General features: G+C 43.4%; 1 long non-coding RNA gene across 3 annotated transcripts; it reads right to left on the bottom strand.

Annotated features, from left to right (window-relative positions):
* Positions 1 to 19,337: 19,337 nt before the first annotated feature.
* LOC123002294 (uncharacterized) lies at positions 19,338 to 80,126 on the bottom strand. 3 transcript variants are annotated; one of them, XR_007188355.2, is made up of 5 exons: positions 79,739 to 80,083; positions 61,440 to 61,511; positions 41,734 to 41,836; positions 25,190 to 25,263; positions 22,844 to 24,626 (listed from the first exon to the last, which is right to left on the bottom strand). It is a non-coding gene; the product is annotated as an uncharacterized LOC123002294 (long non-coding RNA). The 3 variants fall into 3 exon arrangements; XR_006412056.3 differs by lacking the exons at positions 22,844 to 24,626; positions 61,440 to 61,511 and adding an exon at positions 19,338 to 19,672 and having other exon boundaries at positions 79,739 to 80,052; XR_006412055.3 differs by lacking the exon at positions 61,440 to 61,511 and having other exon boundaries at positions 79,739 to 80,126.
* Positions 80,127 to 132,119: the final 51,993 nt, after the last annotated feature.

Raw genomic sequence — 132,119 nt, 5'->3', positions numbered from 1 at the left:
AAGGTCTTTCCCCAGGCAAAAAAAAAAAAAAAAGTCAATGGCCACTAAAGGGCACACATCCAGAGAGGGGTTGGGGGACCACAGAAGGGCAAGGCAGAGAGCTGATCCCCAGTGGATTTCTGGGAGCTTGTTAGGACCCAGTTAGTCCAAGAGTAGGGGTGGAAAAATGAAGGTCTCCCTCATACGGAAGACATTAAGATTATAAAGCAGGAAATTCATGGTGGGGAGGATATTAAAAAGCACACACTTGTGCTAATTTGGAAACAGTCAGTTGGAAGAATGTGCAGGAATGGGGCAGATCTGGCAGTGCTCTCTGGCCTAGAAAGCTGGGGGCGTAGTTCTCAATTGATCAAATTCCTGTGGGCGTCAGGCAGACTTCTGCCACTGCCCCATCAAACAGCAGCCCGAATTCCAAACGCACCAAAACATTTACGGCTCCGCGTTAATATTTTAAAGTCCACTGGGACGTTCGTGTCTCTCTAATTAGAAAATTCCCGTTGTCTGGGGTGCCAGGCTCTGGCCTGGTAGAACCATTACAAATCTTTCTATTGTAGTGGCCTGTGGGCACCTGTATGGAAGGAACGACAGGGTTCCTTGGCTCGTCTGTGCAGGAGAGTGACCAACGTATCTGGTCTGTTGCACATGACAATGGCTGTAGCAGAGTGTGCATGACACATGCAAAGTCCGGCCAGACAGGATTAAATGAACCATGCTGGCAGAGCGTAAAGCCCTTTCTGTTGCCGAGTGGGTTCCACTCATAGGCACGTGTCCACACAGGCTGCTTCGCAGACCTTCCTGAGCCCCGTGGGTAGGGCGGCAGCAGCCAGGACAATGCTCGCCTCCCTTTAAATTGGGTCATTGCTACGGAGCCAAGAAAAACACATCAGTTGAGGTTTCCCGTCCTGTAACAATCCTTCCCCAGGGGATCCATGGCTCAGCCTGGCTGACCGAGAGAAGCCAGGGCGGTAAACCCTGACAGCGGGCCCTCCTTCGGAAGGAAGTGGATGGGGTCTTCAGGTACAATCCCATGGTTTAGTTCCACCCCGGTCTGGCTTCGCACGGGATCGAACGGCTCTGCCTGACTTCCCAGCCCCCATCTTCTCTGAAATGCTCCGGGGTCTTATCCATTCGTGCTTTCATGAGCTCAGTAGTCACCGGACACCTGCTGGGGGCCAGGCACCGCACTGGACACAGGATATGAAAACGAATGCCACAGGCTCCCCTCCTCAAGGAAAGACAGATGAGAGGTTCACACAAAACCTGGGCTTGGGGACCTGGGGCCGTTAATGTGGCCGTAGCCTCTACAGCAGCAGATCTCAAGCCTTTCGGTCTCAGGGTCCTCTCATATTCCTAAAACTGATTGCGTGTGTTTATATGGGTTATGTCTAGCCTCATCTACCATGTTAGAAATGAAAACTGAGAATTTTGAGCTATATGAATGTGTCCATTCACTTTAAAATAAAGCCAGTACCTGGTAACATCAATAACATATTGTTAAAGAGAAGTAACTGTATTTTCCAAAAGAAAACAATTTAGTGAGAGGGGTTGCGTTGCTTGACAGATTTGCAAAATTTTTAATATTGTCTTAACGAAAGGTTGAATCTGTTGCAATATGTTGTTACAGTTGAAGGCATACGAAGAAAATGCACGTAGACATGCATTTGGAAAAGGGAAAGCTCTGTTAATAGACTTTTCAGGGAATTGTGGCTCTTCTTCGATACAACGTGAAAATCTCAACAAGAGGAAGTTTGTTAAAAGGTTAGTCATAAAGATAGAAAACCCTATCAATGAACATTTTCTAGTCTGCTATATTAAAATCCACTGGTCTTTCTTGCCCTTTGAATGGATCTTTTAAGCAGTCATGATTTGGCAACACTGGGCATTAGTTATCTTAATATTACCGCCTGTCTGCTGGGAAAAGTCTTCAAGGACTGGGGAACTGGCAAGTTCACGGTAGTGGATTCAGGTTTTCCAAAATTGTAATTTTTGCCTGATAGCTCAACTTTTATCACCGGAAAAGAGAAATGACTGTCAGTTGCTTTCCCTGATGGGCTCACTTTGTTCATTTTCAAGAAAATCTCTACTAAATGCCCCGCTCTAAATAACCATAGTTTGTCCCTCGTTCTTTCAAGTAAGAATGGAGTTCTGTGAAAAAAGAAATTCGGCCGGTTCAGATCACAGCTCAATTGCGAAACTGATCTTCCCGGAGTCAACCACGGTGCCGTGGGAAGGAATAAATGCTTCATACGCAGCTCCCACTTCGTTGCACCAAATGTTAAAAAGATACACGTGCGAGGTCTGAGCTTTAATAAAATTAGTGTTTGTTTTTCTAATTCATCAAAGAATTTCTTAAATGAAACTTTTTCTTTTTTTGCTAACTACAAATGTGTAGCAGTGAAGACGAGGGAAACTACGAGCACGGTGTGGGCCGCTGGCTGGATTCAGGCTCGGGGGCCAGCACCTTGAACCTCTGTCGGTGCAGATGTCACCACAGTGAAGAAGACAGAGACTTTTCTCGGGACTCCTATGGTCCACGGACCACACTTCAGGAACCACTGTTCTATTTCATGTTCATGCCACATCCTTTAAAATGGGTGACTAGCCACCCCTCCGACCCCAGACCGTAGGACCTGAGTGGTTGTGTGTGCAGACTTTGTCAGGACAGGGTTCTGCTCGTCGCTGTGTCCCCGTTGCCCTGCCCAGGGTCTCGCGTGCTGTCTGCTGACTGGACAAATGAACAGATGGATGAATTGCTCTGAGTGGCGCTGAACACAGGGCTCTGTGAAAGGTTCAGCCGGAGGTGGCCGCCCTGCTCTCTAGCTCCTTCTCCCCCGTGCCTGTTTCTGCATATGGAAGAGTGGACCACACCTCTCGTGGATGTGGACGTGGACGTGGACGAGTGCGGCTTCTGGCACGAGGTGGGCAGAGGCCACGTCGACAGAGCGCCCTCTGCAGGGAGTGTTTGCTGTGGTCCAAAAAGCACTCATTAAATGAGAACTTGGGCAGGGATGAGAATTCCACTCTTTTTCATGCAAAGGCCATTTCATTTTTCATTTTAAGATACCAGTGATGCCGGCTAATGATGTCTGACTGACAGAGGTGGCTCCAGGAGGCCCCCAGAGAGACAAGGCTGTGCCTAACAGGCAGGTTGCCGTGACCTGGGACAAGGCTCAGCAAACAGCACGACCGAGCCGCTCCACGGAGAGCCTTACAAAGGAGAGCCACGTTGGAAAACAAATTTCACATTTAAAAGGTAGCTCACAGAGATCACAGAAGAAGCACGAACGGTGTGCAGGAGAGATGGCAACCCACAGGGAAGTTCTCCCCTGTTCTGAGCTGCATGCATAGCTCCGGCATAGGTCACAGCCGCCGGTGTGACCAGTAGTGGGGCCCTGTCTATATAAAGAATTTAATGAAAGCCTGTATGACAAAATGCATGGGCCCATGTGACAGACAGGGACTTGTTGCCTAACAGCACAATAGGGAGAAAAGAAAGACTTCCCTGTCTGTTTACTGCCCCATCAGTGCGTGTGTGGGTTCCTGTAGGGTTCAGGCTCCACGTCTTCCTGTTCAGTCCAGGAACTACCTTTTCATGTTCCCTATTGTCCAATGAACTGTGCATGGATGCTTCCGTATCTCCCCATGGAGAGCAAAAGGAAGCATTGCTGCTGTTGCCCACGTGCCATGGCTCTTCAGAACCTGCTGGTGTTGGAGCACTCTAGAGCTTCTTGGCTCCGCAGGTCCTTGACACCACAAACTTCGTACTGGCTACACCATTACTCATGACGCTGCCATTATCCATTGGGCCACGTGCAGGCACCGGCTACCGACTGACTGTCAGACATTGTTACTGTGCTTTGTTGATCATGACCACAAATTCAAGCCTTCCCCAAAGTACGCAGGAACATGTGAATGGTAAGTTGTTTTCTGGTCATATTCAATGTCCTGTTTGGCATTTTATAGCATAAATGTAGAACAGCACGTCTTCCCACCATGTCCTCTCTTGAGCTCCCTAGGATGTAATCACTGCATTCCTAAAATGGTATCTCTTTCCATGTTGACTTCACCCTTGCATTCCATACAGTGCCACTGGAAGGGAGGATGGGTGAGGGGCCCACTGGCAAAGTGAAAATGAAGAGTGGTCCCATTCATGTGAGAAATGAACATGACATCACCATGTGATTGAAAGCAAAAGAGGACATTTTATCAGAAGGGTCCGTGGAGGAAGGAGGCAATAGTTGCCTCCATATGATATGGATTCTTGACAAGTGGCACAGACCCACGGAAGGGGTGGTGTCCTGGGTGCCAGTGACAGGGGGACACACCAGCTAAAGGATTCCTGCCACTACTCTCCACCCTTGGGTGCTGTAAATTGGAGGGGGACTGTGGCCAGAACCCAGATGGGCAAGGCCCCACACATAGGCCCACACATGCGACTTAAGCTCAAGGGTTGGTGGTGGACTGACAGGAGCCCAGAGCCCTGGACTCATCCTGTGTCACTCATGAATGAGAGTCATGTCAAATCCGTGGATTGGCAATATTCTTGCAAGACAGTCTTGCACGGTGCCATGAAAGAAATGCCACACGACACACTGCAACAACCCTTAGATATGACTCCTGGAGCTCCTTGGGGCATCTGGTTGAAGCCACGATCAGGAGTGAGGGCACCACAGGAAAATCGTTGGAGAGTATCCAGAGAGGAGAAATGGGGACTGGGAACTGTGTGGGTTCCTATCCAGGCTCAGGTGCCCTACTCAATCAGCATGGCCAGTCTAGCTAGTCACCATCCCTGGAGAGGGACTTAGAAAATGTCAAAGAAGGGTTTTGTAGTGATCAGGACCCACACTGGACCAAGTCCAGGCCTGGGACACTATGCCTGGGTGACATTGCTGTCCCTGGCTAGTCCCAAGCACCAGAGAGGGTCTTGGAAAATTTTGGAAGGCATTCCAAATTAGGGGGCCTCCTGAGGGTTGGATACTGGGATAGGTGACATGTTTGTTCATGTCTGAGGGCAGTAACACAGTGAGAAACTAGAGTCCAAGCTCTCCTTAAATCCAGGTGAGCTTATAACACTAGTCCTCACCAATGGAGTAACACTGAAGTGTGCTGCTTTTAGACCAAGCTAGCTAGAGAGCAGATATGACTTTTCCACCCTTTATTGCCACTTCTTTCAGCTGGAAGCAGACTTCTCTGAGGTCTAGGTGGTAGCAGAACCACAAGATGGGAGGACTGGGCCCCTCGGCCACCGTGTGGAGGAAAGGCTGCCAACCAGCATTGTCCACTGCGCACCACGACCTGAGTAAGAAACCAGCTTTGACTGTGTTCAGCTCCTGACATTCGGCAGGTTTATTTGTTAGAGAACTAGCGTCATCCAAATTGTACGGCCCAAGTTTACATTGGCTTACATTTAGAACGGGCATGTACACTGTTAATGCTCTCCGAATGCGTTTGCTGGCATTCCAGTCACCAGTGACCTCATTATGGCTGACGTCGCTCATGATTTAGTGGGACTGCGGTAGGTGAGGATACCGAACGCCTAGAGGTCGCAGCTCAGGGAAGAAGGATTAGCAAGAGGAACGGGTCCGTCCTTTTAGCATGTTGGCATTTCTAGCTGTACTCTGCAAAACGGACTCTGCTCCTCTAGGCTGTGACGGCTGAGTCTGAGCGCTCCACAAGATTCCCCCCAAACCCCAAGGGCCATCTTGGAAACAAGGCATCTAGGACAATGGTGGTGATCTCTGGGGCCAAAGAGATAGACGGAGAGAGGTATTGAGGTGGATTTGCGTTCCCTGAATTTATTAGGTAAAGCTTTCATTGACGGCATGATTTCTTGGCCCTTCATAGTCTCTGGTTTTCCATGAAATATAGTATATAGAACACTAATAATGGATGATATTGATTTAATGGGGGATTTTCACGAGGAACAGATTTTTATGAGATGCAACAGCACTTATTTGAAACATATCGACATTTTCAGTGGTTGACAGCATACAAGCTGAGCAGCTTCCAGATTTGCAGGATGCAGGCTTGTAATAGGAAACAAGACAATAAAGATCATTAAGAATTCTAAATTAAATTGGGAATCTTTTAAGAACTGTAAAGTTTTAGTCAGAAAGTAGCTGTCAAGAGGGCCCCAGGTACTAATTCTGCAATTTCCAGCCACGGCAATCATGCCTTAGAAAACAACAGAAAGGACAATTCATTCTTAGCTGTTTTAATACAGGAAATCATCTCAATAGGAAATGGCTTGGCTTTACTCCAACCCCGGGAGTTTCTAGCAAGTGTGATCACTTCTTTTGTGGTTACCCAGCTATCAGAGCCCACGAAGAGCTAAGTGATGGAGTTACATGAGCGAGGCAGAGAGATAGAGGCAGCGTGAAAAGCAACATCTTTATCATCAACTGGGTTGTCAGCTTCTAAGTATATCACGAGTCTCTTGGGGCTGGAATATCGTCAGCTCCTCTGTACATCCCTCTAAGCAATCACACAGTAAGCCTAACTCAATGGCGTGCACATAGTAGGAATCAAATGTCACTTATTCATAAACTCACTCGTTCATTAAATACATATTCCGTGAGGCATGCTCTGTGCTAGGCCCTGGGGATACAGGAAGAGACAAACAAGGCCTGACCCTAAGCCTCCAATTTCACAGTACAGCAGGGAAGACCTACATATAGGTCTCCACAGTCTAGCTTGAGCAGCACGAATAGAAGCATGCTGCTTTACAATAATATTTAATGGCATGTGGAAATGTTCAAGATACAGCAGATTAGAAAAAAAGGAAAGATAACCCTGCCTCCCTGTCATGCAAAAAATAATTATGCAAGCATCTTTTTGCAAAGAAAAGATTGGAGATGTCTGCTCAAGATGGCATTATAGATTCATACTTTGAGCCCTGTCCTGTCACATCACCCTTTCCCCCTTCCCCCTTCCCTTCCCATTCTCCAGACCCACACCAATGTGAAATGAAATGTGGGGAGAAAATTTGTTTAAAAATGTAGCCACACTCCAAAAAAAAATTACGTCTCTGGACTTAAAATGGTACAGAGAAACAAAGTAGCAAGCAGGGATGAAGTGCCCAGCAAGGTCTGTAGGGTACTGCTTCGGGAAACAACCAGAGGTGTCTAAGAGTTCAGGGTCTGACGGGTAACTCAGCACAGAAACACACCACGCAATATGGAAAAAGAGGCAAGCCTTGCTGCTTGAAATGGTAGGCTGAAATAGGACTCCTCACTGAGAAAGGAGCCTGAAATATCCTGGCACATGGGAGGAAGCAGACCAGACCGCTCGGCTAGACCTCGGGCCAAGGTGCTGATGGTCTTATGGTCGGATCTGTGAGAGTCCCCAGTATCGTGGAGGAACAGGGAACTGTATGCTGGATTGGGGACCTGGGAGACTGGATGAAGGCAAGTGCACAACCATAAGTATGTTTATAATCCCCAAAGAGAAAAAGGAAAGAGTAACAAATGAAATGAACCATAAATTATGAAAAGCATACATGGAGAAAGAAAACAATTAGAAGTTTGAAATACTGGAAATTCCATATACATATATGGAGTACACAGATATACATATACATATAGAGAGAAAGAGAGATACGAGAGGCAGAGACAAAGAGAAGGAGACAGAGACAGAGAGAGATTGAAATAAAAACTCAGATGGGAGTCAAAGAACAAATTAGTAAACTGGAGAACTCTTGTACAAATCAGCACAGAGAGACAGAGATACTAAAAAGTATATGAAAGCATATGGAAAAACGTGTAAGAAAAAAGTTGAGACATAAAGGACAGATTTAGAGATGCCAACATACATGTCTTGAAAGCTACTGAAGTAAAGAAATGGCAGAAAATATTTGAAGAGTTAGTGGCTGAGAACTTTTCAGAACTAAGAAAAATATCAAAGTACACCGAATCAATTTCACATGGATTACTGATTGAAGTGTTAAAGGAAAAACAATAGAGCTTTTTAAAAATGAAATAGTAGAATAACGTAAGAGAACATCTGTATGACCTTAGGGTAGGCAAAGATGTCTTAAACAAAAGAAAAAAAAAATCATGAACCCTAAAGGAAAAAGTTTCAAAATGGACTACATTAAAATTAAGAACTTCTATTCATCCAAAGACACAATTAAGAACTTGGAAAATGCAAGAAACAAAATAGAAAATATATCTGTGAAAAATATAAATGATAAAGAACTTGTGTCCAGAATACTGAAAGAATTGCAGCAATTCAAGAAGAAAAAGACATTTTTAGAAAAACAGGAAGTGGGGGCGCCTGGGTGGCACAGCGGTTAAGCGTCTGCCTTCGGCTCAGGGCGTGATCCCGGTGTTCTGGGATCGAGTCCCACATCAGGCTCCTCCGCTATGGGCCTGCTTCTTCCTCTCCCACTCCCCCTGCTTGTGTTCCCTCTCTCGCTGGCTGTCTCTATCTCTGTCAAATAAATAAATAAAATCTTAAAAAAAAAAAAAAAAGAAAAAAAAAGAAAAACAGGAAGTGACTCGAGCAGACATTTCATAAGAGAATGGCCAACAAGCGTAGCAGAGGTGCTCCATGTCGGTCATCATCGGGGAAATTCAAATTAAAACCACAGTAAGATATTAGCACACACCTGCCCAACTGGTTTAAAAAAAAAAAAGATTCGCAACAGTATCATGTGTTGGTGAGCATGCGAAACAACTGGAACTCTGCGACACTGGTGGGGGGAGTAGACGTTGGTGCAGCTATAGTGGGAAACTGTCAGCACCCACTAAAGCTGGATATATGCATACTCTATGATCCCACAATTCTCTTCTTCAGTAGATCCAACAGAAAAGTGTATATGGTGCCCCCAAAGCCATGCACCAGAATGTTCACCGCAGCACCATTTTTAAAGCTTCAAACTAAAAAAAAGCCCAAATGTCCATCAACAGTACAGATCAGTAAATTCTGCTCTATTTGTATAACAGAACACTATCCAGCAGTAAGAACGGTCTGCTTCTAGGTGCAACGACGTATCACGAACAGACACATGTCAGTGGATCACGTACGATTCCACGGATATAGATTGCGAAAAATGGGCAAATGAGTCTAGGGTAGTAGAAGCTAAAATCGTGGTCTCCTTTGAGGAGGACGGTGTGGGGGGGACTGGGAGCGTGCAAGACCAGGACTTCCGGGTGCTGGAAATGCCATACTTTGTGATCTATGTGGTGTTCACACAGATGCATTCACTTTGCGAAAATTCTTCAAACCACACACCCTTAGGATCTGTGCACATTTCTGTATGTAAAAATTTATAATGGACAAAAGACATCTAAAATCTCCAGGGTATACTGCTAGTGAAAAAAATCAAGGTAGGAAAAAAGAGTGTGTATACTCTCGTTTTATCTCTAAGTAAGCTCTACACCCAATGTGGGGCTTGAGCTCTAGACTTGGATATCGAGTCACATGCTGCACCCACTGAGCCAGCCAGGTGCCCCATATGTTCTCATTTATCTACAAAGGGGAAGGATATGAATACACACACGCGCACACACACACGTCTGTCTCTGCTACACCCTCCTCCAAAAAAAAAAGGATAGCCATAATATTTTTTAAAGGGCCTTATATAGGGAAAAGGGGGACACGGGACGACAGTAAAGGGGTAAAAGCCATACCTTTTTGAGTATATCGGGATTGTATATTAGACTTTGGAATGATATAAACATTCCTCATAATTATAATGCAGAATTCAATGAAAATGAAAACCAAAACCATTCCTACAAACTGAAAATGAAATTAAACCAAGGAAAGGAACTGTTCATTCAGTTGGAGGCAGAACCGCACAGAAAGGAATTATTCCACACGGCAGGGATTTGACAGCTCATCCCTAGTGGGATGTAGCTTGTGGGGTGGGGAAAGCCAACCAAACAACAGCAACAATAAGACCAACCAAACCAAACCCAAACCCCCAGAACGACAAACCACAACGAGCAAAAACGACCCTTAAATTATTTTCAGTTCTCATATTGGTAGTTTAAAAAATGGTATTGCTGTTCTGAATCTATCAATCTATTGATCAAATTCTCTCTCTATATATACAGCTATATATACACATGTATATATGTGGAAGTGGATTCTCTGCCCAAGAGAAAAGAAATAATATCATAATATTGAAGAAATTAACTATAAAATCTACAATCCTGATTTTGAATTGAAAGTATTAGTGGAAGTTCACAATGTGTTTGGATCTCGATTTGAACAAACCAAGTATAAAACATTAATAGACAATTTGAAAATAAATTTGACCCATGATTGAATGTTTGGTGATATTAAGGAGTTATCATTTTAGGGGTGAAATCGTCAATAAGTTTTTTTAAAGTGTGCTTAAAATCAGCATAGGGAAGATAGACACTGGTATTATAATCGGGTTTTATGGTGACAGATGGGAGCTGCACCTGTCTGAGCGTAGCAGAACCCACAGAGAAGTCGAATCACTATGTTGCACATCCGAAACTAACATTGTGTGTCAACTAGACTCAAAGAAAAAAAATATTTTTCAAGTGTGCTTAAAATGCCAAGCAGGAAAAATGAAACCAAATCCTCCCCTTGCATACCTATATACATAATAAATCTCATTTTCTGATACAGAGGGAAAAAAGAACACCTACACCACCATACAGACAGTATATTAGTTACCTATTGCTGCATACGAGTTACCCCCAAGCTGAGTGGCTTAAAACAACAAGTCTTATGTCACAGTTTCAGTGGATCGGGAATGTACGCACAGCTTAGTGGGCCGACTCTGCCTCAGGATCTCTCACAGAGCTGCAGTCACGGTGTCATCTGAAGGCTCAGCCGAGGGAGGATCGGCCTGTGCGCTCACTCATGGGACGTTCACCAGATTCGGTGTGTCACTGGTTATTGGACTGGGCCCCAGTCCTTTCCTAGCTGTTGGCTGGAGGGGCTCCTCAGAGCCTTGCCGTGGTTGCCTTTCTGTGGGGAAGCTCACAAGCTGGCAGCCGACTTCACCAGGGCAAGAAAGCAGGAGAAGAACAGAAGCCATCCAAGAGGGAAACCAGATCTTTTCTGTAACCCAGTGTTGGAAGTAACATCTCATTACTTTTGTTATATTTCATCCATTAGAAGAAAGTCACCAGGCCCAGCCCACCCTGAAAGCCAGGGGACTGCAAGAGGGGACACAGAGCAGTAGGTAGAGATCATGAGACCCCTGGCTGTGACTGAGAAAGCAGCAAAAATTAGATTGGCAGAGTTTTCATCAGCAATAATGGATTCAAAAACATAATGCAAGACTATCTTCAAACTGCGGAAGGAAAATAGCCACCAATGTAGAATTTTATTTCAGGCTAAATTTGGTACAATAAAAGAGATGTTTCTTCAAAAGTCAATGAAAAGTAAATATTTTTTTTTAAAAGACCGTAGCTCTGGAGTAAACAAAATTATTCAATATAGCTAGGATTCTGTATGAAGATAAACTGGTATAACATTCAAGACTAAAAGATAACACATGTTTTTCTGTGCAAAAAATAAGAGCTTACCACCACACCACTACTGAAGAATATTCTTCAGTGGTAGGAAGAAAAGTGATCGAAGAAATGACACAAAGCAGTAAAGCCTATCCCATCGCGGCGGAAAAGGAAACTGAAGAAGATGTCGTGGAGAGGTGATTTCACTGTGGCCAAGGAACATCATAAATGTGACATCAGACAGCAATTGCCACCCCACCTTAGCAGAGGAAGAGATCACTGTGTTAGGTCGGTCACATGACTTGCACCTGCCACGGGACAGGGCTTCTCCCTTCCACATTCCCTTCCTGGAAGGGGCCTTTGGGATGTCATAGGAAAGAGCTGGAGGCCACTGATACAATATCTCACTGGAATTGTTCCGTAAAAGGTGGTACATATCAGCCAGAGAGAGGTTTGCTTCCTTATATATATTTTACTATGAGCTTCCCCTCCAGCTCCATCAAGAGGAAAATGGAAAGGCAGCAACATTTTCTGACTAAGAGAGGCCTATGGAGAGGCCAGAGGAGGGAAAAACCTGAGCAGTGCCCAGTCAAGACGACGTATGTTTAGATTTAGGAAAAGAAAAATAGGGCAAAACAAGACAAGGCAGGATAGTAAAGATATTGTTCCAAATGCTTACAAAGGTTATCTCTGGAAAATGTGATTAGCGATGATTTTTTTTTCTTTTTGTTTCTTTTTATATTTTTTCTTAAATTCCTATGGGAATAATACATATTTTTGTAATAATAAAAAAAAGATGTCTCTTCAAAAATGAAAGAGTAAATTACAAAAACAACCTTTGTCTTCCCAGTGTCCTGAGGGTTTGTCATAGCCTGTTGGGGGGAGAGCTGCTGAACGTGGTAACAGGGAGATAGTATGAACTTGTCTCGTCCCGGCCCCACCCCCACATCAGTTTCGGGTACCCGATGGCAGACATCTTCCTGTGGGAGTCATGAGTGCTGCTCACCCAATGTTTCCGGCCTTCCATCTTCTAGGGCACGTGGCGGCATTGTACTTCTCTATCCTTCTTCGAAGTTTCGCTCGGTTATGTGACTTGATTTGCCCACCAACTGTGAGTGCAAGTGACACGCGTCCCCTCTGGGTGCTGTTTGTTCAGTTGCCCTCCTCTTGTGGAGGTAATGAAGAGATCGCATGCTCAGGTGGAACCTTCGAGGGCCTGAGTCTCTGAAGGGCTGCCATGAGCAGTCCTTCTGCTGCCCCTTGTTGGATGCGTAGCAGGTGCAAACCCCCAGACTCGTATTAGTCGCACCACCCGGACGTGGGAGCTGTTTGTTACTGCAGGCGTCCAGAGATCCTCTTGAGAGATCCCTCCACCCGATATTCTATTGTTATCAGGCCTTCTCGTTTTTCTGCTGACAAATTTAAGAACCAAATGAATGGAGCAGAAAATAGGCCTCCCCCAACATCTTTCAAATGACAAGCTTAAAATCACCTGACGGCTTCCCCTTAAACTTTCAACACTTCACGCTTAGAAGATTTGCTCCAATAATGGCCAGGGCTTCGGAAGGATCTGCTCCTATTATTTACTCACGAAATGTCTCCAGTGCTCACAGAGAGAAAAAAATCTCAGGATTGCTGCACATGAAGGCCTACTTTCCCTCCACACAAATGGCTAATTGCCTTGGAATCCCAGAGGCAGTGCAAGGCAGAAGGGAGAGGGAGAATAAAAGAAAATTGCTTTAAATGGGCTAAATATACCTATGAAGAAAAAAAAGGCAAATTTTCCTACCAGGCAAGTGCATCAATTAAACCTTTCAATGGGGAGATCTTACTTATGCTCTCGGCATTAGTCTGGAATATATATTATGGAACTCTATTTACTCCTCTAATTAATATAAATGAGCGGTTACCATAGCAATTATTGCATTATATGATGCACATAAAACTCTGGCTATGCTTAGAGCTTGGGTCAACATTTTAAATCACTCTTGACTCATCATGAATCAAATGTCCCTTTCTGGATATTCGATGCACGAAGGTTGAGCATTTATTAGTAGTAATGGAATGTAGAATTAATGTGGCACATTGTACCTTCAAAATGCTCCATCCGTATTAACTAGCTAGCCTCCACAGTGTCTGCTTTGTGAGGGACCGTCTCACCCACCTTTCCAACGGGCAACCAAGAAGAGGCCTGCTCACAGGAGGCTCGGGGAGCCATTCGCAGAGAGGCTTGGAAACCCACGGTCTAGAATGCTATTATTTGTCACAGGAATGATAGAGGAGAGAAGAGCGTACATCAAACCAGAGTCTGAGGAAATGTGAGGAGCTTGGAGCAGCCAGGTGGGGGCAGGGAGTGTTGGGGGAGGGACTTGGGCCTAGAACACAGCCTGATGGCTTGGGGCAGCCCAGGGAGGGAGACAAAGGCCCCGCTCTCCCCTCCGCTCAGAGCCAGTGGTGCCTCTCGGGGCCAGTTCTGCAGCAGAGCCCTTCCCGCCAAGGCCCACCGAGTACTCACCAGCCCAGAGCCGTGCTGCCTCTGCCCCGGGACGGCAGTGGCCGTCCCTGCCCCAGGCTGGCAGCATCACCTCACCTTCGGCCACTAGGCAGAGGTGAGCCTCCTATCCACCCCGGTCCTCCCCGCAGTGGGGGTCTCCTGTGTGCTGCGGGTCGGGGCGGTGGTGTGGTGGCAAAGGGGAGCATGTGGATTGACTTCCCTGCCCTCAAAGCCTCGGGCAGGGCCCTCTGCGGCCATCTGGCAGATGGTGGGCCTCCTGGGGCCCCCTGGGCACCTGCAAGGGTCTATTCGTGCCTCGTAAGTATCTCCGTGCTCGAGTGAAGGCGACACTAAATAGCAACTAGAAATCACCCGGGTAGGTCCAGAGACAGATGGCGGAAGAAAGGAAAAAGGTTTTCTATTCTTCTAACTTTCAGAGTCCTTTCCCTGACTTTTCCCTGACTTTTGAACGAGGGGCCTCATTCTAATTTTGCACTGGCTCTCACGAATTGTGGAGCTGGACTGTCCTTACTGCCTCTGTAACTTATAAGTGTGGGGTCCAAGTTATTTAGCTTTTATATGCCTCAGTTTTCTCATCTGTAAGATGGGCCATCTGGGAATCGACAATATGAAATTGCCATTTTGTAGGTCAGAAACGGTCCAATATTCTAATTTTGTGTGATTCAACGTAATATTACCTTCCTCATAGGAGTCCGGGGATACTTCAATGACCAGCACGGGATTCAGAAAGAGGGCCAGCTCATAATAAGCACCGAACTAAGGTTCACTACTTGGCTATTATTAATAGTGATGATGCTATTAGGCCCCTAGAAAGTTGGTGACACAGCCAGAAAGCGACGGGCTGCCTCACCTTGCTGCCCCGGGTGGTTTCCAGAAAGCACTGTGCTCTGCACATCCTGCTGCAGCCTTGGCCCCGGGAAGCATGTCCTGAGCTGACCCAGCTCCTGTCTCTGGGCTCACCCGTCCCCTGTCTCTGGGCTCACCCGGCTCCTGTCTCTGCAGCTGACCTGGCTCCTGTCTCTGGGCTCACCCGGCCCCTGTCTCTGGGCTCACCCGGCCCCTGTCTCTGCGGCTGACCCGGCCCCTGTCTCTGCGGCTCACCTGGTTCCTGTCTCTGCGGCTCACCCGGCCCCTGTCTCTGGGCTCACCCGGTTCCTGTCTCTGTGGCTGACCTGGCCCCTGTCTCTGCGGCTCACCCGGCCCCTGTCTCTGGGCTCACCCGGCCCCTGTCTCTGCGGCTGGCCCAGAGTCTGCAGCCCGACGTGAACACCATGTTTGAAGCACTTGGTGGCATGGCTTTCTCACTGTGTCTAAAACGAGAGGAATCTCTCCGACCTGACAATGCAGCCTGTTTGCACGCAGGGAAGGTGGGAGGCCGTTTGCCAGAAAGCTATTGTCTAAGGAGAAGGAGTTTTTTCCTGTAGTTAGACCCAGTTTTCCAAGGACAGACACGTCTCCAGATTCGTCCTCTCTGATGGCTTCCTTCTTGGAGGACTCGGCAGGATTATAACTGCAATTGATTTCTTTTTATTAGCTGAGGATGAACTGAAAAAGGGTAAAGGTTCATTTTGGATAAATCCTCAAAAGTTCGGGAAAGCTCCCAAGACTCCTGCTGAACTTTCTTAATCTCTCTACAGCTTGGCGTTCTGTGTAATTATCCATATTTGTGAAGGGTAAACTGCTCCTGCCTCCTTCATCTCTGTCACTGCCGATGGCCTGCGGGTCCCAGAAGCCCCTGCCTCTGCCGGCCCACACAAGGTCGCCCCTGTCTGGGAAGCCACAGGCCTGCTCATCCCTGAGGATGTCAGGCCGAAGAGTGGATTCTGTTCAACTCACAGAGCTGGCAGGCGGGGGCCAGTGGGGGAAAAAGGCCCGAAATGAAGGAGGTTTATAAAATGAAAGGCCTTTTGAAAATGAATGGGATACTAAATCTTCCTGGCATGACCTGAGCGATGGTCACCATTTCTCTTACTCACAGAAGAGTGAACAAAAATGTCTTTCCCACCCTCATTGCAAGAATTTCCTGACACAGCCACACCAGCAGGCTCGCTGAGGCATTTTGAGAGGTGTTTTCTCACCCGGCTTTGTCCAAAGACAACGTTGCCTGACAAGCAAGAGAAGGTAGGTAAAGTGACTTTGAAATGCTCCATGCCAAATTCTGTCCTGTCACACGAGGCAGCCGCAGGGGTCAGAAAGCTCCCTGCACTGTCTGAGAAGCCTGGTCCTCATCCCAGCTCTGCTGGTCTCTGGGCCTGGGAGTGAGGCTTCTCTTCTCCGAACCTTGGTTTCTCTGGCTAGAAAACCAGGGGGCAGACCAGCCAGAGAGCCTTACAGGCCAGTCCTGCCTCCATAGGATTAAAGAATTCCAAATAAAATTTTATCCATAAACTTGTATTGACGGCTCTGACCACGTTAAGGAAATTACTACTTTCCTTAATATAAAATAAAGTTTATATCCTTCAAGGCTGGCAATCTCTGCTGTGGACTGAATGTTTGTATCCTCCCCTCCATTCCTATGTTCAAGCCTCAGTCCTCCATGTAATGGCATTTAGATGGGAAGCCTTTGGGAGATAATTAGGTGATGAGGGTGGAACTCTCATGATGGGATTAGTGCCCTTATAAGCGGAGACACTAAAGTGATGGTCTTTCTCTTTGCCCTGTGAAAATACAAGATGGCAGCCATCCGCAAACCAAGAAGAGGGCTCTCACCACACCCAGCCATGCTGGCACCCTGATCTTGGACTTCTAGCTTCCAGTTTCTAGAAATAAGTGTCTATTGTTTAAGCCCATCCAGTTCTATGCTATTTTTGTTACAGCAACCTGAGCTAAGACAATCATCCTTCTAGAGGGAGGCTCTTCAAGTGAGAAGGTTGACTCTCCAAGCTGTGTCGTATACCCTGAGCTGAAGCCCCATTCATCATATGGCCTGCCTCCTCACTCATTCCTAACTCGGCTCACATGCTGGCCATACTGGAGGTGGACAGTGGGCATGGTGGGGCCGTGGGGGAGCGGTTGGGGTGGTGGGGTGGCAGTGGCAGCAGCGGCAGTGGGCCCACCCTGTTATCCATCACTCTGGCTAGAGGCTGGACATAGGACCCGCCCCTTCATCACTTCATAACATAAAAGAGGCATGGCTGGAGCATGTAAATAAGCCTTTACAGGACTCAGGAATAACAACTGGAAATTAACCACAGTAGTCCAGGAATCTAAATAACTATCTTGTAAGCTTTGTTTTATTCCCTAGAGAGTGCCTCGGCCCTGCCCCATCCCAGCTCCGGGACTACATACAGTCTCTACCACAGCGATCTCGGCAAGCACACCCGGGGTTACTAGCTCGGGGATGCACACTCCCTAGATGGTAGACTCAAAAACGTCAGCTTAAAGAGAAGTTAGGTCACTTTACACTCTCCTGCCCTCCTCAAGGTCGCCTACCTAGTTATAATTGTCTAAGAATCCACCTTTCTAGGGAGAGACCCGGGGAGTCAGGGCAGAGCACAGCTACCGTGGACTACCCAGACAACTTGAACCTGATCGCAATGCAACAGAGTAATGGCAACCCTTATAGCTACACCAAGAGCTAGCGTGCATGAGCGCCTATCCTACCCAGACATGCGTCTGAACAATTTCACATCGGCTAAGTAATTTCCTGCTCACAACAAGGCTATGAGGTTGATACTACTATACTCATTTAACAGATGAGAAAATTGAGATCCAGAGAGGGGAAGTAGCTTGCCCGAGGTCACAGAGCCAATTATAACAAAGCTGGGATTCAAGCCCAGGCAATCGGACCCCAGAGCCCACACATTGCATTGTGACACTGTGCCGTGTGATACATCCAGAAACGACACAGGGCTGAGCATACCCTGAGATGAGCTAGTGGGACCAGTCCTCAGACGTGGAGACCAAGAGCAGCAATATAACGCTGTAGGGCACTGAGAGGGTAGTGCCTGCCTCCTCCTGGAGGGTGGCCGGAAGGCATCAAAGATGAGGAGATCCGGAGGTTTAAAGCTTGACACAAGCAACTGCTACGGCTTTCTTCCCGAGCAAGCACACTGAGTCTCCCAGAGTGCACTGTTGCTGTGGGTACAGAGAGTACATTGTTCTTCATCATTTTGGTGAAATTCTACACAGTAGGCCACATTTGATACGTAAAGAAGACATTTGATATGTCAAGAAATTATTGCAGAGCAAAAAAAAAAAAAACAACAGGTGTTGGTGAGGATGTGGAGAAACAGGAATCTCTGCTGGCGGGAATGGAAGATGGCGCAGCCGCCATGGAAAACAGTATGGCCGTTACTCAAAACACTAACACAGATTCACCCTGTGATCCAGAGATTACGCTTCCGGTTGTATTTCCAAAAGAACGGAATCAAGATCTCAAAGAGGTATTTGCACATCTGCATTCATTGCAGCTTTATAACACGCAGACGTAGAAGCGACCCCAGTGTGCACCAGCAGATGAACGGATAAGCAAAATGCCGTCTGTATGTACCGAGTGACGTTATTCAGCCTTAAAAAGGGCCATTCTGTCACATGGTACGACCCGCATGGATCTCGAGGACATGATGCTCAGTGAAAGAAGCCAGTCACGAAAGGACAATAGTGTATGCTTGCACTTAGAAGAGGCACCCAGAGCCCTCAGATTCCTGGAGACAGAAAGGGGTGGTGTTGCCAGGGGCGGTGGGAGGGGAAGTCGGGAGTTAACGCGTGACGGCAAAGAGTTTCAGCTTTGCAAGATGGACGAGTTCTGGAGACTGGCTGCAAAGGATGTGAATATACTGAACAGTGCTGAACTGTATACTTTGAAGTGGTTAAGATGGTCAATTTTATGTTACAGGTTTCTTACCACAATGTTTAAAGAGCCTCCATATAAATTATGGTACTTGTGTTAGAATCCTGATCAAATACAAAACCACCATTTTGAAGTGATGTCTCCTGATTCCTAATGGATCTCTGCTCACACCAATGCTACCTTGATTTCGAAGCCTAACGTGAGACGGCAGCCACATGCACCTGGAATCCATGAATGAACCCACTTTGCCCCTTTTGTTCCTAAAAGCCTTTTCCCCCATATTAGCGCATTATTAGCAACAAGCATGCCAAATGCTTAATTGGGAAGACATAGCCACAGCATAATGATCGATGTGTTCAATGACCATAACGGTATTTATTCTGCACGAGATAAAGATCATCAGAGTCTTGTAAAAGGCCTCAAACATGGAAGCTATTGTCTTCCCATTTAAATTGAAAAGAGGAGTCTATGATCGGTGCTGCATGTTAAGCAAGAAAAGCCCTTGAAAGGCAAAGAATGGCCTCATGAAGTAAAGACTGGGAACCCCCCCCCCCCCCGGGCTTGGCTCCAGCAAACCTTGATCCCTACCAGTGTCCAGTCAAGGGGTCTTTGGGGGGAATGGGGGTGGGGTAGGTTTCTTCACTACGCAGCAGAGGCAGGCTCCATGATACCTTCCATAGGGCCAGTCTGCCAGTCACCATGTACGCATCGAAGTGGAGTCTGGAGGGAACTTTGGCCACAGCTCCTGCTCTCCGCAAGGGCTCAGTCCCGTTGGGGAAGACAGTAATGTACAGTGTCTGAGAGTATGGTTTCTGGAGTCCGAAGCCCTGGATTCAAATGCTAGCCCTTCCCCTTACCAATGATGTGAGATCACAAGTCATTTTCCTCTGTCAGTCATCGTCCTCTGAATTTCAACGTCCTCCTCTGTAAAATATGAGAATAACAGCAGTGGGTTCACAGAGTTATGAGAATGAATTCGTGGGATAATACACATAAAGCTCTTAGCACAATATCTGGAACTCAGTACATCCTTAATATAGTCTTGCTGTTGTTATTGCCCTTGTAAGATGGTGCTTCAAAAAAGGGAAGGCTCAATGGCCTTCCAGAAGTATTTTCCTAGCTTAGATTTCCTGGAAGGGGAAAAGTGAGTGTCCTCAGGAATCACTACACTTGGACGTGATTCAGTCAGTCAACAAGTAGATCCCGGGGACTCATGGGGCTCTAGCCCTGTATGGCCCTGCACGTTGCCAGCCCTGCCCCTCCATCTGCCCATTAGCCATGCTGCTCCGCACTGAGTAGGCCTCTATAAATGGCTGAAGGGAGGTGTCTGAGCACGCACTCCCATGGCTCAGAACAGCGATCTCTGCTGCGTCGGCTGAACCCTCAAACCACTATACCTCCTCACCACGACCGTGGCATGAGGAGCCAGTAGTAGCAAGACCCGAAAGCCAAGCTCTCCCTCCCAGGGCCAGTGCAGGCATTTTTTGGTTGGCCTTAAATGGCCAGACCCCCAAAGAAGGGACGCCTTCCTTACCTGCTAGAGCTTAGTCCCTCCACAAAGGATTAGGAGGGCTTTCCCAGACCAGCTGGACACTACTTTGAGGGCCACGAAGGCAGCAAGTTGGCAACTCACACCCCCACTGACTACCCTAGGCTCCGGGCTGCCCCCGGCCAAAACCAGGTCGTCGGTATCTCTACTAATCTTACACGCCTAGCTTCTCATTCCGACAGCATTTAGCACTTGCCAGGCACGCTTCAAAGCACTTTACCTGTACTTGCTTAGTGCTCACAAACAACCCTACAAAGTTGGTGCTCAAGCAGGTCGGGGCGTCCGGCTGCTGAGCTCCTCCTAGAGACCCAGCACCACCAAGGAAGTCATCTTCCCGGTCCACACAGCGTGCCTTCTGCTTGTGAACCGAGGACAGCTGGGCTGGGGTACAGACGAAGACGCAGAAGAAGCATTCCGTTTGAAATGAGTTGTGGACCAGAGCTGAACCTGGCAGCCGGCGGACATCACAGAAGACAATCTAGCACTGAGATAGTATGTGTGGGGTGGGTGAATGAAGGAATGAACGAAGGAAGCCTGTGAATTTTTTTCAGCAAAGATTTAGGTTAAATGACCCTTGCTACGGTCTGCACGTCTGTGTCCCCCCCTAAATTCTTCTGGTGAAATGCTAACTCCCAGGGCGAAGGCTTTAGGAGATGGGGCGTCTGGGAGGTGCTTTGGTCATGTGGACGGAGCCATCACAAATGGGAGTAGCCTTCTTACAAAAGGGGCTCCGCGGAGATCCCCCTCCCCGTCCCCCCTGTGCGGATACAACAGAAAGTCCAGCGTCCGAAGCTCGGAAGTAGCCTCTCAGCAGAACACGACCAGGCTGGCACCCTGATGTTGGACTTCCAGCCTCCAGAACCATGAGAAATACGTCTCTGCTGTTTATAAGGCACCCAGTCGGTGGCATTGGTGACAGCAGCCTGAACTGACTAAGCCCATCAAACCGCTCAGTAAGCCAAAGAAAAGCAGTGAGGTAAGAAGAGACTTTTCACTTCTACTTCGTAGGACCCAGAGCTCAGGAGGCAGAGATCTACTTCTGTTGGGTTCCCAAACCTCTGCTGGGCCGTGGAATGGGAAGGAGAGAATCAAGGACTCGGGAACAGAGGGGCGCCACGCCTGGGGCGGCCACGTCATTTCTACCAGGACGGTGAGGCTGGGAGTTGGCTCTGGACTTTCAAGGTGGAACTGGCCCCTGCCCACGCCATCCCTTGAGCTACTGAAGGTGAAGTTAGGAGACAGACGCAGGCCTCTTAGAGTCTTGCACCTGATCCGAACCGCACTGAAAGGCCCGTGCTCGTGCTCTTTGCCCAGGGAAGTGCCTTGGCGGGGAGCTGGGCCCAGCCCTGCGCTATTAGCTTCGGGTGTTCTGGGCAATGCGGATTTGGCGTCCCTCATATGGCGCTTCAGTCCGATCCCCGGGAAAGAGCTTTCAATCCCGGTTTCAGTAAACATCTTCCCTCTAACCTGTAAGCTATTTATCAAATATGAATGTGCTTTTTGAAAGGAGTAACTCATTTCCCTGGTGTTTTTGTTCCAAAAATAATTGGAAGTGACAATACAAAGAATTACACATGGAGTTGAATCGTCATAGAATAAATAGAAAGTTGCAAGTGCCCTCGGAGGGCTCTCTCTCGCACGCGGGGACTTCCATAGGCAGATCTGGGTTCCATTATTGATTAGCTTTTAGCTTCTTGTTACATATTCGATTAGGCTGGCTCTCTGAATAGAGAATGAATCGTCCAACTACACATTCAAACATCTTACGAAAGAGTTTCTAATGTGATTTTTAAAAAAGCAAACCTCATTGGGACAAAATTGGAGAAAATGACAGAGTCCGTTAAGCCCCCACTCTAGAATGAAGCTAAAGATCCCTTTTACCCAATTGGGCATGGAGGCGTGTGTGTGTGTATGTGTGTGTGTGTACACATGTATATACATCAACTGCTTTGGGCAACAATTTGAAACGAAGGCATTAGAAGACATTCTGAGGGAATAAATGATGTATAGGACTATTCCTTAAGATTAAGCCATTAAAACTCTAAAATTTATGTTTAAAAGGGGTTTCGAGCTCAAATATCCTGAATGTAGCCAAAAACATTTGGCAGCACACTCTCATTTCTGCTTCCTCTCCCTCTCCTGCTCTCTCTCAGTTTTCCTTTCTTGTTCGTGGATCGGCCTCAGAAACTGCACGGGCAAGGGACCAGGGAAGCTCGGAAAGTTGTGCTGGTTCTAACGGTCCAATGCCAAAGCAGCGAACTGGAGGTGGCCTGTTTATTCACAGCACTCCTTACGCATGATCCCAACTGCAAAATCCCAGTTGCTAGACGGAACCCCACTTTCGTAATTCTAGAACTTATTTCTGCTGGTTAGAGCAGCACAGACAATGCTCTGGTGTTCCTCGAACAGACAGAATAACCTTTCTGAGCACACTCTGACGATCAGTGTCTGAGTCCGGTTTGTATTGCTGTTATAACAAATTCCAACAATTTAGTGGCTTCAAACAACACACATTAAGTTTTTTAGATATTTGTTTATTTATTCGAGAGGGAAAGGGAGAGGGGGGAGAGGGAGAGAGGAAGAGAGAGAGCGAGAGAGCAAGTGAGAGAACAAGAGCAGGGGGAGGGAGAAGCAGACACCCCGCTGAGCAGGAAGCCCGATGCAGGACTCGATCCCAGGATGCTGGTGAGATCATGACCTGAGCTGAAGGCAGACGCTTCACCGACTGAGCCACCCAGGGTCTCCTACAAATTTATCATCTCATAGTTCTGGAGGTCAAAAGTCAGACTTGGGTCTCACAGGGCTAAAGATCAAGGTGTTAGCTGAGCTGAGTTCCTTTCCAGAGGCTCCAGGGGAGAATTAGTTTCTTTGTCCTTTCTGGCTTCTAGAAACTATCTGCATTCCTTGATGTATGGTCCATTCCTCCATCTCCAAAGTCAACAATGTCACATCTCTCTGACCCTTCTTCCATCATGACATCTTCTTCTGACTACAGTTAGGAAAGTTTCTCAGATTCTAACAACTCATGTCCCTTTAGCCATAAAAGGTAACATATCCACAGGTTCTGGATTTAGGACATAGATATCTTTGGGGGCCAGTATTCTGCTTTCCAGAGAGCGCCATCGTTTTCATTGTTTTTTTTTTTTAAAGATTTTATTTATTTATTCGACAGAGGTAGAGACAGCCAGCGAGAGAGGGAACACAAGCAGGGGGAGTGGGAGAGGAAGAAGCAGGCTCATAGCGGAAGAGCCCGATGTGGGGCTCGATCCCGTAACACCAGGATCACGCCCTGAGCCGAAGGCAGACGCCCAACCGCTGTGCCACCCAGGCGCCCCTTCATTGTTTTTCTTGTGGTGGTGATGCCAGGAGAACCTCCTCGCTTCCAATGGATCTTAAAAGAACAACAGGGCTTACTCTATCCAAGAAACTCAAGGAAGAGCTTCTTGCCTCTTGGCCATCATGGTGGTCATTGAGTTGCTCATTGGCCAAGGCCTAGAAGCAAGGTGAGAAGCTTATCTAGTCAGCTCTGATGGGTGGGCCGGCACACTTAGTCCCCCTCAGTGTTTGTGGTCCATGACACAACGTGGCCTCTTAATAGCTCCTCCCTCTCCTTCTTAAGATTAGAAATTGTTTCTGCACGGATGGACATTTTCAACTTTCATAAAATTGTACTTTGAAAGTTGTCTGTTGTTAACAGATATATAAAACGATTGTGTACATTTAACATAAAAACCACATTTTCTTTTGCCAAATTAGCACATAGCATGTTTTTGCCCTCACTTGATAAATACCCTTTTCCATTTAAATGCCTACTAAATCGCACCATAATTGTGCAGAGTGAGGGGAGCAAACTCAGCTGAGGGGCCATAACCACCTTCCAAGCCCGATTATGAGGCTCTCACTGAATCACGATTCTGTGGCAGTCCAAACAAGTGTAGGTGTCTGACGTCGAGCAGGAGATCAATTGCCTTTTTCAGCACCCGGAAGGTATGTATTTGCCCCCCGAAAAGGTCTTTAAGTGATAAAATATTTCACCACACAAACTGGCTAGTGGGGGAGGGAGGAGGCCTTAATTCGCAGTAGGTTCAGCGTGGGAGCTGACAAGGGCACGGCCACTCACGTAGACAACCCGGGCTGCCAACTCCGGAGGACTGGTAACGTCTTGTGAATTTGGGCAGCTCAGACTGTATAATTCAGGCTGAAAAAATAAATAATCTCCTTCTCCTTCATTTCCTGGGTAATTAAGGAAAGCACTGACTTCGTGGCCTGTATGATTACAGGCCCGGAAACCCGGCCTCAGGCTGTCTACACAAGTGCCAATAAAATCACCTGAAAAGTGAAAAATATCAGATAATTGACTGGTGGCTTTGTCAAACAACTGGTTTAAATTATTTCCTTCCCCATCCCCACCCCGTTCCCTCTGAACGGATGAGAAGAGGTGACTGGGCCCGGGAGTGTCTGCTCCTGCACCGCTTGCTCTGCCTCAGGCGCTCACACCCCTGAGCTATGGAAGATGCTGACGAGGACACTCCTGGGTGTCTGTCCGGCACCCAGCAAGCTGGCTCTCCCGCTCGCCCAAACCTCGGCACACCACCTATTCCCTCCTGTGTCCCTACTTCACTGAGGAAATTGAGACCAAAGGGCATGGACTTTACCTCAACTTTCTGCCCTCTGCCCATCTGCTAGAGTATCTTCTAAGCCCACTCTGAATTCGGTCCCTCTTCTTCGTTGTGTGACCTTGGGCAAGTCATTTCACCTTTCTGAACCTCAGGTTGCTCACCCAGAAATGAGGAAATATGAGTGCTGATGATAGTAGGGAATGTTGTACCAAGGCCTCTGCTACCTCCTAAGGGAAGGAGAAAACCAACAGCGGTGACGTTAGAGTCACTCACCTTGACCAATCTCTGCTTGCACCTTTCTCCACCTCTTCTCCTTCCATCCCATCTCAAGCCACACAGCTGAGGGCCTGGAGGGGAGAAGAGGGGGTGAGGATATAAGAACTCTCTAAGACACATGATGGCAAACAATTCTGACAGAGGTCAAGCTGCCTTTCCTATTCCTTCCTCTCCTCTGGGAGAGGGAATTACAGATGTGGGATAAGTGAAACCATTCAGTCCTTGGAGTAAAGAGAGATTTGAGGGCCATGAACTCCCTTTCTTTTTGGAAAGATGACACTGAGTGGTAAGATGTGAGAAGAAAATTTTGGAACCAGAGGTGTTTTCTGGATGGAGAGTGGTCCAGTTGGGTCTCGGAGGGTAACCTCTGGGTCCTATCTCTTGATGCTGGGCCAGCCTGGAAAAGATCTCCATTTGTAGCCGTGCCCACATCACCATTCAGTTCTCCTCCTCCAGGCAGATGGTGAAGAATACAAGTTTCACCCTGTGCGAAAAAGCTCTCTTTTATTTAGTGCAGTCTCTTCGAGTGTTCCATCAGAGATTTTCCAGAATATGAAATCCAGAAAGAAAAAATCAACCAGAAGTAGAACCATCAATTTCATAAGCCAAACATGCAAGCAAAACATGGCTTACAATACAGTGGCATTTCTCTACTGCCTGGCTTCCTTCCATTCAGACCAAGACAGGAGAATCAGGGAGATGTGGTTCAAAGTCCTAGTTCCTCATGTACGAGCCTCTATAATGTTGGGCTACCTGGTCTACCTCCCGAAGCCTCTCTTGTCTTACCTCTAAAATGGAGGTGAGGATTATAGGTGCCCTAGCTACTTTTGAACATAGGAAACACAGCTATAATAGCTTATTTTTTTGTGTTTTTAACGAATGTTTACATTTAGAATAGTTTCACATTTAGAGAAAAATTGTTAGGTAGTACAAAGAGTTCTTGTGTACTCCATCAGTCCTCCCTATTGTTAACGTCTGATATGGGCATGAGACATTTGTTACAACTAATGAACCAATGTTGATACATTATTATACATTATTATTAAAGCCCATACTTTATTCAGATTTTCTAGGTTTTTACCTAATGTCTCTTTTCTGTTCTAGGATCCTATCCAGGCTTAGAATTAGATGTCATGTCTCCTTAGCTTTCTCTTAACTGTGACAGTTTTCTCAGGCTTTCCTTGTTTTTGATGACATTGACAGTTTCATGGAGTACGGGTCACGTATTTTGTCAAATGACACTCAGCTGGGATTTGTCTGATATTTCTCTCATGATTAGAGTGGGGCTCTGGCTTCTGGGGAGGAAAACCAGTCACAGGGGCAAAGTGTCCTCCCCATTTCATCATATCAAGGGAGCATGCTATCAGCATGACTCATCACTGTTGACTTTAACCTTGATCACCTGGCCGAGGTAGTATTTGTCAGGTTTCTACACCACAGAGTTACTCCTTTCCCTCTTCATATTGTCTTCTTCGGAAGGAAACCACTAAACACAGCCCACACTTAAGGGGTGGGGAGTTATGCTCTGCCTCCTCGAGGGGGTAGTATCTACATAAATTACTTGGTCTTCCTTGTACAGGAGATCTGTTTGTTCTCCTTCACTTAAGTATTGATTTTATCATTTATTTATGTCAGTGTTGACTCTTGAATGCTGTTTAATGCCTTGAGAAATAATCTAATAGTCCTTTATTTATTTTGTTGCTCGGTTTGTTCTAGCTGTGACCATGTGGAGCTCTTTCAGTGGCTCCTGTGTCACTTTGAGATGCACCACCCTTTTGTGTTTTTGATCACATCCTCACTCTCTGGCACTACAAGATGCTCCACGCTGATCCTGCACAGTTCCTTCCCCAGCCCTGGAACCTTCCATTTCTCTAAGGAGCCTTGGTTTCTTTCTTTAGATAACAGGATTAGAAACCAAGTTCCAGGTGCCAGCTATGCTTGTTGCTATGGGGATGTCATTGCTGCTAGCCTGTCTCAGTGGATAGAGGTAGGTAATACACCTGTGCTTACTGACCCATGTGTGCACACATATCTGTAATTATTTCTGTATCTATCTGTATCTGTACCTCCATCTGTATCTATATGAAGTTCAACGTGAGTCCGTACTGTTGTCTCTACTCTAGGACCACGAGGCTCATTCTAGCCTGCCTTGCTTGATGGTCTGTGTCCCTCACTCCGACACTGACCAACCTGCCTCTCACCCTCTGCCCTCCATTTAGTTATTTTGTTCGATCCCATCATACATGTATGGTGATTTCCAAATTGTCAACCCAGACAATGGGAAACAACTTCACCAACTAGAATACAGTACTCATGTACAGTTCTTTTTGTCTTTAGACTTAACATCGTCACTCACTTCCAAAGTGACTTAGGCCAACACCCTTATACCCTATCCGGTTCAGTGAAGTGATGTCATCCATCTGTGATACAGTTACATTATTTTGTCATGGTCTGCCCATTGGGGTTCATGATTGCCCAATGGACTCTTTTGAAGATTGATACTTTGTGCTGTGAAGTTCTGTGGGTTTTGACAAATGCATGTTGTTGTGTATTCACACCACTGTATCATAGGATAGTTTCACCATCCTAAGAAATCCCTCGTGGTCACCTATTCAGTGCTACCACCTCCCCAAACCTCTGGCAATGGCTGATATGTTTTCTGTCTCTGTTTTGTCTTTTTCAGAATGTCACAGAAATGGAATCATACAGTGTGTCCCCTTTTCAGACTGGTCTCCTTCATATCTCATTCCTTTTTATCACTGGGTAGGATTCCATTGTATGGATGGACCAGTTCTTTGATCCATTTACTGACTGAAGGCTGTCTTGTTTGCATCCAGGTTTTAGTGACTATGTCTGCTTAATTTTTGAACATATGGAATGTAGTTATTATAACTATTTTAATGTCCTTGTCTGCTAATTCTCAAATCTGTGCCAATTCTAGGGCAGTTTTGATTTCTCAAGGGAGTTTCAATTTTATTTTTCTTACTTTAGTGAGGTTAAATAGCTTGCTAATATGGCAAAAGGTCAGTGTTATATCTTTTTCATAAATTGTCTCCTTGTATCTTTTTCACGTTTTTTCTCTCAGGTTTTGGATCCTTGTTTTAAACGTTGGAAGAGGCTTTATGTATCAGTGATATTAATGACCTAGGTTGCACCCCCCCCCTTTGCCCATCGTCCTTTGACTTTTTGTATGGTGTGCTTTGTTCTGCCTTTTAATTTTAAGCAGTGTGATGCATCCTGGGTGAGTCAGCAATCTGTGGACACTGGGAAGTGAGTGCTTCATAGGAAACCCCAGAAGTCCTGCTAAGCCTAAAGGCTGTGTGTCTGGGTCAGCACCTCAGACTGGCTGAATCCACTAGTCAATTAGGAACACAGGGCTTACAGTGAGGCCCGTGGCCTGTTTTCCATTTCCTCCAGAGCCAACAACCTGAATGGGAGACCTTCAACATAAGGAACTATATGGACAGGACTTGATGACATGTTTTCCCCTCCAAGAGGTTGGAAGCTTCTTGGGCTCCTTCATACAAATGACCTCAACCCATGTCTCAGCTATGATAAGAAGCTCCAAAGGAGATGGGGTGCCAACAGCGCTAACAGTAAAATCAGACGAGAAGAGTGGTTTGTGAGGACACATGTTGAGAAGACCCGTGCACGTGAGGCTCACGCACCTGTGGTTAAGCTAAGACCGCCCCCTCCCCCCGGAGCATTCACCAGTCCTAGGTTGAACTTCGCTGCGTGCTGTCACCCTGCACCGCTGGCACGTGGATACCTGCCTCATCCCCTACAGGGTTAACACCCAAGTCGGGAACTATACCTAATGAGACGAGCCTGAACCCCAGATTTGAAACAAGACTGGGATGCTCGGTGGGGCAGTTCTATTTGCCGAAGCCTGGCGGCCGGAAGGCAGTGCTTTCAGACTGGAAAATGGAAAATGGAGCAGAGCTACGTGGACGCCGGGCAAAGCAGGTGGGATGGGAAAGCTTCCTGGTGCGTAAGAGTCATTTGTAGTCAGGAAGTGGGACGATTCACATCTCCACAGAAAGCTAAATGTGACCACATCACCTCACAGGGATTTTCAGTTAGACATACCAAATCTAGGTGAAGGTGGGTGAGAGACAACAGAATGAGTCACTGAAAAGGATGACTCTGAAAAAAGGCACGGAGGAGACAGGTGACCCGGCCAGGTGACCCAGTAGAACTGACTTGTGGAGATGAGGGGGTGGCAGGTGAGTCTGGAAGGCTGTTTAGGGGGTGATAAAGAAGTGGCCCCTTTCTCCCACCAGAACATCTCAGCCTCACCCGCACTGCACTCCCTCCTGCCCATGAAGGTTTCAAGATGGTGCTTTGTGATGTCTGGCCCGCCCCCCCCAGAGCCGCCATTGGCTGGGGGAGTGACTTGTTGACCACACAAAGCTTTGGGTGTGGCCCGCCATTGCCCTGGGGTGGGGTATATATAGGGGGCTCAGGCGCTCGGGGGTACACCGCTGGGAGTCTTCGAAATGGCTAAGGTGACTAGGAAAACACAAGCTCCGCTGGCTTCTAGGGCAGCTGCGCAGCAACCGACCTCAAGCACCAAGGGGAGAAAACACGCGAAGACATCCTGTCCACCCAGGTCCACAGAGAGTGGCAAGGTGAGATGATCCCACTCAAGGTCTTCCCCATTGTCATCCCCGCAAGACTCCTCACCTGTCCTTGCCTGGCGCACACCCCCTCTGCAGAGTGCACTCATTCTCCTGAAGCCCCTGTTCCCATCCATCCCTCACCCTGTTCTCCCAAACCAGTACCCCTCTGTGATCACTCTGTTGTCCTTCCAGGTGACCAAAACAACCATGAGGGTAACAAGTCACCCTCGAAGGAGCTTGACAAAAAAAGCTTCTCCAAAACCTTCCACCCCTTCAAGGAAAGTTAAGAAATCGAGAGGGTCAAAACTCTTCGGCCACTACCATAGACTGAACGAAGTGCTGAATCACAATGAGCCAGAGTGGGACCGAGAGAGGGCGGAGAAACCCACCACCTCGCGTGCCTACCTGGGTAGCCAGTAACTCCAGAGCGAGGCCAGAGACCTCAGGACTACCTGCCAAGTCTCTGAGGTCTGCCCCCTGAGAAATGACCGATTGCATAGACATCGAATTTTACACCAATGGGGTATACCATTCGTGAAAATTAAAATAAAACCAACCTGTTAACGAAAATTTGTGTGTCTCTGTGAGTTCTCTGATGGTGGGGAGTGGGGAAGGAAGGGAAGAGGCAGGCTTGTGCGGGAGGGAGCAGGGTCTGTCGGGGTTGGGGGTTAGACCAGAAGGTCCAGTTAGCCAGAAAGTGGGGATAAGGACTGGGTCAGGACTGAACACCAAAGACGAGCCTCCCACAGAAAAACATGGTATTTCCTTGTGTGCGTAGGGGTGTGGACCTAGCTGGGGGGAGGTGTTCTGTGTGGGACAGCAGTGCCAATCCCTGAAAAGGCACACAAAGTCACTGCCTGCCGGTCACCTACCTCACAGTGGGGTTAGTGATACCCACCCTACTGTGTCAGCAACTCACAGCCCTCACAAAAACCACACTTCTCAGCCTACTAAAAGTTAGTCCAAAGGACTAAAGTAATGGTATTTTTGGAGGCCACAAAGCCAACACTGTTTAGGCCACTTTCTTCCTAAGATATGTATCTTAGGAGATATATATATATATAGATAGATAGATATAGATATAGATATAGATATAGATATAGATATAGATATAGATATGTAATTTGGGTCTTTTTTATGCCTTCTATGACTCTACTAAACTGTTTGAATAACTGTTTTAATGTTCCTATCTGCTAATTCTAAAATCTGTGTCAGTTTTGGGTTGGTTTCCTTTTCTCAGGATAGTTTTTTTTTTGACATTTTTCTTACTTTAGTGAGGTGAAATAGCTTTTTTTCAAAGGATTTATTGATTTATTCGAGAGAGAGAGTATGAGTGGGAGAGGCAGAGGGAGTGGGAGAGCATCCCAAGCAGACTTGGGGCTGATCACGGAGCCCCACGTACAGCTCAATCCCACTACCATGAGATCGTGACCCAAGCTGAAACCGAGTTGGATGGTCAACCAATTGTGCCACCCAGGTGCCCCCAGCTTTTTTTAATTTTAAAGATTGATTGATTGATTATATGCAAGTAATGAATCATGGAACTTTACAACAAAAACTAGGGATGTACTGTATGGTGACTAACATAATTTAATAAAAAATTATTATATATAAAAAAGATTGATTTGAGAGAGAGAGAGAGAGCGCACACACACACACACACGACTGGGGAGAGGGACAGAGGGAAAGAATCTTCAAGGAGACTCCCCACTGAGCACAGAGCCCCACACAGGGCTTGATCTCTGGACCCTGAGACCATAACCTGAGCCAAAACCAAGAGTCAGACGCTTAACTGACTGAGCCACCTAGACGCCCCTGAAACTGCTTTTAATACGATTAAGGGCCAGTTCTATATCCCTCTGGTGAATTGTCTGTATTTTTTCACATGTTTCTATCAGGTTTGGGGTCCTTCATCCAGTGATTTTTCAATCTTTTAAATATAAGGAATAGTAGCCTTAATATGAGCCCTAATCAGAGATCTAAGTTACAATATGTTTTCCCAGTTTGTTAGTTGTCTTTTGATTTATTTTATGGTGTGTTTTTGTGTGTCTTTTACAATTCTCAACAGTGTGATGCGTCCCGGGTGAGTGAGCAACAGGTGGACACCGGGAAGCGAGTGCTTCAGAAGAAACCCCAGAAGCCCCACTAAGCCAAGAGGTTGTGCGCCCAGGAGAGCCCTCAGGCTGGCTGAACCTTCTAGTCTTAAGAACATAAGGCCTGCGGAGAAGCCCACCGTGCCTTTCCTTCAGGGCCATAAACCTAAGTGGACAACCGTCGACCTAGGGAGCGGTGTAGACAAGACACGATCACACGGTATCTCCTCAAAGAGGCCTGAAGCTTGTTGTAGCCAGAGCCGGCTTCCTGCGGGCCTGACGGGGAGTTTGCCCGCTGCCATGTCTGCTGTTGGAGCACTGAAATTTGTCATACCTTTTGAACAGGGGCCTGCGTTTTCATTTTACACGCAGCCTTGCAAAGTACGTTACTGGTTTTGTCCCTACCCCCTCCGGCCTCTGGAATCAGAATTTCTGTGGCGAGTGCCAGACGTCGAAGTCAGAGGGCTTGAGTCCCGTGGCTGTCCTGCTTCCCGGCCGCAAACAATTCTCTGACTCGCTCATCCGACTTCACGTGGGAAAGACATAGGTGGGCGCACTTGAGCCTACAAGCGCGTGGTTCTCGGGACACTCCTCCCAGCGGGTCCCCATGCTGGCCGGTGGGGGTGCCCGCGGGGGGCAGGCCCGCCGAACCAGGACCCGGGCTGCTGGCGCCTCCTGCCTGCGTCTGAAACTCATCCTTTCACCTGGCAGTTGAAGCCCCAGCTTGAAACCCAGGGCAGCCCTGCAAGGAGGAACACGGCTGCCTGCCAGAGTTGAGATCTTTGAATACTCTTGACTTCTAAGTTCTGAAACGAGGCCGTGACCCGCTGGAGCTTGGGGTGTCCTCTGATTCCGAGTCAGAAGAAAGCTGTCGGCAGAGGCTTTGTGGATTGGGAGGACATCAAAGGGCCCTCACGACCTCTTTATAATTGTGAAGGATTCAGCAACATGGGGGTGGAATGCCGCCCGAAGCACTCGGCAATCCCAACACGAGGAGGGGATGAGCAAAACGCGCTGGTCAGACTCCCAAAGCAGCGGAGGATGTGGGGGACCCCAGATGAAACCTCACCTGCCTGTTTTCTCTCCGTCTATCTCAACAGCCACGGAGATCTGAGAAGGCAGATTTCAAACGCTGATGACCACACGCTCTGGAGGATCGTACATTCGGGGCACCACACGCTGCGCCTTTCGTACCTTCCCCTTTCTAACTTGCTAGCTGCACATCGGAGCTCTCACCGGCCCTGTGGAACATGAGCCACGCCACCTATTTCTTTCACAGTCGCTCCAAGCTGAAAGTGACCCGACTACAGACACGGCCGTTTTGCACCTGCCGGGAATTTACTCTGGAGGAGTTTCTTTCGGCACTGCCTCCCCTGCTCCGCTTCTGCCAAGGCTGCGGATGAGCACGAGGGTTCTGCCTCTCGAGGGGTGTCGCCTCACATTTCAGCATTTCCTTTCAAGGCCTGAGCAGGAACTTCTGAGGTTTGGAGGGAGATGGATTCTGTCCCCTCTGAGTGTTCAGAGGTGAAGCATCACGGCAGTGGGCTTGGCAGTGGCGGGATGGGCACTGTGTGGGCATTTCGACTTGGACCTGTGCCAGCCCCCCTGGGAGCCCGAGATGACTCGGCTTTCCTAGGCCCTCGTCTATGGCATACTGTTCCAGAGGCTTCTTCACAAGGCACGGAGACCTCTGCATGCTGGGCTCCCGCAGCCCTGGCTGACCTGCCAGGGGAGAGAATGGACGAGCTCACTGTGGGTGCTGTAACCCTTCAGGGCCTCCACCGCAGGACTCGTCAGTTCCCTGGTTTGTGAACCACTAATGTCAGCGCTGCTCGCCAATAGGAGCAGGCCCAGAGATTGAAAAGCCTGCCAAACACCAGTCATCAGACAACAGTCTCTGAGGCAGGCTGGGCCAGTAGCTGTCCCCAGCCCTCAGGCCAGCTCTCTCTCATTGGGGAGACTGGTTCCCACAAGCGTAGGAATCTCTGGATTGCAACAGATTCTGATCAGGAAGAAGTTAACCCATTTCTTCTTACAAAAAATATGCTCCAAACTGAGAAGGCAGAAGAACCAACAGGAATCTCTTCCGAAGACGAGCGAAGCCTTTAAATTGTGTGGAGTCCATGCTGGCGCTTCGTGTCGCTTACTTTAAGGATCTTGCTGCACTCCTGCAACATGCAGAAATCGAACGAACAAAAAAGGTAACCCAGCTCACACCTGTAAGGAGGGTCATTATTAAGAAAACTGAAACCAGACACAAAACCCCAGAAAATAAGCTTTGGCAGGGATGTGGGGACCTAGGAACCCCTGTACACGGTTGGCTGAGAATGGAAATTGGAACAGGATGGAGGTTCCCCCTAAAATTAAAAATGGAACTAGCATTTGTTCCACTACTGGGTCTACATTCAAAAGCATTGAAACCAGGATCTCCAAGAGCTGGCCGCACTCCCATGTTCATTGCTACACTATTCACAACAGCCAAGAGGTACAAACAACTGATGAATGGATCAATAAATATATATATATATATGGTCTAGCCAGACAGTGGCATATTATTCAGCCTTAAAAAAGAAGGAAATCCTGCTCCATGTGACAACATGGATGAACCTGGAGGCCATGATGCTCAGTGAAATAAGCCGGCCTCGTGAGGACAAATACTGCATGACCCCAGTCCGAGGAGGGGTCTAACACAGTCGAATGCACAGGAGCAAAGACTAGAATGGGGGTGGCCAGGAGGTGTGGGGAGACGAGCTGGGGAGTCCCGTGCAGAGGTGATAGTTTCAGTCATGCAAGATGAAAGCACGCTAGAGGTCTGCTGGCCAGCATCGTGCTTACAGTTAACAAGACTGGGTTGTGCGCTTACAAATGCGTGAAGAGGGTAGCTTTCATGTTATCCGTGTTCTAGCACAATCCAAAAAAAAAAAAAAAAGATAATCCTTTATTTGCAGAGGCATCCCCAGGAGCTGCAGGTAGCTGGCCGCCGTGGGCTGGTGATGGGCCCAGAGGATGTCCCCCAGCCCAGAACAGTTAGGGGATGTCGGGGACCCAGAGCCACTCGAGGCACAGGTCCCACTACCCTACCACTCTCACCCATTTTTCATTCTTTGTTAGGGCATATCACTCCTTCTCTCAGATGACACAGGTAAGATCGGATGTCCAGTGTCACTTTGAAAGGCCACCTGAATCACCTGTGCCTTCCGACGCAGCTCAAGCACAACATGGACCCCAAGGAGGGAGGAGGAGAGGCTCCAGCAAGAGAGAAGACTGGAGACAAAGTGTGGGGCCAGAGTTGTGGGCATCTGCCGTCGGCCTCCCGGGCTGCCAATTCTGCTGGAATCGCTGATGTTTGCTGAGGACAGGCCCAGACAGAGCCAGACCAGCGTACTTGACTGGGGACATTCATCTGTCATTCATGACTCTGTCCCACCCCCTGCACTCGCTCACTCACCGCGCGCACATTTGCATACCATTTGTGTGCCTGACACTGTGCTGGGCACAGAGGAGCGGCAGAGAAAGATGGCCAGAGGTGCCCAAGAGAAAGATCTGTTGGCCTCGGTGCTAGACCAGTGTTTCCCAACCTGCGAAACCACACGTCTTTGAGGGGATTCCACGTTAATGCAGAAGGCTTAACATGGAAAGCAGGCCTCGACCCCAGACTAAATAAATGGTCCAGAGGCTTCCTAGAAATGCCATGGTATAGTGGTCAAGAGAAGGGACTTTGGAGCTAGACTGCCTGGGTTCGAATCTCAGTTCTGATGGCGTCTCACTTCGCCATGTCCGCTTCCTCACCTATATGATAGGCATAAATAGTAACATTCACAAAAGAGTTAGCATACATGAAGCATACAAATATTGGATCATTATTCCACACACGTCACGATTTTCTGATGTCTGTATTATATAAAATGTCTATATTATATATTATAATAAATGAAATATAATTTTATTTTAAAATGTAACTTATCTAAAGTAGTTTATTCCGCGCATTTCTCAGTCAACTGATGCCAAGAAATATGGTGACTGTCAAGTGAGGGCATCGGGATTGATTTGGATGTGCAAAATAAAGCCTGGCGGGCCTCCTTAATGCACGGCCCTTGACTGTGGTGTTTCTCCAGCCATTTGTTGAGCTGGACCGAGCCTGAGATTTGGGACTGGGTGGGCCCAGGTTCACGTCCCAGCCCCACTCCTCAGCCAATCATCAAAAAACCATTTATTAGGAACCCAATGATACTAGGCCAAGATGAGACTCTCCCTCTTACCTGGGAAAGTTACAACAAATTCCTTCACCAGCCTACGCCTCATTTTCCTCACCTGTGAAATGGACATCTAACTCCCAGTTTGTTTTGCAAATTAGATGAGTAACATCCGGAAAATCATCTGGCACAGTCCCTGGCACGGAGAAGACGCTCAATAAATGGCCACTGTTTCCCTGACTCATGAAATGGCAATTGAAAAATGGCCGTATAACTTGCCTCATCTCCTAAATATGAAAAATCATATATGGTTTCACTGTAGTCACAAGAGGTAAAATGTACCCTGCCCTCTTCAAGCTGGGCTGGGCAGATTCTACAAATTAGATCCCGTAAATGAGATCTTAGCTAGGGGCTGCTGCCGTCCTTTGTGGGAAAAAGCCTAGCACACAGGCACTGGGAGGAGAGACCCTAGACTGGAAATGCTCAATGGCGTGGAATTTAATCAGGTTGGGTGTCAACATTTAGTTATAGATATGACTCCTAAAGGAGCTCTGATCTATATCAACATCCTTTAGATAAACATGTGGGGCCCCAAGGCCAAACAGAGGAGGAGTGGGGCTCTGAGTGCTGGGCTGAAGGATGGGAGGATGAAGGGAGGCAGAACAGGGATATCAATTAACCCCAGGCACAGAACACTCATTTGTAATCTCACCCTGTGGTTGACAGGACATTCAAGTAAATGCACAAGGAACACTGCAGTAATGATGGTAAGTCCCCCACCACATCCGGCAGCAGGGTGACACGTGCCCGGAGCTTTCTAGAAGCTAGTTACGCATCCCCCCACCTGGCACAGGGGTGAACAAATTGGACAAAGACCCTGCCTTCATGGGGCTTGCGGTCTAGGAAGAGAGACAAATAACAAACACACGAACATACGATATCGAGGGTTGATAAGCACTATGAAGCAGAATGAACCAGGGTAAGGGGTCTATGAGAGACACAGTAAGTGAGGCTGGGGGCGGAAGTGCTGTTTGAAGATAGAGTGGTCAAGAAAAGTATCTCTGAAGAGGTGACTTTTGAGCAGAAGGGTGAATGTGGCAGGGGAGCAAGCCTTGCAAAGGTCTGGGAAAGTGTTCCAGTCAGATGACCAAGCAGGTGCAAAGGTAGAGGCAAAAACAAGCTGGTGAGACCAGGAACAGTGAGAAGAGCAGCATGGGGGTTGTGAGGGGGTTGTGAGGGGGGGTTGTGAAGGTAGGAGAAGAGGTCAGAAAGATAGCCAAGATACGACCACTTGCAGCCACCACTATGCTACCATCTTGGTCAAGGGCTGCACCATCTCTTCTAGATCACCGTGACGGTCTCCTCAGCCAGTCTTGCGGCTTCTGCCCTCGGTCTCCTTCAATCTATTCTCCTGCTTCCCAAACTTGGCTATGCATTAGAATCATTTGGGGAGCTTGTAAGACTTTCCACGACCGTGTCACACTCCAAACTAATGTAATCAGAAAGCCTGGAAGGTGGGGGCCAGGCATTAGCATGTTTAATGATCCCCAGGTGATTCCAGTATTCAGTGAAGTTTGGGAATCATTGGCCTGTTCTCAACACTGCAGCTACAGTTATCTTGCTAAAACAGACCGAGAACTATTTACCCCTCTCCTCCTTAAATCCCTCCAACGGCTTCATTACACTTAGAACAAAATCAGGCTTTCTCCTGTGACCTACAAGGCCCTACATGACCCGGCTGGCCCCCGTTCATCTCTCCATAGTCATCTGGGGGCATTCCTCCCCTCTTAGCATGTTCCAACCACTGGCCTTTTTTCTCTCCTGCAAACATGCTGAGCTTCTCCTGCCTCAGAGCCCCTGGTACCTTGAAATTGGAACACTCTTCCTGATGAGATGTGCAGGGCTGGCTTCTTCCTGCTAATCAGGCCTCAGCCCTAATAATATCACCCCCAAGAGGTCTTCCTTGACTCCTCTAGCTAATTTTATATACACACACATACCGTATGGATGCCATCATTTGCCATCCAGACTCTCCTTTAGGAGAACTTATTTCCCCAGCTGCTAGGAATGGTGCCGGCACTTGACCTTGGCTGGAAAGACCACACCTCAGGGATAGCCTGCATGCAGTGACTCATCATTCATGAAGTTCAAGGACACAGCCACCTCACTGCAAAGTGAAGGGCCTTTCCAGCCTCAGCACTCATGGAGTGACTAAAGCTTTGAGCAGATGTCACAGGCCAACGTTCCCCTCTGCCCAGGCCTGCTTCCTGCCATTCTACAAAAACACTTGGTCACATTCCCTAATATTCTGACACCCTAATTTCCATGTCAGAATCCAATGTAATGCAAACTGCCGGAGCTGGTGCCAGTCATCTGGGGAGGTGAACACTAGGACAGCGTTCTGGAGCCGATCCACCTGTCAGACAGCTGGCATTGAGGCACCTTTCGCTGGACATAAGTGGCAGTGGAATATCTCCAGGACAAGGTAACAATTCAATTGTTAACACTTGTACCTGTGGGACCTGGGATGTCAAGATAATTCACTCACGAGAGTGGAACTGGGTGGCCTTTGCTGAGCATGATTGATGCTTTTGGAGAAAGACAACCAAAGGCTGTGAGTGATTAATTGGCAATTAAGAGCTAAGTGTGAAAAACAGAGGGCTTCCCTTGCAGGAGGTAAAGAAGGTCTCATCTCTTGTATCCAGAGAACAGAGAAAGCTGAGGTCCAGGCCTAGAAATCAGTCATCAGGGTGGCAGAGCTCCAAAGAAGCTCGTACCCCCAACCCATTTCTGTTAGCCGTGATTGGGAAAGAATGGGGCCCCGAATCACAGCGTGTGGCACCTGAGCTGATGCACCTGGAAACCTGGAATCCTCAGGATTGGCCGGAAAGCTCTGTAGCTAGAAGCAGCCCACTCTTCTAGAAATGCTCCCCCCTCTCTTATGGATGATGCAAAGGCTTCTCCCCTGAAGGTGCCATATGCGCCCTCGGGATCTGCCCCTGCCTCTGCACCTGCCCAATAGCTAGGATTATGTCACAGTATAATCTGGCTGAGGAAGTGCTCGGCCTGCCAAGGCAGGAAAGGGACTTGACCTCAAAGGAGCAGCTGGACCTAGCCAGCATGGACCAGCAGGAGTCAGGAGAGTGGGCCTGGGTCTGAATCCTGAGTGTACGGGGTCAAGGGGGAGCCAAACAGAACACTGGATAAAAGGTCCTGACATGGGAGCTCTTGCTAGAAATATAAGACTTAACCTGGCAAGGACCCCGGGAGACCATATGAAAATGCTGCTTGGGATGAATCTTAGAAATAAGGAAAAAGCAATGGTCCACACCAAGCAAGGTAGAAATGCCAGAATTATCAAGGCAGACAATAGAAATGAAAGGATCAAAGGCTCCAAGAAGTGGGCATACTAGGGTAGCTACTCCATGGAAGTCTGGATGACTTACCAGACAACCATATTCTATAGGAGGGCCTGGGGTATATACCATTCCCCAGGCCATCAGGAAAACAGCAGTGAGAGGGGCACTAACATCACTAACAAGGTCAGTGGTGGATCTCCCTTGTAGGACAGGGAAGACAGTAAAAGAGGTGCTCATAGAGCTGCATTCACTGACAGCACCGCAGACATAAATAGAGGCCAGGTGGTGACACGTTAGCATCAGAAATTACGTGTGTGCAATCACTGTAGGTGCCAGGAGGGCCTGACCCATAGAGAGCTATGGAGATAGTTAACAACACACAGGCTCCCTAGAGACAAGATAGAGGGGTAGCCTGCAAGGGTAGTTCTCAATCTACACGATCAGAGGAAGTCAGATGGGTGCAAGAGGATGTGGGCAATCAACAACAAAAAAGTCAAAATCCCTTGCCTAGTTTTGAGACCCGAGCTACTTTTCAGACCTGAATGAAGGGTCTCCAGGAGGGAGAACCCTGCAGCACCATGCATGTATATATGGCAATTGTTCCTCTGGGGTTTTCGAGAAAGATAAATGGCCATTTACTTGGGTAATTATATACTCATGAGAGGGGACTATCTAAACATTTCACAGAATTCAAGTTTCTATTGATATCCATGGAATGTATATCTAGATACTTGAAGGCATCGTCATGACCCTTAAAGTAGGGGCAGATGAAGACTAGATAATAAACGCAGATCTGGCCCAGGTCTGGCTCACAGTGTGCCCACTAGAGCCACAGACTCATGTGATGATCATTCCCCGGTCTCCAAGTATATAATGAGAATGGACATACTTGGTAGTTGGCATGAGACCCGTATTGATTTCTTGGCCTGTGATACAAGAGGTACCATAGTGGAGAAGGGCAAATGGAGGTCTCTTGTGTCAGTTGGGTTTATGGCAAGCCCACACAGAAGAATCACAATGAAGACCTCTAGGGTTCTACAGCAAGGCCATGCCATCTATGGCAGAGAATTATACACATTTCATAAGCTAGTCCCTGGTATGCTACCAGGCCCTGGTTGAGACAAAGTGCCTGACCATAGGTCATCAAGTGGCTATGCAGCCAGAGCTACTCTACATGAGCTGGGTTCTTTCAGATCCAGATTACTTCACTGAAGAATTCTACCGGTACCTGGATGGTTCAGTCGGTTAAGCGTCTGCCTTCAGCTCAGGTCATGATCCCAGGGTCCTGGGATGGAGCCCTATGTCAGGTACTCTGCTCAGCAAGGAGTCTGCTTCTCCCTTCCCTACTCTCGTGCTCTCATTTGCTCTCTCTTTCTCCCTCTCAAATAAATAAAAAAATTATCTAAAAAAAGACATTATTTCAGTGTTACACAAACTATTCAAGGGAAAAAACAGGATATATATCAAACTTATTTTATGAAGATATCACAACTATGACATAAAACCTGACAAGTACAGTACAAAAAAATTACATGTTGGGGGCGCCTGGGTGGCACAGCGGTTGGGCGTCTGCCTTCGGCTCAGGGCGTGATCCTGGTGTTATGGGATCGAGCCCCACATCAGGCTCTTCTGCTGTGAGCCTGCTTCTTCCTGTCCCACTCCCCCTGCTTGTGTTCCCTCTCTCACTGGCTGTCTCTATCTCTGTCGAATAAATAAAATTTAAAAAAAATTACATGTCAATCTCATTCATAGCCACAGACGTAAAAATCTTCAACAAATACTGGCATACCAAACCCAGGAGTATGTGAAAAAAACACATCATAATCAAGTTGGGTTTATCTCAAGAATGCAAAGTTCAGGGCGCCTGGGTGGCGCAGTCTTTAAGCGTCTGCCTTCAGCTCAGGGCGTGATACCAGCATTCTGGGATCGAGCCCCACATCAGGCTTCTCTGCTAGGAGCCTGATTCTTCCTCTCCCACTCCCCCTGCTTCTGTTCCCTCTCTCGCTGGCTGTCTCTCTCTGTCAAATAAATAAATAAAATCTTAAAAAAAAAGAATGCAAAGTTGGTTCAACATTAGAAAATTAATTTATGTAATTCATTATTAATACACAGAAAATTACTATTAAATTAATATAAAGGAGAAAAATCACATGATTTTATCAATTGATGAGGAAATAATGTTTGATAAAACCCAGCATATATTTGTGATAAAGCATCAAAACCTCTTAAGTGGCAGAGAGCTTTCTAAATCTGATAGTGTTTCAAAAAACTTACCACAAACAAGCGTTTGATGAAACACTCAAATCTTCTACTCTGTGATAAAGAAGACAAAGACTGTCCATTATCACCACTTCTGTTCCACATTGTGTTAGAGTTCCTAGTCAGCACAGTAAAGCAAGAAAAAAAGAAAAAGGTAAGGATTTTAAAGAAACAAAACTATTGCTCACAGATGATATTATTACATACATTGAAAATCCAAAATTACTCACAGATTATTTGAATTAATAAGAGTTATCAGGTTTACTAGATTCAAAAACAATACTCACAAATCAATTGCATTTCTAGATAAAACAACTTTTAAATAGATACCCTTTAAAATAGCATTAAATTAATATAAAACCTAGGAATAACTCAAAAAAAATGTTCAAGTCATCTGTGCAGATAATTGTAAAATAATATGGACAGAAATTGAAGAACATGGAAATAAATGGGGAGATATTCCATGTTCATGGAATGGAAGACCCTATATTGCAAATATATTAATTGTCCCCAAACCACTCTATAGATTCAATGCCAATTCTATTCAACAGGTGTGTGTGTGTGTGTGTGTGTAGAACCTCAAAGCTGCTTCTAAAATTTATATAAAAATGCACAGGGCCAAGAATAAGCTTTGAAAAGAACAACATGGGAGGATTTGCTTTGTTGAATATCAAGACTTGTTACAAAAGTACATTAAAACAGTGTGGCACAAACATATAGCAAAGTAAACAAAGTGATCAGAACAGAAAGCTCAGAAATAGACCCACACATATATGGAAAAGGTCACTATAGAGCACTAGAGAAAGCATAGCCTTTCCAATAAATAGTATTGGATTAATAGGATATATATTTGGGGAAAAAATGAAATTGGGCCTGTCCCTCATTTATACAGAAAAATCAATTTGTTGTAGAGCTAAATGTGAATGGTAAAATAATAAACCTAGAAATTAACATAGGAGAGTATCTTCAAAAGCTGAAGATTAAAAGTCATTTTAAATGGAACGCAAAAGCACCAAACAATAAAAGAAAATATTAATAAGTTGTTTTTATTAAGAGACTTCACTGAAAGTGAAAAGGCAAGCAATGCTCTCACCCTTACCCCTTTACTCCAGTATGCATACAGCAGACAGAGCATTCACTGAAACAGAAATCGGATCACATCACTCCCTCGCTTAAAACCTTCCCACCTTCTTACCCTAGCCCATACTTTGTCTAGTACCACTCTCCCTCTCGTCCGTTATAGTCCAGCTATACTCCAAATGCCTTTCCTACCTCTGGGACTTGACACGTGTTGTTTTCTGTCTGTCTCTATTTCGTTCTTCAGTTAACTTTCATTCCCATCCTTTAGATTTCAGCTTAAATGTCTCCTCCCCAGAGAAGCCTTCTTTGGCCATCTAATCTAAGCAGGGCTTCACATTATTATCTCTTAGAACACCCTGCCCTTCCCTTCATAGTACTTAGTATATATTTTCATTATATAAACCAGATATTTTACTTGTTCATGGTCATCTGTCCGATTACACTTAAGTTCCAAATACATAGTAAATATGGGTGGATGGATGGATGGATGGATGGATGGATGGGTGACTAAACTAATAACATAGTTATCTCCTTAATCCAGAATTTGCTCTTCATATCTGGTGAAAGGTCTCCTTTTCCAGACCCCAAATTCAATAATTTTCTTTTCAGGTGTGTAAAGGATCAGTTAATGATTTTTTTCATTTGCTCATCTATTCGATTATTCATTCACCAAATGTTTTTGAAGAGGTTCTCTGAATAAGAGGATATGGGTCAAGCCATTGAATGAGCAGATTTGTAACTGAGAAGAGAGACATGAAGGGCGTAGTGAAATTCCTACATACGTATATACTTTAAGGACACATAGAAATATAATTTAAGGGAGAAGTTTTCTATGTTTCAGCGGTGGCTTTCTTGGCAGTTGAGAGAGTGAAGGATGGCAATGTGCTCTGTAACGCCAACAACTTTTTATTCCCAAATTTGCAAATGAGTCATCGGTTACTTCTGTCAATTTTTCTCGAGTATGATATAACAGCTGTAGTTTGGAGATTACAGTGTTTACTGAGTTGAGTATTATTTCCAGTGATCATTTGAAAGCGACGTGGGAACATTCTGGCAGCACTTTCTGAGAAATTAAGATGTGTGGTGGTTGTAAAACATGGCTGCAAACCCTTTGACACTCTTCCCATTGAGATCCTGGGTTCGCGCCCCCTCTCTTGGAGTCCGGGTGGGCTTGCGACATCTTTGACAGTTAGGTATGGCGGAAGTGACTCTGTTCCAAGACGAGGTCATAAGAGTCCATGTACAGGTGGGTTAAGATGGCGGAGGAGTAGGGGACCCCTTTTTCAGCCGGTCCCCTGAGTCGAGCTGGATAGGTACCAGACCAGCCTAAATAACCACGGAATCAGCCTGAGACGCAGGATGATGCATCTGGATCTCTACAAATGAACATCTCCAGCGCTGAGTATTGAGGTACCAAGAGGGGAGCTGTAAACCGTGCACGGATATCGGAAGATAAACGGAAGGGGGAGGGAGCCGCCGCGTTTGGGCGCCGGGAAGCGGTAGCCACCTGCACGGGGGAGCGGGCGGACACACAGAGGGCACCCGCGAGAGAGTGGACTGAGACCGGTGAGCCGTGAACGCGCGCCACCAGGCATCTCCCGGAACACCGGAATCCCGGTGTGCTCACGGGATCCAGACTGAGACCGGGAACTCCCGGAGCGCGCGCGGGGCGGCTGGCGGCTGGCGGCTGGCGGGCCACCTGCACGGGGGAGCGGGCGGACTCGCGGTCGGCACCCGCGAAACAGCAGACTGAGACCCTGAACCGGGTGCGCGCGCCACCAGGCTTCTCACGAAACTCCGGAATCGAGGTGTGCTCACCGGGCATAGACTGAGACCGGGAGACCCGGGAGCCTGCGGGGCGGCCGGTGGCTGGCGGCATTAGAAACACAAAGGACAGAGACGCGCGGGCCGCGGGCCGGTGGCTGGCGGCATTAGAAACACAAAGGACAGAGACGCGCGGGCCGCGGGCCGGTGGCTGGCGGCATTAGAAACACAAAGGACAGAGACGCGCCTGCCCTGGAAGTGAGGGCAGGGTCGCCGAGTTGGTGCGCACATCCCAGGACGCCGCAGGGTTGAGCAGCACCAACAGTAACAGAGTTAAAGTGGCCAGAACATCAGTGGAGAACGGGCCGCAATCCCTCTGTTCTGCGACAATGCAGCCTCTGCTGCTCTGACCCTCAGAAGAGGCATAGCCGGCCGCCAGGGAAAGCCGCCAGAGAACAAAAGCCTGGAAATACCGGCTCAGAGAGTGCCCATCCCCATCCTCCCTCGCAGGGGACACGGAGACTCTACCCAAACAGGGTTGCCTGAGTATCAGCGCGGCAGGCCCCTCCCCCAGAAGGCAGGCTGAAAAATCAAGAAGCCCACAACCGGAGGCACCTGGGTGGCGCTGTCATTGAGCGCCTGTCTTCGGCTTAGGGCTTGATACCAGCGTTCCGGAAAGGAGTCCCTCATCGGGCTCCTCCGCTGGGAGCCTGCTTCTTCCTCTCTCACTCCCCTGCTTCTGTTTCGTTCTTGCTGACTGTCTGTCTCCCTCTCTCTGACAAGTAAATAAATAAAATCTTTAAAGAAGAAGCCCACATCTCTAAGATCCCTATAAAACAAGGGGCACGGCCTGGGACCCAGTCAATAATTTTGGGCTCTGGAAACCCCGCAATCTCTCTTCATCAGAATGACAAGAAGGAGAAGCCCCCCCCAGCAAAGAAAAGACAGTGAGTCAGTGGCCTCTGCCACAGAAGTAACGGATATGGATGTAACCAAATTATCAGAAATGGAATTCAGAGTAACAATGGTCAAGATAATGAGTAGACTTGAAAAAAGTATTCAGGAAAATATTACTGAGAATATACAATCCCTAAGGGCGGAAATGAGAGCGAATTTGACAGAAATTAAAAATTCTATGAGCCAAATGCAGGCAAAACTAGAGGCTCTGATGGCCAGGGTCACGGAAGCGGAGGAAAGGGTTAGTGAATTGGAGGATGGGTTAATAGAGGAAAAAATAAAATTAGAAGATGGTCTTAAAAAAATCCACGCCCACGAATGTTGGCTACGGGAGATTACTGACTCAATGAAACGATCCAATGTTAGAATCATCGGCATCCCCGAGGGGGTGGAGAAAAACAGAGGTCTAGAAGAGATATTTGAACAAATTGTAGCTGAAAACTTCCCTAATCTAGCAAGGGAAACAAAAATTCGTGTCCAAGAGGCAGAGAGGACCCCTCCCAAGCTCAACCATGACAGACCTACACCACGTCACGTCATAGTGCAATTCGCAAATATGAGATCTAAGGAAACAGTATTGAAAGCGGCCAGGGCAAAGAAATTTCTCACGTACCAAGGCAAAGGCATCAGAATTACATCAGACCTGTCTACACAGACCTGGAATGAGAGAAAGGGTTGGGGGAGCATTTTTAAAGCTCTTTCAGAGAAAAACATGCAGCCAAGGATCCTTTATCCAGCAAGGCTGTCATTCAGAATTGATGGAGAAATAAAGACATTTCAGAATCGACAGTCACTAGCCAATTTCGTAACCACGAAACCAGCCCTACAGGAGGTATTACGGGGGGTTCTATAAAAGTAAAAAGGCCCCAAGAGTGATACAAAACAGAAAGTCACAGCCAATACAAACAAAGACTTTACTGACACCATGGCAGAATTAAAAGCATATCTCTCAGTACTCAGCCTGAACATTAATGGTTTAAATTCTGGTTTCAAACGCCACAGGGTTGCAGATTGGATAAAAAGAAATGACCCATCCATTTGCTGTCTACAAGAGACTCATTTCGAACCCAAAGATGCATTCAGACTGAGAGTAAGGGGATGGAGTACCATCTTTCACGCAAATGGACCTCAAAAGAAAGCTGGGGTAGCAATTCTCATATCAGATAAATTGGATTTTAAACTACAGACTATAGTTAGAGATGCAGAAGGGCACTATATTATTCTTAAAGGAAGTATTCAACAAGTGGATATGACAATTATAAATATATATGCCCCCAACAGGGGAGCAGCAAGATACACAAGCCAACTCTTAACCAGAATAAAGAGACATATAGATAAAAATACATTAATAGTAGGGGACCTCAACACTCCACTCTCAGAAATAGACAGAACACCCTGGCAAAAACTAAGCAAAGAATCAAAGGCTTTGAATGCCATACTCGACGAGTTGGACCTCTTAGATATATATAGAACACTACACCCCAGAACCAAAGAATACTCATTCTATTCTAATGCCCATGGAACATTTTCAAGAATAGACCATGTTCTGGGACACAAAACAGGTCTCAGCCGATACCAAAAGATTGAAATTATCCCCTGCATATTCTCAGACCACAACGCTCTGAAATTAGAACTCAACCACAAGGAAAAATTTGGAAGAAACTCAAACACTTGGAGACTAAGAACCATCCTGCTCAGGAATGACTCGATAAACCAGGAAATCAAAAATCAAATTAAACAATTTATGGAGACCAATGAGAATGAAAATACAACAGTCCAAAACCTATGGGATACTGCAAAGGCAGTCCTAAGGGGGAAATACATAGCCATCCAAGCCTCACTCAAAAGAATAGAAAAATCTAAAATGCAGTTTTTATATTCTCACCTCAAGAAGCTGGAACAGCAACAGAGGGACAGGCCTAATCCACGCACAAGGAAGCAGTTGACCAAAATTAAAGCTGAAATCAATCAAGCAGAAACCAGAAGTACAGTAGAGCAGATCAACAGGACTAGAAGCTGGTTCTTGGAGAGAATCAATAAAATTGACAGACCACTGGCAAGACTTATCCAAAAGAAAAGAGAAAGGACCCAGATTATTAAAATTATGAATGAAAAAGGAGAGGTCACGACGAACACCATTGAAATTGGAAGGATTATTAGAAATTTTTATCAACAGCTATATGCCAATAAACTAAGCAATCTGGAAGAGATGGAATCCTTCCTGGAAACCTATAAACTACCAAGATTGAAAAAGGAAGAAATTGATTTCTTAAACAGGCCAATTAATTATGAAGAAATTGAGTCAGTGATAAACAACCTTCCAAATAACAAAACTCCAGGCCCGGACGGTTTTCCTGGGGAATTCTACCAAACATTCAAAGAAGAAATAATACCTATTCTCCTAAAGCTATTTCAAAAAATAGAAACAGAAGGAAAGCTACCAAACTCATTCTATGAGGCCAATATTACCTTGATCCCCAAACCAGGCAAAGACCCCCTCAAAAAGGAGAATTACAGACCGATTTCCCTAATGAATATGGACGCCAAAATCCTCAACAAGATACTTGCTAATAGAATCCAACAGTTCATTAAAAGGATTATCCACCACGATCAAGTGGGATTCATACCTGGGATGCAAGCGTGGTTCAATATTCGCAAATCAATCAGCGTGATACATCATATCAACAAGAAAAGACTCAGGAACCATATGATCCTCTCAATCGATGCCGAAAAAGCATTTGACAAAATACAGCATCCTTTCCTGATTAAAACCCTTCAGAGTGTAGGAATAGAAGGTACATTTCTCAATCTCATAAAAGCCATCTATGAAAAGCCTACTGCAAATATTATTCTCAATGGGGAAAAGCTGGAAGCCTTTCCCTTAAGATCAGGAACTCGACAAGGATGCCCACTCTCGCCACTATTATTCAACATAGTACTAGAAGTCCTTGCAACAGCAATCAGACAACAAAAAGGGATCAAAGGTATTCAAATCGGCAAAGAAGAAGTCAAAATGTCTCTCTTCGCAGACGACATGATACTCTATATGGAAAACCCAAAAGAAGCCACTCCCAAACTATTAGAAGTTATAGAGCAATTCAGTAACGTGGCGGGATACAAAATCAATGCTCAGAAATCAGTTGCATTTCTGTACACGAATAACGAGAACGAAGAAAGAGAAATCAGGGAATCCATCCCATTTACAATAGCACCAAAAACCATACGTTACCTTGGAATTAACTTAACCAGAGACGTAAAGGACCTTTATTCTAGAAACTATAAATCACTCTTAAAAGACATTGAGGAAGACATAAAAAGATGGAAAGATATTCCATGCTCATGGATCGGAAGAATTAACATAGTTAAAATGTCCATGCTACCCAGAGCAATCTACACTTTCAATGCTATCCCGATCAAAATACCGAGAACGTTTTTCAAAGAACTGGAACAAATAGTCCTTAAATTTGTATGGAACCAGAAAAGACCCCGAATCTCCAAGGAACTGTTGAAAAGGAAAAACAAAGCTGGGGGCATCACAATGCCGGATTTCGAGCTGTACTACAAAGCTGTGATCACCAAGACAGCATGGTACTGGCACAAAAACAGACACATAGACCAATGGAACAGAATAGAGAGCCCAGAAATGGACCCTCAGCTCTTTGGGCAACTAATATTTGATAAAGCAGGAAAAAACATCCGGTGGGAAAAAGACAGTCTCTTCAATAAATGGTGCTGGGAAAATTGGACAGCTACATGCAAAAGAATGAAACTTGACCACTATCTCACACCATACACAAAAATAAACTCCAAATGGATGAAAGACCTCGATGTGAGACAGGAATCCATCAAAATTCTAGAGGAGAACATAGGCAGCAACCTCTACGACATCAGCCAAAGCAACCTTTTTCATGACACATCCCCAAAGGCAAGAGAAACAAAAGATAAAATGAATTTATGGGACTTCATCAAGATTAAAAGTTTCTGCACATCCAAGGAAACAGTCAGAAAAACTAAGAGGCAGCCCACGGATTGGGAGAATATATTTGCAAATGACACTACAGATAAAGGACTGGTATCCAAGATCTACAAAGAACTTCTCAAACTCAATACACGAGAAACAAATAAACAAATCAAAAAATGGGCAGAAGATATGAACAGACACTTTTCCAATGAAGACATACAAATGGCTAACAGACACATGAAAAAATGTTCAAAATCATTAGCCATCAAGGAAATTCAAATCAAAACCACACTGAGATACCACCTTACGCCAGTTAGAATGGCAAAAATAGACAAGGCAAGAAACAACAATTGTTGGAGAGGATGTGGAGAAAGGGGATCCCTCCTACATTGTTGGTGGGAATGCAAGTTGGTACAGCCACTCTGGAAAACAGTGTGGAGGTCCCTTAAAAAGTTAAAAATTGAGCTACCCTATGATCCAGCCATTGCACTACTGGGTGTTTACCCCAAAGATACAGACGTAGTGAAGAGAAGGGCCATATGCACCCCAATGTTCATAGCAGCAATGTCCACAATAGCTAAATCGTGGAAGGAGCCGAGATGCCCTGCAATAGATGACTGGATTAAGAAGTTGTGGTCCATATATACAATGGAATATTACTCAGCAATCAGAAAGAATGAGTTCTCAACATTTGCTACAACATGGACGGCACTGGAGGAGATAATGCTTAGTGAAATAAGTCAAGCAGAGAAAGACAACTATCATATGATTTCTCTCATCTATGGAACATAAGAACTAGAATGATCAGTAGGGGAAGAAAGGGATAAAGAAAGGGGGGGTAATCAGAAGGGGGAATGAAACATGAGAGACTATGGACTATGAGAAACAAACTGAGGGCTACAGAGGGGAGGGGGGTGGGGGAATGGGATAGACCGGTGATGGGTAGTAAGGAGGGCACATATTGCATGGTGCACTGGGTGTTATACACAACTAATGAATCATCGAGCCTTACATCGAAAACCGGGGATGTACTGTATGGTGACTAACATAATATAATAAAAAATCATTATTAATAAAAAAAAAAAAAAAAAAAAAAAAAAAAAAAAAAAAAGAGTCCATGTACATTCTGCCCCGCTCTCTTGAAACATTTGCTTTCTTTGAAAGCTGTTCTCAGGATGCTCTCTCTTAGGAAACAGCTGTCATATCATAAAAGATCCCAGTCACAGTGGTAGGCCGCGTGCAAGTACTCTGGTCAACAGCCCCAGCTAAGCCTACCCTTGAAGACTTTGCAGCCTAGGTGTCAGATGTGAGTAAGGACACTTCCAGGTAGTTCCTGTCCCCAGCTGTTTCAGTTACCCTGGTTCTAGGAGTCTTCCCAGGCGAGGCCCCAGGAAAGGGAGAATAATCCGCACTGTGCCCTGTCCAAATTCTTGACCCACAGAACCCTTGAGCACGGCTAACGAGTGGCTGGCATTTCACAGGGTAGTTTCAGGCAGTTTGTTATGCAACAATAGTAATTGGAACAGAATGATAAAATGAAAATTTTGACTAAAGCACCAAAAGATGACAACACCTTAATATGGAAAGTTGAAAGATGAATAAATAAGTAAATGCACTATAGAAAGATTCACAAGGCAGACTGGGAACAATGGCTTAGAGGCAAGAGGCTCATTTTCAAGGTTAAATTATTGGACAATGTCCCTGCATTATGTGATTAGTAGTATTTGACCCATAATTTAGGAAGAATCAAATACCCTATTACTTTAATTATCCAAAGGTCAGTGTCCTGACATCCTCCAGCAACTGGAGCATAGCCATCAATCTAGAAGTGAAAAAGATACGTAGCCATAAAACAAACAAACAAGTAAGATGGGCTGATGGATAAATAGAAGGATGGATCGATGAACAGATAAAGGAAGTGCAGTGATAAGGCAAGTGTAGTAAGAGGTTAATGATAAGATATAGATACAATGGGGGGATGATATCTACTGCTGCGTACCGAATAACTCCAAAAGTTAGTGTCTTCAAACAGCATCCACTTATTGTTTCAAAGTTTCCGTGATCAGAAATGTGGGCGTGGCTCAGCTGGGTCTTCCGGATCAGAGTCTCTCATGAGGTTGACTGGGGGGAGGCGGGTGGACCAAGTTCACTCAAGAGGTGGTTGGATGGATTTAATTCCTCACGCATTGATGACCATAGACCTCCCTCGGTTCCTTATCACATGGGCCTCTCCAAAGGGCGGCTCACGACATGGCAGCTGGTTTCCGTCGGAGTGATACAATGATAGTGCTAGCAAGACAGAAGTCAGTCTTCTGTAACCTAATCTTGGGAGTGACACTTCATCACTTTGGCCATATTCTATTTATTAGAAGCAAGTGATGAGGTCCAGCCCACCCTCAAGGGGAGGGGATTACTCAAAGGCCTCAATGCCAGAATGCGGGGACCATTGGGGGGGTGGGGGTGGGAGGGAAGAGGGGATCATCTGTAAAGGCCACCTCCTGCAGGGTCTGCTGTAAAATGAACACTTTCATTATAAAATATTTGGGGAAATTATTTTACATCTATATATATATATATATCTATATATCTATATATATATCTCCAAATCTGTGTTCTCTACTCTGTGGGAAGCCATAACAAACTTCAGGCTTTAATGTGATTATACAAAATAAGGCACCAGCTTAGAAGCATTGAGGCCTATAGACAAAGAGAAAAGCAACAGCTAATATGTAAAATAAAGAGAGTGAGCTTGAGAGAGAGAGAGAGAGAAGGAAAATATTATCTGGGGCCATGTAGTGTTTTTTTCAAAAGTTTATTTATTTTAGTAATCCCTACACCCAATATGGGGCTCAAACTCATGACCCCGAGATCAAGAGTCCCATGCTCTTCCGGCTGAGCCAGCCAGGCGCCCTGGGCCATGTGGTGTTGGAGCAAAAAATTCCACAGAGCTCTTTGTGCCTGAGAGTATAGGTAAAATAGAAAACATACCGTTCTAAAGCCTTTACACATAGTAGCATATTCGACCCACACAACAAAACAATGAGGAAGATAATATTATTAGCCCCATTTACAGATGAGAAAATTGAGGCATAGAAAGGTTGAACAATTTTCCCAAGGTCATAATGTCACTCTTAAATCATCAAGAAGAACTTAAATTCATTCTTTTAAAAAGGCAAGGAAGCATTCCCTATGCCTTAGAAAGATTTCCAACTGAAAGAACTCAAATCAAAAGCATTCTTGAGGTGAGGGCTATAAACTTGAGCTATCTGAAATGTCCCCTTATAAGGACTCGCGGCATTCTGCTGCTTCCCTGAAGAGACTTTCTCTGACCTAGGAAGATTCCATCCTTCCTCCTTGAACCCCTGGCTTTCTGCTCCAGAATCCTTGCAGCCCTGGCAACCCACCAAGCGTGTGATCCCTACCCAGGGATGTGAGATAAAATACAGGACTCAGGTTAAATTAGAATTTAGATAAACAACAAAGACTTTTTTTTTTAAGTATAAGAATACCCCACATATTATTGCATGGAACGTACACTAAAAGGGATTCATCGTTTTTCTGAAAGTCAACTTTAGGCTCCCAATACCTTTATTTGCTCATCTTGCCGCCCTATCCCCGGCAGAGCTCTCCTGCCCAAGCCCTGAACCTCCCACGCCCCCTCTCTTTGATTCCCCCAGGACTTTCCACCTTCCACCTTCCAAGCCTGAAGGAAATGAGAAACTGGGGAGTTTGGGCTCCAGCTGCCAGAGGCTAGAAAGGGCTGGGGAATTGCTTATGGCATCCACAATTAGCCCTGGGAGCACATTTTCCCATAGAAACAATGATCCTAATGGTGGCTGGCTCCCTAGTGCTATGGGTCCTACAGTCCAGCCATATTCTGGGTTAAATAGGCCTTTGTGGACTGGCCTGGGAACCTTCTCACCATTTGTAACATTGTTTCCATGGGAAAAACCGCTTCTCAAGTTCCAAACAACTGACTTACAAACAAACTTTTGGAACAAAATGCTTTGGTAAGTTGGGGAAGCCTGTAGACTCTCCCAGAGTCATTCAAAGGCCTGTGACTTCACTCCAAGATGTTAGCAACGTTTAGGGCTGCTTAGCATACCAAAGGGAGGCCACTGGATTTGCCAAAGAAACTTTAATAAGCAAACAGACAAGACTGACAGAGCCATAATAGACAAGCTGACTCCGCCTTTGATTGGCTCCATAGGCCAGCATTTACACTGAACGATTTCCCTTAATCAAACACATGCCTTATCTGGACAGGCGGGACACTTATCCGACTAAGTGGGTGGTTATTAAGGAGATGGCAGGTACTCCGTATCTAATTGTACCCGTAGCAGCCTTTCACAGACCCCAGCACGCCTGTCCCTCCATTGTCGGACACTTTCAGTGTTTCATTGGTTCGTTCACCTTGATGAAAACAGAGCAATTACGCGGCTTTTTCATCTGCCTCTTTGAAAGGCATATGGAAAATTCTGCTTTCAGGAATAAAATGTTAATTCGAAAAAAGTACTTCAAGGCATTCTGAGAGGCCGTCTCCCATATTGCTGAAATGACATGCACAGCAAATGCGGCGGGATGGTTACTTCAGAGACTAAAACAGGAGGAATAAAATGTATACGGATACCTCATTTCTCATTAATTATTATTCAGAATGAAACGTAATGCCAGGAGCTATAGGGTGCCAGAAGTAGAAGAAGGAAATCTATCATCATGTATTTAAAAACCTTTGCAGAGTATAATAATAATTAAGAAATTATTACACTACTGATCTTTTAGAAGCAGTGTAGCCACCTGTTCACGCCTTTATTAATCACCAATTTTCTTCTTCCTTAACACTGCACAGCAAGGATTATTAAAGGGAAGAGTACGAAAATGGAGGTGCTGAGGAATAATTTATATCGTGTAGCAAAAGGATATTAAAATGCATCATTTTAATTAAGACTTTCACGAGTGGAGAAAGTCGTAGTTTAGGTCTGGTTTATAGCAACATATAATTTGACTTAAAAGAATAGCAATGCGTATTAGTAATTATTATTGTTGATATTATTAATTTGCTCTAAAATTAGCTCTAAGAGATTCTTTTTTTTTCTCCTCTGAGCAGCAAGCAATCACTACCATAAAAGTGTGTTTCCCAGGTAGCTCAGAGGGATCCTTTCCAGCCAGGGTGGTACACAGCGGGGAAGGGACTGCGATTCTCAAGGGACGGGTGGCCTAGGGTTCTGCCGGTACAGCAAAATTTGGTCCCCATGTCCCACGTGGCTCAGTCCCTGCCCAGGGCAAGTGTGTGATCCTCATGGCTACTGGGGGGACACTGGTTCCACAGGGTACATCAACGAATACCCGTTTAAGGGTGCTGGGAAGGAAAATGGCACATGGAGTCACAGCTCTCTGTTCAGGTTTTGATAGGGTCCTTTCTTTCTTTCTTTCCTTTCTTTCTCTTTCTTTCTTTCTTTCTTTCTTTCTTTCTTTCTTTCTTTCTTTCTTTCTTTCTTTCTTTCTTTCTTTCTTTCTTTCTTTCTTTCTTTCTTTCTTTTCTTCCAGAGAGAGAAAGCATGAGCAGGGGGTGGGCAGAAGAAGAGGGAGAGAGAAAATCTCAAGCTGGCTTCATGCCCAGGGCAGAGTCCGACACTGGGCTCCATCTCACGACCCCCAGATCACAACCTGAGCCAAAATCAAGAGTTGGGAGCTTAACTGACTGAGCCCCCCAGGCGCCCCTTTTTATTTGATTTTTAAAGTCACACAAAGTGAAAGTGACACTTGGGGGTATACATTCTATGACTTTTGACATATGCATAAATTCAAGTAACTGCCACCACAATTGCGATACAGAACAACTCCCTCACCCCATAAAACTACTCCCATTCCTTTATAATGACACTTCCCCCACCGAGCCCTGCAACCACGGATCTATTCTCCATCACTACAGTTTGATCTTTTCAAGGTCGTCATATAAATGGAATCATGCAGTATATGACCTTTTGAAATTGGCTTCTCTCACTCAGCATGCTTTTGAGATTCATGCAGATTGCTGCGTCTATCAATAGAGCGTCCCTTTTTATGGCTTTGTGATAATCCATTGTACGGATGTACCACAATTTGTTCAGCCAATCACCCTTTGAAGGACGTTTGAGCGGTTTCTAGTTTGATTATGTTTCCAACTATGACTCAGGTGATTATGAATAGACCCACAGACAGTCGCCTACAGTGTTTTGCATGATCACGACTTTTCATTTCTCTGGGAGAGGGTGATTGCTGAATCATAGAGTGAGTATGTGTTTAACTTTATAAGAAATTGCCTGTTTTTCAGAGTGGCTCTACCGTGTTGCACTCCTACCAGCAATGTGTAAGAATTCCAGTCGCTCTGCATTCTCACCAGCACTTCGTACTGTCAATATTTTTTATTTTAGCCATTTAAAAGGTTTGTAATGGTATTTCACTGTGGTTTTCATTTACATTTACATTTCTTGATTTCATCTCAGGTCACGATCTCGGGTCCTGAGGTTGTGCCCCGCATCTGACTCTACTCTCAGTGGGGAGTCTGCTTCCAGATTCTCTCTCCCTCTCCCTCTGCCCCTACCCCTGCTCTCTCTCTCCTCTCTCCCTCTCTCAAATAAATAAATAAATAAATCTTTTTTAAAAGAAGTTTTGCTGTTTTAGGTTTTACATTTGTTTCTATGATATATTTTCAGTTAATCTTTGTAGAAAGCATGAAGTTTAGGTCAAAGTTTACTGTCTTGCCTGTGGATGGCTGTCCAACTGCTCTCGCACCATTTGTGGACCAGGCAATCCTTCCTCTATTGAATTGTCTTTGTACCTTTGTCAGAAGTAAATCGGAGCCATCATCTTTTGCCTAGACCAGGGATTAGCAAACTACGCCCAGGGGCCAATCTGGCCCCACTACCTATTTTTGTATTCAGTTTTATTGGAACAAAGATACACCCGTTTGTTTATGTCTTGTTTACATATTATCTATGGCTGCTTTTGTGCTACAAGAGTAGAGTTCTATAGTTGTGACAGACACCAAAACTCTTTCCTATTTGGCCCTTAACAGAAAGAGTTTGCCAGCCCCTGGTCTAGGCTACTGTACCAGTTTCTGCAGTGCCGTGAGCAGAACTACCAGACTCTGACCTTGGCCGTTCACGGTGGGTCACCTGAAGAATGAGCTGGCTAGGGCTGAGGGGTCCCCCATCTCCTAGAAGGGAAGAGGCTGCACTCAAGTGCAAGTTCCCATGAGACTGATGCCTTATTCACCCCAAGAGTGGAGACTGTAACATTCCTTGGGCAGCTGGCATTCCCAGAGAATCCCTGTAAATCACTGGCACCCCAAATCCAAACTGGCTGTTGCTCGGCAGCTCGTGTCGTCCCCCATTGATAGGAATCCTCTTCATGTTTGTGCGATAAAAGGCAGGACTACAAGGGACGTATGTTCTCCTTACTGAGACCCAGTAGTGTGCTGGCCCTCGGCTCGCCTCTCCATCAGACGGGAGAATGGAAGGTCCAAGCCTTTTTCCCTGGCTATCCTGGCCCTGTAACTTCGTATTTTCTTTAACAAAGCCCATTCCTTAACCCATGCTAGATGACTTTGTGAAGTTTGTCCTGAAGGCTAGTGTAGAGCAGCTGACAACCCTGAATAGACTCATCTTGCATGCCAGTGGGGACCCCAAAGGGACCTATCTAGCACAACAGCCTCCCAACTGACCTCCTTGCATCCACATTGACTCTCCTCTGATGTCGTCTTCACACTGCAGCTAGAGTGGGTATTTCTAAACACACCTCTTGTGTCACACACCTTCCCCCCACAACCCAATTTAAAGCACTTCAATGAGGGGTGCCTGGGTGGCTCAGTCAGTTAAGCGTCTACCTCTTGGTTTTGGCTCAAGGTTGTGGGGTCAGGCCCACGTGGGGCTCCATGCTTGGCATGGAGTCTTCTTGAGATTCTCTCTCTCCCTCTGCCCCTCCCCCGACTCATGCATGCTCTCTCTCTCTATCTCTCTCTCTCAAATAAATAAATAAATATATTTTTTAAAAAAACCACTTCAATGACTTCTTATGGGTCTTAAAACAATGCAAAATCTTTAACATGGCTTCATAAAACCCAGCATGATCGGGTCCCTGCCTTTCTCTCCAGTCTTAACTCCTGTCATTCTTCTTCCCTCTCTGAACTCCAACCAAACAAACAAGGATTTAACTTTATTTCAGTGAATGTTCCACATGCACTTGAAAAGAATATTTCTTCCGCTGTTGTTAGTGTTCCATAAATGTTGATTAATTCCTCTTGGTTGATGGTATTATTCATTCTTCTATATCCTAGACTTTTTTGGTTTACTAATTCTATCAATTACTGAGAGAAGAGTGTTGAAGTCTCTGATTATACTTCGGAATTTTTCTACTTTTCTTTTTAGTCCTGTCAGTTTTTGTTTCATATATTATAAATATCTGCTGTTGGTTCATACATATTTTGAATTATTATTTCTTCTTGGTGAATTGACCCTTTACCATTATATAATGGCCCTCTTCACCCCAATAATCTTCCTTGTTCTGAACTCTAATTTGAGTGAAATTCATTTGTCCACTCCAGCTTTCATTGGGTTGATGACTGACAGTGTATCTTTTTATATCCTTTCACTTTTTTCTTTTTAAGTAAGTTCTACACCGAACTTGGGGCTTGAACTTATGGCCCCAAGATCAAGAGTTGTGTGCTCTACCAACTGAGCCAGCCAGGTGCCCCTCCATCCTTTTACGTTTTATCTAGCTATACCATTATGTTTAAAGTGAGTTTCTTGTATACAGCCTATAATTGGGTCCTGTGGGTTTTTGAATGAATTCTGGCAATCTCTATCTTTTAACTCATATGTTTAAACCATGTACCTCTAATGTAACTGCTGATAGATTTGAATTTGGAACTACTATTTATTATTTGTTTTCTCTATTTTTCATTAATATGTTGCCACTCTTCTGCCTTCTTTATGGTTATTTGAACATTAGTAATGCATATTAATTTATCTCTTGTGGTTTTGGTTATATATCTTTGACGAGTTACTTTTTATTATTTGTTGTTCTAGCAATCACAATGTACATATTTAGCAGTCTACTTAGAATAAATGTATTACCACCTCAAAGGAGTATAGAAACCTTACCACTCCATCAGTTCCTTTACCTTCCCCCATTTTATGTTGTAATTGTGTTATGTATTACACCTTTGTTCATTAAAACCCAATCAGACAATGTCATAACTTTTGATTTCCACTTTCAAATATGCTTTAAGAACTCAAGATGAGAATAATCTATCATAATTACCCAGATATTTACTCTTTACATTGTTCTTCTTTCATTCCTAATGTTCCAGGTTTTCTTCTGGTATCATATCCCCCCCCCCAGAATTCTTGGTTGATAGGTTTTTTCCTTTAAATGCTTTTAAAAAGCTTTACATTTTCCTTCTGGCCTAAACAATTTCCAGTGAGCGTCAAGCATTCCCTGAGCAATAGCATGGTGGCCGCTGCCAGGCTGGCTCATCAGACTTTCATAGACTTAGCTAGTAAGAAGACAGCAAGCCCAAATGGAGTGACATAGTTGATTTCCATTTCTTGAGCCAGAACCAGAAGTTTTCTCCTGGAGCCCTTTTTGGGTCCCAGGCTACCATGGGCTCAGGAATGGAGATACAGAAGGAAAAAAAAAATGGTCAAGTTACCACCAATTTGGCACACAGCTTAATTGGATTAAGATCATGATCTTGCCATTCCATGAAATTCTAATCCAGGAAGATGAAAGTATATATACCCCCCCCAGGAACTTCCTGAAAATTCACTGATTTGAACAAAAGGACAAATAACTCTCCTCAGAATAATGGTCCTCTTCTTAAAATGAAAGGTCATTCAACGGGCTGTTTATATAATTGTTTCTCTTCAAGGCTTACTTCAAAAACCCTCACTTCGCTGTCAACCAATTCCAAACTATTAATAAGGTACAAACTATGTCCAATCCTAATCATGCTTTAGCATTGATTTATCTACCTTTCCTTGATCAGACTTTTCTTGATCAACAGTTAATTATGGTGGGTTATTTTTCTTCTGAGGTTGACAATTGACAGACCTTAGGCCAAAATAATCTTGATAGACCAAGGTAGCGATTAAAACCCCTTAACAATACTTTCTATTTTCACAAAAATAAAGCAGTTAAGACAGATCACTGAATAAAGATTTCAAAGAGTGTTTATGCATCACAAATGAGAGACATGAAAACTGTCCAATTCATTTACATATACCAACCTTTGCTAACTAGGAAGTTCCCTGGATCTCTCTCCCAGCATTGCCAATGAGAGGCTTTTACATTTGTTTTTCTTTGTTACACATGATATGGAGAAGAAGACAATTTTATTTTTGTATGTCTGCTTTTCCATTCAAGAACTTTCCTATATTGCAGTCCTGTGGTTAACTCCTCCTGGGTCTCTCCCAAGCTCCCAGACACCCACCACAAAGCACATGTTAACTTCCGTTCCCTTCTTTATCAAATCAACGTTCCTTGTTTCTATATGTGCAAATCTATCACCTCTTTCATAGAGAACCAAGCCATAATTATTGTATGCATGAATTGTAAATGCCACACACTACTGTGTTAATATAGGTATGTGTGTAATTCAATAAATATGTCTGAGCTAAAGGAAGAAAAATAACCTGTTCTAATCTTATTCCAATTTAGTTACAGGTAATCAGGTTTGTCTGTTCTTTTTATTTTGCTTAATTTCCCAAAGGCTCTTTTCTCCCCCTTTTGCTTTTTATTCTAAAGCAGACTGACGTTTGGTTTTTTAAAATTATTATGTAAATATCACATCATGCATGGTGTAATCAAGAAGCAAGGCGTTGTGATTTTTAAATCTGTGTCTTTAAAATTTTGCTTTGCACTTTAGAAAGGTTTGCTGTAGTTTTAACTGTCATGCTGCAGTTTCCTTTTCATCTCCAGCTTCATTTTAGACCCCAAAGTGTCCACTCCTGTTTGAACACCCACTCCATTTTCCTCTCTGTTTCCCACCTGGGTCCCCTCACTCTCTAATTACCCCTACCAAGAATGACTCACATTTTCTCATATGGAGATTTGTCTCTGGTCAAGTATACAGAGATAAAGCTATCGACACTAGAATTTTGCTTGAGGGGAACTCACAGTGGGGAAAGGAGTTGTATAATTCCATTTTGGGGAGGGCTTTATTTATCTCTGTTCTCTGGGCTTCTTGTTAAACAAATTCCCAGAACTCTTCCGTTTAATATCCGTGTTTCCTGTTTACAAATCACTTTTATATGCATTTGATCCATACAAATCTTGGCTGCTTGAGACACAAAACATCATTGCTCTTCTTGAACAAATTAGGAAACTGAGGCTCACAGAAGAAAGCGGGCATCATGGGCTAAGGGCTAAACTAGTGTCGGGGAGGAAGATATTTCCTCTGTTCTTCAAAGTCCTTCTAGCTGGACTAAGTATCAAATTAACATGAGGCAGATTAACAAGAGAAAATGAAATTTTATTTCCTACGCATGGGGAACCCACACAGACTTGAAATTTCAAAGACAGTTAGGCAACAGGAGACTTATATGACATCCTGAGCTAAGGAGAGGGCTAAGGGTCTGAGGATGCAACGGGGGAGGAAGACCATTACCAGAAAATTGAGAGGAGCTGTTCAGAAAATAAAGGTTGCTCTGTTATGGAGATAAGTTTCTTAGGTAAAGAAGAATCTGTTAATAGCTGTCTTCCTGGTGCAGTCTCTCCCTTCCAACATAAATTTAGACAATCGAAGGGAGGCAAAGAGCTTTCCTTAAATCTGCTGGGTTTTTATTGCTTTTAACTCAAAATAATTTTCATGCCCAAGTGGCCCATCTTGGGGAGGTCTGCCCTTGGAACCTATACTAGGCAGCTTTCCCATGATTGCTTTTGTATTTATTCACTAATTTATTTACTGGATAAATACCTTCTGCACTCGTAGAATGTGCCAGTTTCTGTGCTAGGTGCTAGGACCAGCTCCTGTGTTTCTCCCCAGCTCCTGAAGTAGACAGATGAGACACATTCCTTTAGAATACAGACAACAAAATTCTTATTTCCAGATCAAGCGCAAGTGTATTTCAGCCCAGCCCAAGGTGAATTAGAAATTACTGAAAGCAAGCAGAAATAGCAGCAAAACAGGGCTCAAGAGATATTATATACCAAACCTGACTCAGCCTTTAACTCCAAGTATGACTTTAGACAAATCCTTTCCCCCGCTGGGCCTCAGTTTCTCCATCTTTAAACTAAGGGTATTAGTACCTTTAGACTAAGGATATTAATAGCTCTAAGAATCTGCCTTTAAAGATTCGTGTTAATTGGCTCTTACTATTTATTTCAAGATACACTAGGTCAGTGACTCTCAGTGGGAGAGGGGGGCTACATTCCCCAAGGTAAGGGTGTGTCAGATTCTATGGAATTTGAAAAGGCACTCTTCATATTATAATTGAATATTTCAAAAAGGGAGGAAACGTTGATTTTATATTGGAAACTGCAGAACGCAAAGTTCATGTACCCCAGAGAGCCCCTGCTGGGTTGTGTGCTGGGTGTGAGTCCCCTTCTCCTTCCTCCAGGTCCCTGTCTATCATGTTGCAGGGAGGGGGTTCTAGTGCAGGGCTCTCCCCTTGCTGTAAGGGCTCCCCTCCCTGACTGAATTACTGAGTGATTTACTGCCTGCTGTATGCCAAGTGGCTGATTACTTAACAACTGTTTACCTTGTTTTGCTGTCTTGCTTTACAGATGATTTAATTTTGGTTTTGATCTCCATGTTGTGTTTTTTCCTTTTTGGTCTCCCAACTTGTTGATTTCAGCAAGGATGCCCTTGCTGCCCAATCCACTCTTTATTTCATCTCTTATTTCATTTAACCTGTTTACACATCACTCACTCTCATGGTTTTTCATCCCCTCTTCACCAATTATCACCTTGGTTTACACCCCCTCTCCCACCCTCATCTGTAGCTTTTGTCTATCTAGCATTTATCTGCTCATATCTTTGTCATAGTCTTGCAGCCTGCTAGACCCGAAGCAGTGCTTTCCCCCCTTTTTGCCTGAGAAAATAGTTACTAGCTAAATGGTTGTGCTTTTCAAGCCTCCCCTACTAGAAGCCCACAAATTATCATTGATCAAGGACTTTCATTAAGTGCATCATTAAGCAAACACTATTCTTTAACGCACCCGAAATCTGTCTCTCCCAGAAGAGGGAGCGGGGGAGAAGCCCAGGGCAATTCTGTCGGCTAAGTTCTTCACACAAACGCGAAGGCGGCATAAAGAGCGGCCCTTCATCTCGATGGGGCTGCTCTCGTCTCCACACGAGCACATAACTGGCAGTGACATAAATCGATTTCGTATGGATTAACACAGGCTTCCGTGCAGGGGACAGGCGGGCTTCCTGGCGACTTGCATCTGAGGAATGCTCCCGATGCTTCTCTCGCCCTCTTTCAAATGAAATGAATGCGGAAGCTCGGAGCTGAAAGTCTCCAGGGTGCTAGCCAAGCTCCGTTGAACTAAGCAGCTCGGCATGCGCGGCTGAACTCTCCGCGCTCCCCGAAACCCACTCGAGCCACCTTCCAAACCTCCACCGCCGTGGCACCCCTTTGAAAAGCCATTGTTTCTACTCCGACTGCTAACTGTGGCCACTGACTCCTCATTTACGTCTTTGAAGCCCAGAAAAAGGAGAAGTCAGAGGGAGGAAAGACATGGGAAAAGCCACCCAAGAGCAAACATCAAAATGCCGGCACCCCGCGTGTGTTTAAAAAAAGTCAGGGAAACCCGGTGGGAGCCGATAGCGTGTGTGTCTTATTCCTAAAACTCCAGCAGGCTTCCCTCTGCCCAGACCAACTTTTGAAATGGAAAGGAGAAAAAAGAAAGAAGGGATGATTAACAAGGAAGAAAAGCCATGCTTAGATGATGATTTCATTTCCCAGATACGCCTTTCCTGCCTCATTAATATACCTCTGCGGTGGATGAAAGTACTTGGCATCCAAGGCAGGTAGTAATGGCCCATCAAGAGAGCCCATGTCAGCCTCCTAATGTCTTATCAAAGGTTCATTGAAGAACACAGTCATCTTGCTACTCGCACTGGTTTTAAAGAGTTACATGAAGCCAAATGAAATGCCCCTTTCCTTCACGCATTTTTTTCCTCAACCATTCCTGACAATATCTTTGATGTATAAATCATACTTTTCTGATAGCATTTGGCTGGGTCTATCATATTAACAATGGGACCAAGACAAGGCCAGAGGTCTGAGCAAATGTGTTATGTTCATTTAAAGATGCAGAAACGTGTTCGCAGCATATTAAACCCCAGAGAGCAGTGGGCTGTGTGTGCGTGTTACGATTTGATCGGGGCTACAGTTTGGGATTTGTAAGACGGTAAATATATTATTGGAGCTCTTTATATAGATAGAGTTGAGACTACATTATTAGCAACAATAAAATGGAAAAGCTGTTCTTACCAGAGGTTTTATTCAACCCAAGCTTGAATGACCTTCCGCCTGTCTGTCACTATGTAAGAGCGGAAGCAGATTTACCCAGGGGTCCAGCCTTGGGTGGTTCAACACGCCAGACACTAGCAGTGGAGCTCAAGTTCCTTGTGTATCGAAAACTGCCTCATCACCCCCCTGCCTGCTCCTCTGGCCCTAGGCTTTGAGCCATTTGGGCTCCTTCCTATCCTCTGTTCTCTGCCTCTTATCATTGGGTCTGTCCTGTTATTTCTTTGTATTATAGATTCTCCCGTCTGTTGTGTCCTCCCTGTGGCTGCCCCCACAGCGCCTCATTACCTCTTATTGGGACTGTTGGGGAGCAGGAATTTCCTCTGCCCTTCAGGGTCCTTCTGGCCGGACTAAGAATCTAATTGACATGAGACTGATTAATAGGAGGAAATCAAATTTAATAGCATATGTACAGGGAATCCACACAGACATGGAATTCCAAAGACAGTGAAGCAACATGATGCTTATGGGAGCTCAGGAGAAGGGTAGGGGTCTGCAGATACAAAGGGGAGAAAGACAACTAAGCAAGAAGGTAGGAGGAGATGTTTGGAAAACAAAGGTGCCCTATTAAGCAAAAAAGTTTCTTAGGTAAACAGGAATCTCTGTTAACAGCTCTCTTCCTGGTGCAGTCAGGCAGTTGAGGGGGAGGTCAAGAGATTTTCCTGAATCTGCTGGGTTTTGAGTGCTTTAACTCAAAATAATCTTCATGCCAAGTGGCCCAACTTGGGGTGGCCTGCTTTTGTCCCCTACAGGATACAGTCATGATCTCTCTGAGGGTCTACTGCTGGGTGTTGGACACACATACACCATTCCACCCAATGAACGCACCTGTGCCAATCCACCCCACACACTGTGGCTGAGCACCTATCCTGGAACACAGCCCTATCTCATGCCTCTTTACTCACCACTTCCACTGCAAAACCTTGAAAGGTTTCAATTTGCTTGCAGATGGAAGTCCTGCTTCCTTGCCCTGGCATTCAAAGTCATCCTCCATGAGAGTCTAAAAGACTCACCAGGACCACATTTCCATACCAATATTTTGTTACTACTCCTCTTCCTGTATCCTCTCTTCCATCCAAACTAAACTACTTGCTGCTCCCCCATATGACAGACTTTCCAAGCCTTGGCTCTTGCTTAAGCTACTCCTTCCATCATTCACATCCTGCCCCTACCCCATGCCTACATGTCCAAATCTTTCTCATCTTTCCTTTATTTTTTTAAAAATTTTTTTAAAAAGTTTTTAGGGGAAGAGTGAGAGAGCAGGGGGAGGTGCAGAGGGAGAGGGAGAGAGAGATTCTCAAGCAGGCCCCACGCTCAACACAGAGCCCAATGCAGGGCTCCATCTCACGACCCTGAGATCATGTCCTGAGCCAAAAATCAAGAGTCAGATGCTTAACTGAGCCACCCAGACGCCCCGAAATCTTACTCATCTGTCAAGACTCAGTTCCCAGGTCAATCCCCCCATGCAGCCTTCTGTGTTCCCACAGCCACGGGTGATTGCTCCCTCTCGGGGCCTGCAAAATACTTGCTCTTTGCCTCTTTCATGCTTTGTCACTGTTTAGCCTGTATGCAGATAATTCCTCCTTATACATGTAACGGCATCTTTTATTTCCAAATAGTGTCATATATCGTAGTTCATGTGATCTTAACCCTGTGACACAGGGAGGCTTTGCTATCCCTATTTTACAGATAAACTAAGGCTTAGGATTATAAATGACAAGGTCGCACAGTTTGTGGTAGCATCAGGAGTCAAACCCAGATTTGTTCCTCCAGTTCCAAGTCTTTATAACTCCTGCTTGTCAATAGGAAAAAAAACGTGGTTGAAATTTCTTATTGACAGAGAAAGACAAGTTTTCATCTGGATGAGAATGAGTTGTTTGACTCAATTCATCTACCCATCTCCTCCTTCTAAGTGATTTGGGTGTATACATACTGTAGGATAGTGGAAAGGATACATTTTTTTTTAAAGATTTTATTTATTTATTCGACAGAGAGAGACAGCCGGCAAGAGAGGGAACACAAGCAGGGGGAGTGGGAGAGGAAGAAGCAGGCTCATAGCGGAAGAGCCTGATGTGGGACTCGATCCCGTAATGCCGGGATCACGCCCTGAGCCGAAGGCAGACGATTAACCGCTGTGCCACCCAGGCGCCCCGGAAAGGATACATTTTAATCTGTGTTCTGTCACCTTCAACTTATATGTTCTTGGCAAACCACTTTCCCACTCTTGTCTTTATTTTCCTGATCTGTGAAATGGATCTGCAATCCTGTCTTTCCTTAGCCGGGATTAAGAGGAAAATACATTCACTAGGTCCACATGAAGTGTTCAACAAACATCAGAGGATCACTCACTACCATTCTTTCTCTCATGCGCCGGGCGCTCCCTGGGGCCGGAGGAATTTATCGTAATTCTCCACCCACTTTGGCAAATGGAGAATGAGGATATAAACACCCCCATCCCTGCCACCAAACCTAACCTGACTTCTGTCCCAGGGTAAAGCAATGGAGTAGATGGTTTTCTGAACTTTTCTAAGTGGGATGGGCTCAAAAGTATTTCAAAGAGCCACTTTTCTTTTTCAGAAGTAGCTTCACGCAAATGATAAGGCTTTGCTCATAGGTCTGACCAGAGCATACCCAGGGATAAGAACCAATCTTGGATTTGATGCAAAAAAACAATTTGTGATGGGGCCACTTTGTGCTAACTGGCTAATTTAACTCCATCAGCTGGAGAGTACAGTGCTCAACAGATCAAAGGTTCCAGACTGATCTACACATGGACCGCTTAGCCATGTAGCATGCTACCCCTTAATTCCATCTAGCCTCCTGCCACTTTGTCATGGGACAGTTACCTGGCCAGTTACCAGGAGACTGAATGATTGATTCAAAGTGGGAATAAATAATAGAGACAGATCAGGGGCAAACAGGGTAGGATTTTTTTTAAAGTACAGTATACATACAGAGAAGTATAAAACAATGAGTTTTTAAAGTGAACACACCCATGGAACTCCATCCAGGTCAAGAAACAGAATATTACCTGGATCCCAAAAGTCTTCCTCATGCCCTCTTCTAACCACTACTCTTTCCTCCAGGGAAAATTAATTTTGCCAAAAGACAGATCAAGAAGGGGTGAAACTTCTAGAAGGCCATCAGTATGGGAGGCAAGACACAGCACAGTGAGTACGAAGTGAACATAAGGTTCTTAACTGTTAGGCTGGTCTCTTTCTAGCCACCCTGAGACAAGAGAACAAATAACATGGCAGCCTGGGAGAGTAGAGTGAGAACTGGACACACTGGAAAATGGAAAAAAAATAATGTCTACTTTGAAAGGCTATTGTGATAATTAAGTGAAACTGCATGTACATTTTTTTAAAAGATTTATTTATTTGAGAAAGAGAAAGCATGAGTAGGGGGCAGGGCAAAGGGAGAGAATCTTCAAGCAGACCCCATGCTGAGCAGGGGGTCCAACGGGGGGCTCGATCCTACAACACATGAGATCATGACCTGAGCCAAAACCAAGAGTCAGACACCCAACCGACTGAGTCACCCAGGTGCCCCACGTTTACATTTAATTATATAAACTTAGTAGGTGCTCAATGAATAGGGGCTACTATTTTGCCATCATTATTATTGGTGAGTTTAGGTGATGCAGCATAATCCTAAACTCAAGGCACATGTGCTCCTAAAGGGATTGGCTATAGTTACCTTTATTCACCACAAAGAGCATGTTTTGTGAGCAACCTATTTCTTTACTGTTTATTTAAAGCATATCAAGTGTTTTGATTGAGTAGAGAGTTGTTCAATTCGGAAGTTGACACTGCACTATAACAACTGGTTTGTATATTTTATTCAGTGAGCAATTATCCTTATTAATTGCCAAAAACAGTTTTAATTCTATTTCACGAACATTGTTATTTGAGGACAGTGTCTCCAGGGTGACACCTGTAAAAACAGCACGGTGACCCTTCCTGCACACGTGGGCTTGTTTGACATCTTGGAGATTACCTCCCTTTATTTCAACGGGTCTCAGCTCTAACCCCTGAAAGTCGCCTTCACTAGAGCTGTAAGCTACTTTAATTGCCACCCTAGCTTTAATCTTTGTCAATAGCAGTGGCTGCAAGAGGTGAAGCCTTGTGGCTGTCCTCACCGACAGACACAAGGCCAGTTCCTATAAACATCCCTGAGGACCAGGCTACAGATGCTCAAGAGTTAATTCTACCTGCTTCATCAAATAACCAACACGTTTCTGGGCAATCCAGGCCCCATCTTGGCTCCGCCACTTGCAATTAGTTAGGACTGCAGGCAAACATTGAACAGAAACCAATGGCAGTTCCCCATGGGGAGGGCTGCAGGAGCAGGGTGGGGAAAACAGAACACAGAGGGTCCAAGGGCTGTGATGCGTGAACTAAAAAAGAGTAGAGTGTCATGTTCAGAATGTCCTTTTCATATCATTTTTGTGAGTTGCTCGGGTCTTGTTATGGCCATCTCCTTTTAGTCATATGTATTATGAGGCGTTGGGAAATGGGTTATCTTTTCTGTTCTTCTAAAGAACACTTAGAAGCAGTGGGGTAGTGATTGGTTCAACCCATTTTTAAAATTAATATCTCTAATCTTGGCTTTCTTTTTCAGCAAACGGTGCAGGGAAAACTGACTATCCACATGCCAAAGAATGAAGTTGGACCCTTACCTAACACCATACACAAAAATTAACTCAAAATGGATCGAGGACCTAAATGTAAGACCTAAGACAATAAAATTCTTAGAAGAAAACATAGGACAAAAGCTTTGCGATATTGGATTATGCGATGACTTCTTGGCTGTGCTACCAAAGACACAGGTTACTTGTCTAAATAGACAAGTTGGGCTTCATGAAACTTTTTAAATTTTGTGCATCAAAAGACACTATCCATAGGGTAAAAAAGCAACCCACAGAATCGGAGAGAAGATTTGCAAGTCATATATATGATAAAAAATTAATGTCTAGAATACATAGAGAGCCCCTAAAACTCAACCACAAAAACCCAAACCACCTCGTTCAACAATGGGCAAAAGACTAGAATAGACACTTCTCCAAAAAAGATATACAAACAGCTAGTAACATGAAAAGATGCTCAATATCACTAGTCACCAGGGAAATGCAAATCAGAAGTACAATGAGATGCCACCTCATATCCATTAGGATGGCTACTATCCAAAAAGCAGAAAACAACAAGTGTTGGCACAGATGCAGAGAAATTGGAACCCTTGTGCCCTGTCAGTGGCAATGTAAAATGGTACAGGTGCTATGGAAAACAGTATGGAGGTTCCAAAAAAATTAAAAATGTAATTACCATATGACCCAGCAATTCCACTGCTGGGCATATAATCCAAAGAATTTAAAACAGAGTCTTGAAAAGGCATTTGTATGCCCCGTTTCATAGCAACATTATTCACAATAGCTAAAACGGGGAGGAAACACAAATGTCCATCGACCAATGGATGGATAAGCAAAATGTGGAACATACATACAATGCAATATTATTCAACCTTTAAGAAGAAGAAAATTGCACAATATGCTACAAAGATGAACACGGAAGACATTATGCTAAGTGAAATAAACCAGTCACAGAAAGACAAATATTATATGGTTCTACTTATGTGAGGTACTTCGAATAGTCAAAATCATAAAGACAGAAAGCATGATGCTGGTTGGCAGGGGTTGGGGGAAGGGGAGCCTGGGGAGTTAGTGTTTAATGGGGACAGACTTTCAGTTCTGCAAGATGAAAGGACTTATGGGGCTGTCTAGTGGTTGGCTGCACAGCACCGTGAATGTACTTAATGCCACTGAAGTGTACACTCAAAAATGGTTGAGATGGTTAGTTTCATGTTATCTGTATTTTACCACTATTTAAAAAAAAAGAAAAAGAAAAACAAATAACCGTGGCTTTCATGATCCTGTGCTCTGAGCCTTCAACAAAAGCACTCAGTAATATCTGGTAGGATGCTTCTTGCCCTCAGAAGAAAGGACAGATACGTTCTCTGCTTTCTGGCTTCCTTTTTACAATGCCCAGCCTTTCCCCCAACCAATTCCATCTCGTCTTTGGGCCCATCCCACCTCAAGGCTCCTATAGGCACTGGCCCCTGTCCTCTCCCTACTACCTGTGGTCCTTACTCTTCAGGGATGGCCACTCTGGGCTTTCCAGTCAGGCAGCTTGGAGGTTTCTCTATAAACTCTGGTGTCCCTGGCAAACCATTCCTCTTTATAAGGACAAGATCCAGCTCAGACTTCTATCCCTTTGGGAAGCTTTCCCAGACCCACCTAAGAAAACTTGATCTTTCCCCTCCTTGTTGCCACCTTTACCTGACCCAGAGTCCAGCACTGACTCCTTTGCATGGGGAAGGATTATTTATCTCTTGGTCTCACACTCTGTGACCCCCTTGAAGAGTAGGGACATAGCTTTATTATTCACCTCTGTATCTTCAGCTTTTAACCCAGTGCCTGACACGTGAAAGGCATTCATCTCCCAGATGGATGAATGAGTCTTGGTGCTGACCATACGCTATGAAAAAATTTAGTTGCCAGTTTCTTTTGTCTCACTTTTTCTCAAAAAGTAACAATAAAGTAATAATAATTTCAATCTTTCCCACGTTCCACCTACAGTAGAAGCTTATCTTAGTGACGTATCTACTCGTATTTAAAAAAAAGAAAACACTAGAAAACCCCAACCACCTAGCCCTCCTGCCAGACTCCCCTCACTCCACCCACCTTCCTTCCCTCCTTCCTTCCCTCTCCCCTCACAGACATTCTCGGGCCTGGTCTACTGGGCCCATCACACTCCTTGACTGGAGGGTGAACAATTTGACTGCATGTTTTGGGGGCTGGAAGAGTTATATTCAACTCTCACTTCAGCTGGACGTCCAAAGTTGTCCTAAAACTAGCCTGCAAACCACTTATCCAGCCTCATATCACAGCACCCCCTTGAAGTTTGAGTTATACTGGACTACTCCCCCTTCCATTACATCTATCACCAGCTCTCACGCCTTCAGGCTTTTGTTCAAATTGGTCCCTCCGGTAACTTCCTTTCCTATCCTTTCGGCTCCCTGCCATCTTATTCAGGTCCATACCAGCCTCTAACGTCACCTCTACTATGGCAGGAGCGGCTTCCCCTCTCCTCCTGTAACACTTTGTGTGCCTTCCCTGAATGCACGTATCCTTTGGAGTTTGCAAGATGCACTGCTATTTGCATACCTGCCTGTTACCCGCACTGGTCTCCATAATTCCCTGCCTTGTTCATGTTGGTATCTCTAGTATCTGCCCCAAGTGGGTACCCAATGAGCTGTCCTCCAAATGTCATTTTATTTAATATAGATTTTAGAAACCTTAAAATGCACTTAAAGTCAAACAGATTGTGGTTTTAAAATAGGATTTCTCTATTAACTTTTTTGAAAACAGTCTTACTTATCAAGAGAAAGCAAGCCCATCATAATTAGCTGGGAATTCTTTTGTAAGATTTTCAAATTAGTGAAGATGTCATTAGCTGAATCACATAGCCCTCATTACTTGATCATATGTGACAATGATTCAACTGTCATTAAAGAAGAATTAAAATATTTTTCTGATGATCTTGATTTTAACATGCATTTTAATATGTATTGATGGCCCTCTAACGAGGACTACAGGCAGCAGACCTACCACAGATTAGAAATCATTTTTTCCCTAATGCCAATTATTAAGGGTCAATTGACATTTTCATCTTGAGATGTGATTTGCAGGTACGACTGGCCCAGAGATGCGAGCTGAATAAGAAATACTTGATTCTGAAAGGCAAGTCACAGAAACCATGCCATTTTTGGAGGTCAAAAATTGTCTGTGGCTTTCTTTGGGGTTGGCCATGGAAAAGAATAGCCCTGTATGGCTATGGCTATGGCTATGGCTTTGCTTCGGGAGAATTGCTTTCGTTTTTTAGTAGTTAAACCAGACTTATCTTCAGAAGTGAAACGTTTCTCTGGAGGATTTCTGAGGGAGGCACTCTGATTGAAGCTTGCACGTTTGGCCTGTTTGCCCTTCCACATTGTGCCGCCCCTCACTCACAATCTTCCTGTCAACCAAGTAACCGGGAGCCTCCTGACAGTGAGACGTAAGAAAAGACGGAGAACTCCCCGAGGATGACTTTTCCCATAAGTTCTCTGGTTCAGAACCCCCCCCCACCCAAGTTGGGGGGAAGCCTTTTTGAGGTCCCTGAGCTGTTTTCTATCCATTTAGGTCACTTAACACCTTATCAAGCCAAGTCATTTAGAGAGCATTAAAATTAATGTCCAAGAACATTCAATGTAAGTGAACATATCCGGGAGATTTAATCACTCTGTCTAATCAACCTAAAGGCTCCAAAAGCTAAACAAGCAGTCTATGCCAGGAGTTACACCAGAAAGGTCAATGGGTACCGACTTCCCTAACACCAGATCGCAGGCTTCAAAACAAGGGCCAGTCAAAAGTGACAGATTCCAGCCATGATGATGTATGGAGACCTTCTCGGGTGACCTGAGGTGGCAACCCACAATGTAATGACTCATCAGTGAGGAAGAAACAGTGGAGAGGGATCAGGAAAAAGGTAATCTGGTTATGACATGTAATGTATGCCTAGAAACGAGTGTCAATTTCACCCAGACAGCCTTTTTAGCCTTGAAAAATTAGATCAACATGAATGAATGGAGTTCTGAAAGTTCAAAAGGTTTTTGTTTTGTTTTGTTTTTTGAGGGGGGAAAAATCGCTTCCTTAAAATCAAGCAATCACTCAGGAGAGGCGTACGATGCTATTACTTCCAAATGTCTCTCATTACCACTCCGAATATTTTTGTCTCAGATTTATGGCAGTTCGAGTTTGTTTTCCCCCAAATCTTTCTTTAGCCAAAGAACCCCTTTTAATTTGTAACTTGGAAAAAAATAAATTCCCCACAGACATTCATAGGCAGCTGCTACCTAGTGTTGCAAATTCTACTTTCAGATGGGATTCTAGTTTTGCTCATTTTCACCTGAATTCTTTTGTTCTGTGCAGCAGAAGCATGCATTCCTATTTCCACCCCCTTCCGTATTTCCCTTGTTAAGACTTCTAGGTCCTGAATAAGAAATTCAAGCTTTTGAAGGCAGATTAATAAAAATCAGAAACAGGAACAGATTACTGTTTTCAAGAGCACACATAGCCACCCTGAAGTCACCGAGAGCAGCGGGTATCAGAGCCCAGAGTCTGCCTTGGCAGACAAATGTATTTATTGCATCTACATCTTAGTTACTTGGATTGAACAGGCAAACTCACTTAGCGATTCACTTATCGCACCCAAACCCCAAGGCTTGTTTCATCTTAGGGAATGTTCATGTGCCTTCCAGATGCCGGCAACATGAGGCAGTAACCATGATGTCTGTTGTATATGTGTGTGGGGGGGGGGCACAGGGTAGCAGAGGGTGTCCCTCAGGAAATTTCTAACCGGAGTGGTTTTGTGCACAGCGGTGAGTACTCTATAGATTGCAGTCTTTGTGTTGGTGGGAAGGGTTTAAATTGCAGAGTTTTCAGCGGGAAGATGTGATAACGACAGAGTGGCCCTAGACAATCCACTGTATAATTAGCTTCTGCTGAAATTAAAGGCTCTTAAGTGATATGTTATCTTGTTGTCAACTTGAACGTGATTGCAAGAGATTTAACACAAATCACACTATCCTCCTTCTGCATGTGTCACCCCCGCAACACACATCACCCCCAACACACACACGTATACACACACAAAGGATGTGTAGATTCCATTTAGAGTAGGTCGTCCTTCCCCCCTGCTGCAGAATAAGTTTGCTATTTATTCTACAATGGGATTGTTTTTAGTCAGCTCAACATAGATGAAAGCCACACACCCCAGGAGCCCACATGTAAAGTTTTCCTTTGAGTTGTTGCTGTTATTCTCCATGTATTTAGGTCTAACAAATGTAGCTCCAAGCCAGTTTGAGCTGGCTCGGTTTTTAAGAGTATTAGAAATATCTCACTTTTTTGGTGGGGGGAGGGCTATTGTAATTTAGTTACACTTGGGATTTGAGACTTTAAAATGATTCTTTGGGTTCAGTTCCAGGTTGGGGGTGGGGTGGGTAAGGTGGGAGATCAGTTTAGGCTGGTTTCCAATTCAATCCTGTTTGGAAAAAGAGAAACTTGATCCCACATACACAGGGCTCAATATAAGAGACCTTTGCTATTCGAGGTGGGGTCTCCAATTTCAATTCTTTTTTTGAAAGGGAAAACCTGGACTCAATCCATCTAAGTGAAGGGTAGGTTTTTAGCTTATTTAAGTCTCAAAGGAGCCCCCTTAGAAACATCTCTTTGGTTACAAATCTGTTTTAACCTTTTCCAGGCAAGACACATTTCCCTCCCCAGTTTCCAGTCTATAAATATCAGGGTGCACAGGAACAGCCCTTTCCAGATCATTAAAGCATAAAGTTAGTGGTTCCTCTATCAAATATTGGCCAAAACGATATCCTTATTTATAGGGGACTCTGTCCTCCTCCTCAAACTCCCACCACGCATACTGTGCAATCTCCTAATGGATTGTCTTTGAACACGGCCACCTGATTCATCAGCTGTCAGATTCCCCGCTGCTTCTTATAGCCTATGTTATTCTAGTTCTCAAGAGTTAAAAATGTCCAGACAGAAGGCAACGTCACAAAAGGTAAAGGAAAAATAAACTAGCAGAAAATCAGCAAGCAGCAAAGAAAAATCTAAACTGCATTCCACAGATACATGGATACTTGGCTGAAACATGGCAAAATGGAGTAAAAAATGGAACATTTTAAATCCAAATACTGCATCAATCCATTGGTTTAGTATAATACCTCACTCCTTATAAATATGGTTAAAAGTTATGAGTACGACTCTGAAAAATGACACAGCCAAAAATGAATGCATCGGAGACGGGCTGCTGGGTTTAAGGCACTGGGTCTGTCAGGCAGGAAGGAAAAATCTCCTTTGGGAGGAGAGAGACTGTTACATCATTTGTGAATTGGTCCTGCTCATTTTATGAGGTGTGTGATAGAGTTAAAAAATAGTTTATGCACAACTGTGTGGTCCATAAATCAATAGATAGAGGCATCATAATTTCTAAAGGACAGTACAACATTGATTAAATGACTATTTCCTTACTAATAATATTAACATCAGAAATTGTTTCTATCCATTCCAGATTTTTATGAGGAGACTTTACAACCAGATTTACATAATACTTCATGCAAGACATCTTTGTTTGAAGGAACACTGCATTGGGCCCGAGTGCGTTGACTCCGATCTGACTCAGTGTCTTGACTTTATGGAACTGGCTAATAAAAGACCAGGTTGAGCACCTACAAGCCATGTCCCAAGAGACTCTGGAATCAGGTGCAATGATCCGAACAAAGGCTTCAAGACATTTTTAAAGAGAAAATAGAGAAAGGCCAACAGAAAATATCGGACATGGAGGCGATGTGCCAGAGGTTCAGCACGCGGAATTGTTGGGGAAGGAAGTTTTTTATTTATTTTTCAAGATTCTTTTGGTTGGTATAAGAATTAAATTGACATGAGTCAGATTAACAGGAGAAAATCAAACAAAGTGTAATAACATGCTTACCTCCTGTATCCATGTGAGAGACACAAGAAAAGTGAATAACTCTCCAAAATGGCCAAAGCCACCACCTTAAATACCATCCTCAGCTAAAGACAAAAGAAGATTTTAGGGGGGTGCGGAGTCAGTTACGAGAGGTGATCAGGAAAAGCACAGTAATAAGGGAGAGGTTGTTATGCAGATTTAAGTCACTGTCTTCTCCACGGATGATAGTTTCCAGTGATTTAGAGCAACCCCCCCTTCCTGGTACAGGGGAGACACCCTTACAAATCTTGATTTCTCTTTTTAAATGTCAATGGTTCTTACAACAAGGTAACTTGTACCTGGTTTTCAGAACCTCACCACATCTGCTCTTTAAAAAAAATAAAAAATAACCAGCTCAAAATAATCAATATGCCAAAAAGGCAGATTTGGGGTTGGTACATTCTGCTCCCCTTCAGAATCCAATTGCCTCAGGACAAATCGTGGCTCTACCCCCACAGTTATGTGACCATGGGCAACTTAATGCCCCTGAGCTTCAGGGTTCTCATCTGTGAACTGGAGATAACCAAAGCACCTACTTCAGAGAGCTGTTGTAAAGGTAAAATGAGCTTACACATATAAAGCGCCTGGAAGAGTGTCACGGAATAAGCACCAAGTGAATGTTAGCTCTTGTTTTTTGCTAAAAGATAGAGGAAGGATTCTGGACTACTGCTGAAAGAATTCACACATGGCTGCCTTTGAGATTGTATCCACAGGGTGCCACGGGTCAAAATCTCATTCTGGCATTCATATAAGAACAGGAAAAGAGAAGTGTGAGGGCATAACTGACACCTTCTCGCTGGGCAACAAGTTCTCTTTTCCCTTCATTTATTGAACAACAAATATGGCTCAGGCACAAGTAATAGAGCAATGAAACAAACAGATGTAGTTCCTTGATGGGTGAGTCTTACAGTCTACCTCTTCTTCCCACTTGTGAGCCTGAGAGATCTGAAATAATCTTTTGCCATGCAGAAACCATCATATTTCTGTCTCTGGAGACCCGACAGTTTAGGACGTAAGCCCCCAAAACTGTCTGCAAGATAACATATGACTGACAGCTTTCAGAGTTGCAGGGGTTTGTGGTAAATACTTGTATGAAAATGAACAGGTAACATCGCAATAACTTCTACGATGTTTATGTATGTTTATGTATTCGTTATTTTTAACCTGCCTAGTTCTCCAAAGTTCGTGAGGCAACATAAATCATACTCTGTACAATAAGACAAAAATAAATGTGGAGGCTTGGCTCAAAATAGCAGATTAAGAACATACATCTTCAACCCCACTGCCTAACATCATTAGAAAATACATTAAAATATGTTTTACAGGAAAGTAATAAATGTAAAGTAGTGCTGATAAACAAGAAAGATTGCCATCGGGAGGCCAGAAACGTTAAGGAATCTCTGGAAGATAGAAAACAGATCAGACTGAAACTAAGAGATCCCTTCAAACTCACAAACAATAGATGCAAGTAGCTGGAGAGTCTCCAGGATACCTGTCAGGGCAAGTAGCTGGGGAATTGTTTCCAATCAGAGTTCTAGAAAAAGAGTTGAAAGAGATGATAGAGGGAAGAGATTCAATAATAGAAGAAAATTTCCCAGAGCTAAAGAAACACGTGACACTTGAGAGATGCAAATGCCACAGAGAATGGATGAAAAAGATACTCACTTATGGATATCATGGTGACATCTCAGGACCCCAAAGATAAAGAAAAAAATCCTAATAGCTGCCAGAGATCACACACAAAAGCACAAGAATCAGATTCACATCAGACTTCTCATCAATTATACTGGGTGTGAGAAGAGGATAAGATGAGATGGTAAAAGTGAGAATTATTTTGAACCTTGAATCCTATTCTTAGCTAAACAAGGTCTCATGCAGAAAAGTAAAATAAAGTGATTTTCAGGTATATTTGAGCCCCAAAAGTTCATAATGCTTTGATTATAAACCTTTGAATTTCTTTCTTTTTGTTTACACCTTTGAATTTCTTTTCTTTTTAAGATTTTATTTATTTATTTGGGAGAGGGAGAGCAGAGTGAGAGAGAGAGAGCACGAGCAGGGCTGAGGGTCAGAGGGAGAGGGAGAGGGAGAGGGAGAAGCAGACTCCTCGCTGAGCAGGGAGTCCGACGTGGGGCTTGATGCCAGGACCCTGAGATCATGTCCTGAGCCAAAGGCAGACTGATTGAGCCACCTTGGCGCCCCTAAACCTTTGAATTTCTTGATGCTGTAGTTCAGAAAAATGAAATAATAAATATAAGAACAAAAGATGACGTGAGATGCACAAAAGGGAAGTGGACAAAGTAGTCTGTAGAAGTTACACTTCGGTCCAAAGAGCAGGTGATGAATAATATTTTTAGAAAGGCAGGGGAGGGGAACAGTAAGAAATTAAATATCAAATGATCGAAACATGGAGGGCAAGAGCAGGCAGTGAACACACACTAAAGTTCTTGTGAGAGTTCAAAGGCCATTGGCCTGATTCTATCACTGCAGAGAGGCTGGATCACGGTGGTGGTTTAGAACATGGGCGGCAGGATCAATTGGCGGAGTCAAGTCCTAACCTCTGCTGTTTGCTCACTGTATGACTTTGGAAAGTTTACTTACCTCTCCTTGCCTCAGATTTTTTCATCTGTATAATGGAAATAATTAAAACCATCTTCATGAAGTGCTGCGAAGCTGAAATTAATTAATAGTTGTACAGTGCTTGGAACAGTGTCTGGCACTCCATAAATGTCAGTTATTACTATTAGCATTGTTAGTGTTAACTTTAAGATGTTGACTTTACAAATATAAGATTAAATATGTGGACAGACTTTAAGGGTTCATGTTATAGGAATAGAAGTAGGGATGTATAACTTGAAAACCACTACAGGAAAAAACACATAGACTAAGGAAAACATGCGAGGCAACAGAGGCTAGACAGAAAAGCTAGAACAACAATAACAAATTCTTATGTAAATAGAAAACAAATCAAGATAGCATGGATCAGTAACCATAATAATTGCAAATAAATCCCTTTATTAAAGACAGAAATGGCCAGATTGGGTGTAAAAAACAAATCGAATTGCATACTATTTCTGAGAGGTGCACCTAAACTAAAATGACACACAAAGGTAAAAACATGCTCCATGTGCACGTTCACAGAAGGAGAACATAGGCAGCAGTATTAATACTGAAAAAGATAGAATTCAAGATGAGAAACATTAAAAGTGACAAAATGGACATTTTGTATCGAGTTTCCCACACATTTAGGAACACAGTTTGGAAATACATTATGTAAAAATTATTATAAATGGAAAAATAAACTGAAAATTCAGTCTACACTCCTGTTGGGAGACTTGAACTTAGCCATCTAAGAAATCAACAGATGGAACAAACAAAAATATAATTAACTCTCTATGAAGCCACAAAGAAAATAAATTCTCAAAAACGAGATCACACAGGTCAAATTCTTTAACCTCATTCACTCAAATTTGAAATAGACCACAAAAGGATGAACGAAAATATTGTAATGTTTTTCTAAATAATCGTTGGGTTAAAGTGAAAACTAATGACCGAAATTTATACACTGTTTAGAAATAAACAACCATAAGCACGCTATCGACCAAAACCTGTGAGACGCATCCAGTGTAGAACTCACAGTGAAATGTCACTCCATGTATTAGAAAACACGAAATATTCAAAATAAATGGCCTAAGTCTTTACACAAGATGATAAGGAAAGCACAGCAAAGTAATCTCAAAGAAAGTGAAAGAAGTAATTACTAAAGGCAAAGCACACATTAATAAAATATAAAAATTAGGCTTAATCAATAAAACTAAAAGAAACATAAATAACAGCAACAAATCTTTGAAACTATGCCAAGACAAGAAAGAAGACACATCTAAACAAATTAGGAATAAGAAAGGGGATATAACTAGTTACTGAGGAGAGTTTATACCTTACGAGAGAATATACAGGCATATCCCAATAATTTTGAAAATCAAGAAATTTCATATGTAATGCAAGTTGTTTTACAGCATATGATGGCATGGAGAGTTTACTTTCGTGTTCTACAAGGCTATACTACATTGAGTTCCACAAACAACAGGTTTAACACCAAAGGAAAAAACTATAGGCAATCTTACCTTGGAAAATAGATCCCAAATCCTAAATAATATATTAGCAACTGATCACAGCAGCAGGATCAAATAGGCTGTAGCAAACAGTCAGTTGTCTACTCATTATCCATTCTCCTCTTCCTTTGTAACAGCAGCTTAATTTTATTTGGTGGGGAATGTGCCCAGCTGAAAACAAACAAACACACACCACCTACATTTCCCAATATCACCTATAGATTTATGGGATGATATAACTCAGCCCTGGCAAAGAAGATGGTGAAATTTCTGGGTAGGATTCCATGACAGCCCTTACAGTGGGGACAGGCAGCTGGCCTGATTCCTTTCATTCCCCCCCCCCATGCCGTCTTCTCTGCAGAGCCACCCTCTGCCCTTTCCCACTCCACCCACTCAGCTCTACGGCCCAGCAAGCTGACCTGGATGGAAGCCATCAGCAAGGATCCTTGCCCTCTAGATTCTAGCTGGGTTTGGCCAGTGAGAGGCACCAGCAGGAGGTGGAGTCTGGAGGGCGGAGAAATCAGTATATTTATTCTCTGGGCTCCCTTGCTGTCAGGCCATACACTGACAGTGGCTGCTTCCCTCTACCTAAGGCCACAGCTCTGGACAGGTAGCCCCCCCTTACAAGTATAGTTGCAGCTCTCTCTGGATTCCTGCAACTATTTCCTCCCCTCACCTCTTCAAGCTTACAACTCCTAAGGGCTCTCTGCTGTTGCTAACCCCTGGGTTCCTTACCATTCCTTGTTTATTTCCTTTCCCCCTTCCCACACTGTTATGAAGAGTCCATCATCGAATTCACACCGTTACACCAGGTCTTGCCAGGACGCTGCCTGATGCACTCACCATGTCTCCTGCCTGGAGCACAGATGTGTTAGCTGGAGTACCCACAGCCATCTCGGATAATGAGGCAAAGTGAAGAATGGAACTGCAGGTGAAGAACGGGGAGGCAGAAGAAAGGAGTCTGGCTCCTTGATAACTGGGTACAGTCTCCAGACCAGTTCTGGACTACCCTAATGTGAGAGAATTAACTGCTCACTGATTTAAGCCACTCTTCAATTTATCATTAGCAGCCAAAAGTAGCTCCTAATTAATACACGGGATTTATCCAAAGAATGAGAAGTTAGTTTAACATTAAGAAATGTATTGATAGGGGTGCCTGGGTGGCTCAGTCAGTTAGGCGTCTGACCCTTGATTTCAGCTCAGGTCATGATCTCAGGGTCGTGAGATTGAGCCCCACATCAGGCTCTGCACTCAGCAGGGAGTCTGCTTGAGATTCTCTCTTTCCCTCTCCCTCTGCCCCTCCCCCCATGCTCTCTCTCTTTCTGTCAAATAATAAATAAGTCTTTAAAAAAAGAAATGTGTTGATAGAATCTACTACATTAACATATTAAAGGAAATGAACACCAGGATTATCTCAATAGGTGCTAAAATAGTGCTGATAAAATTTGATATCCTTTTTTGATGAAAAATAATTATAGGTATCTTCTTTACTTTATAAACATGCCCCCAATAAAACTATAACACAAATAATAAGGTATCAGGAGTATGACAGGCAGAATTCCAAGATGGCTCCCAAAGTACACTAGGAATACCAACCAATGGAATAAGGTGATTTTAGAAAAAGTAAAGATGTGTAAATGTTGGTAAGAAAAAGACAAAAGTATAATACTTTGAAAATAATATTTTATCTCTACATAAAACCCCTAACTAAAAAAATACTAAAAAAGTAAGGGCATTCATTAAAGTGGCCAGATAAAATGTCAATAAACAAAACTCAGAACTTTCCTTTACATTGGCCATGACAATTTATAATGTGTAAATGATAAGAAGGTCCCTTCTACAATAGCAAATAACAATTGTCCAACAAAAAATTAAGCAAAATAACAATAAAAGCAAAATAGAAAATGCCCAGGAATAAACCCAAATACCTGTATGAAGAAATTTACAGAAAAACAACCAAAGAGAGATGTGTCATAATCCTGGACAGGAAAGATATTTGATGTAGTTGACATCAAAATACCAGTGGGATTTTTAATGTAACATGATTATGTGGTCCCCAAGTGTATATATATATATATTCTGCTCCATTCATCCATCCATATATCTATTTCTATACCCATATTTCATGGTCTTAATATATTAATCATGATTACATATATATAATAGAACATATATACATATATTTAAACACATATATAACATATGCATATACATGCGCATACACAAACTTAATATGCACATGCATGTATGTGTATGTGTATATATGTAATATATGTGTTATGTGTGTGTGTATATATGTGTATATATATAAAATAAATTGTTATGGGCAGCAAAAATAGAAGCAGGGGCTTAGTTAGAAGACCTTTGCAATAATCCAGGTGAAAGACGATGGTAGCTGTGCTGGGGTACAGCCCTGAAGATGGCGATAAGTGCTAAGCTTCTGGATATATTATGCTGGTACAGCCCATTGGATTTGTTGATGGACTAGCTGTAGGAAAAGAAAGGAGTCAGAGAGGACTCCAAGATTTCTGACTAGAGCAACTGGAAGAATGGAATTGATATTTATTATGTATTATTATAAGGAAGATTGCAAATAGTCTAAGGACTGAGATTGCCCTTGGATAGGATAATATAGAGGTCATGTGTGAAAGAACACTTTCAGTGGAGGAGTAAGGTCAAAGCCTGCCCGAAGTGGGTGTGAGAGAGAACAGCAGGAGGACAGTGGAGACAGGAAGAAGAGACAGCTCTTTTGAGTTTCCCCATAAAGGGAACCAGAGAAGTGGGACAGAAGTTTGACAGGCATGTGAGGTCAAGGAGGCTGTCTTAAGCCAATCAGGCTGCTATAACAGAATGCCACAGACTGGGGAGCTTATAAACAACAGACATCGATTTCTCACAATTCTGGAGTCTGGAAGTCCTAGACGAGGGTGCCAGCATGGTTGGAAGGGGGCCCTCTTCTGGGTTGTGGACTGCTGACCTCTGGCTGCATCCTCACCCGGTGGAAGGGCTAGGGACTTCTATGGGATTTTGTTTAAAAGAGCACTAATCTCATTCCTGAGGGCTCCACCCTGGGACCTAATCGCTGCCCAAATGCCCCACCTACAAATACCATCACCTTTGGGAGTGCGAATTTTAACATATGAATTTTAGAGGGACAGAAACATTCAGACCACAGCAGAGTCGTGGCTGTAGGATGGGATGTGTTCACATGCTGAACATTGCAGGTATATTTGTTGATGCGAACGAGCCGATTGGAAGTAGAAAAGTATGATGCATTTCTCTCTAATTTATGTTTTGGGCCTTCTCTGGAGATCTGTGTATGGATATGAGAACTTATGGACTCCCTCCCCTGCTATTCTGAGTCACAGGAACTGAGCCTGGCCCTCTCATGCTTAGACACAGAGCTCTTCCATTTGCACTCATGGGTCTAAACTCTAAATTTGAAGGCGATTATGTCATGCCTGTCTTGGGACTCTGCTTGGTGGAGGAGGTAACGGGGGCACCCTTGGGGCTCCTGTACGAAATGGACTGCACTGCTTCCTTTCCAAACTCTCACCTGGTTCTTTCTGCCCAGAAACCTTGTGCCTCCTTTCCTTCCATATTAGGGTAAAACCAGCTAGAAGTTCAGAAGTCAAGATTTATGGCATAGATTGCGGTGATGGTTTCCTGGATGGATACTTATCTCTAAACTCTCCACGTTGTACACATTAAGTATGTACAGCTTTTTGTATGTCAGTCATAGCTCAATAAAGTGGTTTAAAAAAAGAGAAAAAAAGAATTAACTTTTTCCCCCCTAATTCAACTGCCGACATTCCTTTCCCTGAGGCTGTGAAGGCCAAAGTCTAGCTTGAATGGGGAGGGGTGATGTGGCAAATAAAAGGATTGTAGGGACAGAAAATATGTGAAATGTCATTATTTCATGTATCATCCCACCACATCCAACAATATGTCATCAGTTGCCTTTTTCCACAAGTGAAAATAATGAGCAAGTGATGGGAAAGAGTCCAACTCTTGGAGATCAAGCTGCTAGAACCAATTTGTTTTTAAGAAATCCCTCTATTTTAGCCTTCACGTAAAACATCATGCCAGCTTAACCCCGAATGGGGTTAATTCAGACTCTTCTAGATGTGCTACTTGAGCAAGTCTCTGAAAGTCAGAATGGTCATTATTGACATTGTTTCAGTGTCTCGAGGAGATCTCAGCCTTGGTTGCAAAGACACACGTAGCATCTTGCCCCTTGACAGCCAGGATATTTTATTGTCAAAAAGTAGTCTTAGATTCACTGTTTGATTCTTCTTGTAACAACCATAAAAGAAGTAAAATCAGAGGCCATATTTTGATCATATTCACGATTTTCACCATTCCTTTCAAAACCAAGACATGATCAGGAGACAAGTTGTTGACCATCAGTTGTTTTCTATGAACAAATCTGCTTGCAGCGCTCAGACACGACCTCTAATTCTTTGTTTTATAACACCCTTCCTTGCTGTGCACATTGTGGATTCTCTATCGGTACTAATTCAGATGCACTGTTCTTCCCTGTTAAAATCATCACTCACAAAATAATCATTAACTAAATGAAGAAAATAAACCCTTCTGTACTCTGGGTTGTCAGTAATAAACAGAGCAATAATAAAAGTAATTGAAGGCAACAATCATATGTGCCCTACACATATGCCAAGAGCTGATTTATACTCTATACATCAGTGGTTTTATTTAACTATAGTGTGAGATATCTGCTTTCGTGCCACGTGATAGTAACTGCTCTTCCTTTTGTTTGTCATTGATGTTTTGTAACAACCAACAGTGTCATTTAACACCTTTTTAGTCTTTCTCTCTGAGCAGAGTATTTGTCATTAAATTTGCAGCTGCTATCACAACCTTCTTGGCAATCAATTAGCTTAACTTGGCTATGAAGTCTGAGTATATGTTTAGCTGCATGAAATAGAGACCAAAATTAACAGAGTCTTCGACAAACTAAAAGTTGATTTCTATCTCGTGTCAGTCTGGAGTCAGAAGCTTCAGAATTGGCATGGAGGCTTCGCTCCAGGAAGTCATCCAGAGATCTAGGCTCCTTGTAGCTTTTCCCCACACCTCCTCTCAACTGTTGCCCTCACCTGTATGGTCCAAGATGGCTCACTGCTGCATCCACGTTCCAGGTGGCAGATGGAGGAAGGAGCGGGGAAGGCATACACCCTTTCCCTTTAAGGACATACTCCAGAAGTTGTACACGTCACTTGCCCTCACATCCCATTGGCTAAAATTAAGTTCCATGACCACGCATAGCATAGCTGCAAACAAAACAAAACAAAACAAAACTGAGCCATCTTCTATGTATTCTGAGTGTGTGTGTGCCCAACAGAAGTCAGACTTTCTTTTTATGCAAAAAGGGGTACATGGATATGGGTGACCCCTAGCAGCCTCTGTCACATCCTGATTTTTGCTACAAGGAGCAAATCCTGAATAAAGCATCTGTAGTTTGGCCTATGCTTTGCTTTTAGTGAAAAAAATGATTAATTTATTTCCAGAAAGCCTTATTGTGTATTGCATTGGAAGTAATGTTGTGTGCTTTGTTAGAAAAGGACATGAAAGCTGTGATGCCTGTATGCAATCTTTTAACAAAGTTTTATTTTTTAACACAGTCATCAGCATATCTCCTAGCTACATTTTCCCTCTTTTTTTTTTTTTTTGGCTGTTTATGTGAAATCATTGCAAGCACACATCCACTTGTCCTAGAACACACGGTCTGTAGTCATACTTGGGTTCTGCTCACTATTTAAGTTTACAGCATTATTTAGAACTATATTTATGTTACCATTTTCTTGAGATTTTTTACACCTCATTAAACCATTGTGAGTCATTGATCTACTGTTTTGAATTGGGGATATAATCAAGGACAATAAACAATAGGAGCAACAAAAAATACAATACCCATAAACAATAACAACAAATGACATAAAAATGTAAGTGAAGAGCCATCTGGTAACTGAATTATTTGGTAAGACAAGCTGATAAATTCCATCCTTTAAAGACTGTACTACTTATTAGGAATGTTAAAGAATTTCTGTGACAGTCATAATTGATCTTACCTTTCAAACCTAAGGAGCCTCCGTGAATGAATTTATTTCATCACCTTTTACACTAAAACTATGGAACTCTCTTGGAATCACTTGTTAGATTATCAGGGATCCATTAGTGGTCTGAGGTCTGCACTTTGAGAAACAACATCTCCTTATTTAAGTTGGTCCTAGTGTGGTTTGCGTATTTATTTGCAGGGCTCAACCAATCAGTTTCAGTCTGGTGTTAGAGCTGGCACAAAGCCTTAAGGCGGGAGGGTATGTATTTCTGTTCGGGGTGGGGGTGCAGATGTAGCAGGAAGCTGGAAGCAAGGGAGGCAGAAAATAAATACTATTTAATTCCTATTTAAATAGAAAATCCATTAGCAGAGATTTTAATATCTCTGAAAATTAGTTTGAGTCAGTCAGTGGTATAGTGCATTACAAAGTCATCTTTGCTGTGCAGTTACCACTTTTCTCCACCTTTAGAAAGTTTTGGAAAGATGCATAGCTATGTATATAATTTAGATTCCAGTGACCCCTGGATTTTTAAAATCTCTAGCAACACTACTAATATACTGACATTCCAAGACCAAAGTCCTTATGAAAAATGGAGATCAAAATAACTGTCAACCTCCCATCTTTCCCTTGTGGATTTGGGGAATTTATTAGAGTAGCATATAATCTGTTAAAGGAAGAATATCTCTCTGGCATATGTTAAAGCTAAGGAAAGAACGGCTAGTGGATGACTTCCCTCTGGGACCTACAGGGCTGGCCAGGCCACTTTGCCCAGCTTCATTCTCTTGACCTTCCCTGAAGCACAGATCCAGTGCCTTTGGGAACCTTCACCAAACTTTCAGAGGTGAGGAAGTTGATCTAGAGCCACAGCATTAGTTATTTTCACACCTGGAAGAAATCTGAAAGATTTTGAGGTGATAGAATAAGATGGATATTGACTTTAACTCATTTAACTCGATTGAGTGTTTTCTTTTTATTGACTTCAAATTGTAAAAATTGATGGATCAAAAGACATTTGCTCACTTCAGAAAACTTTTCATACCCTTCCATGAAACTGGAAAATATCAGGGCTACAAGAGTCCTTAGACGGATATATAGTCGCATTTTCTTTCTACTCTACTCCATCTGGGACTCGATTATAATACAGCACTAGTGTTATGTAACTTCTAAGTGATCACCATCTCAATTATAGCTATTACCACAATAATCGAGCATAACAAACCCTCCTCCCAAACTCAGTACAATGCCATCATAGGCAGTTGGTTTGCATGCATGCATCTGCAAATTGGTTGGGGTTCAGGTGGTCTAGGTTGGGTTCAGCTGGGCTTGGCGGTCTAGGTTGGGTTCAGCTGGGCTTGGCTCTAAGTTGTGGGTTGGATCCAGGTCTGCTTTACAGGTCTCTCATTCTCTCTTGCGCCAGCAGCTACATGGGCATGTTCTCATGGTGAAATGTAGGAGTGTAAGAGAGTAACCGAACCTCAAGCTCTGTCTGCATCACATGTACTGACGTCACATTGGCTAAGACCAAAGTCAAAGGTCAGGAAAGTATTCTGTGCTCACCACAAGACTAGGGCAAAGATGTGGATATATTACAGTATTACAGAAGATGAAGAATTGGGAGCAACAACTTAATCTACCACATCACCCCGAGGGTCTTCACTATTCATCACATAACATAGTTCTGAGACCCCTACCCCAACATGAGAACATGATCATGCTTCTCCTTATTCCTCTGATGATGCATGGTGCCCATGGTTATATAATATTCCAGGCAGGGTTGCCAGGGGTTGTCCCTTTATATCGGTCATGGTGTCTATTAGCCCTGGTTCCAGGTATTGCCTGAACTATACACAGTAGACCAGACTTCTCATCTATTCCTGAAAATTCTACTTTATGTCACATGAGATTCCATTAACTTCTCGGTATGAATACTTTGCTAGCACATTATTAGCCACAACACTCTTCAATTGACCATCTCAATTATGAAGTGCCCATTTCCATTTTCATGTTGCAGTCAGTTAATGGTCCCTTTAGGAAGAACACATCTGATAGAATATTTTGTAGGATCCATTGAAGTATTATGATTTTTAACAAATCAATCAGAACACATGTGAGTGAGTGAGTGAGTGAGTGAGTGAGTGAGTGAGTGAGATCCCCAAATGAATAGGTCCTATTTTATAGTGGAGGTCATAAACTTATTTGAAACATTTGTGAACACTGCCTTGCACATTACCTTATGAGTCTGCAGAACATGCCATAATAGCATGAAACCCATAGGCACTGACAGTAGATTTAGATGTAGGTCCTTAAGGAATGTAACTCTCTTATGCAGAAAGAATATTCAAGGTCCCTCTCCTTAACACTTTAATGGGCCTATTGTTAGATCTTATGGAGGAAAATGAAGAAATCAGATTAGCCCTGCTACTATTAACACCACACAGCTTTTTTTAGAGTTCTGGAAAAGCAGACAAGTAGGCTCCAAATCCCAAAACAGGAAGCAGTTCCTGGTGATTGGTACCATGATGAATGGTCTCAAGATGTCTTGGCAAGATTTCTGAACTATATGCTCTTGCAGAACTCTGCTGTTCCTCTGACAGAGGTGGAGTGTATTTATCCTCCCTTTGAACCTACTCAGGCTTTTGTAAATGCCTTCACAGTGTAGCAGAAGTAACACTGTGAGGCTAGGTCAAAAAAGACAATAGAACTTCCACCTGCCCACTCCATTCCTCTCTTGGGATGCTTACCTTGGAACCCAGGCACCATCATGTGAGAAAGCTATGAGACCACATGGAAAGGCTACCAACTGCAAGACATGTGAGAGATTCATTCCCCAGCTTTCAAGACAGTCAGTTGAGGCCAAGTAGAATAGAGCCCTACTCAAACTGCATATTCATAAGCATGAGAAATGTTGTGTTAAGCCATTATTTTGAGATAGTTTTCATGCAGCAGTGGATAACAGGAACAGAGGAGGAGCTATGGAGCTATGGAAGTAGTTTGAGGGTTTGTGAAGACAAGGGAGAGTGGAGATGGAAGGTAATAGAGGATGTTTTGCGAGGAGTAGAGAGGAAGTCATGAGTTTGGTCTGAGGTCTGTTGTGTTTGAAATGCCTGAGAGGAGCATCCAAATAGAGATGTTCAGTAAGCATTTAGAGACAATGAGTCTGAAAGTTAGAGAAGTCACCTTTCTGAAAAGAATATTGGCCTGGGAGGCAAGAGACCTCAGTTCATTTCTGACTCAGCTCTTAAAACTTGCTGTGTGATCCATGGCAAGAGGCAACTCCCCTTCCTCTCTCAGAATCAATATCCTTTATGTACACTGAGAGAGGCAGAATTGTAAGGTCCTTTTCTGCCCTAACATCATGCACCATAACCATAGTTTTTCTCAGCTGTGTATGTATTTCTTGTACCAGCGCAGAAGGATAATGTAACTAAAATGGGGGTCTTCAACAAGTTTAGAATTCAGTGAGGAGAGTTCAAAAATCCAACTTGGATTTCTCAAAGTCACATCTCCAACGACCACATAAGAGACACTTACATATTCAGAGAATACAGTGTAGCCTGAGATGATAAACCTTAGGGAGTTCCCATGATATGGTGTCCTGACCCAGTAACGAACAGCAATGACGTTCTTCTTTCATTTTTCCAACCAGTCCTAACCTAGACAGGTTGGAACATGTTGTAACCATTACACTCACACTGATAACACTAAATAGTTTCCAAAGTTGGCTTCCTGCCTTTATCCATAGAGCAATTCCAATATCATGAGTTCAATGTGATTCTTAACCTATTGGGAGTGTTTGGGAAAGCTAGGGAGATTCTGTCCAGAAAAATAAAAATATATGTCTTTACACAATTATTTGAGCGGCCTTGGGTAGTTCACAGACCACTCTCCCCACACTGAGGCCAGAGCTCGGACCAGCAGGCTAATAGTCTCCATGAATTAAGACCATTTTATTCTCTTTACCAGTAGATTGACTTACTAAACATTTACTGTGTGATCATGGAGAGGTTTCTTAAATTTCCTTCCCTGCTCTTTCATTTATTGTTTCCTTATAATCTTTTCAAAAGTCTGCTTTACTTTTAGAGCAGTTTTAGGTTTGCAGCAAAATCAAGTGAAAGGCACAGAGTTCTTATTTACTCCTTGCCCCCATACACTCACAACCCTCCTTAACCCCTGTCCCACTCTCAAAATCCCACACGGCAGGGGTACATTTGTTCCAATTAATGAACCTACACTGAAACATGTTTATCCCCCAAAGCCCATGTTTACATTAAGGTTTACTCTTGGTGTTGTACATTCTATGGATTTTGACAAATGTATAATAAAACGTATCCACTCTTGTAGTATCATACAGAAGTGTTTCATTACCCTATAAATCTGTGCTCTTCCTTTTCAACTCTCCCTCCTTCCTAACTCCTAACAACCACTGTTCTTATTACTGTCTCCATAGTTCTGCCTTTTCCAGAATGTCATATAGTTGGAATCATACAGTGTGTAGCATTTTCAGACTGGCCTCTTTCACTTAGTACTGTGCATTTAAGATTCCTCCACGTCTTTTGATGGCTTCATAGCTCATTTCTTTTAGTCGTGAAAAATATTCCATTGTCTGGATATAGTACAGTTTATCCATGTGCTTACCGAAGGGCATCTTGGTTGCTTCCAAATCTTGGCAATTATGAATAAAGCTGCTATAAACATTTATGTGCAGATTTTTGTGTGGACATAAATTTTTAACTCATTGAAGTACCAGGGAACAGAGTTTCTGGACTGTATGGGAAGATTATGTTTAGTTTTGTAAGAAACTGTCAGACTGGCTTTTAAGGGCACCAGACCATTTTGCATTCCTATCAGCAATGAACGAGAGTTCCTGTTCCTCCACACCCTAGCCAGTATTTGGTATTGTCAATGTTACAGATTTTGAGCATTCTAATGGGTGTATACTGGTATCTCATTGTTGTTTTAATTTGTAATTCCCTAACGACATATGATGTTGAACATCTTTTTATATGCTATTTGCCATCTGTATATCTTCTTTGGTGAAGTGTTTATTAAGGTCTTTGGCTCATTTTTATTTATTTTTAATTTTTTTAATTTAAATTCAATTTAGTTAACATATAGTGTGTTATTAGTTTCAGGGGTAGAATTTAGTGATTCATCAGTTACATGTAACACCCAGTGCTCATTCCATCAAGTGCCCTCCTCAATGCCCATCACTCAATTACCCCATCCCCCACCACCCCATTTTAAAATCAGATTGTTCATTTTCTTACTGTTGAGTTTTTAGAGTTCTTTGTATATTTCAGATAACCCAGTCTTTTATCAGATGTGTCTTTTGAAAATATATTCTCCCAATCTGTGGTTTGTATTCTCATTCTGTTGACATTGTCTTTCACAAAGCATAGGTTTTAAATTTTAATGAAGTTCAGTTTATCAATTATTTCTCTCATGGGTTATGCTTTTGGTGTTGTATCTAAAAAGTTACTGTCATACCCAAGTTCATCTAGGTTTTTTCTTATGTTATCTTCTAAGAATTTTTATATTTTTGTGTTTTACGTTTAAGTCTATGACCCATTTTGAGTTAATTTTTGTGAAGGGTATAAGGTCTGTCTCTAGATTTATATTTTTAACTGTGGATGTCCTCTTGTTCAACCACCATTTGTTGAAAGAACTATCTTTTCTCTATTGTGTTGTCTTTAATCCTTTGTCAAAGATCAGTTGATTATATTTATGGGGGGTCTATTTCTGGGCTCTCTATTCTATTCAGTTAGTCTATATGTCTATTCTTTCATCAATACCACATTGTCTTCATTACTGTAGCTTTATAATAAGATGTGAAGTCAGGTAGTGTCAGTCCTCTGACTTTGTTCTTCTCCTTAAATATTTAGTTGGTTATTCTGAGTCTTTTGTCTCTCCAGATAAACTTTAGAATTAGTTTGTCAATATCCACAAAATAACATGCTGGGATTTTGATTGGTATTGTGTTGAATCTATAGATCAAGTTGGGAAAAACTGAAGTCTTGACAATATTGAGTCCTCTTATCTATGAACATAGAATATATCTCCATTTATTTAGGTCTTCTTTGATTTCTTTTATCAGAGCTTTGTGGGTTTTCTCATATAAGTCTTGTACATATTTTGTTAGATTTATACTTAAGTATTTCATTTTTGGAGTCACTAATACAAATGGTAATGTGTTTTTAATTTCAAATTCTATGTGTACATTGTTGGCATGTAGAAAAGCAGTTGACTTTTGTGTATTAATCTTGTATCCTGAAAGCTTGCAGTAATTGGTTATTAATTCCAGGTTGTTGTTTTTTTTTTTTTTGTCAAATCTTTCAGATTTTCTACATAATCATGCCATCTATAAGCGAAGACAGTTTTATTTCTCTCTTCTCAACCTGTATATCTTTTATTTCCTTTTCTTGTCTTATTTAATTATCTAGGACTTCTGGTATGATGTTGAAAGAGGTGGTGAGTGTAGACATCCTTGCTTTGTTTCTGATCTTAGTAGGAAAGCTTCAAGTTTCTCACCATTAAGTTTGACATTGGTTGTAGGTGTTTTGTAGATGGACTTTATCAAGGTTAGGGAGTTCCCCTCTAGTCCTAATTTATGGAAACCTTTTTGAAAAATCATGAATGGGTATTGGATTCTGTCAATGCTTTTTCTATATCTATTGATATGATCATCAATGATATATCAATATGATTTTTCTTTTTTAGGCTGTTGATATGATGGATTATCACTTATTGTTTTAAAAGCAGAAAACAAACATGGAAATAATATCTACCTTCTGGTGTTAATGTAAAGTCTAGATTAAATAAACCACATCAAGGGCCTAGCATCATACCTGCTAAGTAATAGGAGTTCAGTAACTCGTAGTTCTTCCCTTTGAACTCTTCCACAAAGGTGGAAACCACTGACACTCAAGCCCCTATTCCCCAACCTGCTCCCAGTGAGGTTCTGAATTCCCTGCTAGAGGAACATGCTGGTCCTTGGGAGGAAGCTATCACCATGTGATTTCCAGCTTTTTGATTCTTGCAAACTCATCAAAGAGCGGGTCTCATGCTTCTACTGTGTTTTCAAAGCAATTATCATCAATACATCTCTAATGGAAAATACTAAATGAGTAAAATCTATCTTCAAATACTTAGTTGACAAAATATCGAAGGTTACTTTTTTGAAACACTATTTTTCCTCCTGACTACATCATCATCACACACTGAATTTTCTAATGCTTAATAGCACAAGTGTCTGCCAAGCTCACTAGACATCAGTTGATAAATGGGTTTGATCCCATAATTTATGAAATATCACACTGGCACAGAGGAGCAAGAAGTCCATGGTTTAGAGTCCATCGATGTTTAATTCATCCCAGAAAGTATTTGGAAGGAACCAGACCTAAGGTAGTGACTCAACACAGCTTTTGAACACGTTGGTCAGAAAAAGGACAGACCCGGGGTGCCTGGGTGGCTCAGTCGGTTAAGCATCTACCTTAGGCTCAGGTCATGTTTCCAGGGCCCTGGAATCAAGCCCTGGGTTGGGCTCCCTGATCAGCGGGAAGTCTGCTTCTCCTTCTACCCCTCCCCCCTACTCATCCTCTCTCGTGTACACTCACTCTCTCAAATAAATAAATAAAATCTTAAAAAAAAAAGAAAAGGACAGACTCCATTAGGAGTATTGTCAGCAATAAATTACATGCACACCTTGAAAATCAGAGTGACAGGAGTAAACATTTTCCTAGGGTGGCTGGCATGACATTCTGAAACAGGCATACTTAAAGATTAGGGCTTGTCTACTCTGTCTTCTGTACACTGACATTGTGTATAAAACAGTACCAGGGGGTCACATGGAGTGGGTTCAAGCCAGAGTCTACCAAAAGGACATTTTAAGACAGACTTGGATCTTCCCCATGGGTTCTGGAGCCAGGACTGCCCTCTGAAGAGCCCTGTGAGAAGGCCTCTATGCCTGTGGGTGTGGGTCATAGTCTGCCAAGTCACTGCTCTTTATTCTAATTGCAACTCATGAGGCTGCTGCTTTATAGGCAACTTTGTAGGCCTTCCCTTAGTTTTAGTAATTAGGAAGTAACTTATTAGTCTGGGAGATTCTGCTTTATTCCTGAATTTATGGGCCTAGGGAAGAGGGTTGTCTTATGTCAAGCACCAGAGAAACTATCAGAGCAAAGGTTCCCATTCCATGCAGTAAACATCCCAGAGAAGCCCCCTTGGGTTAGGCCCTGAGGTGGGGGTAGGAAGCTGAAGGGGCTGCAGAAATGAAGTTGGCACAATCCCTGCCCCTGCAGAGCTTATAAGATCATGGAGGCAAGAGCAATGGGAACAGCTAGTTAAAAAACTAAGGGAGGGACCTGGAAAATCTCCAGAAAGCAACTGGGATGCTATAGATGGTAAAACTTTGAGAAAGTTTGAGTGTCTGTTTTGTTGATTTGGCTTGGATATGTGGGAGTTTTAAGTAGCTGGAGAGAGAAAACAATTATGACCACTACAAAATCAGGCACTTCTTAAATATGCTTTACAGGAAATGACTCAGTGGATGCTCAGATCTGACCTATGCGAGAGGCAAGAGCATCATCATCATTTTCCTTTCAGAAAAAAGATGGATATTTGATTAAAATTAAAACTGTATAGTTTTTCAGGCAATTAGAGATAGATTACAGATCTGTGAAAGGCATCAAAAAATACAGCATTTAGATAAAACAAAAACCTTTTTGACCTTGGACAAGGTAAGAAAATCCTAAATAAGATTTGAAAGGCATAAAAGAAACAATTATTTTTATTTTTTTAAATTTTTTAAAAAGTTTTTATGTGAATGGCAGTTAGTTAACATACAGTGTAATATGAGTTTCAGGTGTACAATATAGTGATTCAACACTTCTGTACATCACCTGGTCTGATCATAAGAAGTGCCCTCCTTAATCCCCATCCCCCCACCCACCTTGCCTCTGGTAGCCATCAGTATGTTCTCTCTAGTTAAGAGTCTGTTTCTTAGTTTGTCTCTCTTTCTCTTTATTTCCCTCTGCTCATATCTTTGTTTCTTAAATTCCACATATGAGTGAAGTCATATGGTATTTGTCTTTCTCTGACTGACTTACTTCACTTAGCGTAATATCCTCTAGCTCCATCCATGTCATTGCAAATGGCAAGATTTCATTCTTCTTATGCCTGGATAATATTCCATTGTACATATATAGCACATCTTCTTTATCCATTTGTCATTCGATGGACACTTGAGCTGTTTCCATAATTTGACTATTGTAGATAATGCTGCTATAAACATCGGGGTGCATGTATCCCTTTGAATTAGTATTTTTGTATCCGTTGGGTAAATACTGAGTAGTGCCATTGCTGGATCATAGTGTAGTTCTATTTTTAACTTCTTGAGGAAACTCCATACTGTTTTCCAGAGTGTCTGTACCAGCTTGCATTCCCACCAACAGTGTAAGAGGATTCCCTTTTCGGGGCGCCTGGGTGGCACAGCGGTTAAGTGTCTGCCTTCGGCTCAGGGCGTGATCCCGGAGTTCTGGGATCGAGCCCCACGTCAGGCTCTTCCTCTATGAGCCTGCTTCTTCCTCTCCCACTCCCCCTGTTTGTGTTCCCTCTCTCGCTGGCTGTCTCTCTCTCTGTCGAATAAATAAATAAAATCTTAAAAAAAAAAAAAGAGGATTCCCTTTTCTCTACCTCCTTGCCAACATCTGTTGTTTCCTGTGTTGTTAATTTTAGCTATTCTGACAGGTGTGAGGTGATATCTCATTGTAGGTTTGATTTACATTTCCCTGATGATGAGTGAGGTTGAGCATAAAAGAAATAAATTTTGATAAATTGGATCATATTAAAATTAAGAAATTCTGTTTGTCAAAAGACATTGCTAAGATAGTTTAAAAGGCACCACAAAGTGGAAGAAGATATTCACAATACATATACTAGACAAAGGTTCATATTTTAAAATAATATATGTATTTTATATATGTTTGTTTATGTATTTATATATATTTGTTTTGTTGATTTGAGATATATATATATATATATATATATATATATATATATATATATATATTTGTTTTGTTGATTTGGTTTATATATATCTTATGTATGAGGCACCAAAGGTCACACCTATTTATTGGTTAGAGTCTTAACATAAGACTCTATATATACACTATATATACACACTCTTCAGAATGGTTAAAACGAAAAAGATGGAAAATACTAAGTGTCAGTAAGGATATGGAGCAACCAGAACTCTCATACTCTCTTGATGGGAGTATAAATTGATAAAACCACTCTAGAAAATTCTTTGGCATTACCTACTAAAGCTAACCATATACATACCCTATGACCTAGCAATTTAACTACTAGGTATATGCCTAATGGAAAAGTTTATATATGTTGATCAAAAAACAAGTATTGGAATGTTGATAACAGCACTGTTTGTAATAAACTCAAACTGAAGATTACTCAAATGCCCATCAACCGTAGAATGGACAAATTACAATATACTCACACAAAGGAATACTATACAACAATGAAAATGAACAAGCTGTAACTTTGTACAACCACATTGATGAATCTCATAAATACAAATGTTAGTAAAAGAAGTCAGACCTAAGAGAGTACATGGTATTTTATTGCATTGACATAAATTAGAAAAACAGGCAAAACTTACTTATGCTGATAACATTCAGGAGAGTGATTACCTTCAGGGTGGAGGAAATTACTATAAGGGGGCATAAGGAGAAATCTGAGATGCTGTTATATTCTGTTATTGATCTGAATTCTGGTCATGCAGTCATGTTCAGTTTCTGAAAACCTATCAAACTCTGCCCTTAAGACCTGTGCACTTACTGTTTATGATGTTTCAATAAAAAGATATAAAATATGTCAAACACCAAAATGGCAAAATTGATTTAATTTAAAAAATAAAAAGACTCAAGCTTTGCCTATTTGGGTACTCTTCTATAAATGGACTATAACGAACTACTGTTGCTGTCAAAGGAACTTAATATGTTATGTAGAATAATAAAACATTTTTTAAAATTCCCTAAATGTACTCATGGGGTTTTGTCCAAGAACAACAGTTGACATGTTTTTAAAGATTTTATTTATTAATTTGTTTGAGAGAGTGAGAGAGAGAGAGCACACAAGCAGGGGGACGGGCAGAGGGAGAGGGAGAAGCAGACTTCCCACTGATCAGGGAGCCCGATGTGGGGCTTGATCCTAGAACCCTGGGATCATGATGTGAGCTGAAGGCAGATGCTCAACCGAGACACCCAGGCACCCCAACAGTTGACTTTTTAGAACATCATTATATGCAAAAAAAAAATGAAATTGGACCCTTATCTTACATTATACACAAAAATCAAGTCCAAATGGTTTAAGGACCTAAAGATAACACCCCAAACTGTAGCACTCCTAGAAGAAAACGTAGTGGACAACTTCATGGCATTGGTCTTGGCAATGAATTCATGGATATGACACCAAAACTATAGGCAACAAAAGCAAAAATAGAAAAGTGGGGCTGCATCAATTTAAATGCTTCTGTACAAGAAAAGAAACAATCAACAGAGTGAAAAAGACAACCTACAGAATGGAAGAAAATATTTGCAAACCATATATCAGATAAGGAGCTAATATTCAGAATATATAAGGGACTCCTACGACTCAATAGCGAAAAACCCCTAACAACCTGATTTAAAAAATGGGCTAAGGACTTGAATAGACATTTCTCCAAAGAAGATATACAAATGGCCAACAAGCATATGAAAAGATGCTCAACATCACTAATCATCAGGGAAATACAAATCCAAACCACAATGAGATAACCCCTTACACCAACTAGGATATCTCATTAAAAACAAAACAACAGTAACAAAAGATAATGAGTGTTGGCAAGGATATGGAGAAATTGGAGCCCTCATGCACTACTGGTGGGAATGTAAAATGGTGCAGCTATTATGGAAAATGGTATGGACATCCCTCAAAAATGAAAAATAAAACTATCAAATGATCCAGCAATACAATTTCTGGATATTTATTCAAAAGAATTGAAATCAGGATCCCAAAAAGATATCAGCACTCCTCTGTTCATTGCAGCATTATTCACAATTGCCAAAAGGTGCAAACAACCTAAATGCCTATTTACGGATGAATTTATAAAGAAAACATTGTAAATACATACAGTGAAATATCATTCAGACTTAAAAAAGGAAGAAATCCTGCCATATGCAACCATATGGATAAACCTTGAGGACATTATACTAAGTGAAATAAGCCAGTCACAGAAGAAAAAGTACTGCATGAGTCTACCTATATGAGATATCTAAAACAGTCAAACTCACAGAAGCAAAGAGCAGAAGAGTGGTTGCCAGAAGCAAGTGGGGAGGGGAAACTGGGAGTTGCTAATCAATGGGTATAAAGTTTCAGTAATGCAAGATGAAAAAGTTCTAGAAATCTGCTGTACAACATTGTGCCTATAGTTAACAATATTGTGTTGTACAATTGAAAATCTATAGAAAGGGTAGATCTTATGTTAAGACTCTAACCAAAATAAAATTAAAATTAAAAAGATTTAAGATGTGTTCTACTATTTTCTATCTCATTGACTTCTCTGATTTTTATTATTTTCTCCTTTTTTGTTTAATTTATGCTTATTTTGCTTTTCTTTATTTAGTTTTTGAAGGTTGGTACTGATGCCATTGATTTGAAACCTTTGCCCTCTTACAATATAGGATTTTAATGCTAATAATCCCTTTTTTTTCCCCTTGGCTGCTTTTAAGATTTTCTGTTTAGCACTAGTTTTCAGCAGTCTGATTGTGATGTGCCTTGATGTAGTTTACATATGTTTCTTGGGTTTCCTTAAGTTTCAGGAATCTGTAGATTTATAGTCTCCATCAAATATAGAGTTTTTCCATCTATTATTATTTCAGATATATTTTCCACTCCCTCTCCCCCCCGCCACCTCAACTCTTCTCTTTCAAGGACTCCAATTACAAATCTATTAGGCTGCCTGAAATTGTCGCACAGCTCACTGAAGCTTTGTTCATTTTTTTTTTCAGTCTTTATTTTCTCTCTGTTTTTCTTTTGGATGTTTCTGTTATTGGTCTTCAAGTCCACTAGTCTTTTCTTCTGCAATGTCTAATGTGCTGTTAATCACATCCACTGAACTGTTCATGTCAGATATTATGATGGTTTCTATCTCTAGAAGATAGATTGGGGTTGTTTTGCCATATATTCCATGTCTCTACCTAACATGTTCAATATTTCATCTGGTTTCTTGAAAATGTGAGGTACAGTTATAATAATTATTTAATATTAATGCCTATTAATTATATCATATCCTTAAGTCAGTTTTGATTGATGGATTTCTCTCCTTGCTATGTGTTGTATTTCCATGCTTCTTTGAATGCCTCTTGATTTTTTTTACTGGATGCCGAACATTATATATTTTAACTTGATGGGTGCTAGATATATTTGTATTCTTATAAATATTCTTGAGATTTATATGTCAATATTGTTACATTACTTGGAAACGGTTTAATCCTTTCAGGTCTCACTTTCTACTTTTGTTAGGTGAGACCAGAGCAGCATTTATAAAATTTAGGATTAATTTTCCCCTATGACTCAGGCAAGCCCCATTTGACATTCTACCAAATGTCCCAGGACTTATGAGATTTTCCACTCCAGCTCTAAGGAATAGGCATTATTTCAGGACCTGTGTGAACTCTGAGGAGAGCTTCCTCTATTTCTTTTCTGGTGGTTCTTTCCCTGACCTTAGGTACTTCCTCGCATGCACTTGAACACTCAAGAGGAACTCTGAAGACCTCCAGAGTTTTCTCTGTGTAGCTGTCTCCTCTCAGGCATTTAATTTGTAAACTCCAGCTGCCTTGGCCTTCCTAGATTCTCAACTCCTCCCTCCACTTAGGGAAACCACCCTCCCTGCTCTCCAGCCTGGGAACTTTCTCCAAATATCAAGCTGAACCAATTGCAGGCCCCACCCCATTTGTTTCCTGTCTCTCTGGGATCACTATTCTTCATCGTCTAATGTCTAATGTCTTGAGAATCATTGTTTTATGTAATTTGTCTTTTTCAGGTGGGATGTAAACCCAGACCCTGGGACTCCATCTTCTGAGAAGCAGGAGTCCTCCATAGTGTATTTTAATGGGAGGAACTGAGTATATTTAAAATCAAAGAGGAAGGTTATCATTGAGAGGAGGTGATTTAATATTTAAAAAGAAGATCATCAATAGTGCTCAGTTTTTGAGAAGGCAAGTGTGGATGAAATCTATAATATAGGTGGGAGAGCTAGAAATATATGCTAGAAAGAGCAACTCCTCTATTACAACAGAAGAGGCAGAAGAGAGATGGGTGTAAATGTAGCAGGATTTCCCACTTCATGGATTCTATTTTTCTGTGAAACAGAAGGCAGAGATATTTCCTGAGAATGGAGGTAGTGGTAGAGGTTAGAGACATTGAGGAGATGTGGTGGTTTGAGAAAAGATGCTGCAGAGAGGGGAAAATTAGTCAACCAGAGAAACATAGGATGGCCAAGCCTTACTGATGGACCATTTGAGGCTGGTCACCATAAATATATATTGGAACAAATCTAGACTCTTGATTCTGAATGGCTCAAATTCAACATGTCTACAACTGAAAACATCATCTCGAAGTGACTACTTATCTTGGCTAACTGGGTGGATAAAACATGGCATCTGTGGAGATGGTTTATACAAAAGCAGGGACAACTTGTAAGGGCAATGTGTTCAGTTTTGAGCAACCTGCATTTAGGAGAACTTCATGACTGCCAAGACCACACAGCTTGAGCCTCACACATAGGAATAGCTAATCTCTATGGCTACCTTTGGTCCTCAGTATTCCAGATCGTTGGTGACCTTGGCAAAAAACATTTCAGTGAGTGGTAGACATAGATGAAATGGGATGGTAAGTGGTCAGGACAAGGATAGGAGGAAGACATAGAGACCAAGGAAGAAAAAGAGATAAGGGATTTCAGCCTGTTTAAATATTAATGGATAAGATCCAGTAAAAGGGGGGAAAGGATAAATACACAAAAGAGAGAAAAATATTGTCATTACTGTATGGTATTTGAGAAATGGGTAGGATTGGTGTCCAGAACACAGGTAAAAATGTTGGCCTTATTATTTATCTACTGTCTTCAGTCATACAGACAGAAACTCTCAATAGAATAAACTATATGAGCTTAACATAAATTCCTGACTCAAAATGTGTGTGTGTTATGCCATGAAAAGAATCAGGCAGGACAGGCAGAAATGGTCTCCTGATGTAAACAGATCATAATTTTCAGAGGCAAAATATAGGGCTAGTATCTTAGACACTCTTCTTAATTTGAGAGACCTTCAGAGGTAACTGGCTCTCATAGAAACTTAAATTGTTTTTGTGGACCTTGTAAACAGTCGCCAAAATATAAATAACACCACTTAGCAGGCCAACATGGTCAGTTACTCCAGGGCGCATTTGGCAGCCAACTCGACTTGGCAGCCTTACACAGAATCAGACATTTTGAGGAGCATGAATGAGTGTTTTCTATGGCTGAAGGCAGTAACACCCACTTTGAAATTCTTATAGGCCAAGATAATTTCTGCTGTGCCCTAGGCTGTGGAACACCAGGATCTCAATGAAGCTCCTGTCCAAAAGACATCATGGTTACAGCATGGACCCCAAAGCTAGATTGCCTGAATTCAGTTCTTGGCTCTGCTTCTTACTAGCTGTGTTACTTTAGGTAGGTTATTTAAAGAATCTGTGTGTTAATTTTCTCATCTGTAAAATGGGAAGGGGTTGTAGTGCTTACCCCATAGTGTGAGAATTAAACAAGTTAATATTTGTAAAGCACTTAGAGTAGTTCCAGGTACATAGTAAATACTTTGTTAAGTAGAAATTAATATTTAAAATGACACAAAGCCACATTGTGAGAGAAATTCTGCCTACAGGGTAAATTTCTATCTGGGTAAAAATATTGACCAGTAAAGTCAACTTTGATAACATCACCAACTGGTCTATTAGCTCAGTTATATCAGTCTTACCTTAATCGACTAAATAGAATACCCGAGATACTAAAGAGAGCCACAATCTTGAACTGTATGCCATGAATCTAGTAAAACTCTAGCAGAGAAGTATGAAAATTAAAGAAGGTAGTATGTAAGGCATGCTATTCATACACCTCCAGGTACTGAAAATTCTAACCTTTATTAATTTAGACTTCTGGAAAAGTCTATGCTTGGCCTCATTTGTTTATTTTGCTGTAGAAAGACCTTCACCAAATTGTGCTTTACTGTTACGTCCTTGGCTTTTACCAAGGATACTACACAAAGAAAATGCCAAAATATTTACTAAATGAATGGAGAGAAAGATGGATGGATTGACTGCTGCCTTTGCTGCAAAACCATCATGCAAGATACTGTCCCTTATGTTTTTCAGTGTCCCCAGGATAAAAACTACACCACCAAGGAAAAATTTGATTTCTTGAAGAATTGGTAGGCTTCCTCCTATCAGAAAATACCTCTACAGCATGTTTTCTCTGGTTGCCTGGAAACTCAGAGTCAAGTTTAATGCTCGATCACTGTAACTCTTAACCTCAATGTTAGCTTATTTTCCATTCTCATTTGCATATATTTGACTTTCCAGTTTCATCCTAATGATTTCAATGCGTATCATTTATAAGGACAATAACAACAAGTATTTACTGAGTTCTTACTATTTTCCAGATAATGTTCTAGGAGCCTTGAATATCTCATTATAAGCTGCTGCAAACCTTTTTGGAAAGTATAAGGATATAAATCAAGATAAAGATGCATATACTTGGCAGTGCAAATTGATTATCAGATGAGAATGAGATTTTACAGTCAGAAATAAAAATGCTCAACATTGATGATTCTGTTGATTACTTTTGTCTAAAGAAGAGTTCAGGGAACTTCAGTTTCTAGCAGTATTGTCTATTAGATCCCCTGGACAACACTCCTGATAAATATAACTAAAACACTGGATATCACACATCTGTCCCTAACTTAATGACTTTAATTTGTTCCTGAAAGTCCTACCACTAAGTGAAAAGCCGCTACGTGAAAAATCTTTTCCATTAATTTTAATGGGAAAAATTATTATGCATTCATCCCAACACAAGAACAGTTGTCACCTATATTGAACAATGAAACTGAATAATTGAATGATAAAAATAAGTATATATAAGTAACAAACAACAATGTGAAAATAAATGCAGTTTGAACATACAGTGTAAATTATTCAAGTTTTATTATTCTTTTCATTTCTTTGTACATCATTTTCTTGACCCATTTTTTAATATGTGGGGCAGGGGAGGGCTCAAAGTCATCTTGTATGACACTGTACCTAAGAACAAAGGTATAGAACAGAAAATCACCTTTAGAGGAAAATAAAGGCCAAATACTAAACCATGTTGAAATACATGGTGTTAAAAACAAGACAATGGACCCCAAATGCAGTTGCTCATGCTAAGCCCCATATCACCAAACTGAGACTTAACCTAATTACAGTTTAGGCTCTCCAAGAAATGGAATCTTCAACCAGTCCATCAGGAATCGCCTGATCGGCATTAGTTAGGGCATCTGCCTGATGGGCCCCTACCATCCCCTAAAGGAAAATAACATTGTAATAACCAATCCGCTTTTTTGCCTAGTATAACTTACTTCTTCCTGCTCCCTTCTGCCTACAGAAGTCTTTCATTTTGTATAGCTCCTCAGAGCTCCTTTCTATCTGCTAGAGTGGATACTGCCTGATATAAATCAATTTTTGCTCAAATACACTCTTAAAAATTTTAATATACCTCAGTTTGTCTTTTAACAGTGGAATAGATCATGTGCACAACAGAAGGTGCACAACTTAGTAGTTAGAAGAAGCTACCTCTTCATCCCTTACTTGGTATATGTATGCTAAGTGAGTGTTTTGGGTTCATTTAAACTTAATGCAGAGTTCAACTTTGTTCCGCATATTTTCTGACCAAAACTGTTGTGTTGACTACATTCACAAGGACGTCTTTGTCTAAAATCATAATTTTGAAATACCACTTTTTATAGCAATTTATTTAGTGTGGTTTTAGTGAATAAAGACTGGCACAAAACTGTGCTAGTAGCCATTGTATTTTTCACCATCACATACTTGCAGCAAAAAAAGCCAATTTTGCATAAGACTGTCCTTGATAAATCATTAAAAATTATTAATTATACAAAATCATGATCTTTGTCTTTTTAATATTCTGTGTGACGAAATAGGAAGTACATATAAAAGTAATTCTTCTGCATACCAAAGTCCAGTGCATGCCTCAACTTTGAGTTGTGAGTTGAACTAGATACTTTTCTCACAAAATAGCATTTTTACTTGAAAGAATGAATCAAAGATAAACTGTGCTTGTTCAAATTTGGGTATTTAGGAGAAGTTTCCTTGAAAATGAACAAAATGAGCCTATCAGTTCAAGAAAAACAACTACCTCAATATCACAAAAGTCATATACAAAAGACCCGCAGCAAATATCATTCTCAACAGGGAAAAACTGAGAGCTTCTCCCCTAAGGTCAGGAACATGACAGGAATGTCCATTCTTACCACTGTTGTTCAACATAGTACTGGAAGTCCGAGCCTCACCAATCAGACAACAAAAAGAAATAAAAGGCATCCAAATTGGCAAAGAAGTCAAACTTTCACTCTTTGTAGATGACATGATACTCCATGTAGAAAACCCAAAAGACTCCACCAAAAAATTGCTAGAACTGGTACAGGAATTCAGCAAAGTTGAAGAATATAAAATCAATGCACAGAAGTCAGTTGCATTTCAATACACTAACAATGAGACAGAAGAAAGAGTAAAAATTAGGGAGTTGATCCCATTTACAATTGCACCCAAAACTATAAGCTACCTAGGAATAAACCTAAGCAAAGAGGTAAAAGATCTGTACTTTGAAAACTACAGAACACTTATGAAAGAAATTGAGGAAGACACAAAGAAATGGAAAAACATTCCATGCTCATGGATTGGAAGAACAAATGTTGATAAAACGTCTATGCTACCCAAAGCAATCTACACATTCAAAGCAATTCCTATCAAAATACCATCAGTATTTTCCATAGAGCTGGAACAAATAATCCTAAAATATGTATGAACCAGAAAAGACCCCAAATAGCCAAAGGAATGTTGAAAAAGAAAACCAAAGCTGGAGGCATCATAAACCAGACTTCAAGCTATATTATAAAGCTGTAATCATCAAGACAGCATGGTACTGGCACAAATACAGACACATAGATCAACGGAACGGAATAGAGAACCCAGAAATGGACCCTCAACTCTACAGTCAACTGATCTTTGAGAAAGCAGGAAAGAATACCCAATGGAAAAAAGACAGTCTCTTCAACAAATGGTTTTGGGAAAACTGGACAGCCACGTGCAGAAGAATGAAACTGGACCACTTTCTTATACCGTACGCAAAATAAACTCAAAATGGATGAAAGACCTAAAAGTGAGACAGGAATTCACCAAAACCCTAGAGGAGAACATAGGCAGCAGCCTCTTTGACCTCAGCTGCAGCAACCTCTTGCTAGACACATCTCCAAAGACAACAGAAACAAAAGCAAAAATGAACTATTGGGACTTCATCAGGATAAAAAGCTTTTGCACAGCAAAGGAAACAGTACACAAAACTAAAAGGCAACCTACAGAATGGGAGAAAACATTTGCAAATGACTTATCAGATAAGGGCTGGTATCCAAAACCTATGAAGAACTTAGCAAACTCAACACCCAAAAAACATAAAATCCAGTCAAGAAATGGGCAGAAGACATGAACAGACATTTCTCCAAAGAAGACATACACATGGCCAACAGACACATGAAAATACGCTCAACATCACTCGGCATCAGGGAAATACAAATCAAAACCACAATGAGATACCACCTCACGCCAGTCAGAATGGCTAAAATTAACAAGTCAGGAAACAACAGGTGTTGGTGAGGATGCAGAGAAAGGGGAACACTCTTACATTGTTGGTAGGAATGCAAACTGGTGCAGGCACTCTGCAAAACAGTATGGTGGTTCCTCAAAAAGTTAAAAATAAAGCTACCCTAGAATCCAGCAATTACACTACTAGATATTTACCCAAAGGATATAAACATAGTGATTTGAAGGGGAACATGCACCCCAATGTTTATAGCAGAAATGTCCACAATAGCCAAACTATTGTGGGACAGAGCCGAGATGCCCATTGACAGATGAATGGATAAAGAAGATGTGGTATTATATATAATGGAATATTACGCAGCCATCAAAAAGAATGAAATCTTGCCATTTTCAATGCTACGGATGGAACTCAGAGATATTTATTATGCTATGCGAAATAAATCAGTCAGAGAAAGACAAATGTCATGTTTTCATTCATGTGGAATTTAAGAAACAAAACAGATGCACATAAGGAAAGGGAGGGAAAAATAAAATATGATAAAAAAAAGAGGGAGGCAAATCATAAGACACTTTTAACTATAGGAAACAAACTGAGGGTTGCTGGAGGGGAGGTGGGTGGGGGGATGGGGTAATTGGGTGATGGGCATTAAGGAGGGCATAATGTAAATAGCACTGGGTGTTATGTGCAACTGATGAATCTGTAAATTCTACCCCTGAAACTAATACTACACTATATGTTAACTAAATTGAATTTAAATAATTTTTTAAAAAGAAAAAGAAATAAACATAAAACAAAAACACCTGATAACATTTATAGCGCATGATAAAATTTCAGCTTTAAAGTGGAAATCAGAATTTTGAAAAACTTGAATCTGCCACTTTGAATCTGACAGCTTCCAAATGCTTAAGGATTTTTCTAATGAAATAGGCAGTAATATCAATGAATATGAATTTCTGATATTATATAATGAAATGCATCAACATTTGGAAGATCTACAAAATTCAGTAAACCAGTACTGTACCAAAAAAAAAAAATCCGTAGTGTACAATGTTATAAACATATTCATGATATCCATTCAAAGTGTAAGATCAATGGATTTTAACGTAATCGTGTATGATAGATTCATTGGTATGGTTTCAGAATCCATATTTTAAATTTTAAGAAACTACCACCTGGTGGGTTTAGTGTAATATCAAAGAAGAATATCTACTATTATTTTAAAGGGCTATTAGAATATACTTCAGTTTTCCAACTATGTAACTGTGTGAGGCCAGATTTCCTTTATACACTTTAGCTAAAGCGATATAATGCCACAGATTGAATATAAAAGCAGTTATGACAAACCAACTATCTCTTATTAAACTAGACATTAAAGAGATTTGAAAGAACTTAAAACAACTCAATTCTGACTATATATATTTTGTTTTGGAAAATATATTAGTTTTCATAAAATAATGTTTTCATTATAACAGATTGTTATTGTTATTGTAAAACAAACAAATATGTTAAAATTGAATCAGTTTTAATTTTACATATGGTAAATACTGATAGCTATAAACTATATAAACAAAAATTCCTTGGGGTCTCCAATAATCTTTAAGAGTGCAAAAAGTTCCCAAATCTACAACATTTAAAAATACTGCTCTGACAAAAGATGTGTAAGCACTTTGTGGAGAAACTTATAAAATTGTATTTAAAGACATTAAGGCAAACTAAACAAATGGGAAAATTGATGATTTTTCTTGGGTCACAAGATTTAATATTGTAAAGATAGAACTCTCCTAAATTGATCTACAGATTCAAAGAGATTCCAAAAAAAAAATCCCTTTATTTTCCCAGGGGAAATGAAATGAATTCTAGATTTTATATGAATACAACAAATATATTAAAATAAATACACTCCTAAAAAAAGAACAAGGTAGGGAGATTTACCCTACTTGATATCAAGATATAATTTTAAGTTACACTCTACAAGACAGTGTAGGACTAGTGCTGGGATAAACAGTTAGATATATTAGTGGAATGAAGTACAGAACCGAGAATCTACCCCACGCATATATGGAAATGACATATGGCAGAACTGACATTGCAGACCACTGAGAGAAATACCATTTCATAAATAGTACTGAGACAACTGGTCACTCAAAGAAAAATGTAAAAGTAGATCCCTATCTCACGGCGTACTAAAAAATCAGTTCCAAGTGGAGTGAAGACTTGAATGTAAACTGTAAAGCTATTCAAATTTTTTATAAGTGTACCCTTTAATCCCCATCCCCTATATCCCCCATCCCCCCACCCACGTCTCCTCTGCTAACCATCAGTTTGTTCTCTAGAGTTAAGAGTTTGTTTCTTGGTTTGTCTCTCTTCTTTTTCCCCTTTGTTTGCTTGTTTTATTTCTTAAATTCCACGTATGAGTGAAATCATCCAGTATATTCCTTTCTCTGACTGACTTATTTTGCTCAGCATAATATTCTCTAGTTCATCCACGTTGTTGCAAATGGCAAGGTTTCATTCTTTTTAATGGCTGAATATATTATACACACACACACACACCACATCTTCTTTATCCTTTCATCAGTTGATGGACAATTGGGCTGCTTCCATATCTTGACTATTGCAGATAATGAATGCTGCTATGAACACTGGGCTGCATGTATCCTTTTGAATTAGTGTTTTTGTATTCTTTGGGTAAATACCCAGTAGTGCAATTACTGGGTCAGAGGGTAGTTCTATTTTTAACTTTTTGAGAAACCTCCATATTGTTTTCCACAGTGGCTGCACCAGTTTGCATTACCACCAACAATTCACGAGGGTTCCTTTCCCCCACATCCTCACCAACACTTGTTGTTTCTTGTGTTTTTAATTTTACCAATTCTGACAGGTGTGAGGAGATCGCTCATTGTGGTTTTGATTTGTATTTCCCTGATGATGAGTGATGCTGAGCATCTTTTCATGTGTCTGCTGACTATATGGATGTCTTCTTTGGAGACATGTCTGTTCATGTCTTCTGCCTATTTTTTAATTGGATCATTGGTTTTTGGGGTGTTAAGTTGTATTAGTTCTTTATATATTTTGGATACTAACCCCTTATCTGATATGTCATTTGCCAATATCTTCTCCCATCCCATAGGTTGCTTTTTAGTTTTGTTGACTATTTCCTTCTCTGTGCAGAAACTTTTATTTTGATGTAAAAACTATTCAAACTTTTAAAAAACAATATTGGTAGGTACCTTTATGAGTTCTAGAGTAGCAAAGTTTTAAAACAAGTTACAAAAGGCCCAAATTATAAAAGAAGTAACTAACAGATACAAAAATGTAAAACTTTTGTTCATCAAGGCATAATAAAGGGCATAGAAAAGCAAGCCACAGACTGGGTGAAGAAATTTGCAACACCTATTACCTAAGTAATTAGTATCTGAATATTTAAAAGACTTACAAATCAATCAGAAAAAACACACACATAACTCATAGGTGACAACAACAGCAACAACAACAACAAGAGACAAAAGAACTACACAGGTATTTCCCAGAAGATGAACACACAAACGACCCACACACCTATGGATAGATGCTTGTGGTCACCAGCAATCAGAGAAGTACAGATTGAAACTACAATGACATTATCATTTCACACACAGAACATTGGCCAATATTAGAAAGTCTAACAATGCTAAGTATCAGCAAGGATGTAGAGAACACCACTGGTAGGATTATGAATCAGCACAGGCACTGTGGCATCTGTAGAAATGTGCTACTCAGCTTCCCTTTAAGCATAACCGACTGACAACCCCCAATGCCAACATTCTGGATCTGCCACCGTGTTTGCCCCAATGGCACACTTCCCCCTTGGTTGCTCCCAGCTGGTGACAGAGCAGTACAGGCCTCCCAGCGGTGGACCTCCTGTAGGATGCAGGCAGGACTCCTCTCACGGGAGAATTTGGCACAGGAACACCTCATCAGCCAGGCTGAGACTTTCTTAGAACTGTGCTACAGTCTGAGATTCTTCCGACTCAGTTCTGCTTCCTTCTCCCTCTCCTTTCACAGGGGCCAGACCTATAGTAAGGTCTGAAGGCTCCCGCTGTTTATACCTGCACTCTCCTCTTTATCCTTCATGGGCATTCCCTCCATATATCCCTTGCACATCTGATTCCATCTTGGCAATCCTGCTTCTTGGAAGACCTAAGCTGACACAACCACTTTGCAAAATACCTTGACGTTATCTGGTAAAGTGGAACATGGCATGTTCTATGATCCCACATATTTACTCTTCATATGTTCCCTAGAAACAATTGTACTTTGAGGCACATACAAAAATGTTTAAAGTAACATTTCACCAAATAGCCAAAAACTGAATAACAGTTCAATTATTGGTCAGTGGTAGAATGGGTAAACGAATTGTGGTTTATTCCCACAAGGTTACATTACACCCTGGGCTGCTGTGTGTACATTGATTTGTGGGCTGCGTATAGCAGAACTCTGGGGAAGGGGGCATTCACATAGACTAAGAACTACAGTTAGATGTATCAGCATGGAAAAAATCTCAAAAATGGCAAAGAGAGTAAAAGAAGCAAATAACAGAAAATTCCCTAAAGTCGGATTTCATTGAAAGTTCATAAACAGGCAAAACTAACAATATGCTGGTCAAAGATGTATGTATGAGGACAAAAGAGAAAGAGAAGCGAAAAAGAATGCTCAATCCAAAATTTAGGAGAAAGGTTCCCAGTGGGTGGGGATGGAGGGGCAGGGCGCACAGGGGGCCTCTAAGTTACTGGAAAGATTCCATTTCATACGATGGGTGCTGGGTTTCTTCAATTGTTATTATTTTGTATGCATGATGTATTTCACAATGTTTGAAAAGGATTGGAAGCCCCAGGTCACAACAATTTAAAACAAACTTCTTGCTAGTTCTTTTTCAAAACCAACACTAATGACTTTCAGCATATGCTTTCCTAGGTTGGCGTGCTAACTTGATTTGGGGAGAGGAAACAATAAGCAGTTGCTAATGATGGTTTCCATATTTCTCCTCTTCACACCCAGTGAACATATTCTCCAGAGAGCAGAGATCGCCACAGCAGATGAGACAAGCATGCTGCCCAATGCTCCCCTCAAGTCCCAATTAGTCCTACAGCAAAAGAAACACAAAATCAGGCAGGCACATGCTTTGCTATTATTGAAGAGCTATAAAGGTATTTTTAAAGAGTATCACGTGTGAATGTTTTCCTTCAAGAGTTAGAGATTTGAGGAGGGGGAGTTGGCTGGGGAGCTCCGTCAGAAGACATGCCCTCAGCTCCACAGACTTAGGTGTGTGCAGGCTGGAGCCCTCCCTAACCAGCCAGCAGGCCATCCCAAGCCCTTTCACATCCCCCACAGCCCTCGGCTGAAGATGCTCCAGGAGAGTCCCTCACGTTTGACTGAGAACTTTCCAAAGCGATCCTGTGAAGATGGAAGTTGTACTCGCAAGCAGTCCAAGGTCTCCAACTACTACAGTCATGGACTCTCCTAACTCCATATTCCTGGTAGTAGTATCAACAGAATTACCACATCAGAAGATAAGAAGACAGAATAATGTTTCATCGAGTCTCATTTTCATAGCAATCTCATGAAGCAGGTACTCACTGTCCCTATTTTGTAGACCAGGAAACTGAGGCACCCACCATCTTGTCCAATGACTGCTTTCTCTACATTGCCTCCATGAATCCCCACACCATATGCTCTCTCTGAGCTCTCATGGCACTTTGCTTGAACAACTTTTGAGGACTTAGTTCATCTAGCTTTGTATGTAGCACACCTCTCCCAGTTATGACACTTCATACACCATTCTAGGTAATACAAACTCACTTTGGCCTTTTCAGCATCAGCATTAATTTTAGTCCCAGTACACATGAATCAGAAGTCATTCCTATTGGCAATAATTTGATGGGGGAAAAGCCAGTGAGGGGGGAGAGTGGAGGAAGGGGAAAGAAAAGGGAGGTAAAGAGACAGGCAAAGAAAGAGGTGAGAGTCTCAAAACGAAGCCTGGGGAGAAAGAAAGAAGTTAAGGAAGGGGTAAAACATGGCCAAGATCAGTACGCTTGGCCTTGCTATTACGCCACGCAGAGTGAAGGCTGGCCAAGGCTCTATATTAGGGAGGAGGCATGGGAAACACCTCCTCCACTGTGGAGTGTAGGGCAAATAAAGGTGGTGTGAGGTGAGGAGGGACCCGTTGATGGAAATAGCCACAGTCTCAGATCAGCCTGGAGAGGCACTGAGCATGACTCCTGACCCCAGTCCCCTTAATCCTTTTCTTCTGCCGTGAGTGAGGTCTAATATTCTGTTGTGTAAGTCAACATAGTAACAGCAACTTCAATGCATTTAATACTTACCCTGTGCCAGGCACTAGATTAAATGCTTTGTGCACATTATCTCATTAATCCTCACAACACAAACAAGTTAGAAACTATCCTTTTCTTCACTTAGTAACAGAAGCAGCTGGAGGGTTTATGGATGTAAACCAAAGTAGTACAGCTCACGAAGGGAAATTCTGGGATTCAAACCCAGAGCCCTGTGATTCTGATACTGCTGCCAACAACATCATAGAAATGCAAAGCAAAAGAATTCCCCTGTAATTTCAGCGCCTCCATAAATCAAACAGGATGTCATGGGGGAAAGACAACCAGCTTTCGAGTCCTGAATCTGCCACTCCCCAGCAGTGTGATCTGCAACCTGCCAGGCTTGTCACGAGCATTAAATGAAATAATGTGCACGAAGTACCTCCTAACTGTAATTTACTGGGTACTCTGGTTATAATCAGTTTTGTCCACAAGCATATAACCTCTCCCAGCTATGACAGTTGTAAACACAAGTTCATTGCTTGCTCCTTGCTCTGAATACGCACTTGTTCCTGCATCATCCCAATCCCAATTTTTTTAAGGTAGTGTGCTATCCCACGTGGATGTGCCAGAATGCACCAAGCCATCTCTGCACTGTTGGGTGGTCTATCTATTCCTGAAGCTTTGCGACATAGATACCAAGGTCCTTTAATGGTCTGTATTCTTTTGAACAGCAACAGAAAACTTTAAACTTGAGGTCTATGAGGGCTAAAGAAATTCTTCTGAGAGCATAATTGTCCAAAGTCAGGCCTGCTGCCAGTCCCACCACCACAAGGACAGTGCCTCGGGACCCATTCATTGTGCTCTGTGCCCCAGCAAAGACAGGATACAAAGACAGAGGGGGGCCTGGGCAGCGCTTTTTCACATAACTTTGAGAATTGCTACGCATATGGCTGGGAGCACTTATTTAGAGATCGGAATAGATGTAAACAGAACTTTCAAATACCAAAGCCAGAATCCTTGCCCAAAGAGGTGACAATTCCAAGCGTTCTAATTGGATGTGGGAGCAAAGAGCAAAGGGGCCCAGGTTGACAGTCCCAAGGAGTCTGAAGATAGAGTTGGCACCATGAAAGGTTTGACCAGGACGCAGATGCGGAGCGGGGTGTGGGGGAGGCTAGAGTCGGAGGAGTGGTCAGTGGCAAAGGAGGCCAGAGCCAAGCACCACTCAGGAGAAGGAAAGCCCGGGCGAGCAGCGGCAGTGAGGTACAGCGAGAGGAATCAGAACCCAACCACAGGGAAGGAGGCTGCTCTGAGCTGCTTCGTCAGGAGAGACCAGGTCGAGAGGAGGAAAGCAGCCTCTCCTGATAATGACAAGAAATGCAGATGGCGGCTGCTTTCAGGAACAGGAAGTGGGCCTAGGGGACACAGGTGCTGATCTTCAGATAAACCCAGGAAGTATCCAGACTGGGCCTGGCTCCTTCTTCCATGCCGCATGGAAGAGGTGATGGGGGCAGAAGCAGTCTCGGGCTCCTCTGAGTGTTACCTCCCTGCAGAAACCCTTCAAAGCTTCCCCTTTGCTCTTAGGACAAATTCTACCTCCCCTCCATGGCCTAAAAGGCCCTGCCCACCTTCCCAGCCTCAGTCTTCACGCCCCCCAGGGTGCTGGCTCAGAGCTCCTCCTGCGGGTTCTTGTGGGAGTCATGCCCTCCCTTGCTTTCAAACCTTCTTAAATGCTGTTCCTTCTGCTCTCAATACATTCTCTTCCCACCTTCCTCACCTGGCTAGTTCCTACCCATCATTCAGATCAAGTGAAATGCCACTCTCTCCAGAAGCGTAGGTCTGTGCACTGCTCGGCATCCTGTGTATACTCTCTAGAGACGCTTGTCAAATCCTTTGGGAATTGGTACCTTCTCATCTCCCCTGTCATCTGTGAGCTCAGATGGGGCTGACGCCACATCTATCTTGTCACGTTGGCTCCCTAGCGCCTGGCCCAGAATAGGTACTTCATAAATATTTTGAATAAAATTGTGAATCGATAAAAGCACATTGATTGATTCCTTTTCGTCTAGTTACCACTTAGCAAATGCCTGATCCGTGGCAAGCTTTGTTCTAAGGGTGGTGATCAGGACGGGTGTGGTCCCTGTCCCCATTTGAGCCCATCGCCTTGTCTTATGAGGGCACAGAGAGGGACATAAAGAATCCTGGTATAACAAGTGCTCCAGGAGTGATGAACAGTGCTCTTGGGAGGCGGGGGTGGGGCACATGCTGAAGAGAAAGTAAGGGAAAGCTCCATGGAGGAAAAAAGGATCAGAAGTTAGCCTCAGAGGCCTGGGAATCCCTTAGCAGACAAAGAAGAGGGAGGAAGGACATTTCTGGTAGACTGAGTAGCGAGGGCAAAGTCCTGGGACCAGGAAATAATGGCAGATGTTCCAGGGACAGCCAGTGGGCTGGGTGGCCACTGTCTGAGATGCCTACTTTTGCTAAATGAGGTGAAGATGGAAAGTAAGCAGCCAGATCACCGTGGGCTGTATTTGCCAGGCTGAAGAAAACAGCCTTTATCTCACAGTCAGGGGCAACTATGAGAAGCCTTCCACTTCGGTTGGTGGACAGCGTGCTGAAAGCAACAGCGCACCTGGAAGACAACAGTCTGCTCTGTGGGCACCAGGGAAGAGAGAGAAAACATTCGAAGGAAAACATTAATGGTCTGTAGTCTAAAATTGTGTAAACGCTTATCAAATTACAGAGGCGGTAGAAAGGATATTGGTTGTATCCCGGAATCCTCAGACGAGAGGGGCTGGTTTGGGGTCAAAGCTGTGACACACACCTCCCGCGGCAGAGGCACACGTGAGAAGGAAGACGGAGGGGGTTTGGGGGGCTCCAGATCCAGCTTCGCTGTGCTACTTTGGGCAACTCCCTTCTCTCCTCTAGGCCTCTGTTTCCCCCGCTAGGCCCTTTCCGATCTCATGTCATACGGTTTGATGGGCATCTTGTGTACACAGTGCAGTTTTGGGGGATGGCCCGCCCCAAGGTTACTGCTAGCTTTTGTGCAAATAAGAAAACAAAGTCCCCCCCTTCCACTAGACACCTTATTTACATAAACTGGGAAACTGGTCTAAGAAATATATAAATCTTGGCTGTTTACTGAGGGAAGGACACTCCCCCCAGGGTGGTATAATGTACAACGTACACAAAATTGTCTAGCAGCCCTGGACCCTCATGGCACTCATGGCAGAAAACAGGGGCTGGAACGGTCATCAGTGTGGCCCAGCAAGGCCTATCTTATAAGGAAGGGCATGGCTTTTGAGATGAGCAAAGTAGGTTAGGAGAGCCTGTCAGTAGGCAAGAACCAGAATGGCGGCCATCAACAGAGTGATGGTGGCGGTCCTGCAGCCATCTCTGCTTCACCTGAAATTCTCCAAGATGACTCTAGCCAGAAGCTATGTTTGGATGTGGGGCCTGGGGCAGGGAGCACAAGGCTTAGTTGAATGGCCTCACTGCTACAATTGCCCTCTGTGGATGATGACAAGTACTTGAGGAGGTCCTCTCAGGCAAGAAATTCTCTAAGTCATTCCAAAGGGACCTTATACTCTGGTCACCACCTCAGACACCTCAGACACCTCAGACACCCAGACACAGAAAACAACAGTAGACTTGACATGGAAGTCTCCTGAATGTTTTAAAGAACTGGTGTTTGTTCCTCCACAAGTGAAACCTTCACAGCACACGATAGGTACATGTATCTGGGACTGACTTATTTACCAGCAACTAAAACATGAAATTAGCTGGTCCCTAAAGGCAATTTTGTCCTTCCCTGTCTGGTGATTTAATAAATCATCCCAATCAAGGAGGTCGGGAGGCACTGGGGGAAGGTTCCACATTTGCTTTCCATATTCTCACATTCTGCATGAACAATCATTTTCCATGTAGGGCCTCTGATGACCCCCGTGAGACCATCTGCATGATCCTGTGATTTCTAGTTTCTGAGGGACTGGCCATGTGTTTGCCTTGGCAGACTCTAATAGGAAACTTTCTTTTGCTTTTTTTTTTTTTTTCAAATTTAAAGTCCTAGGAATGTTTTAGAAACAGGCCACTAACCAGGACAATGTTTCTAGAACGTAACAGGGGTGCTTCTCATGAGCATGATCCTTCTCCTTCCCCAGCTACGCTTTTTCCGAGAGCAAAGGAGGCTTGATTGTGATGGCACATATTTCCGTCAATTCCCCAGTGCTGTGAGAAATGTGAGTGAGCCCTCGGAGATGCCATTTTTTTCCCAAGTAGGAAACCCATGAGCTGCTAAGAGAAAGATAGACCTAGCATGGGGCCGGCCCTGAGGACGAGAGGAGCCACAGTTTATGGTCCAGGGACGGTTCAGTGATGGTGACGGTAACGGTGACGGTAGTGTTTTTCTCCTGGGTTGAGGGGGTCGGGGAGGACCTTTGAGCTGTGAACCTTGGCGATCCATGTGGAAATATAGGTGATGTGTGATCTGGTCTGGGGCTCCCGATGCCAGGAGTTCAAGAGCTTGGTCTGCAGCGGACAGAGTGCTAGAAGTACGGGTACCTCCTGAACTTCCAAATGCCAACGAGACGTGAAAAGCAAAAGGTTTTTGGTTCCTCTTCTTAGGTCAGCATTGCAGTGGCTGAATCAGAAGATCCTTATAAGGTATTTGTATTTCCATCACTTTGCATGTTTTTTTAAACAAATGAGTGCCCCTGATGCCAAGATCAGGAAATGAGGCAGCTCATTAACTGTCATGATCTGAGAGGGCATTCTCTTTAATTCTTAAAAATTAATCACTAAATTTTTTGTGATGCCTTCGATAGCAATTTCACAAATCAAACCATCACCCTTTAAACGAGCAAGAAAGCCAGGAGGAAGCTCAAAATTTCACTGTTTGCTTCCAGGGCTGCAGGAGATGGCAAAAGGAGACTGCTCCCCACCCCCACCCCCATTGCGTGCTTTTTCTTTTTTTTTAAAGAAAAGATTAATTCTTTATGATGCCTTTAATGGAAATGAAGAGAATAAAATTAGCATTAGCATTTTATCAGAAAGTTAAGAAATTGAAGGAAAATGTCAAAGCGCCCATTTTAGTTAGAGCCTGAGAGAGAGAGACAGAGAGACATGGAGGGGGAGGGGGAGAGAGAGAGAGAGGAGTGCTTGAGACTCAGGGTCTCAGTTGCTTCTGTTGTGGTGGCCATACCCAGACGCAGCCTAATCTATGACACTATTTAAGGAGTAATTTGAGGCAACAAATGAGACATCATTGTCTAGCCAGTTTCCTAGGACTTGGTACTCATTACATGCTGAACTGAGGTATGCATTATGAAGCCCTATCAAGTCCTTTCTGGAACCAACTGAGAAATAAACAAATAAAAACATTTTCTGATCAAGGCTTTTCATTAACCCTATGAAGTAGATACTATGATTGTTCCCACTTTGTGGATAAGGCAACTAAGGCTGAGGCAGGTGAAGTCATTTGCCCAAGATTACACAGTTAATAACCAGGAAATCTGTGCCTCTAACCCAGGACTATATATGCCCGACTTCGTGTTCTTTTCTATAATCCGCTTTCCCCGGAATTGGTATGACTGAAACTGTTCAATGGCATCATTATATCATGGAAATATCAAAATGAGAATGCTGAAGTTCAAATCGGGTAAGTGGATTGACCTAGATCACACAGAAAATGATTGGCAGAGCTGGAATGAGAATAAAAGTTGGCAGGCCCAGGAGGGACCCTCCCGAGGAAACCGTCCCTCCTCCCCAATGCCACTGCTCAGAAGAGGGAGAGGAGGGGAGGAGCGCCCTGGCCCAAGGCTGGCCCTCCTCTGGCAGGGGGTTCTTGACCTTGACCAGGAACCCAGATTAGAGAAAAGTTACCGTTAATTTCACCAGCTTCCAGGTAGAATTTAGAATCGCCCCCTATCAATGAATGCAGGTAATAAGGCATAGTTGTAGCATGTTCCCGAGAGACATTAGAGATATTTGCAAATCATGCTGGAGCTGTTGCTATCTCAAACTGCCATTTATACTCACTGCTCTGAAATGACAGTGGTTGTTCATAACTCCTCAAGAAAGAAGTACATTTGCCACCGTAGCACCAATTTGTAAAATGTGTTATAACTGTATCTCAGTAGTATTGGTTACCTTCGTGATATCGTGTACTTTGTGCCTTTAAAGGCTTTCCTGCTGTGGGCCGATGGGCTTCGGCAGACCACCAACGGGGCCAGGGCACAATCCAGGTTAAGGCCCCCTACCCTACCACAACAGCATCCTCACGCCAGGCAGGGCTAACCTCCAAGGGCGAACAGCTCAACACAAACTCAAGGCCACAGCAGTGCAATTCAGAGGTATTCTGAAACAGCCAGCCTCTCCCGGGCTCGGCCGAAGGAAGGGGGGCAGCCGTGTTGAGGGAGCAGGAATCGTATCATCCGTCAACACCAAACCTCAGCCAAAATCTCGGTCCCTTCTTAGTCACCCCACAGTCTGTTCGCTACATGATCTTCTGAGCAGTGGTGTCACTGGCCCTCAGGGGGCGCGAACAAAGCAAGTCACGGTTCTTCATTCCAGGAAGAGGTGATCAGCCCTGGATTTGTACAAATACACATCAAGCTATACCCTGTGAAACCTCTCTACCAATGCTGGGGTGGGGGCGGGGTGCAGCTAACTCTGGATATCTGAAGAACGTTCCTCACTTGCCCCATCACCCTGTCTCTTACTGCCTCCTCCCTTCCCCTTTGCTGAGTCTGCGCCTGCCTTGGTGGGTCACACCGGCACAGATGCCACACATGGGGGCATTGCCTTGGGAGGAACTTAAAGTTGTGAAAAAGGTGTATTCTATCTGATCTCTACCTGTGTTCCACAACTTCTTTTGATCCAAGGAATAATGCTTTGTTCATGCGTTAATGTAACCCGTGGATTCTTACGTGTGCAATCGCAGCGGGACCTGTGTTTGTAGACACTATTTCCTCATCTAGACAGAAAACACAATCATTTCCAGATGAGAGAAGTGCCCGCGGGGTCAGGATGCAGCCGCAGTCCCTGCGCATTAAGGAGCGGCCCTAGTATTATCTCCACTTTAGAGAGACGAGGAAACAAGGTCACGCGAGTTGCCGGGGGTCACACAGGCAGCCAGCAACAGAGCTAGCACTTAGATCTTCTCTCACCCAGGGCTACAGTGGTGTGAAACTCTACGGCTTCAGTTTCTTTGCACTCTGAAGATGGAGAGGAGCCAGTAACAGCAGTCCTGTCTGACCAACGGGTGACATTTTCTCCCAAATCCCCAAATGCATGTGTAGTGACATGCCCACAGCTAGACCTGAAAATCAGTTCTTGCTGCAACTGGCTTTCGACTTTACCCCATATCCCCTTCCCGGCTGAACACGGATGCAAGTTCCTAATGAGCCAGGGAAGGCTGAGAGACGAGGAGAGAACTCGCCCCAGCTACACATCCGTTTGGAAGGCAGGGAGCTGGCTTTTCCTCCTTGGACGCAACTCCACCCACCAGCGACAGAGTGCACGCTCCCATTTCCCAGACTCCGTGGGACACACAATCACCGGGACCTCAGAGGGCAAAGTCAACTAGACCGGAGTCTAAGAATTTCCCACTTGGAAGCACAGAAAATGAGTGACAAAGTAATTAAGGTACATATTGTTGAACGGTCCCTGGCAAACTTTCTCTCTGAGTGTAACTGGTTCCCACGACAGTCTGATGCTGGAGATGTCCAGAATACACCTGTAAATACTCAGCTGCTAGTGCAATTACAGCAGTTAGCTGGCCATCTGTCATTTGGGGAAACAACTGCCTAATTGCATCCTTAACTGAGTATTTGCAGATGTGCTCAGTGAATGCAAAAGAGGAGGCCACTCAGAGCCATGACCAAGGGCCTCATTATCACATTATCAAACCCTTCTACGGCAACCAGCGAGGACCCGCAAGTCAGTGGCTTTGCCCCAGATTCGCCATCCTAGTGGGACAGGGAGGAAGAGAATGGCACATAAAGGGGGCAAGCCCCATTCTTCTCCAAGAGCTCAAGCCAGGCTTCTGGGGTGGTCTCCACCAGGATCACTTACTGCGAGAGAAGAGGCTTCGGGGCATTGGCTGCGGGAGGATGGAGGGAGGGCGCCGGTTCCCCATGTCCTCGGACCTGTCCCAAGACAATGCTGGCGGAACACGGGTACGGTTCGGTGAGATCCTCCAGAGCGGCCCCGCCTTCGTGAACAACGAACGCACTGCCACGACAGCCACATGGCCAGAGCTGCCTGGGAGCGTGTGAGAGTCGACAGTGATGGCAAAACCTAAGACTGGGCTCAAACAATCTCCTCTCCCCTTTCATAGTCACCAGAGGAACTGTGGAAGGGTTTCGCGGGCCTGTGTCTCTCAGCACCATGATCAAACTTACCTGTTGGTCAGGCAGCTGCTGCCTGTCCAACCCGACAAATCAGAGAATTGAGAGATATCTGAGCTGGGAGAGCCCTTGGCCAGCATGCTAGCCCTCTGCACCCCCCGTTATTTATCTTGCAGAGGAGGAAGTAGAGGTAGGGAGAAGAGAGGCTTGTCTGAGGTCATACAGAAAGTCAGGGGCAGAAGGGAGACTAGAATCCAGGTCTCCCGGGGCTGGGGCCAGGACGCCACCTGCTCACCAACGGCTGCTTAATCTCGGTGCACAGAGATGACCACTTTAAACAGACGGCAGGCGTGAGGGATCCTCGAGAGACGCAAGACAGGCCGCTTCCGGCCTCCTCCCTCTTCCAAACCTGTCCCAAAGAGCCCTCGGCTGCGCCTCGATTCTGATTAATATTTGGCAGATGGAATTTCCTGTACCCATGTTGTCACAAAGACTTCCTAAAGTTAATGGCATTGGAAATATGCATAAATTAATGATGGCTGTAGACGGCAGGATCTCGTGGCAGGCAAAGCCATAAAAATCGAGAACAAGCTTCCCTAGGTGTAAATATAAAACTCCTCTGGGAACATATCTGAAGGAAGAGTGTTTTTATAACACAGAGTTAAAATCTAAATTACATTATTCAGAGCTGGATAAGTATGGACTAATAAATAACACATAAAATAAAACAGCACTTTATGGGGAAGATTCATCCTATATTTCAAGCATTTTCCCTCTCTTAAATTCGTTATTTAATATGGACACTTTTAGCCACAAAATTTCTAGAGTTTATTCAATATCTTTTATGTGCTTTACAAGGTCATTAGAGAATTTATTTGCTCTTTCCCTCACAGATTGGAAGGTGGGCAGTGATATATGAGGTTTCACATTTTATTTATTCACCAAACTGTTCCAGATGTGATCCCATCATTTATCCACTGACACATCAAACCTGCTGGGTGCCCTGCACACTGACCTCCTCCCCACGTTCGCTTTCATGCTCTTAAAGTTATAGCAGGGCTCACTTCGATGAGAAGACAAGAGAATTGCTATTTGGGGAGAGGTGGTGGTGGGAGGGAGGTGATCGAACTTCAGTAATAAAAAATTTAATTGCTCAGCTACAATTTGAAAACGATATCCAGGTGGAAAACTGACCTAGTACCATTCTCCCAAACCACTGCTTCCCGCACGCCCTCCACACGGGGCTGCATGCCTCCGGTTTGGAATGTGCAGGATCTGAATAAACGGAATGGAGCAGGTACTAAATCACTTCCCCCTTCTCCTAGTGATTTGTCACCGTAATAAGCATTCTGAGGGTGATAGACCTTTTATTACTACACACTGTTAAGCAGGAAGGAGGCTGCAATGTATTCCTGGTGCTCTTTAGGGAAAATAATTACCCCATGCAGACATTTTTTTAAAATATCGATTTAACAGAAAGAATTATATTTAAACCCAAGTGCTTATTTAGAGCAACGTATGAAACATTGTTATGTTTGTGTTGGAGAGGATAATGGTGACGCATGCTAGGACACTATGGTCCCTGAGATGTGATCCCCGCTTTCTCCACGACCTCCCGACAGGCTTTTTGGTGGAGGCAGAGGAAGAGGAGGGGTTCCTGCTTGAGGAGTGCCTCTATAATGCCAGTTCTCCATATATAAATACTGACAGTCTGAGCTAATACTTGAAGGGCATTTTGTGATTTGCCAAACGATATCCTCCACATCATCCCATTTGTTCCCCACGATGGCCCTGAGGGGTTTCAGGGCTGATGTGATTAGTCCCATTTCCCAGAGAATGGGAACTGAGGCTCACAGGGGCCGATATGAGAATGCAAAAAGTATATACGGAACTGGCACTGTAGCTAGGGTTTTCAAATTTAGCAAAAAAGAAAAAAGAAAGAAAGAAACTATATTGCATGGGACATACTTGTACTAAAAAGGGACTCACTGTTTATTTGAAATTCTATTTAACTGGGCATCCTGTATTTTTAGCTGACAACCCTAAGTATAGTGGGACTCCGAAGCGAGAAGTCCTAACACCTTCCTGCCCCCGCCAAAAAAAGAACAGTATGGCTTGGTTAAGAAAGTGTGGGTGACTTGCCTGTAGTCGCATGGTAAGTAAATGGCACGGTTGGGAATTCAGGTCATTTCTGTGACTTCTTAGCTGAGTGATTTTAAATTCTCCTCTGCCTCCTCAACTTCCACCTGGGACCAGAGGCGGGAGAGCTGGCACCCGCTGTGACAGGATCACAGCACGCTCAGGGCAGCTCAGGTGGGAAAGAGCCCTCTCTGGCCTTTGGGGTCCCAATGCTCCAGGGAATGCAATGTTTCAAGGCCACCTGTGTCTGGCATCCCCCACACTTAACCCCGTGGGCATCATCCAAAGGGATGGTTCTCTTCGAGTGGGCATAAGAAAATGTGCTCAGTAGTCTCCCTCATGAGTACAGAAATGTACATCAAAGCAATGCAATACCATTTTCTGCTTAGCAGATCGGCAAAACACAAAGCTCCATTAGAGCCAGAGCTGATGAAGGTGAGGGAAAACAGACCTCTCATACGGCGTTAGTGACACTGCAAATCCATGCCATCTTTCTAGGAATCAATTTGGTGCTCTCTATGGCAACTGAAAACTCATATACCCTTTGACCCAGCGGTTTCGCACTGCCAGAAACGAACTTGCCCATGATACCACCCGGACAGGCTGGCACAGCCCAGCCCTAGCCATTGGCCGTAAGACCTGACTAGACAAACTCAACACAACCTTGCTCATGCCACAGATGCGAGCACCCACCATTAGCACGGGGAGCTGGGCTAAGTTCTCCACTCATGCTTCCTTCATTTAATCCCATAAAGTCAACACCGGTATTAACGCATTATACTCATGTGGAAACTGAGACTCGTAGAGATTTAGTAACTCACTTCAGATACACAATTAGTAAATGGAGGAGTAGGGATTTGAACCCAAATCCGTTTTATACTAACGTCTGCTCATTGGGCCCTTCCCTCTCTGCTGCCCAGAGGGAGAACAAGGAGGGGGCCGTGGCGACAGACTACCACAGGGCAGCAGGAGTGAGATGTTCCTCTCCCTGGTTGGGTTGTGGTATTTTCTGTCATGGTTCAGCTGCTCAAACTTCTGGAACTAGTCATTATCAGGCAGAGGAAGTCTGCACAGAATCCAGAGTCCCCAGTGAGCCTGCTGGGGTAAGGAGTATAAATGAATGGATGCATCAGTAATGGTAGATTTCTGCTCACCAAAGGAATCCATTTCTTTGGTTTCAATCAAAATGTGTATCAGTCTTTTTTTATTTTTTAAATTTGTGTAGTCAAGTCCTTTCATCAAAAGCAAATGACAGCTGGATGGTATAAATGATAAATTTGGAGGTGTCAGCTTGAGGAGACAATGACGACATTCTGAAGGGCTGATACCACTGTGAAGTGATCAGGAAGAGATTATTTTAAAAAATGTTCCGGTTACATGATTAACCCTAAAGGCAAGAAAGATGTAACCCTGTTGGCATGGTTTGTTTTTTTATGAAGTAAAAGATGAATGGCTTTAATGAGCAAACACTGAAACACTTCAACTCCCCTCCCAAGCAAAAAGAAAAAGAAGAGGAAAATGGTTATTGAGGACCTATAGTATGCAAGGAGACACGGTGGTAGGCCATGGCCCTTAGAGACTGCCGCAGTTCTGCTCTGCCCTCCGAGATCCGAGACATGCGTCCCAAACTGCAAGTCGAAGCAATATGGTGGAGCGCAAAGGGCTTTAGTCTACTGCTCACACCAGAGACTGGATGGATGGATCTTGGGCAAGGGCCTCGACCCTGCCAGGCCTCCATATCCTGATCCGTAGCCTGGGAATAATGTGCCTGTCTTCCCTACCTCACAGGGCCATGACTCTGTTGGAAGTAGAATGAACGGAGGAGAGTGCTGAGACAAGTAAAAGCATACTATGGATGGGTGCCTGGTACTGATGGAAAGAGGCTGGTTGGTTCTGGAGAGGACTTTAACGCTACATCTCCATTTGGCCTTGGCTGGCCTCAGGACCTCAGAAAAGTCACTTCCTCACCTCCGAGACTTCTCAGTTGGGGGGAGAACAGAAGGGCCAAATTTGGCTACTATTCAGTAGCAGATATGTGCAAGACATGGGATATGGACCTTGTAAAAATAGCAATTTCAGCCTTGAACTACCACGTGCTTGGAAAACTTTTCCACGGAGCTAAAATGCCATGAGTGGTAGAGGATATGCCATTTGTAAGCAGCCTGTGGTTTATGTGTGAGGACCTCCAGGGCTGCCTCGAAGGCTGCTGTGTCACTTGTTCACTGCTCCTACTCGTAGAGGTCCCTCTCAGCCAAGTGCCCACAAAGAGAACCTCTCTGGATGACCATCTCTAGAAGCTTCTTCTCATGGGTTGTAATTGGGGAAGAATTGATATACACTAAAATGCACTTATTTCAACTATTCTCTTCTTTTGAATACATAAAGCACTTTAAATGTTGCAAGACTTTTTTATATGTGCTTCACCTGGTCAGTTAGCTTTCCACGTACATTTCTTTGTCATAGATTTCTCCTGCTTCATGTGGGGCCTGCTCAGGAGCACTTTGTAGTTGTCTGCTTAGTGGTTAGCTTGGCCTTAGTTATCCCTCTGCTTGGGTAACCCAGAAGCATTTTGCATACATGTTCTCTTCATCCATTTACAGATTTTTTTGTCATCCCTATAATAATATTTTTTATCTATTAGTAATCTTTTTTGAATGGTTTTATTTATGTATTTATCCATTTAATTATTTATTTATTTGAGGGAACGGGGGGGAGGAGTAGAGGGAGAGGGACAGGCAGGTGCCACACTCAGTGCAGATCCCAACATGGGACTCGATGTCGTGACCCTAAGATCATGACCTGAACCAAAATCAAGAGTCAGACGTTTAACCAAATGAGCCACCCAGGCGACCCCTCTATTAGTAATCTTTTAATAGCCACACCATTTCGTCTACCATTAAGAAATATGACTGTTGTTCAATGACGCACTGAATTTCTGGAGTCTAGAAGGTCTCCTTTAGAAACTGGTTTCACTAATACACCACCAGCGTATATACCGAGAATGTCATAGGTGAACTATGACCATTTCATTTTTGTCTGCAGCCAGGCTGCAGTGAGGCTGCCAGGGGCCGTATCCACCTCAGGGCTGTTGTGGGAATCACATATAGCCACGTAGGGACGGTCTTTGCACTCTGGGCAGTGCCATCCACACGTGAACACTCATGTTTCCCCATGCCACTCATACTATTGGCAAGAGGAATCCAACTTTCAGCTTCAGAAGGAAGACATCACCATGCTGCTAAAAGCAGAGTGGTGTGCAGCCCTCTCAGATCCCAGGTGCTGAGTTCTGCAAAGGCTTCTCTGGCACAGAGCCAGGGGCCTCGGATGTATTGGATGATTTACCAAAAATGAACATGGCCCAGCTTGCTTTGCCCTAGCTGCCTGGGGTACAGACGCGCCTCACCGAAGCAGGTGAATGTGATTCAAACTGAATCAGATAGTAGCTAAGTTGATAGCTCCTCTTTTGTCCGGTGATAAAACACATGCTTGGCAACTGACACTCTGGAAAACAGGAAGAACGATTCTCTAAAGAAAAAGCATGGCACTCGGGTAAACCGGATTTAAGTGACCGACTCGACGCAGCCATAGGCCAGAAAGCCCCTGGTAACACCAGCCACTCTCCTACTTTCAAGAAGCCCCCTCATAGTCAGCTTTGTGGTTCAAGGACAGGTTACTGTGACACCGAGGTGAGAGCTGATGGTGGCCCTGACCTGGACAGCAAGCTGTGGGGACAAACGGGAGAGGAGCAATATGAGAGGTGTGTGAGAACAGTATGGAACATTTCTCGTTAACTATGGAAAAACCTGACTTGAGCTGGAGGTGGCGGGGTTGGCGGTGGGGGAGGTGATGCTGTTTGGAGTCTTTATTTATCCTACAGAATGTGAATATTCACACATCCCCTGCAGAAACATCACCTATTTGATTAGAGGGTGCTGCTCCAGTATTACGTAATATACGACGTATGCAATGTATTACCTTTTCTCCGAGGGCTTCAGGTAAGGGATGGTGGACCTTATAGCACAGTGGGTACAAAGGCGGGCGTTAGAAGACAGCAAAGGGAAGCATTTCCTGGCGAAACTAAACATCGCTGCCATCACTTGGGGCTATAATGCTTAAGACCTGACATGCCTTTGGGATCCAGACTAGGCTCTACCATCAACTCATGCTGTGACCTTGAGCAAGCCACTGGCCCTCTCGGGACCTCTGGAATATGACCATTTCGAAAGGCTGTCCAGCTTGAACACATGGACTCCAACAGGTACCTACCGCAGAACAACCCTGACTGGGGATTTGAAAACCTCTCGCTTGTTACTTTCAGGGGGCTACGGCAATACAATCCTTGTTTTCATAACCCAGGGCTACGTCCAGGGCTGGAGCAGAGCAGCAGATGGACAGACCCAGCTCTTAGATGTTTGTAATTGATCAGGACACACTATGATGAAGTAATTTTCTTGTCTTCATTCTCCGTGTCAGCAGGGATCTGTCTGCCACGCAGGAAGGGTGACAGAGTAATCTGAGCCGCAGCTGAAAACCTGCTTTTTCTCCACAGTTATGTAGCCTGCCACGAGCTATGGCAGGCGGCGGGAAAGAGTCCAGACAAGCAGGGGAGTTTGGCTGCTCTCAAAATATCACACAGGAACTTTAAAACTTGAACTGATTTATGCTTCGTAATGTTTTCAATAATGTGTAAATTAAGTTAGAGTTTGAATCTGGGGTAAAGGAGAAATTTTATATGTTACCAGCCATGAAAGGCCCACAGAAAAATCTCATTGTATGATAATGATCCTTCTGCCATACCAAGAACTGCACTTTGCATAAGTAATGGGTTCTGGGCAAGAACATGTAACGTGCATTACTTTTTAGTATCAGAGAATACTCAGAATTATCTGGCAACCTGAAAACTCCTCTGGGGCTTATGACTCCGGGTGGAGGCAAAGGCATCACACGGCGGATCTGGCTTACTGTGCGGCAAGCCCAAGGTGCCGCCGTGGGAACCTGACACAGCCTCCAACTTCTCAGTTGAGGCATGGATGTCCCCAGCCCGTGACCTTCCCCAAATCACACTCTGGATTAGGAAACAAGCCACATTCCGAGTGGGAACCTATGTGGAAGATGACGCCCCCCCCCACCCCACGCAAGCCAAGGCCCTAGAATGTCCTCCATGCATCCATTTTCTGAGCCAGTGGCCCATTTTTTTCCCCATGGTTTTATTTTCTTGCACTTTTCTGACCTCAGAGAATTTTATAATAACTAGGTTTGTGACAAACAGAACAGAACAAGACAACAGCAAAACCAGTCATAGATGATAGTGAAAACAAAGAAGAAGAAAAAGTGTATCATAGACCTGCGTGTTATAGCCCTTCGTTGGTCTTTGTTGCCTATGTGTGAACAGCTAGAGAAGCCTTCCTGAAACCCAGAGGCCCTGAGTCAGTCATTACAACGCATTCCACTCGTTCTCATCTGATCCGAGGAGACTATAACGAACATCTCTGGGGCGCTGTGCTGCTTCTGCTTTACAAAATTTTTAGTGCAGCATCTGTTGGTGCTGTGGGAACCTTCAAAGGGGATCTGTCCAGCTTATCAAAAGGCAAGGAGAGTTTGACATTTGCATTACTGAAAGCCTTCTCTAGAAATTGGCATTCTGGTGAATTCTGAAAAGTATTAGATGTTGTTTCATACTTGAAATACCATAAGTGAAAACACTTGGTAGACCATAGAGTACAGATGGTCCCTGACTTACGATGGTTCAACTTAGGATTTTTCCACTTTATGATGGTGTGAAAGTGATACGCAGTCAGTAGAAACCGTACTTGGAATTTTGAGTTTGGATCTTTTCCTGGGCTAGCAATATGAGGCCTGATCCCCTCTCATGACGCTGGGCAGCAGCCCTGAGCCACAGCTCCCAGCCAGCCACGCAACCACGAGGGTCAACAACCCATATGCTGACAACCATTCTGTCCCCACACAGCGATTCTGCTTTTCACTTTCAGTACAGTATTTGAGACATTACACAAATGAACATTTTACTATTACATGGGCTTTGTGTTAGATGATTTTGCCCAGCTAGAGGGTCATGCATGTGTTCTGAGCACGTTTAAGGTAGGCTAGGCTAAGCTACGACGTTCAAGACATTAGGTGTATTAAATGCATTTTCGACTTAACGGTATTTTCAACTTATGAGTTTCTCTGGACTAAACCCCATCATAAGTCAAGGAAGGTCCACACTACACAGTACACAGAGGACACTGCAGTTTTCATGTGGCATCATAGTAGTGAAGTTACAAGATGTGAAGGGGAGCGTGAACATCACTCAAGGACCTGACTTCCCCTTCTGGGGAAGGGGGTAGTATGCTTTAGGTTGTACATAGGATGGTTGCACTATGTTACATGGACTTATAATCTTGTTAGTGTCTTTATTTGAAGATCAGGTATGGTTTACAGACATGTGTATGGGTACCAAGCTGACAAGAGATGAACTTTTGGTAGATACTGTGCCAACTTGATGGGGCCATGGGGTGTCCAGATATCTGCTTAAACATTATTTCTGGGTGTGTCTGGGTGTATCATGAAGCTGGAGAGGTATGTTGGATGCAGGATGGGCCAGAACATGAGGAAATCAGAGAGAAGGTTTTGACTATTGATGGATCAGCCAGAGAAATGGGTTTCTGGCCATGGAAGGGGTATGTCTGGAGCTTAGGCTTTGGACACAGAAGTGGCTCTGTTCTGGGTGGGCCCAGCGGAGGTTGTACAGAAAGGATGAGAGCTCAGGCCATTACCTCAAACACCCCAGTGACGCAGGCCTGGAAAGATGAAAGTTGAATGGGCTGGCTCTTGTCAAGGAGTCTGTGCCTAGAATCCTAGATCCACAGCAATAATGGCAGATTCAGACCAGCTGAGTCTCTGAGGCCCATTTAATGACCCAAATAATGGTCCATTTTTATGCACAAAGATTCTAGTCACACTCACAACCGGCCCATCAGGTGCCAGAATGGCGATCAGTAATGATAATGCAAGCCCGGCACAAATACAGAACTTGGGCTTTTCAAAGCATTTCTTTATTGATGAATTCATTTTCGCCTTCATTGAAAATCTTAGGCAGGTAAGGCGGATGTTATCTTCACTTGCATAGAGAGAGGTTTCTGACCTAAGGCTACCCAACCAGGCAAGGACAGAGGAAAGTGGCCTAGCCCCTAGTTTTCAGGTTTTTCCACCTGCCTCGTGTGCTTTTTAAGGACTGATTGCCTCAAAATCAGCCAGGTTTTCACTGATGAATAGCATATTTCCACAGGGCCTCCAGATCCTGGGCTGCTTAGAACCACAGCCCCTCATTTTCCAGTAGGTCTGCAATTTAAAGACTAGATTCTGATGAGAAGTATCTGGAGTCTGATAAAGGCTAATTACGGTTAAGGAATATGAAAATGAGGAGCTTGAGAGAAGATTGGCTTCTACTACTGCCTGGGCAGAATAATCAAGAAATTAGCAGAAAGTGATGGTGACCATAAAGAGGCACTAGAGGATAATTGAAGTATTAAAATTAAAGATATGCTGGCAAGTGGTCTATCCCTTGAGGATCCAGGCCATCTTCTTTGCTATAGGGCCATAATATGACTAAAGAGCTTTTCAACAAGGCAATGCTGTCTCCTAAGTGAGGGCTGCAGCTGCAGCTGAGGGACTCGAGCAAATGGATAGGTTTTTCTGCATGATGCATGGGGACCCTGGCTGGGCCCTGCTTTTGGGGTTGTTCTGACAAAGTAGAGCAAATTCACAGAAGCTCAATCAGAGAAATGAAGGGTCTGAACTGACAGCATGGAAAAGCCTTTAAGGATGGCCAGGGTTTTAGCTGTTGAGGCAATGGCTCCAGATGGGCTCAGCCAGCATTTTTGGTTATTTTAGTGGGGACATCAAAAGAAGAAGGGATTATATACAGTCATCAGATTCCCAGAGGAAGAGCTAAAACCACACTGAAAGCATTTTAAACCAAAAATTATTGAATTCCTTTCTTGTCCCCCACAATGGACATATACTTTTCATAAATGGTCTCATTTATTCCTCAAGACCATCCCATGAAATAGGGTCAGAGCAGTAAAAGAAGGTATCGTCCCCTTTTTTGTTTTTACAATTGGTAGAACTGAGGCTCAGAGAGATGAAGTGACTTGCCAAGAGTCAAGAGAGGGGAGACCAGATCTTGACTTCAGTTCTGTCCTGTCCCATAGCCAATGTTCTCTCCATTATTTCACATAGATTTTAATCTGATATAAGAAACACTCAGCATTTATAGTATGCAACAGTGGAACCTATGCTTCACGAAGTAGTGAATTCTCTAGTGTTTGAGACATTCAAACAGAAGCTGGAGGAAAATCACCAAGTATTCAGACATTAGGTACAGGTTGGACCACATAACCTCTAATGTCCCTACCAGCACTGAGCTATTTGGACCTGGCCACCTCAAAAGCACATGTGAAGTGGGTGGGGCTCATGTTGTAAATAAATCCCTGATTGATCCCTGGTAACTGGAAAGAGGCAAGATCAATGACTCACAAATCATTCTAAATCCGTCTTTTAGCCTCCTAATCCAGAGGTTATTTACTACCCACTTCACAAAGTTCACTAATTTGACAGCAGCCTTCTGTTTTCTTGCCCTGTAAGGCAAGGTAGAAAAATGTCCATAGAGGAAAAGAGGGACAGATGGTCCAACCTGGATATGCAGTTTAGCATTGAACACAGTTGCAAAAGGTCCAGGGGGGGAAAGTGAGATGGCCCACCTTGACATGGGACCTATCGATATTTTCACCAATTGACCATTTTCCAAAAGGCACAGGGTCTTACTCTAGCTAATAAATCTTACTCTTCACCCTCAAGCTTTATGATAGGATCCTTAAGAAGAATGCTCTTTACTCTAAACTACCTCTACCTCACTTTCCTGTCATCCCCCCAAGGAACCGGGCCCCCACATTTCCATCTGATCTCTGGCCAACCTTACCTTTGAGCTTTGAATGTGCTTGCTGACTGAGTCTCAATGTGAATTTTGATACAATTTCATTTGGTAATGTGATCAAAGGGAACAAATGCGTGTGGAGATACAAGCAATGTTTTTATATCTTCATATCCCACCTACTTCTCCAGAAATTTTTGGTTTCATATATAATATTTTAGAGGAAATGCCATGAAACCAAAAATGTTTAAACAAGAGTAAAAAATAGAAGGATCAAGTAATAATTAGGAGGTGAGGGGAAGAAGATCTGGGTCAGAGGTCACAAACTCAGATGCTTATAGGGGCCAGGCAGGTTGCATAAACATGTGGATTGGGCCAGACTTAAGACAAACCATAAAACATATAGAGTGTATGTATGTATATATCTATATCTATATAGGTGTGTATATATATATTCTAATGCATATACATGCATACTGTGTGTATGTATGTCCAAAAGCTACGTGATTATTTTTAAACACAAGGCTAGCTAAACATAATTCATCTACAGATAACATTTGGGCCCCCATTTCTGACTCCTGACCCAGATGAAGAGAAACTTAAAAAGGAGCAACACTTTGATTCTGAGGTTC

The sequence above is a fragment of the Ursus arctos genome, chromosome X, assembly GCF_023065955.2.
Source record: "Ursus arctos isolate Adak ecotype North America chromosome X, UrsArc2.0, whole genome shotgun sequence".
Classification (NCBI taxonomy): Eukaryota; Metazoa; Chordata; class Mammalia; order Carnivora; family Ursidae; genus Ursus; species Ursus arctos.
This window is presented reverse-complemented; position numbering and strand designations above follow the sequence as displayed.